Genomic DNA, 144,179 nt, shown 5'->3' on the forward strand with positions numbered 1-144,179 from the left:
CTGAAGGGCCCGATTCAGTGCAGTGCCAACGCCTTAGTGTTCACCTCTTCCAACTAATCAACGCAACCAAGTGACCAAGTAAGAGAATGAGAGTGAAAATATGAGATGCATAAGATCATGAGAGGAATAGATAGGGTGAATGCAGTATTTTACCAGCGGTAGGGGAATCAAGACCAGAGGACACATTTTTAAGGTGAGGGGAGGGAAAGCTTTAATGGGAACCCAAGGGTTTTTTTTATTGCACAAAGGGTGGTGGGTGTACGGAACGAGCTGCCAGAGGAGGTAGGCGAGGCAGGTATTATCACAACATTGGAGAAGCATTTAGACAGGTACATGGATAGGATAGGTTGAGAGGGATGTGGGCCAAATGTAGGCAAGTGGGACTAGCGCAGATACAGCTCGTCGGTCGGCATGGTTAAGTTGGGCCGAAGGGCCTGTTTCCACGCAGTGTGGCTCGATGCCTCTGTGAGGCAAGATAATGAGGGAGAATGAGACAGGTGCTCCAAATGGTGAAATCGTTGAAAGAGCCTTTAAATTGGGACAGAATTAGACATAATCAGACACAACGCGCTGGAGTAACTCAGTGGGGTCAGGCAGCATCTCTGGAGAACATGAATAGGGGACAGTTCAGGTTGGGCCCTTGTTCATACTGACATCTCTATCCTGGACCGCCTCCATTGCCAGAGTGAGGTCACACGCAAACAGGAGGAAAAGCACCTCATATTCCACTTGGGTGGATTAAACGTCTCACTAAACCCCTCCAAACCTCCCCCATCATCTCTCCCCCACTCTCCCCCCCCCCCCCTATTTCTCCCCCGGCTACTTTCTTTCCTCTGGCTTCACAATACACAACTCTTCATACCTGACTCATACCTTCCTTTCTTATCTCTGGCCTTTCTTCCAAGTATCTGCCCATCAATCCCCCCCCCCACTTGCCTTTGTCGACCAACTATCTGCCATGCATTGTAATGCCTCTCCCCTTTTCCAGCTTTCTTCTCGGCCCCTCCTGAAACCCTTACAGTGAGAGGTCCCAACCCCAAAGATCACCTGTTGATGTTCTCCAGCAATGCTGCGTAACCTGCTGAGTTACTCCAGTACTTTGTGTGCTTTTGTGTATTAACCAGCATCTACAGTTCTGTGCCTCTATATTAGTCATAATCGTTGAGTTTACAATTACAAGTTCCATTCGGAAGAAAGCCGACTTTCATAAGTTGGGGGTGGCACGGTGGTGCAGCGGTAGAGTTGCTGCCTTAACAACGTCAGAGACCCGGGTTCGCTCCCGACTACAGGTGCTGTCTGGACGCAGTTTGTACATTCTTCCTGTGACCAAGTGGGTTTTCTCCGGGTGGCTCCGGTTTCCTCCCACACTCCAAAGACGTGCAGGTTTGTAGATTAATTAGTTTCGGTGAAAATGGTAAAATTGTCTCTAACATGCAGAATAGTGCTGGTGTGCGGGGGGGGGTAGTAGCTGGTTGGCACGGACTCGGTGGGCCGAAGGGTCTGTTTCCGCGCTGCAAGTCTAAAGCCTAAAGCCACATGCAATTCTGCACAAGGGATTGTCCAGGCCACCGAGTACTTGTAGTGGTCACACTGGTTGGGATTTCTCACTTGCAAAGACTCAAAGAAAATAGAAGAGAAACATAAATGACACCATTCTCAATAATATATGTATTTTAAATCAAACACAATTAAATAGGTATGATTTTAGATTAAGTACAGGAATACTTATGCATCTGAAAACATAGAAATGGTACATAGTACCAAAAACCTAGACACAGCCTTAATTTGCTTGTTTCTGTGATGATCCTCAACCCCAACACAATTAGGTAGCATCTGAGGAACTAATGGCCACTTATCAAATATTATACAGAAACACAAGATTTCCAAACTTTTACAAAAATCATATTATATATAGATTTTTTTTCCACCCTGTGTCACATCTTTTGAACAAAAATATTGAACTTATCTAAGGGCCTGACAATAAAACAGACAGCAACAAACCAATGGAGGAGTGGTGTTTAGAGCACATCACCGCTCTGATATAATAGTCACTTCAAAAGTACTAAAACCAAACAGCCAGAACCCAGATTTGAAGAGCACTTTTAAAATCCTTTCAGTGCAGAAACTTCATGAGAAAACCCTTCATAGATCCCCGACTGGTCATTGAAACGTGTGCTGGAGGTCCTGGAATGCACAGTCTTCTACTGACAAGCAATGGAGTAACGTCAGTCACAACTGTGTAGATGACGGCTTTGTGTCAGGGCTGTGTGTGAGCAGGAAGGAGTCCGTGGCTGGGTGTGGAGTGGAGCCACTTGAACAGGAGAATTGCAGCAAACAGGTCTTCCGCTCACTTGTCATAGCTACGGTTAAAAGAAAAAACAAAACGCATCAATCAGCTTCGAAGCCTCCAAAGAAATAAAATGAAGCTTTCCTTTGGAGAAAGTGGAAAACCGATCGATTTTATTATATCTATGTGAGGTATACAAAGAGTCCGAGACCTTCAACTATTTGGACAATAAACTGCAGATGCTGAAAACTTGCATAGCATGGGCGGCACAGTGACGCAGCGGTAGTCGCTGCTTTACAGCGCCAGAGACCCCGGGTTCGATCCTGACAACGGGTGCTGTCTGCACAGAGTTTGCACGTTCTCCCTGTGACCGCGTGGGGATTCTCCGGCTGCGCTGGTTTCCTCCCACACTCCAAAGACAAACTTGTTTGTAGATTAATAGGCTTCTGTAAATTGTCCCTCGAGTGTAGGATAGTGCTAATGTCCGGGGGGTGATCACTGGCCGGCGTGGACTCGGTGGGCTGAAGGGCCTGTTTCCATGCTGTTTCTCTAAAGTCTAAAGCAAACACAAAGTGTTGGAGTAACTCAGCAGGGAAAGGAGCATCTCTGGCTCTCCAGTGATGCTGCATGACCCGCTGAGTTACTCCAGCGCTGTATTCTACACTTCAACTGCTTAAAATGCTTCTTATGCAGTCCTAACAGATTTGTGCCTGGTCTATACGGATGGCGATCCCATCTGGAAGACCCGGCCCACCTGCCCAGAGTGGAAGGAGTGGGCCGGAGGGCCGGTGAGCAGACCGGCTGTGGGAGGGAGTGCACGGCCTCGATGGTAGAGTGGGTCACTGGAGGCCCCGCAGCAGCCTGCAGCTCGGCAGGATCGGGCGACACTCCAAGAGGCAGAGCGTGTGGACCGGACACGGCCTACAGCGGAGGAGGCCACCATGGCTACGTTTACACAGGCCAACCCTACAACGCCGCCAGGACAACGGGTCTTCATTGTCAGGCCAATAACCCTGCACTTACAACAACTGGGACACGAAAATGGAGCCAAACTGGCGACTCTGTATACAGTCTCACTGTACTAATGCTATACACTTGTACTGTATCTGTGATGCCTATCTGAGATGTATTTAAGTGTTTATGTAAAGTGATACTTGTACTGAACTGTACACAAAAATGAACTTCACTGTACCTCGGTACACATGACAAATAAAGTACTATACGATAACAAAGCATCAAACCATACAAATCTGACCCTCCTAACAGTGAAGCCAACTCTCTTTGTAGTTCAAATCAAAATGTAATATAGAATATTTAATTTAATTTCCCAATGCTTCAATGCTGCTTTTATTGTCATACGTGTGAAGTGACAATGCACAGTGATTTTCTTTTCTTACACAGTCCAGTAGAGTATTGCCATACCTAAGCGCATCCCCGATTAGCAAATTGTGCAGAAATAGTCCACTGAGCACGCATGCAAGAGGCACCATGTTTTGGTGCCGTTTTCAAAGTCTAGTGCGCGCTCTAGTTGTTATGAGCAGTGACCGTTCCAGGCGAGCCCCAGGCTTCTGCGGGGCCTCCAGCCGTCGCCTTCCCTGGACGATTGGATCGAGCAGCGAGCCGATGTCCCTCTCCTCACCCGCCCACCTTTGTCCCGTTGTTGAACCATTGCCGCTGTATCAGTTATTTGATATTGTCATGGATATATTATTAGCTGAGTGGGAAGAATCAGTGAAAGCCATTGAGCTTGGGAAGTTCTGAAGTTTTACATCGGCTGTGTGTCACTTCCTTCCTTCAGTTCCTTCCTTTTTGTGCATCTGGTGTCTATCACTTTGACTCAAGACTGGCAAACACCTGGAGAAAACCAATTCGATCACAGGGAGATTGCATAATCTCCGAACATGACAGCACCCATGTTCAGTATCGAACCCGGGTCCTTGGCGCTGTGAGACAACAACTCTACCGCTGTGCCGCCCTTCTCTCCGTGACCGAGTGGATTCGCCCAGTTGCTCTGATTTATTCTTGTTAGAGACACAGTGAGGAAACAGGCCATTCAGCCCACTGAATCAGCGCTGACCAGCGATCCCCGCACACGTGAACTATCCTACACTCACCGGTGGACAATTTACAATTTTACCGAAGTCAATTAACCTACAAATCTCTGTGTCTTCGGAGTGTGGGAGGAAACTGGAGCACCCGGAGAAAACCCACGCAGGTCACAGGGAGAGCGTACAAACTCTGTACAGACAGGATGGAACCCGGGCCTCTGGCTCTGTACGGTGACAACTCTACCGCTGCGCCACCTTGCCGCCCTACATCCTCCCACGTCAAATTGTCGATGTAACACGCACTCGATCTACTTCACCATGGCTGTTGTTGTTCATTCTAATTCAAGTACATCTTGCAACACACAACTCAGTCAGTCCGTGTACTGGGAAAATTATGCCTGGGGACATGTTATTATTATGGTTAAAAAGAAAAATAGCCGAGTTATTTGAGTTGCGACATGATCCATGCACATGGGAGAACCCTCGTGACTGCCTGAGATTCACGTGAAACGCTCAGAAATGTGTTGCAGCCATCAATCTCATGGTGTTCTTGTTTGAAAAACTGTTACCAAAGGTGCGTAGCTTTAAATAGAGAGGCGTGATAGTGAAACAGCAGCTGCACAGAGAATCTTAATTTGCTGTTAGTCTTAACTTGCATCAGTGGCGTTAAACGATAGACCAGATGCCGCTTAGTCTGAGCTTCCCGCCTTGCACGATGCTTGTATGCTAACCGCACCGTTTATAGGAGTACATTGTAAAGACAGAAAATGTATTCATTTGTATATCCTCAAAGCAAAACACAGCTTGCAGGGCGGCGCGGTGGCGTAGCAGTAGAGCTGCTGCCTCACAGCACCAGAGACCTGGGTTCAATCCTGACTCTGGATGCTGTCTGTACAGAGTTTGCATGTTTCCCCTGTGACTGCGTGGGTTTTCACCGGGTGCTCCAAAGACGTGCAGGTTGCAGGTTAATTGGCTTTGGTAAAATTGTAAACTGTCCCTAGTGTGTAGGATAATGCTAGTGTACGGGGTGTTCGCTGGTCGGCGCGGACACGGTGGGCTGAAGGGTCTGTTTCCACGCTGTATCTCTAAAGTCCTAAACAATTCAATCAACTGTCTTTATATTACAAATTCTATGCATTTACAGAAGCTGTTAAATGTTCCTCCATTTTCATTGTACATTGCATATTGAAACAGTCAGGCAGTATCTGTGGAAAGGTCTAGGTCTTTTTGTCAGAGCTACTGGATGCATTTGGTATCCATGCACTACATCTCTTCAGAGTCAAAGCCATACAGCATGTAAACAGGCCCTTCGGCCCAACTTGCCCATGCCGACCAAAATGATTTCACTGTCCAACTAATCTTGGGGGAATTTGTATGTTCGAGGTGCATCACTTGGGATGTTGCAGTTTTTGGTTATTCCAGGACAGCGAATCAAATGGGGCGATACAGTGGCGCAGCTGGTAGAACTGTTGCCACACGGCACCAGAGACCCAGGTTCAATTCTGACCTCGAGTGCTGTTGGTGTGGAGTTTGCACGTTCTCTTTGTGACCACGTGGGTTTCCACCGGGTGATCTGGTTTCCTCCCACATCCCAAAGACATGCGGGTTTGTAGGTTAATTGGCCTCTGTAAAATTGCCCCTTAGTGTGTAGGGAGTGGATAGGAAAAGTGGGATGCCATCAAACAAGTGTGAATGGATGATCGATGGTCAGTGTAGTGGGCTGAAGGGCCTGTTTCGAAGCATCTCTAAATGCTATGCCATGCAAAAAAAAACAAGAGGGGAGGGGAAATGAATGGAACACTTTAAAAACGAGGTGGGTAGATTACAAAATTAAAGAAACTTTACTAGTAGCAAAGGCTCCTTCCATTGCAACAGCACCTCAATTCACTTTTAACACAGTTGTAATTGCCTGGAGATAAACGGATGAATTGAGTTTAGGCTCGTTTAGTTTAGTTTAGTTTAGAGATACAGCGCGGAAATCGGCCCTTCGGCCCACCGAGACCGCACTGACCAACGATCCCGCACATTAACATTGTCCTGCACACACTAGCGACAATTTTACATTTACACCAAGCCAACTAACCTACAAACCTGTACATCTTTGGAGTGTGGGAGGAAACCGAAGATCTCTGAGAAAACCCACATGGTCACAGGGAGCACGTACAAACTCCGCACAGACAGCACCCGTAGTCGGGATCGAACCCGGGTCTCTGGTTCTCTGGTGTTGGAAGGCAGCAACTCTACCTCTTTGAGTGGGGAAAAAATATTTTATTGAGATATTAGATACAAGTGGAACTATTGAAAACTTAAAATAAATGTCGATACATCAGCATTAATATCACTGACCTTTAAAATTAATAATTCACCAATCAATATATTCAAATATAGAACATCAGTAGGCATTTCCATAACGGTTCATATAAAACAAAACCTCTCCCAACAAAATCTATATTACTAAAAGTCTGTTCTTGACCGGTTTTGACTTTCTGTGCTGCGATTTCCGAGAGTACGCCGCCACCTACGGCCGTCATGTGTGCCGAGGATTTTTCCCGTTGATGAAAATTGAGAGATATTAATGTTTTTACAAAATTCCCCATTCTCTCTGCTGCCCCTGCTGGAGGGAGGGGGAGGGACTATAAAACCAGGAAGTGGCGTGCATCAATCAGTTTCTGCAAGTGGTGTGCCTCAATCAGTCTCTGCAAGTGGTGTGCCTCAATCAGAGCTCTGAATGACACAAATGTCTACAGCACTGTGAGTACCCTTAATTTGGTTTGAAAATGAAAATATGGTTAGAGGTAAAAAAGCACTGCCTGCAAATGGTTGTTTGGGTTTGGGTTGAAGTAAAAAGGCACTCTCTCTCCCCCCCCCCCCCCCCTCCCTCTCCTCTCCCCCCTCCCTCTCCTCCTCCCCCCCCCCCCTCCCTCTCCTCCTCTCCCCCCTCCCTCTCCTCCTCTCCCCCCCTCCCTCTCCTCCTCTCCCCCTCCCTCTCCTCCTCTCCCCCCTCCTTCTCCCCTCTTTTTCTCCCCCTCCTCCCCTCCCCCACCGTCCCTCCCCTAAACCCCCCTCCCCTCCACACCTCTACCCCTTCCATACACTCTCCCTCCCACTCCCTGCTCCCCACCTCTCCCCTCCCCTCACCTCACCCCCTCTCAGCACACCCTCTCTCCCCCCCCTCCCCCTCTCTCATCCCCCCCTCCCCCTCTCTCTCTCCCCTCCATCCCCTCCCCACCCTCCCTCCCCTAAACCCCCTCCCCTCCACACCCCCTACCCTCTTCCCTCCACCCTCCCTGCTCCCCACCTCACCCCCCTCAGCATCACCTCTTTCTCCCCCTCACTCTCACCCTCTCTCTCCTCCCCCACCTTTCCCCCCTCACCCACCCTCCCTCTTCTCCTCCTCCTCCCCACCCCCTCTCCCTCTTGCCCCTCTCTCTGTGTCTCTGTCTCTCTCTCTGTCTCTGCCCCTTCTCTCTCTGCCCTCACTCTCTACCCCCCGCCCCCCCCCCCCTCTCTAGATGTGACTGCAAGTTGGGGGTTATGCGTCAGTAGATAGGGTGGTTATGGGGTAAAAGGAGCAAATTAATAAAATTAATATAATGGGGGGTAATTAGCGTGTGTGCGGGGGGGGGGGGGGGGGGGGGGATAGTTACTGTGTGTGAAGCTGCATGCCGCCTCCCCCCCCACAACCGCACGTTGGGGGAGCAGACCCAACGGGTCTGCACTTGGTCTAGTACATTATATAGTCGGATGAAGGGTCCTGACCCAAAACGTCACCTGTCCATTCCCTCCACAGATGCTGCCTGACTCACTGAGTTCTGCAACACTTTGTCTTTTGCTACATTATGACGCACAAGGGAGATACTTTCTTCCCAGCTGTTATCAGGCAACTGCACTATCCTACCAACAACTAGAGAGCGGTCCTGAGCTACTATGTACCACACTGAAAACCGGCGGACTACCTTGAATCGAACGTCAAAGAACGTTATCTTGCATTAAACGTTATTCCCTTTATCATGTATCTGTGCACTGTGGACAGCTCTATGGTAATCATGTATAGTTATTCTATTGACTGTTTACCACTTAACAGGGATGGCACGCTGGTGCAGCGGTAGAGTTGCTACCTTTTAGCGCCAGAGACCCGGGATCCATCCTGACTACTATGGGTGACATCTGCATGGAGTTTGTATATTCTTCTCGTGACCGCATGGGCTTTCTCCGGGTGCTCCGATTTCTTCCCTCACCCCAAAGACACACAAGTTTGTAGTTTCATTGGCTTCAGTAAGGATTGTAAATTGTCCCTAGTGTGTAGGGTTAGAGCGCTAGTGTACGGGGTGATTGCTGGTCGGCGCGGCCTCAGTGGGCCAAAGGGCCTGTTTCTGAGGTGCATCTCCAAACTAACTCCCCCCGTTGGATTGCAACCTTGTCGTAGTCAGGGAGCTTGTGTGTCTCAGTGACCCCTAGAGCTACGTTAGGGTCTCCCATGCTGGACAGGTCGAAGGGTAGAGGCGAGACGAAGAGCGATCCACTGGTCCTCCAGGTTGGAGGTTGAGATCAGGGCTAACAACCCTGTCTCGTAAAACAAATATGTTACGGAAACAGCAACTGAAGGAATCAACACCACTGACTGGAGGACCTTCGTTGCTGCCCTACATGCCAGGAGGCAGAATAGGCAGTAAGTAAGTAATCTCTAAACTAAACAAGCATTTCAGTGTACCTCTGTACACATGATAATAAACTATACTAAACTAAACCTCAGGTACAAATGAGAAGATTTGGATGATAGGGTGACAAATTGAAGTCAGCGCTTTAAATCCTGTGGCACAGATTGGAAGCAATAAATAAAAATCTATACTGATAATACAGAGTGGTATCTGAAAACTAAAATAATTCCGTTTGATTTCCTTGGTCAGTGTGATTGGAGAAGGCGGTAAAAACAAGAATGGATGATCAATGGTCAAGTATGGACTTGGTAGGCCGAAGGGCCTGTTTCCATGCATCTCTAAATGCCATGCCATGCCAAAAGGCAATAGAGGTGAGGAAGACCCTCTTTTCATGCTGTATCATCCCAACTAAAACTAAACTAAAAACATGGAAAGAATGCCAGATAGACCTAGAAAAATAAAATAGGTGATAAGAAAATTGTTGCAGCTTTCTTATCTTTTTATTCCAAATTTTTTTTTACTGTTTTGCAGTCTCAAATATTGAGACTTAAGTAAAATTGCATGGAATTGTAATCAAACATTTATCAGCTCAGTGTTGACACAAGTCAAAAAAAGAGCTGCTATGGTCAATCACACCATCTACACAGTGCTCGGTCTGTAGACTCTTGGTTGTGAGAGCATCTCAGCTGCCCATCTGCTATTCTCTGCCTCTCGCACCCTCAATGTATGGTGAAGACCTCTGCCACCACCCTACGCCAAGATTTCTCAATTCCCTGCGAAGCCTTCTACCAATTATAAATCTCTGACCCGAGGCCTGAAGAAGGGTCTCGACCAGAAACGTCACCCGTTCCTTTTCTCCAGAGATGCTGCCTGTCCCGCTGAGTTACTCCAGCACTTTGTGTCTATCTTTGGTGTTAACCAGCATCTGCAGTTCCTTCCTACACATAAATCTATGACCACGAGTTATGGAAATATATTAATTTTACGTACATAACGGCAACTGAAGCCAACTGCATGATCGCCAGTCTAGGTTTACTACCATCACGTTCAGCGAAGTACACTGAAAAGCTGTTTAGCATGCTATCCAATCCTATCAGATAATCACATCAAACTCCAGTACAATAGGTAGAGCTAAAGGGGAAGATACAAAGTGCAGAATATAGTTCTCAGCATTGTAGCGCACCAGTTCTATAGACTCAGTCCAATGTCTGCAATGGGGGAGAGGTGGATTGGACAGTATCCTAGCTAATGGAAGGACCGTTCAGAAGCCAGACAACAGAGGGGAAGAAGCCGTTCCTGAGTCTGGTGGTACACGCTTTCAAGCTTCTGAACCTTCTGCCTGACGGGACCAGGGAAAAGAAGGAATGACCGGGGAGAAGGAGGAAATGACTGGGACAAGTCTTTGATTATGTTGGCTGTTTTTCCAAGACAGTGCGAAGTGCAGACGGAATCAATCAATGGTGTTTCAATGTTTAAGAAGGAACTACAGATGCTGGAAAAATCGAAAGTAGACAAAAAATGCTGGAGAAACTCAGCGGGTGAGGCAGCATCTATGGAGAAAAGGAGTAGGCGACGTTTCGGGTCGAGACCCTTCTTCAGACTGATGTCGGGGGAGGGGCGGGAAAAAGAAAGGAAGAGGCGGAGACTGTAGGCTATGTGGGAGAGCTGGGAAGGAGGAGGGGAAGGAGGGAGAAACGAAGGACTACCTGAAATTAGAGAAGTCAGGGGAAGGTGGCAACGAGGCATAGAGTAATATTTAATCAGGAGTACAGGAGAACTAGTCAGAAAACTACAATGGGGAGGGACAGAGAGGGAAAGCAAGGGTTACATGAAGTTAGATAAATCAATATCCACACACCTGGGGTGTAAACTACCCTAGCAAAATATGAGGTGTTGTTCCTCCAATTTGCGCTGGGCCTCACTCTAACAGTGGAGGAGGCCCAGGACAGAAAGGCCAGATTCAGAATGGGAGGGGAAGTTGATGATGTTTCAATGGTTAATAGCAAACAAGGGAATTGGGTATGGTGACAAAGAACATTTAGACTCATTTTCTCTCTCCTGTAAAACTAGTATTTATTGCCAACAATGGCTGTGTGCTCAACTGAATGGGCATTACACAAAAATTCCACATTTTGATTCCAGAAGTTGGCATTTTGAAAATACTGAAGTGAGTTATTGGATTCAACAGTCCAACGTGGTCATTGCAAGCAGGGGGAGCAAGAAAGTGGCCGAGGAAGATAAAATGGAGATGTGATCTTTGGACAGAATCTATTAAATTGTTGGTAATGTGCTGGTAATTCCATTACCAGCACATTATTCTCATTCCATTGTGGGACAGGCAGCATCTCTGGATAGAAGGAATGGGTGACATTTCGGGGAGTGTGAAGAAGGGTCTCGACCCGAAACGTCACCCATCCCTTCTATCCAGAGATGCTGCCTGTCACCGCTGAGTTACAGTACAATACGATACAATAGAACTTCATTTATCCCAGGAGGGAAATTGGTCGGCCAACAATCATAAAACACAACAAATACATGAAACATGAAATTAAAGTGACGAGTGGAAAGTCCAGGATTGGGGATGTGCAAAGATTGGGGGCAGAGAGGGAAGGGGGGTCAGCCTACCTCATGACAGAAGGGGGAGGAATTGTACAGTTTGATAGCCACAGAGAAAAAAGATCTCCTGTGGCATCACTCCAGCATTTTGTGTCTGTCTTCGGTGTAAACCAGCATCTGCAGCTCCATCCTACACATTCTCATCACATTAACTGCCGAAAATTCATAAACCATTCAATATTTTCATTTGTTGTCATGTTCAATTATCATACTCTCGACTGGTGAAAAACACTTACCCGAGACACAAATGTTTTCTTTATATTCTTGTCCACTGCGAACGACACAACAAATTATTTCAGGAGTTCTTAAAAGTAAAACCGTTAAAGATGTAGTGTGTTAGCACGGCCCGTGCATTACCTTTGTGGACTTGACAAGAAGGGGCTCGCTTTGTGCTTGTTGTATGACTTCATTGACAATCATCTTGGCAATCTTCCATGCCATCTCTTCTTGGGCCTAGAGGAGAAACAACTTTACACAGTCAACAATGACGGGGTTCGAGAAGGCGGAGAACATTGAGCAGAGCACCTTTTAATGCGAACCTCTCCAGTGATAAATTCCTCAAACCCCCCCACCCACCCAAGCCTGAAGCATTGCACATTGAAGTGAATTAGATGTTGGGGCACATTACAATGGGTTGTACGTGGAACAGTACAGCACAAGAACAGACCCTTCGGCCCACAATGTCATGATGCCAAGACCAATTTATATCTGTCTGCATGTAATCCTTTCATTCCACTTCCTGCATATCCAAAAGCCTCTTAAACACCGTTAAACCACTAGAATCAGTGTGGGCATAAGAGTGACCCATCGATGGAACTGGTTAATGGACATTTAGTGGGGATGGGGGATTTATATTGTATATGAATGTCTACGTACAATATAAGATGGGATCTTTAACGGATGGGGATCTGGCAAGGCAGTAAGGAAATCAAATTGGTTCTTGGAACATATATGCAGAATGGCAGTGGGACACAGTCCAGGAGGTGACAGCAAGTCTGTAAAAGTCATCGATGTAGCTGTGCTCCTGTGCAATCCCGACATCCCAGGAGCCGCACGGTTGCGTAGCCGTAGAGCTACTGCCTTACAGCGCCAGAGACCCGGGTTCGATCCCATCTACGGGTGCTTGTCTGTATGGAGTTTGTACATGAACCATTCTACATTTCCATATCAAGAGCAGGGGCAAGAATAAAATGTTTTGAAAATGTTTTATCATGCTGTCTTAAAGTATAGGCCGGAATTCTAAATGTTTGATCAATCTTTAGCCACGATGAAAAAGGTTGGGACCCACTAGTTTAGAGGAATGTGGGCCAAACACGGCAAATGAGACTAACTTAGATGGGGCATCTTGGTTGACATGGACGAGTTGGGGCCTAATGCCGTGCTATATGACTACAAACTCTACCTACATTATATTTTGCACACCATTGGGGGCCCTGGATTATTTTCAGAAAAGATTGCAAACTTACGGATAAAAAACAATCAGGAACAGTGAATTACTTTGAGCTGGACAAAAATGCTGGAGAAACTCAGCGGGTGAGGCAGCATCTATGGAGCGAAGGAAATAGGCAACGTTTCGGGTCGAAACGACCCGAAACGTTGCCTATTTCCTTCGCTCCATAGATGCTGCCCCACCCACTGAGTTTCTCCAGCAATTTTGGCAACCTTCTATTTTCCAGCATCTGCAGTTCCTTCTAAAACAATTACTTTGAGCTATTGGGCATCAGTTGTGCGCCGTGCGTGGCGAGCCCAAACTCAGTAGAAACGTAACATTGTAGAATCATAGAGTTATACAGTGTGGAAACAGGGCCATCGACCCAACTTGCCCACACCGGCCAACATGTCCCAGCTACACTATTCCCACCTGCTCGCTTTTTGGTCTCGATCCCTCCAAACCTGTCCTATCCATGTACCTCTCTGACTGTTTCTGAAATGTTGGGTGTTTCCTGCCTCAACTACCTCCTCTGACAGCTTCAACACACAAGGGACATGAGAAGGGTCTAACATTATATAGAATGGTTTAATAAAAATGTGGGAAAAAACATGGCCCTGATATTAGATATTAGACAATAGACAATAGGTGCAGGAGTAGGCCATTTTGGCTCTTCGAGCCAGCACCGCCATTCAATGTGATCATGGCTGATCATCCCCAATCAGTACCCCGTTCCTTGGTATTACCGTTCCTAGGTATTAGATATGAACAATGGAAATTCAATGCTCATGGCTGTAAATAGAAATAAAATGATTACCCCAGACTTTGCTCTTGAGGTGTATGCCATTAAAGTTGAATGAGATTCTTGATTAGTGCAGGTGTCAGAGGTTATGGGTTGAAGGCAGGAGAATCGGGGTTGAGAGGGAAAAATAGATCAGCCATGATTGAATGGCGCAGACTTGATGGGCCGAATAAACTAATTCTGCTCTTAGAACTTATGAGATCTCAATTTTCTTCTGAAGATTTGAGATTCTTTAAATTCATACTGCAAACGAGAACAAAAACGACGCAAGCAACCCCTCCTCGGTCTTTTGCCTACATGCAACTCCCATGTCTTTCATTGATGATTGATCAGTTGGCCAGGCAGATTAAAGTTGTCTATTTGATTGTTTAGAAGGACTGGTTTGTCTGTCAATATAACTACCATTTCACGTTACATTTTTTTTTCTTTTTTTTTAATATATATTTTATTGGAAGCAATGGTACAAAATAACGTGACAATTTTACAGCTCTTGGCACAGCTTCAATTTTAACATTTTTCAAACCGAACATTAAATTAAAAAGAGAAGAAAGAGAGAAAGGAAAGAAAGAAGAAAAGAGAGGAGATATGTCCGTCGACCCACCCATGTGCCCACTCACCCAGCCCTACGATCAGTTTCGAATTTGAGTTCAACCTGTATTGCTCACAAAATTCAATAAAAGACCATATTTTTAAAATTAGTTCTGGTTTATCATTCAAGACAAACCTAATTTGTTACATTTTCTGATCACATGTACAGGTTTGTAGGTTAATTGGCTTGGTATAATTATAAATGATCCCTAGTGTGTAGGATAGTGTGATCGCTGGTCAGCAGGAACTCAGTGGGCTGAAGAGCCTGTTTTCACGCAGGCAGTGATTAACTGAGTCCGTGATAAATTCTAATCCTGTGACTTCACACCCATCACCTGAAACAGTCCAACAGACCTGACGACTGCTTGGCAAAATTACACGTTACTAACGTTCCTTAGTAGTAAATGGACACATTTAAACATTGCTTTTTTTCTTTGATTAGGTATAACATTTACCTCATCAGTGCTCCCTTGTACCCATTTCTTCATAGCTTGTGAGAACATGGAACCTGTTTAAAATAATTTAAGAAATGAGGTTAATACTATTGTTTTCCTTCAAATGACATTAGAGAGACGCAGTGTGGAAACAGGCCCTTCGGAACCCAAGCTCACACCAACCTTTGATCACCCCGTACACTAGCACCATCCTACACACTAGGAACAATTTACAGAAACCAATTAACCTACAAACCTGCACACCTTTGGAATGTGGAGGGGAACCAGAGCACCCAGAGGAAACCCACGCGGTCACGGGGATGATGTACAAACTCCATATCACCAGCACCCGTAGTCAAGGTTGAAGCTGGGTCTCTGGTGAGGTAAGGTAGCAAATCTACCACCGTGCCGCCTGGGATTTTTTTTGTCTCCTGTTGGGTGGGATGAGTTGCCAGAGCAGATAGTTGATGCAGGCAGTGAAGCATCATTTAAAAGACATTTGGATAGGAAAGGTTTAGAGGGCCAAACGCGGGGCAGATGGGACTGGTGTAGATGGGGCATGTTGGTCGGCATGAGCAGGTTGTGCTGAAGATCCCGTTTCCATGCTGCATTACTCTATTTTGATCATTTCTTTCTTTAAAGGCTTTTTGGACAACACAGAGATTATTTATCAGGCTTTTGGTTTTTGTTAACATGAAGAGTGTACACTGCTGGACCGTAAACATGAAGACAGATTTCTCTATGGAATGCTCGTAATAACAATCTGTACTCATATAGTGCCTTTTATGAAGTAAAAACATCTCCAAGCACTTCCCTGGAGCATTAGGAGCACAATCAGCCCAAGACAGACATTCATGATAAATCAGGGAGCTCATTCCCACATGAAAACAACCAGGGCGAACATTACCTTTGGATTTTTTGACATCTGGCTCCGGTTCAGACTCTCTTATAAACTGGCCAAGTTCATTTATCTTTCCAAATGTCATACGCCTACAAAAATAAATCAGAAAATAATTCTTACACAACTGACAGGAACCTGTTATAACAATTTACTGCCTGCTCTTCACATTCTTGCATGCTTGGAAGTAACGATGACAAAACTCTGGGTGGCACCCAGATTATTGCTGACAACGAGAACCTGAAATATAGGCTAAAGTGGAAAACAAACTTGCAACCCAATGGTACAAACATTGAATTCTCCAATTTAGTTTAGTGTAGAGATACAGTGCAGAAACAGCCTGAAGAAGGGTCTCGACCCGAAACATCGTCCATTCCTTCTTTCCAGAGATGCTGCCTCACCCACTAATTTACTCCAGCATTTTGTGTATACCTTGCGGAAACAGGCCCTATGTATAGACACCTACGATGTTTTTATTTTATGTATATTTTTTATTCCGAATACATTTTATTTTTGAAAAAAGTATATAAGATCTAGGAGGGCCCGACAGTGTGAATGATCGGCTGTTTTCACTTGAGGGAAAGTAAAAAAAACAAGTGATTAAAGCTACAAAATGAGAAGCTGGTTATTTAAAACTGAGGTACATAGAGATTTCTTGGAGTGCGGTGAATTTTAGGCTTTTTAGAGATACGGTGTGGAAACAGGCACTTCGGCCCACCGAGTCTGTGCCGACCACCGATCACTCCGTCCACTAACACTATCCTACACACTAGGGATAATTTACAATTTTTACCGAAGCCAATTAACCTACAAACCTGTGGGTCTTTGGAGTATTGAAGGAAACGGAGCACCCGGACGAAATCCATGTGGTCATGGGGAGAACGTACAAACTCTGTACAGTCAGCACCCTTTGCCAGGATCGAACCCGGTTCTCTGGCGCTGCAAGGCAGCAACTCTACTATCCCACAAACAGCTCTCCTTCCCCCTCAAAGCCCCCCCCACGTTTCTCCCCCCCCCCCCATGTTTCTCCTCCCCCCCACTCCTCTCCCCTGAACCCTGGCTGATCTTTCACTGGCTTCTAGCCCAGCCTCTCCACCAGCTACACAGTTCACAACTTCTCTATCCCCGAGCCTTACAACTCGCAACTCTTGGGCTCACACCTGTCCTTTCATCTTTGTCCAACAACCTGCCTATCTTCCCCCTCACCTGTGTTCACCTATCACTTGTGATGCTAGGAATTGCAGATGGTGGTTTTAACAGAAGATAGGCACAAAACACTGGAGTGACTCAGTGGATCAGGTAGCATCTCTAGAGAAAATGAATAGGTGACATTTCAGGTCAAGGCCCTTCTTCAGACTTAAGAGTCGGGAAAAGGAGACGAGAGAAATAAACGGTGATGTAGAGAGATGTAGAACAAAAGAATACAAGATATGCAAAAAGTGTCGATGATCAGGATAGGGATTGTTGGTCCATTGTTGGCTGTGGAATAGGTGATAACGAGTTAGTGAAACTCAATAGGATGACAGTGAAACTAGTATGACGACTAGGGTGGGGAGGGACAGAGAGAGAGGGGATGCAAGGGTTACTTGAAATTAGTGACATCAATACTCATACCACTGGGTTGCAAGCTGCCCAAGTGAAATATGAGGTGCTGTTCCCATCACTAGCCAAGCTTTGTCCTACCCCCGACATCTTTCTTCCTCCCACAACAATCAGTCTGAAGAAAAGTCTGACCCAAAACGTCACCTATCCACGTTCTCCAGAGATGATGCTTGACCTGTGAGGTACTAAAGCACTTTGTGCCTTTCTTAGGCTAAAGTGTAGGTGGATATAATTCACAGTTACATAACAAAGTGCAGCTTCGTTGATTATTTTCTCCTCTTTTGCACTCTAAATATTCATTGATTACCTACCCTACCTGGATCGGGAACTGCTCCAGTACATTACGAGTGCTAACTGGACTTTAGACTTTTTGTAAACGGCACCAAAAGATGGCAACTCGTGCATGTGTGAGCTATGCAAAAAGAATACCACTATGCAGTGCACACATGACAATAAAGCACCACTGAACCATTGAATTGGGTCCCATTTAATTTTCCTAACTGTTGCACAAAAGACCATCTTTTTTTGTGGAAAGGTCTCGACCCGAAACGTCGCCCATTCCTTCTGTCCATAGATGCTGCCCGTCCCGCTGAGTTGCTCCAGCATTTTGTGTAGGTCATCTTTTTATGTGCATTCAGTCCTTCAGTCTTAGTCATGATATGTCAGGTGAAAAATAGATGATCTTTTTTGTATAATAATTAGGAACGTCAAATGGAACCCATTTCATTTGCCAGCAGCCTCCACCTACAGCCCGGTATCTTTTTGTTTTTTTTGTTTATTTAGTTATGTAAAAGTGGGTTTTTTTGGTGTTTTTTTGGTGTTTTTATGTGGGGGAAGAGGGTACGGTGCGGGGGATACCGTCCTTCAGCCGCTTCCTGGTGAAGACGCGAATATTATTCGAGTCGCGTCCTCGCCCCCCCCCCCCCCCCAGCGGCCTACCTACTGGATTGGCACGACCATTCCTGCCGGGATCGACCAGAGCATCAGCAGCGGCGGGACAGCGCTGATACATCGCGGGGCTGGCGATGCCTTACCGGGGGTCGCCTTCTGGAGCCCGGAGTGCTGGACCTGCTGCACCGACATCATGGAGCTGCGGTTTGTGGAGCTCCCAACGCGGGCGGTGCTGATGGACAGCGCGGGGTCCTGCGACTCTGCCCGGCTCGGCCTGCGGACTCGGGAGCTGCGGACTCCGGCTGCGGGAGGCGGCTGCTCGGGAGGTCCGGGCCGCTGAGGAGGATGTTCACCGTCGGGGTTCGGCGTCGGCGGTCCACCAGCCCGGCGTGAGGGCCTGAACATCGGGCCACCCGGGGCGGCGACTGCGGGTGCTAGGAAGGCCTCGACCACGAGTGAACATCTGGGAAGAACGGAGGGGAGGCTGGCTGGACTATGGTGCCTTCCTCACCTGGTGCCACTGTGTTATGTTGTGTCGTGGACTTTCAGTGCTTGTGCTTTTTTTTAAAATTCTATTTTATTTTTAATATGTTTTATTATTTATTATTATTTATTTATTTTTATTTTTATTTTTATGATACTGCCTGTAAGGGAAATTCATTTCGTTGTCACTAACTGAGACAATGACAATAAATTTGAATACAATACAGAATACAATACAAAATTTCAATAAATATTTAGAGCTCAAGAAAGGAATAAAATCAATGAAACAGCATGTTGTTACGCAAGCTGCACTTTAGCTTATACTGAAAGCCGTCTGTCATTTGTGCCTTAAGAACTCTGGTGCCTCTGAGTAAATTGCAGGAGCTTTATTGTAAGCCATTTTCAATAAAACATTAATATTCATCCTCCTCTTATCCCCACAAGATTCGCATGTCTGTTTGGAGGTGTGAATAACAACCCAATTTAGGAGATAAAATGAGAGAACTTCGCTTGACACAGGTTTGACATTTGTCCAGTAAACTATTTTTGCCCTGTTCAATGTCACAGTACCTAAGTACTTCCGTCATGTCATTGCTGACAGTCAAGGTACCTTGGAGGACAGGGAGGTGGTCAACATTGTTGGAAGAAATGTTTCAAATACCTCTCAACTGTGATTGGCCTTGATGATTGTGCCCTCAACTTTATCCCCCCTCCCCTCCCTTTTCCCATCCACACCCCCCCCTTACTCTATCACCCACCTCCCATGTGTCCCACCTATTCCTCTCCTCCCCTCTTCCTACATTACCTCATCTGGCTTCACAATTCGCAACTCACTTTCTGTTCTAATCTCTGGTCTGGCCTTTGTTCCCACTATCTGCTTATCAAGACACCGATGATGATCTGCAATCCTGCATGCAAACACCAAGAGAAGTGGCCTTTTTCAACCGACTAAAACTTTTGACTACATCTTTCACGGTCTGTGCAAGAATCTCCTTGGCTGCCCGTAAAAATATGTCTTCATCTACCTATTGTACTCGAGGTGGACTTGATTGTACTGGCCTATAATGTTATCTGATCCAACTGGATAGCATGCAAAACAAAGGATTTCACCCTACATGTGACAATGATAAACCTGGACCTAGAATGTGCTTCAAGGCACTACAGAGATACCACCAACACCTCCTTCGCGAAATCCTCCAAATCCACAGAAGGAAAAGTAATTCAATTTAGCATCACCAACATGGCCAGCATTAAGACATCAATTCTACTTAGTTTGCTTTGTTCTGGGACCTTGTTCGTTGCATGACACTATTTCAAGCTCCTTCATCAGAGGACATCATCAGGTGGTCAAAGGATAAGAAGTTGTGTGGGGAGGAACTACAAATGCTGGTTTAAATCAAAGACTCAAACCATCTCAGCTGGTCAGTCTGCATCTCTGGATAAAAGGAATAGGTGACGTTTCGGGTCGAGACCCTTCTTCAGACTGTGGGTCAGGGGAAAGGAAAACGAGAGATACAGACAGTGATATAGAGAGATATGGAACAAATGAATGGAAGACATGCCAAAAGTAACAAAGATCAAGGAAAGGTGGAGCACACAATGGTCCATTGTTGGCCGGGTGGAAAACTGGGCAAAGTGGACCTGCCTCCAAGAGGCACGTATGTCCCATCTATGGAAAAGCCCACATTTCCTCCATCAATTACCTCCTTACGCAGCAGATCCAGAGTGAAAGCCATGCTCGATCCCGGCAGACTGCCCAAGCTGACCAGACTATTTTTCTGTCACATCTCACCTTGACTTTGACAAGCATTCAGCGACAAGACAGCAAAACAGAATCTGCTCGGCCTCGACATCTGCAGCAGTGACTCACCCTGCAAAAGTCCGGTGGTATAAAGATTCCGGCTCTAAGCTGGCAGCATCCACCACTATTGCTTCATCAAAGTTCTTTAAGATTTTTACTGCTGCCTTTCTGACACCATGCTATTTAAAAAAAATAAAACACAAAATTAGTTTCACCATTGAAGCAAAAATTATACTGCTTGGCATTCCCCCACCGGCTGGTGCAGTTACAGGGGAACTTAAATATTGACAAAAAAAAAAGGGTAAAAATCGTACAGAACAAAATTTGCACATATGATACAACTTGATTTATCCCAGGAGGGAAATTGATCTGCCAACAGTCATAAAAACACAAAACACATGAAACATGAAATTAAAGTGATGAGTGGAAAGGATTGGGGATTATAAATGCAGTTTGTCCAATATCCAGATAAATCATAAAACAGCAAAAAGCATTGTTTTGTAACTGCTCCTGTTCATATCACGGAGAATGGCAGGGGCCTATTGTGTTAAATGACTTATTTCTATTAGCCATCCAGTCACTAATTTCACCAGGTCAGGCAGCATCTCTGGAGAACAAGGACAGGTGATGTTTTGGGTCGGGACCCTTCTCAATCTGAAGAAGCAATGAATCAGTCTCGACCCAAAACGTCACCTATCCATGTTCTCCAGAGATGCTGCCTGACCCGCTGAGTTAGTCCTTATCATGCAATCCATACATTGTAATGGCTCAGTTGTAATCATGTATTGTCGTTCTGTTGACTGGATAGTAAAGGGCCTGTCCCACTTGGCCGTCATTTGCGTGTCACGCAGATGGCACGCAAAGATTTTGTACATCACAAAATCCTGCGACGCCGCGTTTCACTGCTCATGTCATCGCGCACCATGCGCGCATCACGTGCGTGTCACGTCGCGCGTGTCACGTCGCATAAATGATGTCGCGTAATTTACGCGCAAATGACGGCCAAGTGGGACAGACCCTTAAGCAGCAAAAGCTTTTCACTGTACCTCGGTGCACGTACAATAAACTAAACTCAACTGAACTGATCCAGTATGTTTTTTTTTGTAAACTGGCAGCTGCTGTACCTTGTTTCTACGTTCTACCTGATCAGTCAGGCATTAGGCTTCAATCTTAACCTGAAATGATTTCCAAATTCAAATTCAATTACCTCTTCCAGTGGGACTTGTTCATTAATGCCTATTTTGTTAAAGTCTTGAGAAGGTTTGTGCTGATGATTAACCCAAGGTCAACCACGCACAGATTCCTCCTTCACACAACACCAATAAAGACTGATTGATTGAGTTGATTGCAAGGTACAGCATAGAATCCGGCCCATTGAATCCACACAAACTATCAATCGCCCATTCACACTAGTTCTATGTTATTCCACTTTCGCATCCACTCCCTACACATTCAATGCTACATAAGTGGGCACAGAGGCGCAGCGGTAGAGTTGCTGCCCTACAACTTCAGAGACCCAGGTTCAACCCTGACTATGGGTGCTGTCTGTACGGAGTTTGTACATTCTTCATGTGACCGCGTGGGTTTTCTCCATTTCCAGTTTGTGGGTTAATTAGCTTCTGCAAATTGTGCCTCGTGTGTGGGATAGATCTAGCGTACGGGGTGATCGCTTGTCGGCGCGGACTCGATGGGCCAAAATGCCTGTTCCCACACTGTATCTCCAACAACTAAAACTAAAACATTTAGTTGTAATTGTATCAAGGCTAATTAATCTACAAACCCACGTTTTCGGAACGTAGAAGGAAACCAGAGCACCCGGAGGAAACCCTTGGGAGAACGTGCAAACTCCACATTGATAGCGCCCAAGGTCAGAATTGAACCCAGATCTCAGGCACTGAGAGGCAGCAGCTCCACCAGTTGCTCCACTGTGCCGCCCTTATCACGAGTCACATTTGCTGCTCGTGGGAAGTTGTGCATTGATGTACAATAATTAGTATATTTTAAATAGTATATTTCATTTGATGCAGTGCACTTTAAGATATTATAAAGCTAAGGTATGAAGTTTTCAGTACCTTAGGATTATCCAGTTGGTTATTTCATATGGTGTCTGGAACAAGTCTCTTTGGATTGTTCATAGTCATACAGCGTGGAAACAGGCCCTTTGGCCCAACTTGCCCACGCCCACCAACAAGCCCCATCCATACTAGTCCCACCGGCCCAAATCTATGTACCTCCTTCGGCAGCTCATTCCATACACCCATCGCCCTTTGCGTAAAAAAAGTTCACCCTCGGGTTTCTATTAAATCTCCCCCCCCCCCCCTCACCTGTAATAAATGCTAATCACCCTAATTCATCCGTATAAATGTGCAAACCCATGGTGTCTACATCAGAAACAATTGAGCTACGAATGCCGATACGAGTCAATGCGTTCTTTCCTTACCTGTGGCACACTGCCATCAGTGGCGCCCATGCTCGGCTCTTGTTCGTGAGGGCTATTTGGTCCTTGACCAGGAAGTGAAGTATAGGCTTTTGTAAATTCATTGTTTCGCACTGAATGGATGAGATCGTTCAAGTATTTGTAGTACAAATTACAAGACAAGAAACCAGGTAAGTAAACCTGAAAGGTGTAAAGTGGCAGGTTAGTTAACAGTACAAAGAGCAAGATCTTAACATATATCAACATTTATGGCTTTCAAACACAGGAATAGACCTTTCTCATTTTAAAAATCAGCTGATTGGGAAACTATATTTCTACATTATCCCAACTGGAATCATTGACCGTTATAATTCTTACTTCCTGGTTCCAAGTGCTCAAATGCAACCAAACTCTTCTGCTCAGATATTAATTAGTCAAAGATTGACACAAGATGCTACAGTAGCTCTGCGGGAAAGACAGCACCTCTGGAGAGAAGGAATGGTTGACGTTTCGGGACCCAAAACGTCACCCTTTCCGTCTCTCCAGAGAGGCTGCCCGTCCTGCTGAGTTACTCCAGTATTTTGTGTCTATCTTCGGTTTAAACCAGCATCTGCGGCCTATTTCCTTCGCTCCATAGATGCTGCCTCACCCGCTGAGTTCTCCAACACTTTTGTCTACCTTCGATTTTCCAGCATCTGCAGTTCCTTCTTGAACATCTGCAGTTCCTTCCTACTAATTAGTCAATTACTCTGTTAATTACTCTGCAAGATTAGGTTTTGTGTTTAGTTTAGAGATACAGAGTGAAAACAGGTCCTTCTACCCACCGAGTCCGCACTGACCAGTGGTCCCCGTACATCAACACTATCCTACACACACTGGGGACAATTTACAATTTTACCAAGCCAATTAGCCTACAAACCTATACGTCTTTGGAGTGTGGGAGGAAACCGGAAAACCCACGCAGGTCACGGGGAGAATGTACAAATTCCATACAGGCAGCACCCGTAGTCAAGATTGAACCGGGGTCTCCGGCATGGTACGGTAGCAACTCTACCACTGTGCCACCGTGTCACGCTTTGACTAGGTGTCCATACTATATCTTAGCTGCATTAATTGGCCATAGTAAATTGCCACTAAGTGCCGATAAATAGTGGAATCTGAGAGGAGTTGAGGGAAACATCTAAGAAGGGTCTCGACCCGACACGTCATCCATTCCTTCTCTCCAGAGATGCTGCTTGTCCCGCTGAGTTACTCCAGCATTTTGTGCCTACCTTGGAGTTGAGGAGAATATGGGGAGTATAGATGGGGAAAGGTGTGGGGCTCGTCTAATTAGACGCTTGATGGTTACCACAGACTGAATGGGCCGAAGGACTTGTTTCCGCATTGTATGACCATGACGTTCAGTAAGTCAAGTTGATTTTACATACAGTTCTACGAAAGCCATAAACATGAATTAATCATTTAAAAAATAAATCCGCAACTAAAAATACAAGAAAGCAGAAAAGTTTGTTCACAGTATATATAAAACCGCTATTTATGTCATTTGTTTTCTGTTCAAATATCTTTAGTTTAGTTTATTGTCAAGTGTACCGAGGTATAGAAAAAAGCTTTGTTGTCATTTGCTATCCAGTCAGAGGACTGTACATGATTATAATCGAGCCGTCCACAGTGTACAGATACAGTATAAAGAGAATAACGTTTAGTGCCAGATAAGGTCGAACATGGGTCTCCAATGAGGTAGATGGTAGCTCAGGTCTGCTCTCTGGTTGGTGGTGACAGGATGATAACAGCTGGGAAGAAACTGTCTCTGAATCTGGAGGTGTGTGTTTTCACACTTCTGTGCCTCTTGCCTGATTGAAGAGGGGAAATTTATTTTAAAAACGCAGATGATTAACACAGGTTGGTCTCGTAAAACTTCCAAGGTGATCTAACTTCCATTTGAAATAACATATTTGAAACACGCTCAATGGATATTCAATAAGACTCAATGGAAGTCAAAACAAGCCAACTCACTTTTTCCATTGTTGTCCAGGCTTGCCTTAATGGAGTGGTAAAGCAGTCAGGAAGGGGTCCTCCCTCTCTGCAGATATTTGACTCTATTGCCATTCGGACAAAATCATCAAATCCTAAAGGGTGCGTCGCTTGCAAAGAAAAGTACCTGAAGACAAGTGTGTAACACCAAGTCAGTTGCATAATAACACCACCCAGTTCAAAATTCAGTCACACCATTGCTACTAAATGACTGTAGGATGGTGATGAATGTTTAGGTAAAGCCTCATTGACACCAATGTGCCAATTGAAGGCACAACTAGAAACATCATCATTTTACAGCCACAAACAATGAGGTTGAGGAAGGAGCCGGTGGTCGAGGACAGACTACGTGGGTGATGGACGTACCGCCGAGAACAATAGACAATAGGTGCAGGAGTAGGCCATTCGGCCCTTCGAGCCAGCCATTCAATGTGATTATGGCTGAACATCCCCAATCAATACCCCGTTCCTGCCTTCTCCCCATATCCCCTGACTCCGCTATCTTTAAGAGCCCTATCTAGCTCTCTCTTGAAAGTATCCAGGGAACCGGCCTCCACCGCCCTCTGAGGCAGAGAATTCCACAGACTCACCACTCTCTGTGAGAAAAAGTGTTTCCTCGTCTCCGTTCTAAATTGCTTACCCGTTATTCTTAAACTGAGGCCCCTAGTTCTGGACTCCTCCAACATCAGGAACATGTTCCTGCCTCTAGCGTGTTCAAACCCTTAACAATCTTGTTTCAATAAGATCCCCTCTCATCCTTCAAAACTCCAGAGTGTACAAGTCCAGCTGCTCCATTCTCTCAGCATATGACAGTCCCGGCATCCCGGGAATTAACCTTGTGAACCTACGCTGCACTCCCTCAATAGCAAGAATGTCCTTCCTCAAATTAGGGGACCAAAACTGCACACAATACTCCAACAAAGGAGGACCTGGCCTGGGGGAACTGCCATGAGGGGAGGGGGGAAAAGAATAAAGGAGAACCCGGCATGGGGTAACTGCCGAGAACTAGTGGGGACCACAAACGGAATGTATTAAAAATAGTTTGTGTAAAATTGAATACTTTGTAATATTGTCAGTGCCCTTTATGTAGTGACTCTTTGCATACCTTGGGTACGCAAAACAAAGACTATCACCGTGACTTTCATTCATTCAAATGACATTGTCTTCATCATCTTTGTCATGAATTGCCATGGGATTTGGTGGCAAAAAGCGATACATTAGAAACACTGTGCTGGAGTAACTTAGCAGGTCAGGCAGCATCTCTGGATAGGCAACGTTTCAGGCCTTTTACAGACTGAAGAAGGGTCCCGACTTGGAACGTCGCCTATCCATGTTCTCCCGAGATGCTGCCTGACCCGCTGTTCTCCAGCACTTTGAGTCTTTTTTTGTAGCAGCATCTGCAGTTCTTGGTCATAAGGAATAGGAGTAGAATTAGGCCATTCAGCCCATCAAGTCTACTCCGCTATTCAATCATGGCTGATCTATCTCTCCCATCTAACCCTATTCTCCTGCCTTCTCCCTATAACCTCTGACGCCCGTACTAATCAAGCATCCAACTTGACCTTGTGTTTACATCTAAACAACAAACAGCCATTGAGGTCATATGAAGAGTTTCTCTGATGATACTAATTCAAAATGTTTTATTTTACAAAGCTAGAGGTGACATATTTCATGCATAATCGCAAGGCTTCTTAACATTATCTTTGAAATCACTGCTTTAGCCTAGAGATTTTGAAACGTAACCCAGAGTTGACATGCACATCCACAAGTCTTCCCCATCAAATGCAATGCCCAATCTATCATGGCCGGCAAAATGAGCAAGACTCACTTGTCATACAAAATCATGGCGTCAGTCTGTGCTTCTAGACCATCATACTGCCCGCTTTTAGCAGCAAGGTGAGCTTGGAAATTGTCCGCAGCTAACCAAAACTGCAGGATGTTTATAGCTTCTTCTTTCTCCATGTACTGGAAGGAAAAGAAAGCAGACCAACTAAATTAATAACTCTTCGTGGTTCTTTATTCTTTATGTCACTTGCGCACAGCACAGCGAGATTCTTTAGCACAACCCTCAAACGCACTGTCGCCATATTTTGGTGCCGTTTACAAAGACAATGTTCAAAGTTCCGACGCAAACCCAATGTTTTGGGGAGCATCAAGTGGCCATTATTAAACAGGGGAAAGCAGCAACCATTTTGCGCAAAGAAAAGCCGACAGCAGTGAAGGTGCAACTTATTTATCATAGCAATAGAGCCAAACGGCCCAACTTGCCAATGCCGACCAAGATGCTCCATCTACACTAGTCCCACCTGCCCGCATTTGTCTCATTTCCTTCTGAACCTTTCCTATTCAGGTGTCTATTATCCAAATACCTTTTCAAGGCTGCTATAGGACCTGCCTCAACTCCCTCTTTTGACAGCTCGTTCCATATACCCACCACTCACTGTGCGGAAAATGTTGCTCCTCAGATTCCTATCAAATCTTTCCCCTTTCATGTAAACCTATCTTCCCTTGTCCTTGAGTGTAAAATGCTGGAAGATCTCTTTAGACTCCAAAGAGCAGTATGTTATTTGGCAGGTTGACAAGGAACTGCAGATGGTGAAATCCTGAACAAAAAGCATAAAGCCCTGTAGTAACTCAGCGTGTCAAGCAGCATCTCTGGAGGACAACTTAGTTTACAGTACCTTCTGTAAGGTGACCACTTTAACACTGCACCATTTCCTCAATGCTACATCAAAGTCGCTTCCATAATAAGATGCACAATACCTGTCGTGTGGTTTTGCCTACTATTTTAAGACCTGGATGTGAAAACGCTGCCAATTGAACACCAACCAGCTAATGCAGTCATTTTCTAAGGGAGGACTTTAATGCTCAGTTTTACCACATCTAAAGTAAAAGATCATGGTGGGCATAGATAGCACAGCAGTCGACATTTACTTTAACTGTGCTATTGAAAGTGTAAATATTGTTTTCAGGAGTTTAGTTGAGATTAGTTTAGTTTACAGATACAGTGGAATAAACAGGCCCTTCGGCCCACTAAGTCCATGCCGACCAGCGATCCCCGCACACTAACACTATCCTACACACACCAGGGACAATTTACAATTATACCAAGCCAATTAGCCTACAAACCTGTACGTCTTTGGAGTGTGGGAGGAAACCGGATATCCCGCAGAAAACCCACGCAGGTCACGGGGAGAAGGTACAAACTCCGTACAGATAAGCACTTGCAGTCAGGATTGATATCTGGTCTCTGGCGCTGCAAGGCAGCAACTCTACCGCTGCTTCACCGACCTGCCTTGTCAGTGAAATCCATATAATGATTTTATTTTTATAACCTTAATTTCCCTTTAAGATACCATAGCTGCACATTTACAAAGCCTTCCTATTTTAGAACGAGCATTTAATCTGTCTATTCATTCTTTCACTTTGCTCATTAGATTTGGTTTTGTTTTATTATCGAATTAAATCGTCGCTTACAAGTATAAATTTTGGCCATTACCCCTTCATTTCTACTATCCATAATGCATTGAATAGTCTCAACTCATAACTTTATCTCTCTCGATTTACACTCCCCAGGCCTTTGTGCCAATAAACCTCTTCTCCCTCTGAAATAGGAAATCATAGGATCACACGGAAAATAGATTGGGTAAATGCAGTCTTTTACTCAGGGGAATTCAAGAACCAGAAGGTATAGGTTTAGGATGAGGGAGGCAAGATTTAATAGGAACCTGAGGGGCAAGCTTTTCACTTAGAGCATGGTGGGTGTATGGAACGAGCTGCCAGAGGAGGTAGTTGAGGCAGGTGCCATAACAGCTTTTAAAAGCCATTTGGACAGGTACATGGATAGGAAAGCTTTAGGGGGATATGGGCAAAACGCAGGCAAATGGGTCTAGCTTAAATGGGGCATATTGGTTGGCATGGTCAAGATGGGCCGAAGGGCCTCTGTCCCCATAATCTCAACAAATGACTCTCTGAATTCTGTCCCTTAAACTCCAATATCTCCAAACCTCTGGTACTTGCAGCTATGGTTTCGGCCATTTTAGCCCTTATTTTTGTCATCTCCTCCCTAATCTATCTGCCGTTCCACCTTTCCACCTCCCTCATCTCCTTTCAACTCTCTTTCCTGCCCATTTTCATCAAACGTTCCACCATCCTGCTTCGGATTCCAAAAGCAATAGGAGTAATCCTAATGGGAGAAATCAGAAGAAGGGTCTCGGCCCGAAACGTCTCCCATTCCTTTTCTCCAGAGACACTGTCTGACCCGCTGGTTGTGTCTATCTTCAGAGAAATCCAGGCTGTGGTTGTTTTAAACAGCACATTCTTTGAACGAATTCCATCTTTCACAAACTACACCAAAACAGTCGGCAGGTTTGCAAATATTCAGTATGCACCCCTACACGTCCTTGATGAATGACAGCTTCATTTAATGCTAACATTTTTTGTGTGCTGTTCCTTGCACAAGCAATCAATGCCATACGTAAAATATGAGCCATATAATCTCCCACTCTATTTTGCATCTTACCTCTGAGAAATAGAACAGTGCTGACTCGTTAAAAAGAATATCAGCCAGGTAAACAGTGCCACTCGTCAACACTTCAATTTGATATTTACAAAAATGGTGACTCCGTAAAAACTCTGTAAAGTGCCTGCAGGAGAATGAAAAATAATAAGGTCAACATATATTTTCACACAGTATGTGGAGAATGATATCTGAAACTTTAACCTGAAAATAATTACCTCAAAATTGATTAGTTTCAATACTTACTGAGGAAGCATCTGGTTTACAAAGAGTGTAAATTAAAACGCAATGGAAAACAACATATGGTGAGTTTAAAGCTGTATGGGGCAACTTTTCTTTTGTACACAGAGGGTGGCAAGTGGCTGGAACGCGCTGCCAGGGGGAGTGGTGGAAGCAAAAATACGATAATGGCATTTCAGAGGCTTTTGGATAGACACATGGATATGCAGGGAATGGAGGGATAGGGATTATGTGCCGGTTGATAAGAGATGGACTTGGCATCATGATCGCCACAGACATTGTGGGCCGAAGGGCCTGTTCTTGTGTTGTACTGTTCTACGTTTTACGTTCTAACACTGCCTGAAAAATAGAATTATTTAATTTTCATAGCGTACGTCTTTAAGCTTTTCATCTTAAACTTGGCTGATCTTCACCTTTTTAAAAATCTAATGTTTTGCTCATCCAGTTTCCTTAGCGACGAAACGCATCTGCTCTTCTGCAACTGCTCTATAACGGATTGTTGTTTACAGGACTCTCAGTGTGACCTTCTAATAGATCTGTTTGCAGGGGTAGATGTTATCATTCGTACTTGGCTGAAGCGGCTAAAATATTTGGCAGAATACTTACCATGTCGAGGGTTATATCAATACTGGGTCTCATTTTACTTAACAAACTGCAGTTAACAAATGCATTATCATCTTCTGCAAGCAGGGAATAGAACAGAATAGCACCGCACTAGCCTCTATGGCCACTATGCCGATCATGATTGCAATCCAAACTAATCCCATCAGGTTGCACATGGGTCCATTTCCTGCCTCTGCCTCTCAAATGTGGCTGTTGTATCTGTCCTCCCCCTCCCCCCAACAGTGTTTTCCAAGCACCTAGCATCCTCCGTGCAAAGAAACTTTCACCCTCTCGTCTTAAAGTTCTGCCCTTTATTATTTGACGGTTCCAACCCCCCTGGGTGAAGAACTCTGATCATCCACCCAATCTCTGCCTTTCATAATTGTATATACTTTCATCAGGTCCTATGTTGCTCCAGAGAGAACAATCCAAATCTAGTTCATCGCTACTTCTAACTAATACCTTCTAATCCAGGCATCATTCTGGTAAACCATCTCTGCACCCTCTCCAAAGCCTCCACATCCTTCCTGTAATGGGGCGACCAGAACTGCACACAATACTTTAAATGAGGTCAAACTAAAGTTGTGCAAAGCTGCAACATAACTTCCTGACTCATACTCAATGCCCCGACTGATGAGGGCAAGCATACCATATATCTTCTGTCATATATATACAGTGGCTTGCAAAAGTATTCATACCCCTTGAACTTTTCCACATTTTGTCACGTTACAACCACAAATGTAAATGTATTTTATTGGGATTTTATGTGATAGACCAACACAAAGTGGCGCATAATTGTGAAGTGGAAGGAAAATGATACGTGGTTTTCAAATTTTTTTACAAATAAAAAACTGAAAAGTGTGGCGTGCAAAAGTATTCAGCCCCCTTTACTCTGATACCCCTAAATAAAATCCAGTGCAACCAATTGCCTTCAGAAGTCACCTAATTAGTAAATAGAGTCCACTTGTGTGTAATCTAATCTCAGTATAAATACAGCTGTTCTGTGAAGGCCTCAGAGGTTTGTTAGAGAACATTAGTGAACAAACAGCATCACGAAGCCCAAGGAACACACCAGACAGGTCAGGGATAAAGTTGTGGAGAAGTTTAAAGCAGGGTTAGGTTATAAAAAAATATCCCAAGCTTTGAACATCTCACGGAGCACTGTTCAATCCATCATCCGAAAATGGAAAGAGTATGGCACAACTGCAAACCTTCCAAGACATGGCCGTCCACCTAAACTGACAGGCCGGGCAAGGAGAGCATTGATCAGAGAAGCAGCCAAGAGGCCCATGGTAACTCTGGAGGAGCTGCAGAGATCCACAGCTCAGGTGGGAGAATCTGTCCACAGGACAACTATTAGTCGTGCACTCCACAAATCGGGCCTTTATGGAAGAGTGGCAAGAAGAAAGCCATTGTTGAAAAAAAGCCATAAGAAGTCCCTTTTGCAGTTTGCCACAAGCCATGTGGGGGACACAGCAAACATGTGGAGGAAGGTGCTCTGGTCAGATGAGACCAAAATTGAAGTTTTTGGCCTAAATGCAAAACGCTATTTGTGGCGGAAAACTAACACTGCACATCATCCTAAACACACCATCCCCACTGTAAACATGGTGGTGGCAGCATCATGCTGTGGGGATGCTTTTCTTCAGCAGGGACAGGGAAGCTGGTCAGAGTTGATGGGAAGATGGATGGAGCCAAATACAGGGCAATCTTGGAAGAAAACCTGTTAGAGTCTGCAAAAGACTTGAGACTGGGGCGGAGGTTCACCTTCCAGCAGGACAACGACCCTAAACATACAGCCAGAGCTACAATGGAATGGTTTAGATCAAAGCATATTCATGTGTTAGAATGGCCCAGTCAAAGTCCAGACCTAAATCCAATTGAGAATCTCTGGCAAGACTTGAAAATTGCTGTTCACAGACGCTCTCCATCCAATCTGACTGAGCTTGAGCTATTTTGCAAAGAAGAATGGGCAGAAATTTCAATCTCTAGATGTGCAAAGCTGGTAGAGACATACCCCAAAAGACTTGCAGCTGTAATTGCAGCGAAAGGTGGTTCTACAAAGTATTGACTCAGGGGGGCTGAATACTTTTGCACGCCACACTTTTCAGTTTTTTATTTGATAAAAAATTTGAAAACCATGTATCATTTTCCTTCCACTTCACAATTATGCACCACTTTGTGTTGGTCTATCACATAAAATCCCAATAAAATACATTTACATTTGTGGTTGTAACGTGACAAAATGTGGAAAAGTTCAAGGGGTATGAATACTTTTGCAAGCCACTGTACCATATGATAAGTTCATTCGATTAACTTATGTTGCCGCTTTCAGGGAGCTATGGTCTTGCACTCCAAGATCCCTCTGTATATCAATTGTTTGTAGGGTCCATCCATATACTGTGTGATTTCCTCTTACTTTCGACATCTCAACATGCAACACTTGTCTAGGTTGCACTACCTCTGCCATTTTTCTGCCCACATTTCTAACTGGCCAAAATCCAGGGGAATCCTTTAAAAATCTTTCTTGCCAATTTTTATGGTGTCTCCAAACTTATGAACCGACCCACTTACGTTTTTGTTTTGGAAGGAACCCTGAAAACTGAAACAAAAACGCCGCCATCTTAGTTTTCTATTGCTCCCAATTTTAAATGCATCGCTCTACATCTTTAAAAGTGACCTGTGCGTGATAAACCCGAAGAAAATTTCAAAAATGTCAGCGAAGCTGTGACAATGTTAAGCAAACCAATTGGTCGGGAATGTGCAACTGAAGTGATATTTAGGTTCATAAAAATAATTTACAATCCCCGTGTTCCATAATACATGCTGAAAATCTAAACTCAAAACATAACAAGTGCGGCACAGTGTCGCAGAGTTGCTGCCTTACAGCGCCAGACTCCCAGGCTTGATCCTGATGGTGCAGTCCATATGGAGTTTGTACATTCTCCCTGTAACTGCGTGGATTTTCTCCGGGATCTCCGGTTTTCCCTCACATCCCAAAGACAAACAGATTTCTAGGTTAATTGGCTTGGTATAAATTGTCCCGAGTGTGTGTAGGAAAGTGTTAATTTTTGGGAATCGCTCGTCACCATGGTGGGCTGAAGGACATGTTTCCACACTGTATTTCTATATCTCCGAACTAAGCTAATAAAATAGTGGAAACACATTTGTGGACAGAGAAAAATATATATATTTTAGATCTGTGGCATTACAGTTGTTAGATGTATCACTACAGCTGTATTATAACCTTAAATGCAAAAATCACTTATGTAAACAAAGCTGCATTTCATCCTGGAATTTGTAGGCAGTTTAGATCAGATGTTGCAGACTATCTGGGTTTAGATCAATCACACCCAGCATAAAGTCAAGGCAACTACAAGAAAAATGGCATTGGACCATGAATATATTAAAAAAGGATATGAGAATAAATACATAGCTCAATTTAATTTAGTTTAGAGATACAGCATGAAAACAGGCGCTTTGGCCAACTGAGTCTGCATCAGCCAGCGATCCCCGCATATTAACACTATCCTACATACAATAGGGACAATTTACCAAAGCTAATTAACCTACAAATATGGACATTTTTAGAGTGTGGGAGGAAACCGGAGCACCCGGAGAAAACCCATGCAGGTCACGGGGAGAACGTACAAACTCTGTACAGACAGCGCCCGTGGTGAGGATCGAACCCGGGATTCTGCCACTGTGAGGCAGCAACTTTACCGCAGCGCCACCGTGCCACCCCATAATCACAAAGTTATAATGTGTCTATATTAACAAGTTTGCTTTAATTTAGATATATAGCATGGAAACAGGCACTTCTACCCACAAGTCCACACTGACCCAGTCCACACTGGTTCTATGTTATTCCACTTCATCCATTCTCTACGCACTAGAGACAACGTACAGAGCCCAATTAGAGAGATGGAGTGCGTTCCGAAGTAGTGGGGCAGGTGCAATAACAACATTTTAAAAATATTTACATGGATAGGAAAGGTTTAGAGGGGCATGTGCCCAAATGAGTAAATAGGACTAGCATAAATATGGCATCTTGGCTGGCATGGGCGAGTGGGCTGAAGGGCCAGTTTCCGTGTTGTATGACTCAACAACTAGGGAGTCCTGAGCTACCATCGACCTCATTGGAAACCCACATACTGTCTTTGATCGGACTTTTATCTTGCACTAAACGTTATTCCCTTTATCATGTATCTGTATACTGTGGATGGCTCGATACTTGTGACAATAAACTAAACTATTGGGCGGCACGGTGGTGCAACGGTATTGCTGCCTTCCAGCGCCAGAGACCCGGGTTCGATCCTAACCACGGGTGCTTGTTTGTACGTACTCCCCATGACCTTTGTGGGTTTTCCCCGGGTGCTCTGGTTGCCTCCCACGCTCCAAAGCCATACAGGTATGTAGGTTAATTGGCTTGGTATAATTGTAAACTGTTCCTAGTTTGTGTAAGATAGTGTTTGTGTACAGGGTGGTCGCTGGTCGGTGCGGACTCGGCGGTTTGAAGGGCCTGTTTCCGCTCTGTATCTCTAAACTAAAGCAAAACCAAACCGCACAGAATCATAGAGTGATACAGTGTGGAAACAGGGCCTTTGGCCCAACGCCCACATGTCCCAACTATACTAGTCCCACCTGCCCACGTTTGGCTCATATCCCTCCAAACCTGTCCTATCCATGTACCTGTCTAATTGCTTCTTAAATGTTGGGATAGTCCCTGCTTCAACTAACTCCTGTGGCAGCTTGTTCCACACACCCTTTGTGTGAGAAAGTTACCCCTCAGATTACTATTAAATCTTTTCCCCTTAAACCTATGTCCTCTCTTCACCTTCAACCAAGGGTCCCCAACCTGGGGTAAATGTACCCCCAGGGGAGGTAAATTTCACCTACCCAGGGGTTAAATTTGTTGATTCTGGATTTGTACATATTTTTTCTCATGTGTTTGGTTCTGGTACACCGGTATCTGTACATCATTAGTTGTTCATAAATAAGTGAAATAACATTGTTATGTGCTATTAAAGTTGCCAGGGGTAGACGGGACAAAAAAGGTTGGGAACCCCTGCCTTAAACCTACGTCCACATAACTGGAATCAACTTCCACGCTCCTATAAAGGTGCAGAAGTAGACATTGTGATTTCTTCACTTGGGAGCCAATGATGCCGGAATCTCTCAAGAGTACAGCAGGGAAAAGAAAATGATTTCAGACGTCAGCAGTGGGCAGGGGCAGCTCATGGGTGATTGCAAATCCTGGCCTGCAAATTCATAAAATGTGACGCAGCAGGAGATGAAATGCATAAAATCACAGCTTAGATTGAGTTTAGCTTTTAACCACAAGATGGCAACAAATCATCGCCACCATTCCCTCAGCCTCGTGATCTGTGCCCATGGAGGAGAAACTAAAATTACGTTACAATCTTATTTATTGTTAATCCATCAGTAACACTAATGCGGGTGGCATCCTGGCACCAATAGCATTGAAAAATATCTTGTCGCGTCTGGGGCTTTGAGTTCTGTACCCGAGTGAAGGCGACAAAAGAGAAATAAAATTCTTTGCTTATCCAATGGTGGAATGGAGATATTTTTGCGGGCAATGACTTCCACTTGATGCTCTTGTACTCTGGGACATATACGCAAGGTGTACAGAGGCTAATTTATTGTATTGTTAAGCACAACAGGATTCATTGGTGCAAAAGAATAGTTTAATTTGCTTTACAGTTTATCTGCAGTAAACACTCCCTATGGTTGGAATCAGAGCTCCATCTAATCATTGTACTGTTTAGAGAGTCGTGGGCGGGACCCGTCTGAAGGCTCACAAGTTATAGGAGTAGAATTAGGCCATTCGGCCCATCGAGTCTACTCCGCCATTCCATCATGGCTGATCTCTCCCTCCTAATCCCATTTTCCTGCCTTCTCCCCATAACCTTTGACACCCATTCTAATCAAGAATGTGTCTATCTCTGCCTTAAGAATATCCACTGACTTGGCCTCCACAGCCCTCTGTGACAATGAGCTCCACAGATTAACCACCCTCTGACTAAATAAGCTCCTCCTCACCTCCTTTCTAAAAGAGCACCCTTTTATTCTGAGGCTATGACTGGTCCTGGACTCTCCCACCAGTGGAAACATCCTTTCCACATCCACTCTATCTATGCCTTTCATTATTCTGTAAGTTTCAATGAGGTCCCCCCTCAACCTTCTAAACTCCAGCGAGGAGACACCCAGAGCAGTCAAACGCTCATCATATGCTAACCCACTCATTCCTGGAATCATTCTTGTAAACCTCCTCTGGACCTTCTCCAGAGCCAGCACATCCTTTCTCAGATATGGGGCCCATATTTGCTCGCAGTACTGCTGTAAAGGCTCGACAGGACCTGCACAAAGCCTCGTCGGTCAGCATAACTGGGGGCCTGCCCGAAGGTTTGCCGGTCAGCGGGACCGGTAGCCCACCCAAAAGCTCGCCTTAACACCTGTTTTGCATTCAATGAGCCAAAGCTGTTTTGTAATGTTGAATTGTTTGAGTTAGGTATAGATTAACCCCAAAAACGACACATAGTGCTGGAGTATCTCAGCGGGTCCGACAGCATGGGAAAAAGGTGCAAGAGTAGGCCTTTCATCCCTTCGAGCCAGCACCACCATTCAATATAATCATGGCTGATCATCGAAAATCAGCAACCCGTTCCTGCTTTCTCACCATATCCCTTGATTCCGTTAGCCCTAAGAGCTAAATTTAACTCTCTCTTACATTGAATAGCATCTCTGGAGGACATGGATAGGTGATATTTCAGGTCGGGACCCTTCTTCAGACTAATTGAGGTGGGTAGGTAGAGGGGAGGGGAAGGGAGGTGGGCACAGGACAAACAATTAACCAAACCTGTTAACCATTCACTAAACAAAGTGTGATACTGTTCCTGGGAAAGGTTCAAGTGCTGGGAAACTCTGGACTCCAACGACAGACTCCTCAAGGAATCCAGCTGCAAAATATGGCCCAAGACACTGAGCAACAGGTGTCAGCAAGTATAGGACTTCTGTGTTCAAGCCTGCACGGGTGAAAATCCAAACTTGTTGGCGTTTGCACGGGAAAACACAGGCAGTCGTACTGGAACTGGCAACAATACCCCACCACATCAAGCCAGTCTGAAAAAGGGTCCCGACCCAAAACATCACCTGGCCCTTTTCTCCAGAGATGCTGCCTGATCCACTGAGTTACTCCAGCACGTTGCGTCCATCTCTGATATTTATTGTCTATTGCAAGATTTGACTATTCTAAAATTCTCTCATTATAACGCGCAAAGGGTGAATGGTAATGCTGTTGCTTAAACACAGAGTCAGCAAGCAGAGAGATTTCAAGACAAATCAATTTAATAAAACAGGTAGTTTTGGAATAGAAGCAAGAAAACGGTGGAGTAAATGCTTGAGTCTGAAGAAGGGCCTCGACCCGAAACGTCACACATTCCTTCTTTCCAGAGATGCTGCTTGTCCCGCTGAGTTATTCCAGCATTTTGTGTCTATCTTCGATTTTAACCAGCATCTGCAGTTCCTTCCTACACAAAATCATAACCATTTGTTGATGTCCTTAAATGAAACATCCTGTTGTTTTTAAGGTGGAGATTGAAAGATTCCTGACTAGTACGGGTGTCAAGGGGATGGGGAGCAGGCAGGAGAATGGGATTTAGAGGGACAGATAGATCAGCCATGGTTGAATGGCGGAGTAGACTTGAAGGACCAAATGGCCTAAATCTGCTCCTAGAATTTATGAACTTATGCTGCTACTCCATGGTCCAGTATATGATATTACAGAATCATAAGCTCTTCAGCTACTGGCCATCATAGAAAAAGAAAATAGGTGCAGGAGGAGGCCATTCAGCCCAGCACCGCTATTCATTGTGATAATGGCTGATCATCCACAATCAGTAACCCGTGCCTGCCTTCTCCCCATATTGCTTGACTCAGCTAGCCCTAGAGCTCTATCTAACTCTCTTATAAATTCATCCAGTGAATTGGCCTCCACTGCCTTCTGTGGCAGAGAATTCCACAACTTCCTCCTCCTCCCTCGACTCTATCCAAGGATCCCGACAGTCCTTTCAGGTGAGGCAGAGGTTCACTTGCACCTCCTCCAACCTCATCTACTGTATCCGCTGTTCCAGGTGTGGCCACCTCTTCCCTGTCTGATGCTTTCAGGGATGCTTGAACAGGTAGTCTAAGTTCCACAATCCTTCCTTGGGCCATATCATTCCTTGTGCCTTATTAGTTCCACCAAATTACCTACCTCACACTTAACAGGATAAAATTCCACCTGCCTGTGCTGTACCCGTTGTACCAACTCATCAATATTGTCCGTAGCCAAAGAATACCCACCTTAGTATAAAAACCTCCAATCTTTAGGTTACCTGCGAACTTTCTTATTTTCCTAGATTTAAATCCAGATCATTAATGAGCAGTAAAATAAAAACAAAAGTCCAAGCACTGATCCCTTGGTACACTATTGGTCATAGGCTTTTTTTAGCAAATAATTTGGATCTAATTTGCAAATTATCACTTGGAACCTTGTCAAAGGTCCATGCAGACGACATGAACGTCATCGACATTCCCCGTCACCTCGCAAAATACAATTGGTGAGAGAGGATCTTAAAACCACACTAACTATCTCTGATCAGTCCCTTCAGCCATCTCTCCCCACCCACCCTCTCTCCCATTCCAAAATCCAGATTAAACCGATTGCTCGCAATTTTTCTAATAATTCAATATTCACCACATAATGAAGTCGACCATTAACTGGTTTATCCCTGTTGCCCTTCTTGTAACAAAAGAACAAGGGGTCACAGTTTAAGGATAAGGGGGAAATCTTTTAGGACTGAGATGAGGAAACCATTTTTCACACAGAGAGTGGTGAATCTCTGGAATTCTCTGCCACAGAAGGTAGTTGAGGCCAGTTCATTGGCTATGTTTAAGAGGGAGTTAGATGTGGCCCTTGTGGAGAGAAGGCAGGTACAGGATACTGAGTTGGATGATCAGCCATGATCATATTGAATGGCGGTGCAGGCTCGAAGGGCCGAATGGCCTACTCCTGCACCTATTTTCTATGTTTCTAAAAACTACTACATTTGTTCTTAAGTGATAGGAACAGAATTAGGCCATTCGGCCCATCAGGTCTTCTCCACCATTCAACATGACTGATTTATCTCTCCCTCCTAACCCCATTCTCCTGCCTTCTCCCCATAATCCCCGACACCCGTACTAATCGAGAATCTATCTATCTCTGCCTGAAAAATATCCATTGACGGCCTCCACAGCCTTCTGTGGTAATTAATTTCACAGATTCACCACCCTAGAAACGACTTCTCGTCTCCTTCCCTAAAGAAACTCCTCCTCGTCTCCTTCTCAAAGGACTGACCTTTAATTCTGAGGCTATGCCCTCTGGTCACAGACTCTCCCACTAGTGGAAACATCCTCTCCACATCCACTCTGTCCAGGCCTGTCCAACAGTCGTCTGGCACATCTTCAGTGTCAAGAGAAGGTTTGAAAATTCCTAGCAATCTCCTCCCTTAACCGCCTGGCACGCATCTCTTCAAGCTCAGGGGTTTTATCCACCTTTATGTTTGCTGAGACATCCGCAACCTTCACCTTTACAATGTTCAATTATTCTGCATGGTTCTTTACCCTCCTGCATTTCCCAACTAACATGTCCTTCTCCATGGAGAATACAGGTGATAAGTTTTCATACACAATCTCACTTACTGATTACCATTTTATTCCCCAATGGGCCCTTTTGTTTCTTATTTATCTCCTCCTTGACAATGAAGTTATTATTGGAACAAGAAGCGTACCTGTTGTCTGGCTGAGGGTAAAGAGTAAACAGACTTCACCAAAACCTGAATCAGCAGGAATTCCTCTTCCACCCATCTCCTGAGTCGCCAACCTTAAAGAATGGCTTCCTGTTCTACATGAGAGTTTGTTACGCATTTCATCAATAAACTATGGAACATATGTATGATTTAGTGCAGCACAGTGGCACAGCAGTAGAGTTGCTGCCTCACAGCGCCAGAGACCTGGGTTCAATCCTGACTGCTGTCTCTATGGAGCTTGTACGTTCTACCCGTGACCTGCGTGGGTTTTCACTAGGTGCTCCGGTTTCCTCCCACACTCCAAAGATGCGTGGGTTTGTAGGTTAATTGGCTTCGGTAAATTGTAAATTGTCCCTTGTGTGTAGGATAGTGCTAGTGTACGGGGTAATCACAGGACCTAGTGGGCCGAAGGGCCTGTTTCCGTGCTGTGTCTCTAAAGTTCGATCTCATGTTCATGTCTTTCCTTAAGTAAAATAGCCACTGGCTACAATTTCTGAGTATCTGCTGGAAGTGAATAAAGTTTGCTGCTGCTGCGCTTTTCTTACTATAAATGGTGCCTGGATATTGCAAGTCAGTCAGCTGATATTGGGTAAGTGACAAACATTTACATGTTGGGAGAACAATAGTAAGAAATGTCATGCATCCAATTATACTTATAACCAGGTGTGCTCGACATGTCCTGACATCAGCGTTCCGACCACCCCAACCAGAGGGCTTGAACATCAGGCCGTCCGTCGCGGCGACTACGGAGGGTCAGGGCCCCGACCACAGGTGAACAGAGGAGGAGGAGGACTGTCTGAACTGTACTGCCTTCCACCAGTGAAGAATGCTGTGGTGGATGTCTGTGTTGAATTATGTTGTATATTGTGTCGTTTTTTAATTGTAACGCTGCATGGTAAATTACATTTCACTGCACCTTATGGTGCATGTGACAAATACATTTGAACTTGAACTTGGACCAAAGCTGCTTGCTGCACTTTGTGCCAGAAACTGGAACACGAGGATACAATTTTCTTCTAAATAAAACAATCGTACAGTGCTACTCCATCTGTCGAGGCCGTGAACTTACAACAGGCACCATTAAACACAAAGACACAAGGAACTGCAGATGTTGGAACCACGAGCAAAAATCAGTTGCTTGTGTTTACTTTTTACTGCTCCACTGTGAAATCTCTGCATGGAACGCCTACTTTGAAGAAATTCTTTCTCCTCACTGCTACAATCAGTTTAAAGAAGGGTCCCGATCTGAAACGTCATTTATCCATGTTCTCTCGATTCGCTGACAGACCCGCTGATTTACTCCAGCACTTTGTTTTTTGACCATGTCACGTTTGTTTTCCAATATACTGGTCAGCATTAAATAGTATAATGCTTCACATTATTTCTCTCCACATCTTGCCACTGAGAACTACAGTGTGTTTGTTTTTTTTCCAGCAGATACTTATTGGTGTATAATGAGACCTGGTTACTTCATGTAGAAATTAAACAAATATCTATCCACGCCAAATAACTCTACAGGGCGGCGCAGCGATAGAGTTGTTGCCTTACAAGAGCCAGAGACCTGCGTTCGATCCTAACAACAGGTGCTGTCTGTACGTTCTCCCCGTGACCTCGTGGGTTTTCTACAGGTGCTCCGGTTTCCTCCCACACTCCAAAAACGTGCAGGTTTGTAGGCTAATTGGCTTGGTAAAATCATAAATTGTCCCCAGTGAGTGTAGGATAGTGTTAGTGTACGGGGATCGCCGGTCAGCATGGACTCGGTGGGCTGAAGGGCCTGTTTCTGCACTGTATCTCTAAACTAAACACTTTGCCGCAGATCAAATTGAATACTAGTTCCATTTCAACATCAAGACAAACTACAATGGGATTCTTCCAGTAGTTAGTATTCTTTAATCAGCTGAACCATTTTTGTATTAATAATATTAATTTAATTTACTCACTCTTTGTCCATCATAATATACATCACAGCTTGTGCGGAAACAAAACAGTTCGGATCTACTTGTCCATCTTCTCCACATATCTTAGCTGTTGAAACAAAAGCATAATTTTATTGAGGACAGTTGCAACTTCACAATGGTAATGTGGAACTGGAATGACATATTTTTAACTGCAGGCTGTTTCTAATGTTGCTGAAACCAGTATCGCAAAGGCAATCTTTGAAGACAATAACTCTGAAAAGGGTGAAAGTGAAAGCAAAATGTTTACCAGCTTCCGGCTCTAACCACTTGCTGAGTAAGATCTTTGCAAACTCATCAAGAGCAATTTTTAGATGAATGATCATTAAAAGTGCATTCTGGCTGAGGAGTCTTTAAAAATATGATCCATTCTTTCTGGCATGCACCAGATGCAAGTCAAGTAACAAGCCTAGGAGTCCAAAATTCAAACGGATTAACAAAATGAACCTTTGTTACTATTGCAACAACCTTTCTGGTGACAGGAAGTTAAAAGATAACAATTCAAAATAAGTCAAGTTCTGTTTTTGTGGTGAGAGTTTGGAAAGGAAGTTCCACAGAGTGAAGACAAGAAAATCAATCCAAGTAATTCTAATAGAATATTTAAGACCATAAGACATGACACAATTAGGGTATTCAGCCCATCGAGTCTACTCCGCCATTCAATCATGGCTGATCTATTTTCCCTCTCAACCCCATTCTCCTGCCTTCTCCCCATATCCTTTAACCCCCTTCCTAATCAAGAACCTATCAATCTCCGTCTTAAATATACCCAACGACCTGGCCTCTGCAATTGTCTGTGGCAATGAATTCATCACCCTGTAGCTAAAGAAATTCCTACTCATCTCCATTTTTAAGGTATTTTCTATTCTGAGGCTGTTCCCTCTGGTCTGAGACTCTCCCATTATCGGAAACATCTCTACTCTATATGGGCCTTTCATTATCTAAAACCATGTTTAAAATGGACATTTCACAGGCAACACAGTAACAATATTTGAAGAATTTCATTGTTCCGTTGCCGATATACAGGATAATTAAACGCTTGATTCTCGGATAAAGGGAGGTGAATAGAAATGTCACATTGAAAGTGACCAAGTCAGGCTTTTATCTGTATTTTAGATTTCCAACTGTATCCAGTTTTGGAATCCTTAGGTTTTACAAATAGATTTTTTTTTTTTAAATCGGTACCTCTATATGGTAAACAGATGCTGTTTGCTTATTTCATTTGGCAATTATAGTCGATAGTTGTCTTCTGGTATAAATTATCACCCCCAAAAATCAAAGCCAGAAAAAAACTAGGGGCTCAGCAAGGAAAAGATGGGAACATAATTCAGATCCCTATGAATACTTGAAAGTGTTCATATTTGAATTACAAACATGATGGTCTCTTTAAGATGTGTTTTAAAGTTGATAGAAGGTGAGTTGAAAATTTTCATTTTCAAGAAACCTGACCCCATTTTGGTGCGATGTAATCTTGGACAGTATTAATCTGTCTCAAATTAGATTTACTACTGAGCTTCAGTATATAAATGTATATTTCAACAACATGACAGCTTTACATGACACAGGGCCCTTTGGCCCACAATATCTGTGCGGACCATGATACCAAATTAAACTAACCCCATCTACGTGCACATCATCCAGATCCCTCTATTCCCTGTCTGTTCATGTGCCTAAATTTCCCTTAAATGCTACCCACTAGTAGTGTGTTTAAGCAACCTACCAATCTTGTGTAAAATAAAATCTTGTCTCACACATCTCCTTTAAAATGTCCTCCCCCTCTCATCCTGTAGCCATATTCGCTAGTATTTCTATTATGGGGGAAAACAACTGACCAACTATCTCTGCCTCTGATATTTTGTTAAGACTTCTATCAGATCTTCCCTCCGCCTCCAACCCTCCAGAGAAAACAATCTAAATTGTTCCAATATCTCCTTAGACCCGATTCAGGCAACATCCTGGTGAACCTCTTCTGAATCCTCTCCAAAGCCTCCACATTCTTCCTATAATGCAGCAATCAGAACCACACACAATGCTCCAAATATAACCTTAGCAAAGTTTCACATAGCAGGAACATGACTCCCTGACTTTTATACTCAACTCCTTGACTGATGAAGGCAAGCATGCTGTACGTCATCTTTACCACCCTTGTGTTGCAACTTTCAGGGATCTAAGGACTTGTCTCACTGTACATCAATGCTCCCAAGGGTCCATGCATTTATTGTGCACTTTCCTCTCATGGTAAAGTTGCTGCCTTACAGTGCCAGAGACCCAGGTTGGATCCTGAATACAGGTGCCGTATGTCTCCCTGTGACCGTGTGGGTTTCCTCGGGAGCTCTGGTTTCCTCTCACTCTGAAGACGTACAGGTTTGTAGGTTAATTGGTTTCGGTAGAAATTGTAAATTATTCCTAGTGTTTAGGATAGTGTTAGCATACAGAGTGATGGCTGGTCGGCCCAGACTCGGTGGGCAGAAGGGCATATTTCCATGCTGTATCCCTAAAGTCTAGAGTAAAGCCAAACATTAAAGCGGCCTTTTCACGGGGCGACTTGACGCAAGAGTTAACCGGAGTTTAACATCGTGGGAACCTCGTGCGATAACAGTGCGGCATTCGTGGACCACCGTGGACCACCGTAGCGCTAACGGCAGGTCATCGTGTAACTTGGTCACTCGGGAGAAAATTCAAGAAAGTTTGAATTTCTCCAAGAGTGACTTGTACACTTGTGGTTGAGTATTGCAACATTATATGAACGTAGTGGCCAGTGCGATATCCGTAATAACTCTTGCGGGTACCGTGGGAACTCCTGCGAACGGTGAACCCGGAAGCTGGACAGAGGGAACAGAAGGTGAGTAAAAATTATCTTATGTGGGATTGAATTTTAAAAATAAATAAAAATAAAGATTTGCATCCGCATATGGACAATCAACTTATTCATGAGATGTTAATGAGATTCAAGAAAATAACTATAATCTTTAAAAGGGACTTTAAAAGGGACTTTACTGAAAGGTTACGCATTTTTATGGTCCGTGAGAAATTTTTCACATGTACTTCTTTGAGAGATACAGGTTAGGGTCCTCGGGTCCAGGGGTCCGGAACGCTACCAATCAATGTTGTACAGAGACCCGTGTAAGGAGTGAACTGCACATGCTGGTTTAAACCGAAGACAGACACAAAAAGCTGGAGTAACTCAGCGAGTCAAGCAGCATCTCTGGAGAAAAAAAGCTGATGTTTCGGGACGAGACACATCTTCAGACTCAATTCCGATTAGGCTGTCTGAAGAAGGGTTCCGGTGTTGGGGGAGTCCAGAACCAGGGTCCCAGTTTTACAGTCTACCGTGGGAACTCTTTAACTCAGTAAAGTAAAGTAGCCTTTATTGTCATATCAGCGCACAGGCAGCAGTTGACTGTTGCTCTATTCAGTTTCCCAGGGGGTCGGGACGGGACTGGAGTTGGGAGAGAAAGGTGGGGGAGTCGAGGGAGAGGAGGGGGAGACAGATGGGGGTGTCTTCATTTACTGACGGCGGGTGTCTGTCACTGAAACAGGCAGGTGAGATTTCACATCCACCTTGTGTGTGCCTCTCTCTCTCTCTCCCTCCCTCTTACACAGGCTGAGAGACTCTGCCTCTGTGAGTGTACGTCTCTTTCTCCCCCTCTCCCACACACAGTAAGACCGAGGTACTGTGCTCAGTCCATCCGTGTCTCCCACATACACAGTAAAATATGTCTCCAAATGAGCCAATTCAACCAAAGGAGGATATATATAGTGTGTGAAAAAAAAAGTTACATCATTTGTGTCACGTGTAGTTCACGATGTTCATTCAAGATTTAACGGGAAAGCTCGGGAAACGGACAAGTCACTCGCACAAATAGCAGAAATGCCGAGTACCGTGGGAACTCTTTATCTACTGCCGTTATATCGTGCGAGACTCGTGCTGGACCACGACCTCTTCACTCTGGTGACATCTTGCGTCAACTCGCCCCGTGAAAAGGCTGCTTAACACCTCACACTTGTACGGTTTAAAGTCCATCTGCCATTTCTATCCTCGATATCTCAACTGATTCACGTCCTAACTTTGAATAAAGGGAAGATAAATCTAAATTTCTCCTACAGTTTCAACTGAAACTATTATACTTCTACTTCAGTAGTGGTCAGATTTGTAGTCAGGCACTGAGACAATGTTTTTTTACATCTATCATCTTACTGTTCACGTTTGTTATTTACCTTAGACTTTAGACTTTTGGAATTACAGCGTGGAAACAAGTCCATTGACCCAGTGAGTCCGCACCGAACAACGATCACCCAGTACACTAGCACTATCCTACACACTAAGGACAGTTTACAATTCACAGAAGTTAATTAACCTACAAACCTGTACGTCTCTGGAGTGTGGGAAAAAAAATAGTGTACCCGGAGAAAACCCACGGGGTCACAGGGAGAAGTTACACACTCTCTATAGAGAGCACTCGCAGTCAAAATCAAATCCACGTGTCTGGCACTGCAAGGCAGTAACTCTACCACTGTGTCGTTGTGCCGGCCCTTGATGCATGGGGATAATTCACAGCCTCCCAAGTTTCAACTCAATGGCTACAGCAACATTAGGAATACAGTAAACATTCTTACAGAATACAAGCAAACAAACAGCAAGTGTTTTAATAGGGTTCCATTCCATTAATTATTGCGCTGATACATCACTGAATCCATTTCCTCTTCTAGCTACCCAGTGGAGTTTAGCAGTTCATGATATTACCACAGCAACCACAATACCAAACGGTGCTTGGAATGACAGACACACATCCACACCCACGAGTTTCTATTAGCAGTTATTCATTTGTCAGATGGCCACAGAGAGTAGTCAACTGGATAGAGGCAGCACGGTGGCGCAGCGTTAGAGTTGCTGCCTTACCGCGCCAGAGACTCAGGTTCAATCCTGACTACGGGTGCTGTCTGTGTGGAGTTTGTACGCTCTATCGCGTGGGCTTTGTCTGGGTGCTCCACTTTCCTCCCACACTCCAAAGACACACAAGTATTCAGGTTAATTGGCGTCGGTAAAGATTGTAATTGTCCCTAGTGTGTAGGATAGTGCTAGTTTTACGAGATCGCAGGCCGGCGTGGACTCTAAACTAAATTGAGAGGCAGATGTTTCCTACAGCATGGTCAAAACAAGGAGGAAGGAAGAGAGTGACAGAACAGTCTGACAAAACATAGCTGCTACATCCATGGGAACAGAGTGACTCCACATTTAACATGTACTTGATCCCAGGAGAGGGTGAACAATCTTAAATGTACATTTATGAAAAGATAGACACAAAATGTCGGAGTAACACAACGGGTCAGGCAACATCTCCAGAAAACATGGACGGGTGACGTTTCGGGTCGGGACCCTTTATCAGATGGATTGTCAGGGGATCTGGAAGCAAGTAAAGACCAGGACAAACCAGGGCTGGCCACAGATGACCTAAGGCAGGGAGGATCCCCAACAGGCCTATTGTTGGCTGCGGATGGTGTGATTTCAAGAGGGATACATCATTGCAAACTGTGGTACTGGTTTAGTGGAAGAAGGTGGGGGAAAGGAAGTGTATGTTGATCTAAAATTAGAGAATTCAACGTTCATACTGCTGGGATGTAGAAGTGTTTTTTACATTTATGAAAAGTTATATGATGAGAAAAAGATGTCGAACACAAGTACAAATTGTAGAAAATTAGGAAGGCAGAGGGGCCACAAAATATCACCTTGATAAGACAAACCAGGGCTGGATGTGCACAGTAAAATGGAGAGACATAGGGCGTAGGTACACAGTGCCGTGAAAATGGCCATGCAGCGAAACAGGGTGGGGAAGAAGGTGTTTGGTGTGCTTGCTTTGGCAGGCAGGGTATTGAGTTCAGGAGCAAAAGAGTGTGAAGAAGGGTTCCGACCCATGCTTTTTTACTGTAACGCTGAGTTACTCGAGCACTTTGTGTCTATATTGAGTACTAGTAGTAGTAGTAGGCCCCCCTCGGTCATGACTGACCATGGGTGATGCGTCCTGGTCGGATGCAAGCCTGGGCAATGTCATATGGAGGACAGGCTGTTGCCCATGCAGCACGTCCCCCCCTCTCCACGTCGCTGATCGATCCAAAGGAACAGCAGGGCCGTTACAGTTTGGCACCAGCGCCGTCGCAGGAGCTGCCAGAGCGAGGTTGTAGACAACGACGAACTGCCTTAGGGGCTCCGACTCTGGATTTTCTTGAGGTTTACTCCTGGAGCCTTTTCCATGACTGGATATGGCCACAAGGCAGTGGAGGTTTTAAATCAGAGTTTTCCCTCTTCTAGATGGACTGCCTTCCCAGGCTGACGAGCCCCATCTGCCCGAGACTCGTGGGGGCGGGAGCGTCTACCTGTAACCCGTGCAGGTCTATAGCATCTGCCCACTGAGTACAGCAGTTGGGAAATCACATTACAGTCGAACAAAATGTTGGTAAGGACAATTATGGAGGAGCACTGTGTACAGTTCTGGTCACCCTGTCAAATGAAGGATAGCATAAAACTGGAAAGGGTGCAAAAAAGATTTACAAGGATGTTACCGCGTCTGGAGGGTTTGAGTTATAAGGAGAAGATGGATAAGCTAGGTCTTTATTTCCCTGAAGTGGAAAAGGCCAAGGCAGGACTTTATAGAGGATGATAAAACCATGAGGGGCATAGATAAGGTGAGTAGCCATAGTCTTTTCTCCAGGGTTGGAAAGTCTAAAACGTTGCCTCGGCAAGGCCAGCAGCATAATCAAGGACGAGTCTCACCCCGGTCACTCCCTCTTCTCCCCTCAGGCAAGAGGCATAGAAGTGTGAAAACGCACACCTCCAGATTCAGGGACAGTTTCTTCCCAGCTGTTATCAGGCGACTGATGTGGTTTACATGGACGTAGTAAGGTATTTGCCGGTCCCACATGCAAGGCTGTTCAAAACATTAAAGCCCATGGGATCCAAGACCAGTTGGCAACTAGATCCAAGGTTGATATGGGAATAGAAGACTGGGGTGATGGTGAAGGGCTGCTTTTGTGAGTGGAAGCCTGTGAGCAGGTGTGCTGAAGGGATCAGTGCAGGTACTCTTACCATCTGGCGTATACATTAATGTGCAGGAAGGAACTGCAGATGCTGGCTTACAACGAAGATGGACATAAAATGCAGCAGTAACTCAGTGGGTCAGGCAGCACCTCTGGAGAAAAGGAACGGGTGACGTTTCGGGTCGGAACCCTGGGTATCATGATACACCAGTCATTGAAAGTGGGCATGCAGGTGCAGCAGGCAGTGAAGAAAGCGAATGGTATGTTAGCTTTCATAGCAAAAGGATTTGAGTATAGGAGCAGGGAGGTTCTACTGCAGTTGTACAGGGTCTTGGTGAGACCACACCTGGAGTATTGCGTACAGTTTTGGTCTCCAAATCTGAGGAAGGACATTATTGCCATAGAGGGAGTGCAGAGAAGGTTCACCAGACTGATTCCTGGGATGTCAGGACTGTCTTATGAAGAAAGACTGGATAGACTTGGTTTATACTCTCTAGAATTTAGGAGATTGAGAGGGGATCTTATAGAAACTTACAAAATTCTTAAGGGGTTGGACAGGCTAGATGCAGAAAGATTGCTCCCGATGTTGGGGAAGTCCAGGACAAGGGGTCACAGCTTAAGGATAAGGGGGAAATCCTTTAAAACCGAGATGAGGCGAACTTTTTTCACACAGAGAGTGGTGAATCTCTGGAACTCTCTGCCACAGAGGGTAGTCGAGGCCAGTTCATTGGCTATATTTAAGAGGGAGTTAGATGTGGCCCTTGTGGCTAAGGGGATCAGAGGGTATGGAGAGAAGGCAGGTGCGGGATACTGAGTTGGATGATCAGCCATGATCATATTGAATGGCGGTGCAGGCTCGAAGGGCCGAATGGCCTACTCCTGCACCTAATTTCTATGTTTCCATGTTTCTAGGTCCCTTGCAGTCAGAAACAGGTGAGTTGATCATGGGGAACAAGGATATGGCGGACCAATTGAATAACTACTTTGGTTCCGTCTTCACTAAGGAAGACATAAATAATCTGCCGGAAATAGCAGGGGACCGCGGGTCAAAGGAGTTGGAGGAATTGAGTGAAATCCAGGTTAGTCGGGAAGTGGTGTTGGGTAAATTGAATGGATTAAAGGCCGATAAATCCCCAGGGCCAGATAGGCTGCATCCCAGAGTACTTAAGGAAGTAGCCCCAGAAATAGTGGATGCATTAGTGATAATTTTTCAAAACTCTTTAGATTCGGGAGTAGTTCCTGAGGATTGGAGGGTAGCTAATGTAACACCAATTTTTAAAAAAGGAGGGAGAGAGAAAACGGGGAATTACAGACCAGTTAGTCTAACGTCAGTAGTGGGGAAACTGCTAGAATCAGTTATTAAAGATGGGATAGCAGCACATTTGGAAAGTGGTGAAATCATTGGACAAAGTCAGCATGGATTTATGAAGGGTAAATCATGTCTGACGAATCTTATAGAATTTTTCGAGGATGTAACTAGTAGAGTGGATAAGGGAGAACCAGTGGATGTGTTATATCTGGACTTTCAGAAGGCTTTCGACAAGGTCCCACATAAGAGATTAGTATACAAACTTAAAGCACACGGTATTGGAGGTTCAGTATTGATGTGGATAGAGAACTGGCTGGCAAACAGGAAGAGTAGGAGTAAACGGGTCCTTTTCACAATGGCGGGCAGTGACTAGTGGGGTACCGCAAGGCTCAGTGCTGGGACCCCAGCTATTTACAATATATATTAATGATCTGGATGAGGGAATTGAAGGCAATATCTCCAAGTTTGCGGATGACACTAAGCTGGGGGGCAGTGTTAGCTGTGAGGAGGATGCTAGGAGACTGCAAGGTGACTTGGATAGGCTGGGTGAGTGGGCAAATGTTTGGCAGATGCCGTATAATGTGGATAAATGTGAGGTTATCCATTTTGGTGGCAAAAACAGGAAAGCAGACTATTATCTAAATGGTGGCCGATTAGGAAAAGGGGAGATGCAGCGAGACCTGGGTGTCACGGTACACCAGTCATTGAAAGTAGGCATGCAGGTGCAGCAGGCAGTGAAGAAAGCGAATGGTATGTTAGCTTTCATAGCAAAAGGATTTGAGTATAGGAGCAGGGAGGTTCTACTGCAGTTGTACAGGGTCCTGGTGAGACCACACCTGGAGTATTGCGTACAGTTTTGGTCTCCAAATCTGAGGAAGGACATTATTGCCATAGAGGGAGTGCAGAGAAGGTTCACCAGACTGATTCCTGGGATGTCAGGACTGTCTTATGAAGAAAGACTGGATAGACTTGGTTTATACTCTCTAGAATTTAGGAGATTGAGAGGGGATCTTATAGAAACTTACAAAATTCTTAAGGGGTTGGACAGGCTAGATGCAGGAAGATTGTTCCCGATGTTGGGGAAGTCCAGGACAAGGGGTCACAGCTTAAGAATAAGGGGGAAATCCTTTAAAACCGAGATGAGAAAAACTTTTTTCACACAGAGAGTGGTGAATCTCTGGAACTCTCTGCCACAGAGGGTGGTTGCGGCCAGTTCATTGGCTATATTTAAGAGGGAGTTAGATGTGGCCCTTGTTGGCCCTTGTGGCTAAGGGGATCAGAGGGTATGGAGAGAAGGCAGGTACGGGATACTGAGTTGGATGATCAGCCATGATCATATTGAATGGCGGTGCAGGCTCGAAGGGCCGAATGGCCTACTCCTGCACCTAATTTCTATGTTTCTATGTTTCTATGTTTCCACCCACATTAGAGAGACGTGAAGGTTTGTAGGTTAATTGGCTTTGGTAAGAATTGTAGATTGTCCCTGGCGTGTAGGATAGAGTTAGTGGGGATCGTTGGATGGCACGGACTCGGTGGGCCAAAAGGCTTGTTTCCACGCTGTATCTACAACCTAAACTAAACTAAAGACACTGACTTAACAATTCGCATGAAGTAGCAGTAACAAAAAAAAAAAAAAAAAAGATATCTGAAGAACAAGAAGAAACCAAAGAGGAAAGATATATCTAGTATTGATATTCAATAGACAATATACAATAGGCACAGGAGTAGGCCATTTGGCCCTTCGAGCCAGCACCGCCATTCAATGTGATCATGGCTGATCATCCTGAATCAGTACCCCGTTCCTGCCTTCTCCCCATATCCCCTGACTGCTCTATTTTTTAAGAGCCCTATCTAGCTCTCACTTGAAAGCATCCAGAGAACCTGCCTCCACCTGAGGCAGAGAATTCCACAAATTCACCACTCTCTGTGAGAAAAAGTGTTTCCTCATCTCCATTCTAAATGGTTTACTCCTTATTCTTAAACTGTGGCCCCTGGTTCTGGATAATTTGATTAACTTGCAACATGAAATCCATTTAATTTAAGAAAGACACAAAATGCTGGAGTAACTCAGCGGGACAGGCAGCATCTCTGGAGAGAAGGATAGACATTTAATTTAGTTGGCCGTTAGACAGGCAAACCCTTCTCCTATTTTGAGGAATAAATAAGTTGGCTACTTACCTACTATGTCATTCCTCATTGCTTCTATTATAGGAATTGGCCTGGAAGCATCCGGTGAAATGTATTTCGTAAATATTTTCACTGCATCACGTTCTATACCTGAAAGCAGAAAAATAATTAGTTAAACTGATAAAAGGAAAACCCTCAGGTTTTTACATTACAGTGATTGCTTTTTCACACATTAAAAGAACATGGAAGAAGATTTATTGATCAACAAGTTTTAAAATCAAGGTTAGAAGCGTATTATGAAAACACACACACCAGAATGGTATTAAGCACAACTTATAAGATAGGAACTGCAATTTTCTCCACTAAGAGTGTCTGCAACAATTGTGATAATAGATATAAAAATCAACATAGAAACATAGAAAATAGGTGCAGGAATAAGTCATTCAGCCCTTCGAGCCTGCACCGCCATTCAATATGATCATGGCTGATCATCCAACTCAGTATCCCATCCCTGCCTTCTCTCCATACCCCCTGATCCCTTTAGCCACAAGGGCCACATCTAACTCCCTCTTAAATATAGCCAATGAACTGGCCTCAACTACCTTCTGTGGCAGAGAATTCCACAGATTCACCACTCTAAATGATGGGTTTCCTTTCGGTGAACTTTTTGTCAGGTACCACTCACTGTCTAAACAATTGCCCTTGTCCATGGTTTCTCCATTTCATAGGATGCGTTACTAATTAAGCGATCATTTAAATGCAAACCATATTATTTATTTACGTCCTCTTAAATACAATCTCCTCAGCACTGCAAAGTCATCATAAGAATGGCAGTTTATCATATCAGGTGGAACAGAAGGTGCTGCCTAAATGAACCAAAGCGTACTATACCAGGGCAAATTACCTGAAGCAAGCTGAGTAAAGTGCTGGCATTTTATTGCTGGGACTGTTGCAAATGCATTTGTTTCGTGAACCTCTGATCATTTGAGTTTGTCGGTGTCATGAATAACAAGATTTGCTATATGCAGATCAACCACCGATTTCCCGGCACCCTTTGTTCCAGAGCCTTTCTGGATTATCTGTTTTATAACAGAGATGTAATGTTGAGGCTCTATGAGGTGCTGGTCAGGCCGCATTTGGAGTACTGTGAGCAAATTTGGGCCCCATATCTGAGGAAGGATGTCCTGGCTCGGGAGAGGGTCCAGAGGAGGTTTACAAGAATGATTCCAGGAATGCGTGGGTTAGCATATGATGAGTGTTTGACAGCACTGGGCCTCTACCCGCTGGAGTTTAGAAGGTTGAGGGGGGACCTCATTGAAACTTCCAGAATAATGAAAGGCATCGATAGAGTGGATGTGGAAAGGATGTTTCCACTGGTGGGTGAGTCTAGGACCAGAGGTCATAGCCTCAGAATTAAAGGGCGCTCTTTTAGAAAGGTGGTGAGGAGGAACTTCTTTAGTCAGAGGGTGGTTAATCTGTGGAACTCATTGCCACGGAGTGTTGTGGAGGCCATGTCAGTAGATACCTTTAAGGCAGAGATAGACAGATTCTTGATTAGAACGGGTGTCAAGGGTTATGGGGAGAAGGCAGGAGAATATGATTAGGCGATCATACATGATTGAATGGCAGAATAGGCTCGATTAGTTGAATGGTCTAATTCTACTATAATTTGTGAACTTGTGTGCCTTCAGACGGGTACATAATCAGATAAATTGGTTTATTCCATGTGCTCCGAATTCCTCCCACTTCCCAGAGATGTACGGATTTTAGATTAATTGGCCTCTAAATTATCCATTAGTATGTGGAGAGTGAATGCGAAAGTGGGATAACATAGAACAGGTGGTCGATGGCTGGCGTGGACTCTGTGGGCCGAAGAGCCTGTTTCTATGCTGTATCTCCAAACTAAACTTCACACATAAAATGATACCACAGGTAGGAAAAAGATTTAACATTTCAGGTTTTAAACATTATCCATGCTCTCTGCTTCAATTCAAGAAAATTGTCTTTTACTGATCCTATTTTATTTGGCGATTTTCTTCTGACATTTGTTCTTTATTTACAGCCATAGAGTCATACAATGTGGAATCAGGCCCTTCGACTCAACATGCCCATATCGACCAACAGGCCCCATCGACACTAGTCCCACTTGTCTGCATTAGGCCCATATCTCTCAAAACCTATCCCATCCATGTACCTGTCTAAATGTTTCTTAAAGGTTGTGATATACCTGCCTCAACTACCTCATTCAGCAGCTTGTTCCATACACCCACCACCCCTTTGTGTAAAAAAGTTACCCCTCAGGTTCTTATTAAATCTTTCCCCCCCTCACCTTAAACCCATGTCTTCTGGTTCCCGATTCCCCTACTCTGGGCATATAGTAATTTAAAGTTTTGAGTGCCCACATGGTAAAATTGACCACAATTAATATAGGTTTTCTTAAAATGTAGAAACTGCCAATTATTCAAATGCTAGCATTGAAAAGCTCTTGTTTTGGTAGCGATGAGGATGTGTGGTTCAGAATGTGTATGAGGTGCTCACGAGATAGTAAAAGAAAAGGAACTGAAAAATAATACGGATAAAATAACCACACACATAATAGGGTTTAAATAACCACACACACACACACACATAAAAACAGGGTAACATTACTATAAAACTCCAGTAACAAATGTTGGGAAGTCCTGATTTAGCATCTGGCTGTGTCCCGTGTTCACTTTAAACTTACCCGGGACCCTCTTAAAACGACACCAGGGCCGATGGAAAGTTGTGGAAATGTGTAACATCTAGATAAAACTATTAAAAGTGCAATAATAAAGAACTTCAGATGCTGGTTTATATCAAAGATAGGCACAAAGTGCTGGAGTAACTCCGTGGTTAGGTGACATTTTGGGTCGGGACCCATCTCGAGACTCTAGTTTTGACTCAAACTCTAAATCAAAAAGGGTCCCGACCTGAAACGTCACCTATCCGTGTTCTCCAGAGATGCTGCAAGACCGACTGAGTCTAGTTTAGTTTAATTTGGAGATAGCGCGGAAACAGGCCTTTCGGCCCACCGGGTCCGCTCTGACCAACGATCACCCCGTACACTAACATTATCCTACACACACTAGGGATAATTTACAATTTTTACCCAAGCTAATTAACCTACAAACCTACATGTCTTTGGAGTGTGGGAGGAAACTGGAGCACCCAGGGAAAACCCAGGGAGAACGTAGAAATTCTGTATAGCAGTCATAATCGAACCCAGGTCTCTGCTGTAAGGTAGCAACTCTACCCCTTTGCCACTGTGCTGTCCAGGTTACCCCAGCAGTTTGTATCTATCCCGGAATTAAAGGTGCATTGGAGGATCTATGGGAGTAATATTCAATATTCTGCACCGACTGCCAGTCTGTCACCACCAGGGTTCCCAGGGAGTGAGATTATTGAAGATTATTAAACTTGACCACCGACCAAAGTACTTCCAAAATTCTGCAACTTATAAAAGAGAATCAAGTCTATAACGCAGTGCACACAATTTCCTGCAGACAAGAGATTATCAGCCACACAGACAAGAGATGACAGATTGAGCAAACTATTGGAGGAACTCAGGGGATGTGGCAGCATCTGTGGAGAGAAATGGACAGGCGGTGTGTAAGGCAGGGACCCTTATTTAGACTTCCAAACCCACTCCCCTGGTGCTCACACCTTTCTCCCACTACCCCAGTCACCCTAGATAGACACAAAACGCTGGAGTAACTCAGCGGGACAGGCAGCATCTCTGGATAGAAGGAATGGGTGGTGTTTTGGAGCACCCGGAGAAAACCCACGCAGGTCAAGGGGAGAACTACGTTCACCCGGTGGGTCGAAGGGCCTGTTTCCATGCTGTATCTCTAAGCTATACTAATGGACTTGCAAATTATACATATCATTTCCATTTCAACTAAACTCAGGCTAGGGATGGAAGCTGGGTTGTAGAGTTATGTTGGGGTCAACAGCTCACAGAATTCATGAATATTTACAAAGAGAGACTTTTATGTTTGTCTTTGCACTTGTTTAACTAGCCAGCAATGATTCAGGAACCTTATGTACTAACAACAATGTCAATTCTACCATTAAAGAAGACATGGTTCTGAAGAGGAAATACACTCTAGTGATCTCAAAAGACCATAAGATCATAAGTGATAGTAGAATTAGGCCATTAGGCCCATCAAGTCTACTCCCCCATTCAATCATGGCTGATTTATCTCTCCCTCTTAACCCCATTTCCCTGACACCTGCACTAATCTAGAATTTATGAAGGAAAGTAATATAAGAGCACTTACTCTTCATTAGTCTGTTTGAATGTCCTTTAAGGTCTGTTGAGTGTGGATATTCCATGGATGTAGATTTGATCGATACTCGACTTGCATCCTCTGCCTGAATAGTTATTGCTCGCGATGTCCCAATGTGCAAGAGATTCAGGTCATTGCCACTCTGGTTTAAGGAGTGGTTCGCAGGTGCTTTAGTTCTATCTATGCAGTCCAAGCTTGTGGGATTGGCGACGCTAAGTTGTCCACTGCTGGGGAGCAGATCACCCTTTGTCTCTGGGTCAAGTGAAGTGCTGGAGTCGAGCAATACTGCCCCATCAACATTACGACGTCTGTTTGAAGGAGAGGCAGGCTCTGCTAAAGAACTATGTTTTACTACGTTGAGGCTGTGGGCTCTGATGCGTGACCAGCTTGTAGCGCGGAAACTCTCTGCTTCCAACCAGAATTTAACTATATGTCCAACTCCTTGCATCTCCATATACTGGATGATATATGGACGGGCAATGTTGTCCTGCAAGACCTGGTCAAGGGTCTTTGAAAGTCTGGAGTTAGCCTCTTCGGTTTTGTAGTTTAGGGAAGAGTGACCTATGTAAAATAAACAGATTAAAATGAGAGCCTTTTTATTCAGGACAATAACAATGACACCAACAGATTTGTTTGTCAAAACCAGAGAACTGTGCATAAAATAAAGATGAATCCCAAACATAATACAGCTCCACCAGCGATATTCCTTGGTTCCACAGCCCTGCCTTATTATCCATTTTGCCAGACCTAGAGGTCACGTAATAATTGTACAACAATACACCTCTGGCCCACTAATTATACCCTTCCCCTGTTTCCAAAGCATCATAGACTGCTGGAAATTTTTTTTAAAACATACTAAATGTAAAGTAATTTTACAGTGAAACTTGCATTTCTAGCATGAACAGCCTGGGAGCTGGTTAACGAGTTGCCCTTAGAAGTGCCAATGAGGGTTGGATCGGGGCCGCCCAAGGGCGAAGATGCCACTTTCCCGGCAGAACTACCGAGCCAACCCCTGCTGACCCGAGATTTGCCAAATCTGCTGAAAATGCGCTAGAGTCCAGTAGGAGGTCAACGGTGTTGAAACGGTCCGCCTTGGCCGCCGGGGAGACGAGATACCGGCCCTTGCAGTCGGCCGCAGAAATCGGCTGTGGGAACGGATCTGCCGGCTCCGGCCGGGCTGGACTTCGAGAGTACCAACTGCATGGGGCAAACACGACCCGCCGATCGGCCGCAGAAATCCCGATGAGGACGAGATCACCCACCTCCTCCAGCCCAGGCGCCACATTTTTGGGGAGAATTCCGGGGGGGATTTCAAGTGCGCTCTCGTAATTTTGTCCGGGTTAAAGGAGGTGCCGGACCACCAGTTGCCAGGAAATCTGGGGTGGACCTGTATTGCAGATCAAATTGAATGCTGTTAAACCCATTTTTGTCGAAAACTTTCAGATAACTGTAAAGTGATATTAATTTTTGTTGTTGAAATAAGGAACTGCAGAAGCTGATTTACACAAAAGGACAGAGTGCTGAAGTAACTCAGCAGGTCAAGCAGCATCTCTGGAGAATATGGATAGGTTACGATTCGGGTCGGGACCCTTCTGAAGTCGAAGTGTCTGAAGAATGGTGCCGACCCAAAACATCACCTATCCATGTTCTCCAAGTGTGCTTCTTGACCTACTGAGGTATTCCAGTACTTTGCGTTTCTTTTTGTCATTGTAAAATGTGTTGGAGTTGCCCAGCCTTTTGTTGGTGGATGCGATACAAATATTACTATCGTCCAGAATGGAATAAAGCTATTTATTTTTACGCAATAAATCTGATTTTGTTTGCCAAAAATGCAAGACAAAATTATTCTATTATGTACTAGGGTCGTCGTTCCATATGAAATAATAGAATACATTCAACATCTGCCATCTGCCACTCTGCGGGTAACCAAACTCAGCCAAGCTCTGAGAGTGATGCCAAAATGGCGGCACATTTTCCAATGCGTTACATGTGGTGAATTCATGTATCGCCCCTGATGCGTTTCCGCTTGGAGGTCCAGGCAACAACAATCACCGAGTAATTCTTCAATGTCTGACCTTGTAAAGAATTTGCTGCAAGCTTCACTGCTGCCAGATGTCTACAGGCATCTCATGTTGTAAAAGCTACACAGACATTAGTTGTGCAAACATCTGGTGGCATTGAAGCATTTAGTGAATGTTTAAAAAATCAGAGAAGGCAGCACAGCTCAGTAGAAAAGATGCAAGTTAACCCTGGATGTGTTGTAACTTCTACAGACACCCCCTTCCCCATCTTCTTTCTCCCCCCCTTTCTTACTCCCCCCCTCAAGCCCCTCCCCTTAAACCCTGGCTGACCTTGTCCACTCCCCCTTCAGCGACATTCCTTCCTCCAGCTTCACAATTCACAACTTTTCTATCCTCAAGCTTCACAATTCAGAACTCTTTATACTCCTGGGCTGCTTCACACCTGCCTTTTCATCTCTGGTCTTTGTCCAACAAATCTACCGAAAAAAAACCCTCACCTATTATCAGCCATGCTTTGTCCTGCCTCTCCTCTCTTCTAGCTTTCTTTTCCCCACTCAGGGTCTGATTGAAGAGTCTGAAGAAGGGTTCCGACCAGAAACGTCGGAAGAAGGGTTTCGGCCGAAACCTTGCCTATTTCCCTCGCTCCATAGATGCTGCCGCACCCGCTGAGTTTCTCCAGCATTTTTGTCTACCTTCGATTTTCCAGCATCTGCAGTTCCTTCTTGAACAGAAACGTCACCCATCCTTTTCCTCCAGAGATGCTGCCTGTTATTCCAGCACTAGTGTCTATCTTCAGTATAAACCAGCATCTGCAGTTCCTTCCTACACATCAATGGTAGTGCAGGGGTGTTTTTCAGATTTGAGGCCAGTGACATGCTACAGAGATTGGTGCTGGGTCCAATGTTGTTTATCATATGTGTAAATGATTTGGATGAGAATGTAGATCACAATACAATTCACAATACAATACAATTCAGATGGCATGATAAGTAAGTTTTTCCAGCATCTGCAGTTCCTTCTTAAACAAGTTAGCAGATGACACAGTCTTAGAATAAAGGGGAGGCTATTTAAGACTTAGGTGAGAAAAAGCTTTTTAATCCAGAGTTGTGAATTTGTGGAATTCCCTGCCACACAGGGCAGTGGGGACCAAATCACTGGGTGGATTTAAGAGAGAGTTAGATAGAGCTCTAGGGGCTAGTGGAATCAAGGGATATGGGGAGAAGGCAGGCACGGGACATTGATTGGGGACGATCTGCCATGATCACAATGAATGGCGATGCTGGCTCGAAGGGCCAAATGGCCTCCTCTTGCACCTATTTTCTATGTTTCTCTGTTTCTATGACACCAAAATTGGTCGTGTAGTAAACTGTGAAGAAGGTTAGCTGAGATTACAACAGTATATAGATCAATCCAGGATCAACAACAGGATATTGATTACCCAGGGTAGGGGAATCAAGAAACAGAGGACATGGGTTTGTGAGAGGGACAAAATTTAATAGGAACCTGAGGGGCATTTTTTTTACACACATAGGGAGGTAGGTACATGGAACGAGCTGACAGAGGAGGTAGTGGAGGCAGGTACTGTAACATTTAAGACATTTGGACAGGAACATGGATAGGAAAGGTTCAGAGGGATATGGGCCAAATGCAGGCAGGTGGGACCAGCATAGATTGGACATCTTGGTCGCCGTGGGCAAGTTGGGCTGAAGGGCCTGTTTGCGTGCTGCATGACTCTATGACTCTATAACTGGGAAAGTGGGCACAAGAACAGCAGGGTGAAGTTGGCATATGGCATGCTTGCCTTCAACAGCTGAGGCATTAAATACAAAATTGGGACATGTCACAACTGTAACATATGCAAATGACTGCACGGGGAGTCCTGGCCACCACAAGATGTGATTAAGCGGGAACAAAAAAAATAAAAGGTTCACAAGGAAGCTGCCTGGGTTGGAGACCCTCTGTTATAAGGAGATATTGGATAGGGTGGGACTGTTTTCCCTGGAACAGTAGGTAATATTTTACACACTCATTACAGTTACATTGGGACGACTAATATTGCAAGTACCCAGTGCAACACTGCCCAGTCCTTCACGGGTTTTGACCTCCCCACCATCGAACGAATTTACCGGAGTCGCTGCCTCAAAAAGGCAGCCAGCATCATGAGAGACCCACACCACCCTGGCCACGCACTCATTTTATCCCTGCCATCAGAAAGAAGGTACAACAGCTTGAAAACTGTAATGCCCAGGTTCAGGAACAGCTTCTTCCCGACAGCCATTAAGCTATTAAACACTACAACCTCCAAATAAGGTAGACAAAAAATGCTGGAGAAACTCAGCGGGTGCAGCAGCATCTATGGAGCGAAGGAAATAGGCAACGTTTCGGCCCGAAACGTTGCCTATTTCCTTCGCTCCATAGATGCTGCTACATCTGCTGAGTTTCTCCAGCATTTTTGTCTACCTTTGATTTTCCAGCATCTGCAGTTCCTTCTTAAACAACCTCCAAATAAGCTCTGAACTGCATAGACTAATATTGTTATTATTGTTTGGTTTTTATGTGTGTGTGTGTGTGTGTGTGTGTGTGTGTGTGTGTGTGTGTGTGTGTGTGTGTGTGTGTGTGTGTGTGTGTGTGTGTGTGTGTGTGTGTGTGTGTGTGAATATGTACATGTATACACACACACTGAACTTTTCTTATCATTTATTGTACTGTTTACAATGTACTATGTTTACATATTGTGTTGTGCTGCTGCAAGTAAGAATGTCATTGTTCTGTCTGGGACACATGGCAATAAAACACTCTTGACGTAAATGCAACTCTATGAACACTAAAAGGACAATTAGAGCAATATCCAAAGAGGTTTGAAAAACTTTCTAAAGGATCAAACGTAAATGAATATAAAAGTAATTCCTTAACTTCTAGAGATAATCTTCCTAATATTTTGAACAATACATGGCACATTGTTAAATTAATTTATTGACGGTCTTAAAAATGTTGCATCATTGTAGCTTTAGTAATTTTAACCCCAGTTTATAGTTAGAAAATTAGCAATGCATTTGTGGCCCTGACCACAGACTAGTCACACTAACAGAGATTATGCATCTACTTTCTTCCTTGGTCTCAAACCCAAACCCCATGGACAGTAATGGCACCAGCACTTCAAAAATATCACATTATCGTTCTAACATCAACTGAGAATATGCAGAGATAATCGTTATTGAACTATGCATCGTGGGCTCAACGCAAGTCAATCTTACCCAAGTCTCCAAAGTGGGCAGCTTCCATATGAATTGGTTGTTGTTTGAGAACTGCAGTTCTGCCACGTGCAAATGTGTCCATGTTGGCAGAGATGACGTTGATGGCCACGTTGCTTGGTCCCGCAGCTTCCAAAAGTGCATGTTTCTTGCTCGGGGATGGGGTTGTAACAGGAATGGGAGCTGGGACTGCAATAGAAACAAAGCGGTCCACGAATGAAACACAGTCAGTGACTTTGTGGAAGCCTAACCCAAATTAGTTTAGTTTAGTTTATTGTCGCGTGAACCGAGGTACAGTGAAAAGCTTTTGTTGCGTGCTAACCAGTCAGCGGAAAGACAATACATGATCACAATCGAGCCGTCTACAGTGTACAGATACATGATAAAGGGAATCAAGTGCAAGATAAAGTCCAGTCAAGTCCGATTAAAGGCAACCCAAGGGTTTCCAGTGAGGTAAATAGTAACTCAGGACTAGTGGTTGATAGGATGATTCAGTTGCCTGATAACAAAAATTGTCCCAGAATCCGGAGATATGCGCTTTCACACCTCCGCTCCACTTACCTGACAGGAGAGGGGAGAAGAGGAAGTGACTGGGGCGAGACTGGTCCTTGATTATACTGGTGGTCTTGCCAAGGCAGCATGAGGTGTAATGGATTCAATGGAAGGGAGGTTGGTTTGTGCGATGGTCTGGGCTGTGTGTACAATTCTCTGCAATTATACTGATATAATTGACATCCATTTTAAAAGATAAGAATGGGACTTTATTGCCACTCATTAGTTTGAATTCCAGGTTTTTGTTTAGTTTAGAGATACACCTTCGGTCCACCAAGTCCGCACTGACCAGCGTCCCTGGCACATTAACACTCTCCTACCCTCACTAGGGACAATTTATATTTATACCATGCCAATTAATCTACAGACCCGTACGTCTTTGGAGTGTGGGAGGAAACGAAGATCTTGGAGAAAACCTACGTGGTCACAGGGAGAACGTACAAATCCCATACAGACAGCACTAGCAATCAGGATCGAACCCACTTCTCTTGTGCTGTAGGCACGATCAGGCAGCTACTCGACCATTTTGCCACCGTTTTTTAGTTCTGCAAACAATTGAGCAGAGACAGGACACAGGTTATTTGTCCAAATCCTTCAAGGATACTGTGTTGAGTGAGTTTGGAGTTTGTCTAAGCCTTCATAAGGAGGTCACCTGCACCCTACCTGCAGCCACGTCCCTCCGACACCACAAGCCTTTCATCTTGAAAGATTTAATGTGCATTGTATTCCAGCAGGAAGAAGTTGGGGAAAATATCGAGGGTTATTGCAGCAGGACATAGTGAACAAAGTCTTGTACCTCAACGTTAATGTTACTCAATATATAGTAAGGAGCAGCATGGTGGCGCAGTGGTGGAGTTGCTGCCTTACAGCACCAGAGGCCCGGGTTCGATCCTGACTACAGGTGCTTGTCTATATGGGGTTTGTACGTTCTCGCCTTGACCTACGTTGGTTTTCTCCGAGATCTTTGATTTCCTCCCACACTCCAAAGACATATAGGTTTGTAGGTTAATTAGCTTGGTATAAATGCAAAAAAAAACAAAAAACCCTTGTGTGTGTAGGGTTGTGTTAATGTGCAGGGATCGCTGGTGGATGCGGACTCGGTTGGTCGATGGCCGCTTTATCTCTAAAACTAAAATACATATATGTACTAGACTAAGTGGGACCCGTTGGGTCCCATGTTCACACGGGAGGGCTGATCCCCCAACGCAATATTCCACCTCTCCACCAATTCCAATATTGGTGGCCAGTGGGGGGGCTTTCTGGAGCGCTGGTATGGGTTCTTGGGGTGGCAGCTCAATCCCTCAAGCCTGATGTGCTGGCAGCTCACTCACGGCTGGTGGGCTGGCAGTTGACTCATGGCTATTCCTTGAAATTCCCTTTCAAGCAGGGTGCAAGGCCACCAAATTCAAATCCATTTTCCTACCATTTCAAGCATGGTGCAAGGCCACCAAATTCAAGTGCAGTTTCTTACCACTTCGAGCAGGGTGCAAGGCCACCAAATTCAAGTGCAGTTTCATACCACTTCAAGCTGGATCCAAGGCCACCAAATTCATGTGCCGTTTCATACCACTTTCAGCAGGGTGCAAGGCCACCAAATTCAAATGCAGCTTCATACCATTTCATGCAGGGTGCAACGCCACCACATTCAAATGCAGTTTCATACCATTTCATGCAGGGTGCAAGGCCACCACATTCAAATGCAGTTTCATACCATTTCATGCAGGGTGCATGGCCACCACATTCAAATGCAGTTTCATACCATTTCAACCAGGGTGAAACCACCATAAAACCACACAAAACACCAACATCACAGTTCAGTAGACATTCAGTGTGTTCAGTTGATTCACAGCTCAGACAGAGTCGTGACTTCTCCCTCCCCCATCATGCAGAGACTGAGCCACACCCACACTTCCGGGCTTTATAACTCCTCCCCCTCCCACCGGAAAAGGTGTGGCCTTCATGGCGTAATTGGCAGGAGAGAGATTTCCAACATTTTTTAAACACTAATAACACTTTTATTTCCTCTTCACCTGCTGAGCGGAGGGGGACTGAGTAAGATGGCCAAAAATCACAGCCATAAGTGGTAGCGTTTTATCTAAAATCAATATACAGTGCAAACAGGAAGTTACCCAAAGCACCCAAACCACCATTTGCAGTAGTGCCTTTTAACTTCAAGCCAAAGCACCCAAACCACCATTTGCAGTAGTGCCTTTTAACCTCAAGCCAGAGCACCCAAAATACCATTTGCAGTAGTGCCTTTTAACTTCAAGTCAAAGCACCCAAACCACCATTTGCAGTAGTGCCTTTTTACTTCAACCCAAACCCCCTAAACAACCATTTGCAGGCAGTGCCTTTTTACTTCAAACCAACCATATTTTCATTTTCAAACCACATTAAGGGGACTCACAGTTGAGTAGACATGTGTTCAGTGTTATTCAGAGCTCAGAGAGACGGGACCTCCATCTTGCAGAGACTGAGTGAGGCACACCACTTCCTGGTTTTATAGTCCCTCCCACTCCCTCCAGCAGGGGCAGCAGAGAGAATTGTGAATTTTTAAAAAACATTAATATCTCTCTGATTTTTCATCGATGGGGAAAATCCTCTGGTCCAGGAAGGCGGACGTGGGCTCTGAGCGAGGTGGCCAAAAATGACGGCCGTAGGTGGCGGCGTTCTCTCGGAAATCGCACCACAGTGGGCCAAAAGCGGTCAAGATCAGACTTTTAGTAATAAGATATATATTTTTATTTTTATTTTTTACACACATCTTTTTCTCATCTAATTTGATTGCCGAGTCACATAAATATATTTCATTGTGTGTCCGAAACTTACATTTGCCGATGGTATCTGTAGTGCAGTGAGGAATGAACCAAATTTAACACACAATTTAAAAAATACTCTTTGGCAAGTTCTGCAATAATTTTAACATAAAAAAATTATGGGGAGCATTATTAAATATAAAACTGTGCACTGCATAGAGCATTTAAAAACTACCCTAAATATATGCCCTTCTTACACTGCACGGAAACATGCCCTTAGCCCAATTTGGGAGAAAACGGGGGCACCCAGTGAAAATCCACTGCATCACAGGGAGAACGTACAAACTTGGCAGACAGCACCCGTAGTCAGGTTTGAATCCAGGTCTCTGGCGCTGTGAGGCAGCCGCTCTACCGCAGCGCCACTGTGTCGCCCAAGTGTAATTTATCTGCTGTACTTGCATACTAGTCTTCTACAAAGCATGAAACACCTGGATCGTTCTACATCACAATTCTGCGATCTTTTTTCTTTAAAGTTTAGTTTATTGTTTATTGTCACGTGTACAGAGGCCCCATAGCAGAAGCGTCCACATCGCGGGGCTGGAAACCGGAAGTATCCCGAGCTAATTCTGCTACCACCCTCATCTTTTGCAACAAGGGAAGGCTCCCACTGATTGTCGCCGGAAGCTTGCGTCCTTTTCAGGACGGACGAAGACAGCCATGTCAACATTTGAAACATCGAAGATGGACACGAAAGAAGAAGAAGATGTGAACAGAGGTACAGTGAAAAGCTTTTTTGTTGAGCGATAACCAGTCAGCAGAAAGACAATACATGATTACAATCGATCCATTTACAGTGTATAGATACATGATAAGGGAATAACGTTTAGTGCAAGATAAAGCTAGCAAAGTCCGATCAAGGGTAGTCCGAAGGTCACCAAAGAGGTAAATAGTAGTTCAGCGCTGCTCTCTGGTTGTGGTAGGCTGATTCAGTTGCTTGATAACAGCTGGGAAGAAACTGTCCCTGAATCTGGAGGTGTGTGTTTTCACACTTCTATACCTTTTGTCTGATGGGAGTGGGGGGGGGGGGGGAGAGGGAATGGCCTGGGCGCGACTCGTCTTTGATTATGCTGCTGGCCTTGCCGAGGCAGCTTGAGGTAATCTCTCAACATTTAGGTAATATTCTGCTTTATTTTAATGTTCAAATAAATAACTTCATATTTTTCCCCTAATAATACTTTAGCCAAATCTTTGCTCAATCACTTAACCTATCCATATCTATCCGTGGCCACTCTTCTTCACAACTTATTTACCTACCTAGCTTTGTATTGTCTGCAAATTTAGAGACTACATCCTTGTTACTTGAGCCAAGGCATTTAAATTGTAAAAAGCAGAAGCCTATCTCATTGTTTATTATCTTTTGCCAACTTTATTTCCTGTCAGCCTGCCAATCTCATTCCATGCCAGCATATTATGTCCGACACCATCAATCTTAATTTGCCATGATAACCTTTAATGTGGCATGTTCTCAAATGCCTTCTGGAAATTTAGGTTTAAGTTTATTATTGTCACATGTTCAGAGGTACAGTGAAAAGCTTTGCATGGCAAACTATCCAATCAGATCAGATTGTATTTACACATAAATACAATCAAGTCAAATTCAGGTACAATAGGTAATGCAAAGGATGTGATACGGAGTGCAGAATATAGTTCTCAGCATTGTAGTGCATCAGTTCTATAGACAAAGCCCAAAGTCCCCAATGGGTAGAAGTGAATTGGACTATACCCTAGCTTATGGAAGGACCACTCAGAAGCATGATAATGGCTGTTCCCAAGTCTGGTGGTGTGCGCTTCCAAGCTTCTGTTTCTTTTGCCCGATGAAAGTAGGGAGAAGAAGGAATGGCCAGAATGGGACAAGTCTTTGATTACGTCGGCTGATTTTCTGAGGCAGCGTGAAGTGTAGATGGGTTCAGTGGTGGGCAGTCTGGTCTGTGCAGTCAATGATGGGGACTCTGGGCTGTGAGGTGGACTGGGCTACATCTACAACTCTCTGCAATTTCTTGGGGTCTTGGGCAGAGCTGTTCTGAAACAAAGCTGCAGTGTAACCCGATGGTATGCTTTCTATATAAATAGATAGCAAAAAAAGCTTCCAAATATCTACACAACATAATTCGGTGTCACAATGATGCAGTGGTAGAGTTGCTGCCTTACAGCGCCAGACACCTGGGTTCGATCCTGACTACGGGTGCTGTCTGTACAGAGTTTGTACGTTCTCCCTGTGACTGCGTGGGTTTCCTCCGGGTGCTCCGGTTTCCTCCCACACGCCAAAGACGTGCAAGTTTGTAGGTTAATTGGCTTTGGTAAAAATTGTAAATTGACCCCTAGTGTGTAGGATAGTTCTAATGCATGGGGATCGCTGGTTGGCACGGACTCGGTGTTTCCACGCTGCATCTCTAAAATCTAAAGTCAATAACCACTTATCCACGCCGTCAATGCATTTGAACCTGTTACATTCAACCAAGAGCCCTCTTCGAGTGCTTAATTGCAGTTTAGCTCCAAAGAGTTGCAAAGCACTGATTTTGAAAAATGCCTGCAATTTAAGCAGGTGGTGTAATTGTTCAATTAGAGTGAGCAGATGATATTTCATCGTGTTCACAGCACCAACAATTTCTGATTGTAACTTAAAACAGGAAATATTGACAACACGTAAGTGCAATTGACAAGTATAAATTTACTGCTCAGCAGCTAAGTTAGTCGCACCAACAGCCTTTGTAGAAATTCAATGGTACTTTTTCGTGCAAAGTAATGTGACCTTCTGAAATTTAGGATTCGAACAGCCTTGGGAAAAGCATCATTTCACTAACTTGGGCTTAACACACTTGAAAACAAACAATCATAAAGCCACTCTTCATTTCACAAGTTATCAGAATAACTGCTGTAACAAGATCCCATAATGGCATAATTTGAATGAATTAAAAGGTCGCACACAGCGAGAAGTGGCATTCTGAATTGGCAGGCATTCCAAAGCTGAGTTTTACATCCTTCCATGTTTGATAAATGCATTTAATCACCATATTTGTTTAGAGATAGAGATACACTGCAGAAACAGGCCCTTCGGCCCACCGATTCCATGCCGACTGGCGATCCCTGTACACTAACGCCATCGTACACATAAAAGGGGCAATTTACAATTTTACCAAGCCAATTAGCCTACATAGCTGTACGTAATTGGAGTTTGGCAGGAAACCAGAGATCCCGGAGAAAACCCACGCAAGAAACAGGGAGAACGTACAAACTCCGTACAGACAGCACCCGTAGTCAGGATTGAACCCCGGACTCTGGCACTGTAAGGCAGTAACTCTACCACTGCGCCACCGTGTTTTGTGTTGAAACCATTATTTAACAGCGTACAGGTTTACATTTGTTTGGACTTGTACGGGTGCTGTTCCTACTCTTTTGGGCTCTCTGGAACAAGTTAGCAGTTACGCCTGGGATCAACGTCAAATCAAAAACTTAGACAATTCAGTCCAAAGCCTTTTATTTTCATGCAAACCAATTCCTCACCATATAGTATCACCCCGTTGAAACCAATGATGGCTCCAATCAAATATTTTTCAAAGAAATATATTCACATTTAAGTAAACACTTTTTGAATTTCAGGATTTCCCATTGTAATTTAGAGCCACATTTACATTGCAGAAGTACTGGCTGAGGAACAACTATCAAATGGGATGGCTCTGTGGTTCAGCCGTAGGGTTGCTGCCTTACAGTACCAGAGACCCAGGTTTGATCCTGACTACGGGTGCTGTCCATACGTTCTCCCTGTGACCGCGTGGGTTTTCTCCGGGTGCTCTGATTTCCTCCCACATTCCAAAGATGTGCAGGTTTGTAGGATAAATGGCTCCTGGAAATAGTCACTTGCATATAGGATAGAACTAGTGTACGAGTGATCGCTGGCCGGCGCTGACTCAGTGGGCCGAAGGGCCTGTTTCCACACTGTATCTCTAAATTAAACTAAAGTAAAAGGCTGGTGAGCATCCATGCTCTTCAAATTATTCCATGGGATCTTTGGAAAAAAATTCAGCTGCAGCAGATGAACTTTCTAGGAATCTCTTCGGATGTCCTTGCCATTATTTATCGCTTAACTTACATGATTATATTATTTAACATGCTATCGAGAGAAAATTGGGAAATGTAAACTCGTGTGCTCTAACCATAGATCAAGCTTTGTGCATTAGTAGCAATACACTACTGTAAGCTTATTGACAATAACGGCACTTGGGATAGTGGCGCAGAAGCCAATATCCTTTTCCTCAAGGTACATTTTGGCCTGGGTATAACATTCCAAGAATGGACCTTACAAGTTAGGCTAACATTTTGGCTGCAGCATGGAGATAGTACTCCGAGATCTGTTCAATAGAGATTATAAAGTGAAAGTTCGTCCATCTAAAGAATTCCATTGTAATACTTCAAGACCAAATAAGATCACCAATCCCACTCCTCACTCCAACTCGCGCTTTCTAAGATCTTTCTAAGAACTTTCTGAGAGTGGTGAGTCTGTGGAATTCTCTGCCTAAGAGAACAGTGGAGGCCGGTTCTCTGGATACTTTCAAGTGAGAGCTAGATAGGGCTCTTAAAGATAGCGGAGTCAGGCGATACGGGGAGAAAGTAGGAACGGGGTACTGATTGAGGATGATCAGCCATGATCACATAGAATGGCGGTGCTGGCTCGAAGGGCCGAATGGCCTACTCTCTGCACCTATTGTCTATTATCTAAGGGAGCGGCCTGTTAGGCGCGGCCTTGGTGAGGTAAAGTGCGAGTCTTTGGCTCAAGAGTCATCGGGGAGGAGGCTACACTTGAATCTGTTGTGTGTGTCATTTAAATATTTAACCTTGTGATGGCAGGAATGTCATTGCACTGCATTTGTTGCAGGATGTGGGAAGTCAGGGGCACTGCTGGTGTCTCTGACCACTACACCTGTGGGAACAAATGACTTGGGTAAGAAGAGGAAGGAGGTACTGCAACGTGAGTATAGAGAACTAGGTAGGAGGCTGAAAAGCAGGACGTCTAGGGTGGTCATCTCTGGGTTGCTTCCAGTACCTCGTGCTAGTGAGGGTAGGAACAGGGAGTTTGGGGATCTGAATGTGTGGCTGAGGAGTTGGTGCAGGGGGCAGGCATTTAGATTTCTAGATCACTGGGATCTCTTCTGGGGCAGGGGTGACCTGTACAAAAGGGATGGATTGCACCTTAATTGGAAGGAGACCGACATTCTGCAGGCAGGTTTGCTAGTGCTACACGGGTGGGTTTAAACTTAACAGTAGAGGGGTGGAGTCAACAACGTGGACGCGTATGCGTGCAGTTAACGGGAAAGAGAGTGTAGGAAAGGTCACGTTTAAACTAACAGGGCAGGGGGATGGGAACCAATGCAAGGAGGCAGAGGGCCATAAAACGTGGACAGAAGCAAAAGGCAGAAGTGAGATAAGAAAAACGAACCTGAAAGCTTTGTGCCTTAATGCGAGGAGCATTCGTAATAAGGTGGATGAATTGAATGTGCAGTTAGTAGTTAAGGTATATGATATAGATGGAATTACGGAGACATGGCTCCAGGGTGAACAAGGCTGGGAGCTAAACATGCAGGGGTGTTCGATATTCAGGAAGGATAGACAGAAAGGAAGAGGAGGTGGGGTGGCATTGCTGGTTAAAGAGGAGATTAATGCAATAGTAAGGAGAGACATTAGCCTGGAAGCTGTAGAATCTGTACGGGTAGAACTAACTGCGAAATAGCCAAGGGCAGAAAACGCTTGTTGAATTGGTGTACAGACCACGAAACAGCAGCAGGGAGGTTGGAGATAGCATCAAGCAGGGATGCGTGTGGCAAAGAGACAGCGGTTATCATGGGTGACTTTAATCTACATATAGTTTGGGCCAACCAACTTGGTAACATTGCTGAGGAGGAGGATTTCCTCGAATGTATACAGGATGGGTTTTTAAACCAATATGTAGAGGAACCGACTAGAAAGCAGGCCATCCTAGACTGGGTATTGTGTAATGAGGAAGGATTAGTTAGCGATCTTGTTGTGCAAGGCCCCTTAGGCAACAGTGACCATAATATGGTGGAAGGTAGACAAAAGTGCTGGAGAAACTCAGCGGGTGCAGCAGCATCTATGGAGCGAAGAAAATAGGCAACGTTTCAGGCCGAAACCTTCGTCAGTCTGAATAATGTTGGAGTAATTCAGTTGGTCAGGCATCATTTCTGGAGAACGGATAGCTGAAACATGGATACAGTTAAAATCTGATAATCTGCAATATGACCATTCTGAAATCCTGATGGAACATGGTTACCTCAGAGTCTTAGCCTTCAGCCCAACTTGCCCACACTGACCCACATGTCCCATCTACACGAATCGCACCTGGCCCGCATCCCTCTAAATCTGTCCCATTCATGCACCTGCCTAACTGTTTCTTAAACCTTGCGATAATACCTGCCTCAACTGTCTCCTCCAGCAGCTCGTTCCATACACCCACCACCCTTTGTGTGAAAAGGTTACCCCTCAGATGCTAATAATTCTTTGCCCGCTCACCTTCTGGTTCTATCCATGTTGGAGATGTGGCCTGACTCCGGCAATTTATGTCCTTTTTTTCCCCCTTTAAACTTACCAGGTTCAGTGGAAAAATTATTTTAATGTCACGTCCATCTAAAAGAAGAGAATTAAAAGACCAAACAATTTGCTAGTCCAACACCACCAGTCCCGAGGGTGCCAGATTCAGTCTTACTCAATGTGTAGGAAAGAACTGCAGATACTGGTTTAAATTGAAGGTGGACACAAAATGCTGGACGAACTCAGCGCGACAGGCAGCATCTCTGGAGAGAAGGAATGGGTGACGTTTCCAGTCAAGACCCTTCTTCAGATCCATTCCTTCTCTCCAGAGTTGTTGCCTGTCCCGCTGAGTTACTCCAGCATTTCGTGTCAGTCTTACTCAATGTGGATCTGCTGAAAGTAACATCACATTTTTGTTCCTGAGAAACTTTGTCTTATAGAACATCTTGTGATAAAATGTCCATGGGGGAATCGAGGTTGGTTTAGATGAGGGGTATAGCATGGAAATTGGGGAGCGGGGGGGAGAAGGGGTCAGTCTACCCCACAACAGAAAGGGGGGAGGGGAGTTGTACAGTTAACTAAGTTTAACGTTAACTATGTTTAACGGTGATTAGCTCGAAATGATATTGATATCAGTGACAGAATAATAATAATAGCTAACACTTCACTTGTGTTGCAGCTTCACAACAGCGCGTCTCGAAGGATAAAACCTTAACCAATTGACCTCTCCAGTTTAATCTGGCACGTTTCACAGTATTGCATGTCTGCCAACACACTTTAATATAAATCATAATGGAAGGAAATGACTGCAATAGAATTGCATAAATATATCACTTCATCTCTGCACCTTATTGAAATTACAGACACTGTTGCAAGAATTATGTTATTCAGCTATATAACTCTGGGGCAAGAACAATTTAGCAGGCGGCTCCGCGGAAGCCAACAACACAAGGGAATCTAGTTCAAAGAGTCTGGTATTCCATTTTAAGTTCCTTAATGTGAGGAAATGTTGATGCTCCATTTCCAAGTTCTATTAAAAAAAAAATCTGAGGTTAAAAATAATCTATGTTCCCATACCTGACTCATCTGTGCCAATATCATCATAGATTAGATTAGATTAGATATAATTTATTGCCACACAGCCAGGCTGGTGGAAATTTGGGTTGTCTGCAGCGATACAATAATAAAGAACACACAACCACAATAAAATAGTAACACAAACATCCACCACAGCATTCATCACTGTGGTGGAAGGCACAACATTTGGCCAGTCCTCCTCCATTTCCCCCCCCGTGGTCAGGACCAGAGTCCAGAGTCAGTCCAGGATCGGCTCTTCCTCACCAGAGACCGCGGCTTTAAGTTGTTGTAGGTTGCAGGCCAGCGGTCGAGATTTAAAGTCCCGCCGCAGCCAGAAGCACCGTAGACTGCAGGGCCGGCGTTCGAAGCTCCCCTCCAGGGGTGATGGTAAGTCCATGCCGGACCCGCGGTAGAAGTCGGCCGCGGGCCGGCAGTGATGGCTTCTTCTTCCCCCGGGTCCCCAACGTGAGATCCCGGGCTGTAGACGCCGCACCAGCTGGAGCTCTGCAGACCGCGACTTCAGGCTGCGACTTCAGGCTGCCAGCGAAACGGAGTGCTCCCCTCCAGCGAGGGCTCACCCGCTCCACGCCGAGAGTCCACGCTGCGCCCGCCGCTGAAGCCCCGGGGGCGTCTCCGGGAAAGGCCGCGTCGATCCTTGATGTTAGGCCACGGGGGAGGCGACCTGGAAAAACTCGCCTCTCCGTGGAGGAGGCGACCGATGCGGTTTCCCCCTCACCCCCCCACACCACCCCCCACACAAAACACACAAAGAAACATTAAATACAGACTTTAAAACATACTAAAAAATAAAAAAAAAGTTGAAAAACTGACGAGCCGCATGACATGGCTGCTGCCAGAGCAGCGCCCCCTCCAAAAAGGAAAAGTTAACTCAAATTAAAAGTGGAGCCGAGCACCATAATCTAAATACTACTTTCCATAATACCCAGTTTCATTATAGATTTTAGAGATACAGCACGGAAACAGGTCCTTCGGCCCACTGATGCATCACAGCAAGGTTTGGGAACAGCTCCATCCCAGACTGCAAGAAATTGCAGAGATTCACACAGGCCAATCTCCCTTCCATTGACTCCCTTTATACCCCACACTGCCTCAGCAAGGCCAGCAGCATAATCAAAGATGGGACACACCCTGGCTACTCCCTCTTCTCCCCTCTCCCATCGGGCAAAAGATATAGCAGTGTGAAAATGCACACCTCCAGATTCAGGGACAGCTTCTTCCCAGCTGTTATCAAGCAACTGAACCATCCTACTCCAACTAGAGAGCAGTCCAGAACTACTATCTACGTTGGACTATCTTTGATCCGACTTTACTGGCTTTATCTTATACTGAACGTCATTCATGATATTCCCTTAATCATGTATCTGTACACTGTGAAGGGCTCGATTGTAATCATGTAATGTAATTGTCTTTCCGCTGACTGGTTAGCACGCAACAAAAGCTATACACTGTACCTCGGTACATGTGACATAAACTAAACTAACTATGTTCTTTGAATTCTCCGAATTTTGTTAGCCCTTGCTGTCTCCTCCCCTTCCTATCTCTCCCTCAGCCCTTGGGCTCCTCCTCCTCCTTTTTCCTTTCTTCTCCCTGCCCTGCCCCCCCCCCCCCCCCCCCCCCCCCCCCCCCCCCCCCCACCCCCCCCCATCAGTCTGAAGAAGGGTTTCGGCCCGAAACGTTGCCTATTTCCTTCATTCCATAGATGCTGCTGCACCCGCTGAGTTTCTCCAGCACTTTTGTGTACCTTCGATTTTCCAGCATCTGCAGTTCCTTCTTAAACACAAATAACTATGTTATCCCACTTTCTCATTCACTCCCTACATACTGGAGACAACATACAGAGGCCAATTAACCTACAAACCCGCACGGCTTTGGGCCGTAGGAGGAAAGCGGAGCAAAACCCACGCAGCCATGGGGAGAACATGCAAACTCCGCACAGACTGCACCTGAGATCAGGATCAAACCCATGTCTCTGGCGCTGTGAGGCAGCAGCTCTACCAGCTGCGCCACCGCACCGCCCCCTTTGCTGAAAACTTTGAATGTATTAAAAGGCACTGAATAATTTAGCAAACACTAGAATCACTGTGCTAAAAAAAAGTATAATCTTTCTATTTTAATACTAGTCACATCGTTGTAATTATTTGTCATGATTTTTAAATAATACATTTGAATGTATGCAATAGGTAATATTTTGAAAATGTTAAAATAAATAATAACAGCTGACAACTAAACTAAAAAAACAGAAAATGCTGAAAATACTGAGCAAGCCATGCAGATTTTGTGGATAGTTTCCTATTCAACTCAAGGATACTTGGTCAGATTAATAAAACCATCTGTGCAACACTATGATTAAGGATCATCATTGAATAAGCAGTGTAGGAAGGAACTGCAGATGCTGGTTTACACCAAAGATAGACACAAAAAGCTGGAGTAGCTCAGCGGGTCAGGCAGCATCTCTGAAGAAAAGGAATAGGTGATGTATTGGGTCAAGACTCTTCTTGACCCGAAACACCTATTCCTTTTCTCCAGTGATGTTGCCTGACCTGCTGAGTTACTCCAGCATTTTGTGTCTATCTTCATTAAATAAGCAGCCCGTTACATTGAGAACAGCAAACATTGTAATAAGGTAGACAAAAGTGCTGGAGAAAATCAGCGGGTGCAGCAGCATCTATGGAGCGAAGGAAATAGGCAATGTTTCGGGCCGAAACCCTTCTTCAGATTGATGTAGGGTGGAGGGAGAAGAAAGAAGAAAGGAGAAAGGAAGAGGAGGAGCCCGAGGGCTGAGGGAAAGCTGAGGAGACAGCAAGGGCTACTGGAAATTGGAGAATTCAATGTTTATGCCGCTAGGGTGCAGACTGCCCAAGCAGAATATGAGGTGCTGCTCCTCCAATTTCCGGTAGTGCTCACTCTGGCCATGGAGGAGGCCCAGGACAGAGTGGTCGGATTCAGATTGGAAGGGGGAGTTGAAGTGCTGAGCCACCGGGAGCTCAGGTTGGTTAATGCGAACCGAGCGGAGGTGTTCGGCGAAACGATTGCCAAGCCTACGCTTAGTCTCACCGATGTAGATCAGCTGACATCTAGAGCAGCGGATGCAATAGATGAGGTTGGAGGAGATGCAGGTGAACCTCTGTCGCACCTGCAACGACTGCTTGGGTCCTTGAATGGAGTCGAGGGGGGAGGTAAAGCGACAAGTGTAGCATCTCTTGTGGTTGCAAGGGAAAGTGCCCGGGGAGGGGGTGGTGCGGGAGGGAAGGGAAGAATTGACCAGGGAGTTAGGGAGGGAGCGGTCTTTGCGGAAGGCAGACATGGGGGGAGATGGGAAGATGTGGCGAGTGGTGGGGTCACGTTGGAGGTGGCGAAAATGACGGAGGACTATTTGTACGTGACGGCTGGTGGGGTGAAAGGTGAGGACTAGGGGGACTCTGCCCTTGTTACGAGTGGGGGGATGGGGAGAGAGAGCAGTGTTACGGGGTATGGAAGAGACCCTGGTGAGAGCCTCATCTATAGTAGGGGAGGGGAACCCCCGTTCCCTGCAGAATGAGGACATTTCCGATGCCCTGGTGTGGAACACCTCATCCTGGGAGATGATGCGGCGTAGACGGAGGAATTGGGAGTACGGGATGGAGTCCTTACAGGAAGCAGGGTGGGAAGAAGTGTAATCTAGATAGCCATGGGAGTCAGTGGGTTTATAGTGGATGTCGGTCAGAAGTCTATCACCTGCGATGGAGATAGTGAGGTCAAGAAATGGTAGGGAAGTGTCGGAAATGGTCCAGGTGTATTTGAGTGCCGGATGGAAATTAGTGGTGAAGTGGATGAAGTCAGTCAGTTGTGTGTGGGTGCAGGAGGTAGCACCAAAGCAATCGTTGATGTAGCGGAGGTAGAGGTCGGGGATGGGGCCCTGGTACGCCTCGAACAAGGATTGTTCGACGTACCCGACAAAGAGGCAGGCATAGCTGGGGCCCATGCGCATGCCCATAGCTACGCCTTGTATTTGGAGGAAATGGGAGGAGTCAAAGTGAAGTTATTGAGGGAAAGGACCAGCTACACTACTCTAGGCAGAGGAGAGTATCAGTGAATGGGTGTAGGTTGATTCTCCGGTCGAGGAAGAACCGGAGGGCTTTGAGACCCTCCTGGTGGGGGATGGAGGTGTAGAGTGACTGGACGTCCATAGTGAAGATGAGAGGATGGGGGCCTAGAGAATGGAATGCTCGGAGACGACGGAGAGTGTCTGAGGTGTCTTGAACATAGGTAGGGAGGGATTCAACCAAGGGGGGATAGGAAGGAGTCAAGGTATGTGGAAATAAGTTCGGTAGGGCATGAACAGGCAGAGACAATGGGTCCACCAGGACAGTCAGGTTTGTGGATTTTGGGGAGAAGGTAAAATCGGGCCGTGCGGGGCTGGGGAACGATGAGGTTGGAGGCACGGGGGGGCAGGGAGCCTGAGTGGATGAAGTGATGGTGCTAGAGATAGTGGCCTGGTGCTCGTCTGTGGGGTCATGGTCCAGGGGTAATTAAGAGGAGGTGTCCGAGAGTTGGCGCGTGGCCTCAGCTTTGTAGAGATCGACGCGCCACACTACCACGGCACCTTCCTTGTCGGCGGGTTTGATAATTCAGTCTGGGTTGTTGTGGAGTGAGTCGATGGCTGTACATTCGGGGGGGGGGGAGATTGGAGTGAGACAGGGGAGTGGAGAAGTTGAGGCGGTTGATGTCCCGCCGGCAGTTTTGAATAACATTTTTGTCTACCTTCGATTTTCCAGCATCTGCTGTTCCTTCTTTAAAACATTGTAATAATCTGTTCGTATTGAGGTTTGCCAATCTATATTTGGATTGCAAGCTATATTCGATTCGATTTATGTGTTAGTTCCTCTGACATGATTGAAAAATGTGAAAATAGCTTCCAGTAACAGTTGACGGAGCAGGTAATTGAGCAGATCAATCAAGGCAAACTCATTAAAGGTATTTGAAAAATGAAAGATGCTGAAAATGATTTCCTCGAGGCACAGGCTGACAATGGAACCTGGTTCAGATCAATGTACTGGTAGGACTGGGACTCAATAAGCAAACAATGCTGTTGTTCCAAACTATGAAAAGTGAGCAGTAAGGTTCAAAAGTAAAAGCTCCAAAGTTCATGTCGTAGGTGCAGAATTCGGCCATTCGGTCCATCAAGTCTACCCCACCATTTAATCATGGCTGATCTATCTTTCCCTCTCAACCCCATTCTCCTGCCTTCTCCCCATAACCTCTGACATCCTTACTAATTAATAATCTGTCAATCTGTGCCTTATAAATACCCAATGACTTAGCCTCCACAGCCGTCTGTCCATGCTCCAACTAAAGAAATTCCTCCTCATCTCCTTTCTAAAGGTACGTCCTTTTATTCTGAGGCCACGAGTGGAAACATCCTCTTCCCATCCACTATCCAGGCCGTTCACTATTCGGTAAGTTTCATGAGGTTCCCCCCCTCATCCTTCTAAACTCCAGCGAGTACAGGACCTGTGTTGTCAAGCGCTCATGATATGTTAACCCACAAATTCCTGGGATCATTCTTGTAAACCTCCTCTGTGGACTTTCTCCAATGCCAACACATCCTTCCGAAAACTGCTCACAATACTCCAAATGCCTTATAAAGTCGCAGCATTACATCCCTGTCCCGTAAAATCCAGTCCCTGCATTTCAGCAAAGAGTGATGAAACGTTGCAAGAACATAACACATGGAATGAACACAAGAAGGGTATCGAGGCCCTGCTCCCCCATTCAATAAGACTGGAGATGTTCTTATAACTCAGAGACGTGTGAACATAAGATTGGCTACTTGCCCCTCAAGTTTGCTCTGCCCTTATAATAAGAGACAGGCGGCACATTGGCGCAGCTGTAAAGTTGCTACCTTACAGCGCCAGAGATCCTGGATCGATCCTGACTATGAGTGCTCCCTCTGACCATGTGGGTTTTCTCTGGGTGCTGATGTTTCCTCCCACATTCCAAACACGTACAGGTTTGTAGGTTAATTGGCTTTGGTAAATTGACCCTAGTGTGTGGGATTGTGCTAGTGTACGGGGTGATCGCAGTGGACTCGGTGGGCCGAAGGGCCTGTTTCCATGCTGTATCTCTAAACTAAATTAAGAGATTGATTAATGTGCTTGTAACCTCCACTCTGCACTCCCACCTAATCTAACTACCGCAGCCTTAAAAGTATCCTGAGACTCTGCTCTCAATGGCTTTTAAGGAAGAGAATTCAAAAACTTATAACATTCAGAAAAACTCTCTCCTTTGTCTTAAATGGGTTATTATTTAGCTTCTTTTTAAAGATTCTCCTACGAGGAAACATCCTCCCACATCAACTCTACCAAAAGTCTTCAGAATCTTGTTTCAATCAAGTCACGTCTTTACTAAAGTCCAGAAAATGTAGGCCTAGCTTGTCAAATCATTTCCCATAAATCATTTTGGCACAAACATTGTGGGCCAAAGGGCCCGTTTCTATGCTGTACTCTCCTATAGAAACAAAGCACTGCAGATGTTGGTGTGTCCCAAAGATAACTTAAAAATAACTCCACCTTTCTTTTTGATTCTAATCAAATGGATTAGCTCACATTTTCCCACATTATATTGTATGTTCTTGCTTTTGTCTATATCTTCCAAGGACTTCCAGTGAGTTTCTCAGGGTTCATTGTGTCGTCTATGAAGGGGAAAAAAAGGGCAGCAATGGAGGCAGAGAAACAAATTCAGCTCAATACCAAATAGCGTACAGGACCAGATCGACAACAGGAATCGGAGCTGTCAAGCAGGCAGGCAAATACAAAGAACAGAAATGTTTAGACGTTTACAGGAATCAAAGAATGACCTCAATGTTTCAGTATTGCAATATGTCAAATGCATTGTTCAACAGATGGTTGGAAGAGAAGGAACGGCCTAATTACGAAGAGATGGGAAAGGTTAAGCCATGCATTTTTGTTTCATGTGAATCCACACTGAAGGGCTATATGAAGAAAAGGAAAGGTATGGGAAAGATATACAGAGCGATGTTAGGAATGTTTGCCTTGTAATATAGATATCTCGTAATTGCAATAGGTAAAAATAGAAACAAAAGAAATGATGAAAATGGAGTGGCATCGGTGGGCGGCGCGACTCTCGTCAGCAGCGGCCTCTGCAGTCCGTCTGCGTTTTTATTATTTTATGTCTGTTTTTATGTAGTTTTTGTTATTTTTTGTTGTGGTATGTGTGTGGGGGGGTGGGGGTGGGGTGGGAGGGAGGGGGTAACTTTTAAATCTCTCCCTGCACGGGAGACCCGACCTTTTCTTTGTCGGGTCTCCGTTGTCGTTGGGGCTGCAACGAGGAGCGGCCTCCAACAGGAAGACCGGGGGCTCTGGTGCCGACTACTCACCTCACCGTCGCGGAGCTGGCCGAGTCCAGAGCGGGTGGAGCGGTGGTGGAGCGCTGCTGCGGCCCGACCTCCGGAGCTTCGGAGACTGCAACTGCGGGTCTGGCGGACGGCGGCACCGGGAGCCCGCGGGTCCCTGGGGGGAGACCGCTTTTCAGGGCTCCCGCAACGGCGACTTCTCCCGCCCGAGTTGCGGGGTTGAAGAGCTCCTGGAGCGGGGCCTTACATCATCGCCCCGTGCGGCTTGGAATGGCCGCGGGACTCTGCGAGCGCACGCCGGGGGCTCTAACATCTAGAACCCGGTGTGCGACCTTGCATCACCCGGCGTGGCTTTAATGGCCGCGGGACAATTCGCCATCGCCCGCCGGGGGCTTTGACTTTGACTCTGACATCGGGTGGGGGGGGGGGGGGAGTGCAGTGGAGAGATAAGTTTTTTTGGCCTTCCATCACAGCAATGTGATGGATGTTTATGTAAATTATGTTGTGTCTTGGGTCTATTTGTTTGTAATGTATGGCTGCAGAAACGTCATTTCGTTTGGACCTCAAGGGGTCCAAATGACAAATAAATTGTATCGTATCGTATCGTATCGTACCGTAAACTATAGAAACCCAAATCACAGAGGGCTTTGAGAAATGTTAAAAGGGGATATAATGATCAATAGCATAAAAGGGTGGCAAGGTGGTGCAGCGGTAGAGCTACTGCCTTACTGCGCCAGAGACCAAGGTTCAATCCTGATGACAGGTGCTTGTCTGTACGGAGTTTGTTCGTTCTCCCCGTGACCTGCGTGAGTTTACTTCAAGATCTTCGGTTTCCTACCACACTCCAAAGACATACACGTTTGTAGGTTAATTGGCTTGCTGCAAATGTAAAATTGTTGCTAGTCTGTGTAGGGTAGTGTTAATGTGCGGGGATCGTAGGTCGGTGCGGACTCAGTGGGCCGAAGTGCCTGTTTCTCTAAAACTAAAAAACTAAAGAGATAGCTCATGCTCAGGGAGGATGAACAAACCATGGTCAAATGGAACATTTGTGATTATGGATAGCAGATTCAAAGAATGGGGAGAAGATGAGTGTGTGCTCGAGATACAAGAGAAAAGTGAAGACAGGTGCCAAAATACATCAGGAATGGGTCAGCAAATGGCATCCAAAACCCTTTTAGACCGAGACAGAAGCTTTCAGTAATCTCAAAAAATTGAATTGATGTACAAGATAACGTGCTATGTAAATACAAGTTTCTTCCGTTGTCATTGGTTTCACCTCAGAACATGGTTCAAACATTCCGGCAAGTCCTGTATCATTGCTCCCAAACTGTAATTCAAGTATTATCAGAAAAAAAATCAAACCTAATTAGGTTTTAAAAATGTCCTTCAGGAAGCGCATGAATCAATCCTTTTTATCCTTGGAAACAAAAATTAATAAGGGCAGCACAGTGCCACAAGGGCACAGTGGCGCAGCAGTAGAGTTCCTGCTTTACAGCGCCAGAGACCCAGGTTTGATCGTGACTATGGGTGCTGTCTGTACAGAGTTTGTATGTTCCCTCTGTGACTGGGTGGGTTTTCTCCAGGTGCTCCGGTTTTGCCACACGTTCCAAAGATGTGTAGGTTGGCTTGTGTAAATTGTGTAGGATAGAACTAGTGGATGGGTGATTGTTGGTCGTCGCAGACTCAGTGGGCCAAAGAGTCTGTTTCCATGTTGTAACTCTGCACTAAACTAAAATATCTCATCTCACGATTGCCATGGTGAATTATTTCCAAGTTACCAATCCTTTTTTTCTCCCTCAATACACAGCCTTTGATTTTGAAAAGTTGATTTAAAAAAATGGACAAATTAATATAAATATCTTTCAATTGTCTGCACAAAAGAAGATAAAGAAAATATACTACATAGGAAAGTCATACTTGCAAAATTAGGGTGTGAAGCTGTGGAATTCATTGCCACGAACGGCAGTGGAGGCCAAGTCAGTTTAGTGTACTGTCACGTGTACTGAGGAACAGTGAAAAGCTTTTGTTGCATGCTATCCAGTCAGCAGAAAGACAATATATGTTTAAGCAGAAAGACAATACATGATTATTGGATTTTTTTAAGATGCAGATTGACAGATTCTTGACTAGTAAGGGTGTCGGGGTATGGGGAGAAGACAGAATGGGGTTGAGAAGGAAAGATAGATCTGGCATGATGGAATGATGGAGTAGATTTGATGGACCAAATGGCCTAATTCTGTTCCTATAACTTATGAAAACACAGAAAATAGGAACAAATTCTATGGCACTAAAAATGCAGAATACCCATCACATTCCTATGTGAATCTATCCATACAAATAAAATATAACAGATAAAGAACCTCCATCAGCAACAATTGTGGCTTTGTTCACATAAGGGCGGGTTGATTAAGATTACTGTTGCATCAGGAATGGACTATGATTTTCAAAGGCTGACTTGCTGTCAATGTAACAATAACGTTTATTGCAGAATGTTGCCTTCGTGCACAGGACTAGCTGCAGTTCCCAGATATGCTCGCCTGCCCCTGGACTGCTTGTAACGCCCAGGTCGCTTGCGTGCTCCGGGACTGGCTGCAGTTACCAGATCGTGATAACCAATTGAAGAAAAAAAAAGCCTGAGGGCCGGATGATTTCGGATTCCAGGCCGTAGGTTGCCAACCCCTGCTTTAGACCTTAACAGATATATGGGGTTATACAGGTCCACCACCGATTTTCCGGCACTCTTGATTCCAGAGTCTTGCTAGATAATCTGTTTTGCCGGACCAACAGAGGTCACGTCCTCTGAGAGGAGTCAAACAGTACCGGAATGGTCCGGCTAGACCGCCGGGGGACCAAGATACCTGCCCGTAAAGTCGGCTATAGACCTCATCTCTCACCCCACCAGCCTCTACATCCAATGCATCATCCTCCGACACTTCTGTCACTTCTAACGTGATCCCATCACAGTCACATCTTTCTAGTTCCACCTGTTCTCGCCCTCCGCAAACACCCCACCCTCCGCAACTCCTCGGCTCACTCATCCCATCCCACCCAAGCCACTCCCTCCTCAGGTATTTGCCCTTGCAACACGCAGGAGATGCAACGCCTGCCTCCTCCCGCAAATAAGCCACGTTATTTATGCATGCATCAAGAAATGCATGTTGAAAGAAAAGATAATTGAGGGGAAAGATTTAATGGGAACCTGAGGGGAAACTTTTTTTTTACACAAAGGTATGGAATGATCTGCCAGAGGAGGTAGTTGGTACAGGTACAATTGCAACTTTTAAGAAACGTTTAGACAGGTACATGGATAGGTCAGGTTTAGAGGGATATCAGCAGGTGGGACTAGTATAAAAGGGGCATACTGGTCAGTGTGGATAAGTTGGGCTGAAGAGTTTGTTTTTACGCTGTATGACTCTACGATTTTTTTTTTTTTTTTGCACTTTTTATTTAATTTTCCTCACACACAAAGACCGGAAGAATTATATTCCGCATTTTATGGATCATAACTGAAAATTCAGTAAGACCAAAGTTTCATAACCCAAACGGCCATACCGTAAGTGTCAACTGCACACATTTCAAAAATTTAGGTGCAGTGATTGTTTAGTTTTAGTTTAGAGATACAGCATGAAAGCAGGCCCTTCGGCCCACCGAGATGATATCACTAATGTTGGATAAACTCAATTAAGGCACGATCGCTAATCATTCACAAAAAACTGTTAGAAGCAAACACTTTAAGGAAATTATGAACAATTAAACCTATTACAAATATGGCAGTAAGGTGGTGCAGCTGGTAGAGCTGCTGCCTCACGACGCCAGAGACCCAGGTTCGATCCTGACCTCAGGTGCTGTCTGTGTGGAGTTTGCACATTCTCCCTGTGACCACGTTGGTTTCCGCCGGGTGCCCCAGTTTCCTCCCACATCCCAAAGATGTGCCGGACTGTAGATGAATAGGCCCTCTGGAAATCGCCCTTTTACGTAGGGGGGTGGATGCAAAATTTGGATTACATAGAACTAGTGTGAATGGTTGATTGATGGTCAGTGTGGACTTGGAGGGTCAAAGGGCCTGTTTCCATGCTGTACATTTCAATCAATCAATAAGACAGTCATTCAGACCAAGAGACACACGTTGAAACACAGCAGCTTTAAGGGCCTGTCCACTTTCACAACCTCTGCCGAGTTTGCCCTTGACACATACTCGCAGCATGGTCGGCACGAGGTCGTAGGAGGTCGTCAGTAGGTAGGTCGGTAGGTAGGTCGTAGCAGGTCGTGATGTTAGTCGTAGGTACTCGTGGCATCAAGTAGGTCGGAGCATTTTTTCAACATGATAGAAAATGTCTACGAGTAAAAAAGGTCGTGAATGAGGTCGTGAAAGTGGGACAGGCCTTTGAGAGTTCTTGGATTCTAAAGTGTCACTATGTAGAGACAGGTATGGCATCTACCCTAAATTTCCTTCCCATTCAAACAACATCAATTTACATTTTTTTTAAATTACCTTTATTAGTTTGTGTCTCTGGTATTTTCTCTCTTTCACCTTTGGCTTTACCTGTCCAAAATTTAAAAAAAATTCTGAATTATACATTTCAGACAATATTCGTATTGGTTTATTACAGTCACAAGTACCACAAAAGCTTTTGTTTTCATCGTTAGCATTTACCTTGCCATTTACCATTTAAGTGCATGCATTCTTCCAATTCCCTTAAAATTCATATTCAGGAGGGTTGACCACATTCTATCTGACAATTGGCATGACAGATCATAACATTTACCGTACATGAAAGAAAATAAGTTTGAAGTCTCCATTTCATACTCTGTTCTTTACAATGGGTGTAATGACATTTATAATTCATTGTAGCTGGCTAATAACTGACAAATTTACACTACCCAGTCAACTCATAGAACAAGTCAGCTCACATCAACTGACCTTTTAAAAAAAGCGAAGAACACAACTAATTTGAACACAGTGGCGCAGCGGTAGAGAATTCTGATTCGTGTGAACATAGGCTACTTGCCCCTCAAGCTTACTCTGCCCTTTTGACAAGGGACAGGCGGAATGGTCGCGCAGCGGTATAGTTGCTGCCTTACAGCGAAAGAAACCCGGGTTCAATCCTGACTATGTGTGCTGTCAGTACAGACTTTGTACATTCTCCCTGTGACCACGTGGTTTTTCTCAGAGTGCTTCGGTTTCCTCCCTCATACAGGTTTTTTAATTGGCTTCTGTAAAATTGTAAATTGTCCCTAGAGTGTAGGGTAATTCTAGTGTGCAGGGATCACTGGTGGGCGCGTACTCGGTTGGCCGAAGTGCCTGTTTCCACGCTGTATCTCTAAACTAAACTTAATTCCAAAGACATGCAGGTTTGTAGGTTAATTGGCTTCTGTAAAATTGTGAATTGTCCCGTGTGTAAGATAGTGCTAGTGTATGGGGTGATCGGCGGTCGGCGCGGACTCAGAGGGCCAAAGGGCTTGTTTCCACGCTGTATCTCTACAGTTTACAGTAAAGTCTAAATAAGAAAATGGCAGACAAGCAAGATTGATGATGTTTAGGTGCAAGTTCTTCATCAAGCAGAATGCCTCCCACATGGGGAGATGTCTCATATACCAACCTCACCGGTCCAGATTTACAGTAACAGCTAGAGGCTGTCGACACACATCATTATTAAACTGTCAATCAGACAGCACAGACTGTAACTGCTGAGAAAACCAAGAACTTTGCAGATAATCTCTGCATGTATAAATTGGCTTAATGACCGTCTAATCCATTTCCACGGCAACTGTCAAAATTCACAAGTGCATCAAGGGGATGCCTGTAACTGAACCATAGTCTTGTAGATCACTATGGATAATTTGATGGATAGTTAAGTTTGGCTTAGAGATACAGCATGGAAAAAGGCCCCTCAGCCCACACCAAACAGCGGTCACCTATATATCAGTTCAATCCCACACCCTCGAGATAATTTACAGAAGCCAATTAACCTACAAACTGCATGTCTTTTGAATGTGGGAGGAAACCATAGCACATGGAGAAGACCCACACGGTCACGGGGAGAATGTGCAACCTTGGTACAAACAGCACCCAAGGTCAGGATCGAACCCGAGTCTCTGGCACATTAAGGCAGCAACGCTACCCCAATAGCTTTTGAAAGCCCAATATTATTTTTTATAAAGAATTGCTCACATCACTCCATTGTGGAACTTTTTTTTTGCACTACATCAGATATTTTTTTCTACTGCCAAATGCAAGACAGCTCCTCATATTATCATTAGAACCATAACTCCACCACTGAACATTAGTCCATTGTTTCCCCAGAGAGGGACAGGCCTTAGGAGATCTTCCCTCCACACCTTCCATTATTCCCATTGTCCCTCCACTCCTCCCACCTCCACCCACTCCACCTTCTCCACCACTAGCTTCTACCTCCAACCACAAGCAGGAATCTCCAGGCAGTTCACCAAACCTCTGTAGGAATAAGGGACTGCAGATGCTGGTTTACAAAGAAAGGCACAAAGTGCTGGAGTAACTCAGCAGGTCAGGCAGCATCACAGGAGAACATGGAGAGGTGGCGTTTTGGGTAGGGACCCATGTTCTCCAGGGATGCTGCCTGACCTGCTGAGTTACTCCAGCACTTTGTGTCTTTCTTTCCACCAAATCTATGGCTTCCTAGTTTGACTCCTTTATCTTGCTTTCTCTTCCATCTGGCCCCTTTGACAACCCTCTGCCACCTGAATAGTTCCCCAAATCCCTGGTATCAATGGGCTTAAATTTACCAATGTTCCAAGAAGAGGCAAAGGGGGAATTATAGATGAAATACCATCAGGTTCTCTGTCAACTAAGGTGGAGGGGAAGCCGCATTTGAGAAATGTAGACATATCCAACACCAGAGTGAAACATTTTGTACCCAAGTCAAGTCAAGAGAGTTTATTGTCATGTGTCCCAGATTGGACAATAAAATTCTTGCTTGCTGCAGCACAACACCTTATGTGGTAACACCTCCTTACCACACAAGGTGTGCCCTCTGCCTCTTCCTTGAACAGAGCCCCAACAGTCCCCTTCACAAACAGACTCATCAAACAGACTGAGCTTGTTCACACTCCAAACAACTTCTTCAAAAGAAGACACAACGTGCTGAAGGAACTTATCGGGTCAGGCAGCAACTCTGGAGAACATGGATAGGTGACGTTGCAGGTCGGGATCCCTCTTCAGACAGTAGAATGAAGGTCCCAACCCGAAACGTCTCCTATCCACATTCTCCCGAGATGCTGCCTGACTTGCTGAGTTACTTCAGCACTTTGTGTCTTTTTTTTTTGTAAACCAGCATCTGCAGTTCCCTGGATCCAATTTCTCCTACAACTTCACTCACTCCAGATCAAAGGTCGTGCACAGGAACATACACAATCCCAAGCTAAATCCATTTTTTTTACAGGAAACATGGAGCAGTCTTTGATCATCCCTATTCAGGTCCCTTCTCCAACTCTTTTACCAGCACGTTGATGGCTATATCAGTGCTGCTTCTTTTACTCATGCACAGCTCAAACATGTGATGCTTTATCTTGCACCCTGCTCTCATTTTCAAAATCCATCTTGAATCTTTCCTTTCCTTTCAGGATATCCTACAGGGCGGCACAGTGGCGCACCGGTAGAGTTGCTGCCTTACAATGCCAGAGACCCGGTATAGATCCTGACAACGGGTGCTGTCTGTACGTTCTCCCTGTGACCACGTGGGTATTCTCCGGGTGCTCTGGTTTCCTCCCACACTTTAAAGGTGTGCAGGTTTGTAGGTTAATTGGCTTTGGTAAAATTGTAAATTGTCACTATTGTGTAGGATCGTGTTAGTGTATGAGGCGATTGGTGGTCAGCGTGGACCCGGTGGGCCGATGGGCCTATTTCCGCGCTGTATCTCTAAAAAATCCTCCACTTCTCAGGGGATGGGTTAGCAGAATTATTCATTGCAAGGCCACATGTCCCTTAATTATTTCAACTATATGTCCTCCCACAATATCTCCTGTAAGGACCATTCTCTCAGTTCCTTTAGACTTCAGAGATACAGTGCAGAAAAGCCCTTTGTCCCATCAAATCCGTGCCAACCAGCGATCCCCACTGGTACTTGCATTATCCGACACACAAGGGACAAGTGCAATTTTTACGGAAGTCAATTCCGCAGCCGACCATAGATTCTCCATTCCACTCCCGCAGTGACTGGAGGAACCCAGCAAGGCAGGCAGCATCTGAGGAGGGAATGGGCAGACAAAGTTTCGGGTCGGGAACTTTTCATCAGACTGAGAGTCTGGACCTTTCCGATTGGGACCCTTCTTTAGACCCAAGAATCTGAAGAAAGGGCTTGACCAGAAACATCGTCTGTCCATTCCCTCCACAGACGCTGCCACTCACTGAGTTCCTCCAACACTTTGTTTTCTGCTCATGCTTCCAGCACCTGCAGTTTCTCATTTTTCCTACCTGCCTGTGGTCTCCACAATTGTTATAAGGCCAAAAGGGCCTGTCCCATTTTCACAACCTAATTCACGACCTTTTTTATTCGTGGACATTTTTCATCAGGCTAGAAAAACGCCCCGACCTACATGATGCCACGAGTACCTACGACTAGCATCACGGCCTGCTACGACCTACCTACGACCTCGTGACGACCATGCTGCGAGTATGAGTCAAGGGCAAACTCAGCAGAGGTCGTGAATTAGGTCATGAAAGTGGGACAGGCCCTTAACTGTTATCAAGCAACTGAACCATCCTACCAACATCTAGAGAGCAGTCCTGAACTACTATCTACCTCATTGTAGACCCTCATACTATATTTAATTGAACTTTACTGGAATTAATTTTGCACTGCGTTATTGCCATTTATCATGTATCTGTACACAGTGGCTGGATAAGTTCTAATCAAGTATAGTCTTATCACTGACTGGAGAGCACACATCAAAAGCTACTCACTGCACCTCGGTACACGTGACAATAAACTACCTAACTAGGTAGTTTAACTAAGTACTACCCAAGTAACTACCTAATCCCATAGATACCCCAATGTATTTTTATTTAGATGTTACACATTTCCATTCATGTGGCAATAAACTAAACAAACTGCACAAAGCCTTGACGAGCAGCACCTTATCTGCTCTTCTGGGCACATTGCAGCCTTCTAGATTCAAGATTGATTTGTGCAACATCAGGTAACTGGCTAGTTCCGCTATAGATCTTCAATCTATAATATTGACTTGGTTTTCTCACTCCACCAGTACAGCCTAATTTTAGTTTAGTTTAGAGAGACAGCGTGGAAACAGGCCCTTCGGCCTACCGAGTCCGTGCCCTCCAGTAATCCCCGCAAATTAACACAACCCTGCACACACTTGGGGCAATTTTACATTTATACCAAGCCAATTAACCTACAATCCTGTTCGTCTTTGGAGTATGCATGAAACTGAAGATCTCAGAGAAAACCTACACAGGTCACTGGGAGAACGTACAAACTCCGTACAGACAGCGCCCGTAATCAGGATCGAACCCGGGTCTCTGGCGCTGTGAAGCAGTAGCTCTACCGCTGCGCCACCATGCCGCCCAAAAAAGTGTAAATGCAGTCCCCCCACTACCACAAATTTTGCAGTCGAGTATCCCACATTTGGGGACATCGCAGGCTTCAGCCCTAAGTGCAATGGGATAGCCTCATCCTGGGAACCCTGCCAGGTTAAGTATGTGCTTGGCATTTCCTCCAGTGATGCATTTCTTAACATTTCCATTCCTTTGTTTGTGGTCCCCGTCTCTAAAAACTCTTCTTAGCCTAATCGCCAGATGACTTCTTCTGCAGTATCTCCTCATAACAATCTTGGTCTCTGTGAATTTTTCTAGTCATCCTTCTCGCACTTAGAACTAAACTTGTTTCTTCCATTTCTCATTTTAAGTTTAGTTTAGTTTGCTAAATGTAAACTGGGGAGTGGAGAAAACAAGTTAACTGGCAAATGGAAAAAAAAGTTTAGTTGAGATTACTATACATAATCTGGGAAATGGAGAAAGCAAGTTTAGTTTGTTAAACTTAAACTGGGAAATGTAGAAAACAAGTTTAGTTCTAAGTGGCAGCGAGGGCGAGGGAAAGATGGCGAGGAAATTTACACGAGACCGAGATTTTTATGAGGAGTAGCTGCAGATGAAGTCATCTGATGGATAGGTTAATGAACGTTTTTAGAGACGAGGACTACAAACAAAGGAATGTAAAAGCTATGAAATGCATAGCTGTAGGAAGTGCCAAGCACATCAGATCTCAGAGATATTTCCTAATCAGCCTTCTCTCAACCTCAGTGCAACTTGGAACTAAATTTGTTTTCTCCATTCCCCAGGTCTGACAAAGGCTCGAGGTTCACCCGGAATGTTCTTCGGTCTGTGGGACCCGCCCAAGGCTCGCCGGCTAGTGGGACTGGGGACACGGCCAAAGGTTCGTTGATCGGCAGGACCAGTAACCCGCCCAAGGGCTCGTCGGGGCCCGCCCGAAGGCTCAGTGGGATCGGGTATCTGCCCGAAGGCTCATCGGGGCCCGCCCAAAGACTCGTTGGTTGGTGGGGCCATGAACCTGCCCGAAGGAGGGAGCTGGAGACAATGGGCGCCAAGGGAGGGCTGGTGGGAGGATGAACCGGGGTAATGCTCCCAGGAGAGGGACGTCGGTTCGCGGGAACGGCTCCAGTACATTGAACGCGCGGGCCGACTGGACTTTGAATAATGGCTGCGCCTGCATGTGGAATATATGCTAAAGGAATTTCACTCTGCAATTGCACGTGACAGGTAAAGCATCGTTGAGGCTATACTCTTGTTAATACTCTCGCTTTTTGCAGATGCTCTCTGATCTACTGTGTTTCCAGCATTTTCTGGGTTTTTTCATCTGATTTCCAACATTTGCAATTCTTTAATTTTGGAAGGCATTATTGTGGCACTTTAGGTACTGCTCAGCGCAGGCATCTACTTCAAATTTAACTCGGAGAGGATGGGAGAAAAAATGTTTTAAAAATATTTAATTCGGGCAGCATCGTGGTGCAGCGGTAGAATAGCTGCCTTACAGAGCTTCCACGAGATCTTCGGTAACCTCCAACATACCAAAGACGTACAGATTTGTAGGTTAATTGGCTTGCTATGTGTAAATTCTCCCTGTGTCTGTAGGATTGTGTTGGGATCTTTGGTCAGCGCGGACTCCGCGCTGTATCTCTAAACGAAACAAAATAAGCTAAAATTGATATCTCCACACAGAATAATTCTGTTTGGCACTGTAGGTAATTATACACCTCTACCTCTGCAATTTTCACAAACATATATCCATAACAATACATTACACCCTGTGCTAAATGTCAAAATTATAAAAATACAAACTGATTGGTAATACTGCAGAGAATGAATCATAAGCTGTCAAACCTGTTTCACTGACAGGGCAGATTTAGTCACCTAATGGATAGCACAAATGTCAACAAAGCAATTTGCACCCATTCTTACCACTTAATACAAAAAAATAATGCGAATCCAGAGACAAAAATATAAAATGTGCATTGTCTTATTACAGTGATACAAGGACTACTCCAATAAAAAAAAAGCTAACATTATGCTGGTGCTTCCAGTAATTTTTTGTAAAAAAACTATAATCAGATTAAAAAAATATATACAGACATGAACAGTGCAAAAAGTCTTCTGACATTCTCTTCAGTTCATAAGTGATAGGAGCAGATTTAGGCCATTCGGCCCATCGTCTACTCCGTCATTCAATCATGGCTGATCTATCCTTCTCGCTAAATCCCATTCTTCTGCCTTCGCCCCATAACCTGGCACACATACAAATCAATAATCTATCTGTCTCTGCCTTAAAAATATCAATTGGCTTTGCTTCCACAGCCCTCTGTGTCAATGAATTCCACAGATTCACCACCATCTGACTGAAGAAATTCCTCCTTCACTATTCATCAAGTTTTAATTTATACATTCATTATGCACCACAAGAAATTTTCTTTCTGACCTAATTGTTTTAAACTGCAAGGCCAATTATTTTTCCTCATACTCATTCCCAATAATCGGTAGAGAGTATGTTTTGGTACCTCAGGAATAGGAGGGAAATAAGTGAAGATTATTCAAAAAGCATTAGGGAAGCTTTCTCATCCAATTCTTCCAGTGCACTAACAACAGGTATTCTAACCAACTCAAAATATAGTGTTTCAGGTTATGAAAGCAGTTGATCGGGAGATCGAGATAATGATGTTTTGAATTGCTTCTCATAATACTGTAATTTGCCAATATGAGTCACTGGTAAACCTAATTGTAACCCACCCGAAGGCTTGTCGGTCGGTATAATGGAGACGTCGGACGTGTGGGGCGTGGGCCGGGAGCAGGGTGAACCTGGGAAATGCCTCCAGTGCCTTTAAGGTCGGCTGCGGGAGGCGACCCCGGTACACAAAGATGGCCGGGCGAGGAGAGGGACGAAGGTTCGCGGGAACTGCTCCAGTGAGCCGTCCGGACTTTGCATAATGGCGCCAAAAATCGCGGCGCCAGCATGTGTGACATATGCAAAAAGAATTTCACTGTGCAGTTACATGTGTGATAAATAAAGGATTATTGAACCCTTAAATTCAAGAGGAAATACATCGCGATTGGCTAGAACCGGATACATTACAAAATGAAACAGCTAAGGTAACTAGCACAAAAGATTTGAAGGAAAACTAGCCAAGTATGTCGAAGAAAGGCTAAAAGGGTAAAACAAGGAGTGGGAAGAATATGGGTTGGATCATTAAGCCCTGCACAGATTAAGAGAGGTAATGGACTGTTCCTGTGCTCCAAATCTATGTAATTCGATTTAAGGAGATTTCAGTGAAGTTCAAAACATTGCTACGCCGTTAATTATATCCTTTTCGTCATTCAGTCCAAATCGCAGTTATATTTCCAATGAGTGGCTTATCTATTTTGATCCCCTAAACACGGGAGTAACAGAAGAAATGCCGTCTGAGCCAAAGGGTTTGAACAAAGGAAAGTACGAGTCTTCTTAACACTTATAGTCCTTTGATAATGACCGGTCTGATTGGGATAGTGGTACCACAGGTAAACTTGGACACGCTGTTGCTAGCTTCATGGCCTCCCCAAATGCATGACATCTTCCCAGTCCATGGTGTGAACGCCACAAATCAAGAAGATGCATGTACCACCCATTTCAGGCATCCTTTAAGGATTCAACCCAACGAGTTCATCATTTAATAAAAACGTTGAAAGGTCATGTTGCAGTTATACAAAACGTTGGCGAGGCCGCATTTAGAGTATCGTGTCAGTTCTGGGCACCATGTCATAGGAAAGACGTTGGCAAGCTGGAAAGGGTGCAGAGAAGATTTACGAAGATGTTGCCAGGACTCGAGGGTGTGAGCTATAGGGAGGTTGAGTGGGCTGGGACTATTCCTTGGAGAACAGGAAGATGAGAGATGATCTTATAGAGATGTATAAAATAATGAGAGGAATAGATTGGGTAAACGCTCATAGTTTATTGCCCAGAGCGGAGGAATCGAGAACCAGAGAGCATAGGTTTAAGGTGATGGAGGAAAGATTTTATAGGAATCTGAGGGGTAACATTCATGCAAAGGGTGGTGGGCATATGGAACGAGCTGCCGGAGAAGGTCGTTCAGGCAGGGACTATTGTAAAATTTAAGAAGCAATTTGACAGGTACATGGATAGGACAGGTATAGAGGGATATGGGCCAAACGCAGGCAAGTAGGAATAGTGTCGATGGGATATGTTGGTCGGTGTGGCCAAATTAGGCCGAAGGGCCTGTTTACCCACTGTATGACTATCATCAAACACATATATTGAGATTGTTATACAATCTAAGGTGGTCAGACCATGAGCTGGGGTTGCAATTGGCAGAAAACATTCGGCACTTGTTATCAATAGGACTTCGCTGGGCTGAAATCCCCAACAAATTTATTCAAGGACCTGTGGCCAGAGCGTCAGAATAAACGAGATGGTACCTTTAGAAAGGGGATGAGGAGGAATTTGTTTAGCCAGAGGGTGGCGAATCTGTGAAATTTATTGTCACAGAGGCCACAAATCAATGGATATTTTGAAGGCAAAGTTTGACAAATTATTAATGTGTAGGAAGGAACTAAAGATGCTAGATTAAACCGAAGATTGTTTTGCTGAAAACCTCCGCTCAGTGCGCCTAAACCAACCTGATCTCCAGGTTGCTAAACAATAACACCCCCTCCCATTCTCACACTAACCTTTCTGTCCTGGGCCTCCTCCATTGTCAGTGATGCCCAACGCAAATTGGAGGAACAGCACCTCATATTTCACTTGGACAGCTTACACCCCAGCAGTATGAATATTGATTCTCTAACTTCAAGTAGCCCTTGCTTTCCCTCTCTCTCCATCCCTCCCCCTTCTCCAACCAGTCTGACTATCCCTGATTACATTTTATCTCTGTTTGCTTTGTTGTTACCTTCTCCTAGCTAACAATGATCCATTCCACATTTTCATTGTACACCACCCCCTTTGATGTCTCGTTCTCACACCTTGCACTTCCTTATCTCTGTATCTCCCCCTCCTCCCGACACTGAATCTGAAGAAGGGTCTCGACCCGAAATATCACCCATTCCTTCTCTCCAGAGATGTTGCCGGTCTCGCTGAGTTACTCCAGCATTTTGTGTCTATCTTGGTTAGTAAAGGTATCCGGGGTTATGGGGAGCAGGCCAGAAGAATGGGGTTGAGGGAGAAAGTTAGATCAGCCATGGTTGAATGGCAGAAGAGACGACGTGCCGAATGGCCTAATTCTGCTCCTATAACCTATGAAAAAAGCATGCTCATTCTACAGCAAGAACATCAACTTGTCACAATAAGCAAATAAATTCATTCCCCTGAAGAAAAATTACCACAGAGTTCAATTGTAGTTGACAGTACTCCTGGAGCAAGGAAAATGTGTTCCAAAAACTGCAAGAAGTTTTTCACAGCAGATTTGAATAAATGTCGTAGCATGAATTTATTGGTATCTTTCTTTTATTTTTCTTATTTGACAAAGTATCAGAACTGACAATAAATTAGTATCAAATCCCAAAACTCATCAACCCAAACCAAAATCCTTCAACCATCGGTCGATAACATTACATTTAATTTGAGAAAGGTAGAAAAGTGCTAATTACTTTTCTTCTGTTCGCTAATTAATTTGCAGTCCAAGGCATAATAATCATTCAAGCAACTGTCAGTGGCCTACCGCCTCTTATATCTGTTGCACTGTAGAAAGCATTTTATCGGGATGCATCACAGCATGGTTTGGGAACAGCTCCATCCGATAGAAAATGCAGAGAATTGTGGACACACACAAACCAACATCCCTCCCATTGACTATTTATACCTCATGCTGCCTCGGCATGGCCACCGGCATAATCAAGGCCACTCCCTCCTCTCCCATCTTCCGTCAGGCTAGAGGTATAGAAGTGTGAAAACGCACACCTCCAGATTCAGGGACAGTTTCTTCCCAGCTGTTATCAGGCAACTGAACCATCCTACCACAACTCGAAAGCAGTCCAGAACTACTACCTACCTCACTAGAGAACTTCAGACTATTTTTGATTGGACTTTACTGGCTTTATCTCGCACCAAACGTTATTCACGTTATTCCCTTTATCATGTATCTGCACACTGTGGATGGCTCGATTGTAATCATGTATTGTTATTCCGCTGGGTAGACAAAATTGCTGGAGAAACTCAGCGGGTGCGGCAGCATCTATGGAGCGAAGGAAATAGGCAACGTTTCGGGCCGAAACGTTGCCTATTTCCTTCGCTCCATAGATGCTGCCGCACCCGCTGAGTTTCTCCAGCAATTTTGCCTACCTTCGATTTTCCAGCATCTGCAGTTCCTTCTTATACATTGTTATTCCGCTGACTGGTTAGCATGCAACAAAAGCTTTTCACTGTACCTCAGTACACGCGACAATAAACTAAACACATCCTCAAACTTGCTGCACAAAATTCCCCATTAAAATATTAACAACGCAATTAGATTTTGCTCCACGTATTATCTGTGAATGCAATGTGCAAGCTGCAAGAAAAGCAATTGTATAAATTCACAGCAGACCCAGGGTATTCTTGGAAGGCGATATGCACGTGCCTAACAAATGATATATCCAGAAAGGAAATTAATTACCGCTGCATTTTTACACTTTTATATCTTGCACTATCATAATTAATTCAGTGGCCCAGACAATGTTCTACATTAAGATTTTACCTCTAGCATGATATACCCATCTCTCTGATTTTATTTTAATTTCCAAATATAACCTTTATTCAGGACAAAAAATATATACTAAACAAGAACACTGTAAAAACTCCAGACAATCGCAGGGTCTTTGCATTCATTAGTGTCAGCAACCATCTGTAAACCAATCGCCCTTATCACTCTTGTGTCCCCCTGGGGTGATATCCCTTCCCTTGTTTGAGGAGTGTCTCCATCGGATTCTGACCCTCAATGTTCAGCAGCGGAAGGTCCCGAGACTGTGGTCCTCCAGGCATGGTGGCGCAGCGGCAGAGTTGCAGCCTTTGACCTTGGGTGCTGTCTGTGTGGAGTTTGTACGTTCTCCCCATGACCGCATGGGCTTCCTCTGGTTGCCTCCCACATTCCAAAGACATGCAGGTTTGTAGGTTAATTGGCTTCCGAAAATTCTCGTGTGTAGGATACGCAAGTGGGATGATGAAGAGCTACTGCGAATGGGCGATCATTGGTCGGCATTGTCCCAATGGGCCGAAGGGCCTGTTTCCTCGCTGTATCTCTAAACTAAAAAATCCAGAGCCTTGGTGTTGTCTGCACCAAGCTGCAGCGAGTCTTTAATGCCACAAAGTAGACCATCCTGCAGATTGAAAATGCAACAAACTGAACCAGGCCAAACAACTCTAGAACGACAGCTACAGATCAAAGTTACATCCAGTACTAACTTTTTTTTAAAACCTGCAGCAGTCGTGCAATTTCAAGTTTCTTTTTTTTTTTGGCAACAATTATTTTTTTACTTCACATCAGAATGGTTTTCAACCTGTAACTATTAATGTTCATTCTACAGCAAGGACATCCACTTGGCATGATGAGCAAATTAATTCATGCTTTTAAAGAAAAATTATCATATAACAAAGCTCTAGTTGACAGATTCCTGAAGCAAGTAAAATGTTCCAAAAACTGCAAGAAAGTTTTTATGGCCTGCAATTATTTTAACTAAGTTAGTTTAGTTTAATTTATTGTCATGTGTACAGAGGTACAATAAACAGCTTTTGTTGCACGCTAACCAGTCAGCGGAAAGACAATACATGATTACGATCGAGCCGTCCAGTGTACAGATACATGATCAAGGGAATAACGTTTTATTGCAAGGTAAGTCCAGTAAAGTCTAATTAAAGATAGTCTGAGGGCCTCCAATGAGGCAGATGGTAGTTCAGGACTGCTCTCTAGTTGTTGATAAAGTGGTTCAGTTGCCTGAGTTACAGCTGGAAGAAACTGAATCTGGAGGTGTGTATTTTCACACTTCTGTACCTCTTGCCAGATGAGAGGTGAGAAGAGGGTGAGACTTTCTCTTGATTATGCTGGTTGCCTTCACGAGGCAGAGAATTAAGCCACAAAAAGGAATGATAAGATTCACACAACAATCCAGGCCCCACTATGCCTATCCGGATCATTAAGTACCCACATATCCCAGTTTCCAGGACTCAGGTTCATAGCCTTCAATCCAGTGCTCATCTAAACACTTGATAAAAAGTTGTGCGAGTATGTGCCACAACCACATCAGGCAGTGCAATACAGATTTCAACTACCCTCCGAGTGAAGAAAAAATGTCAAGTACCCTCTAAATTTCCCACATTGCATTAAGCCTGTTAATGGACATCTCTCCTAAAGTGTCTCATTATATACCTTAACTATTAACTCATAATCCAGATAACATATTCAGGTCCCCCCCCCTTCAACCTTCTCTGCTCCAAAGAAAACAAATTCAGTCTTTCTAGTCATAAGCTCATAAACTCTAAGATCAGAATTAGACCATTCGGCCCATCAAGTCTACTCCGCCATTCAATCATGGCTGATCTATCGTTCCCTCTCAACTCCATTCTCCTGCCTTCTCCCCGTAACCCCCGATACCCTTACTAATCAAGAATCTGTCAATCTCTGCTTTAAAATATCAATTGACTTGGCCTCCACAGCCATCTGTGACAATGAATTCTACAGATTCATCACCCTCTGACTAATGAAGTTCCTTCTCATTTCCTTTCTAAAGGTATGTCCTTTTATTCTGAGGCTAAGGCTTCTGCTCCAAGACGCTCCCACTAGTAGAAACATCATCTCCACATTCACTCTATCCAGGCCTTTCCCTTTCCAGTAAGTTTCAATGAGGTTCCCTCTCATCCTACTAAACTCCAGCGAGTACAGGCCCATGCCTTCAAACGCTCGTCATTTGTCAACCCAATCATTCCTGGGATTCCAGTTGCTCTATATTATTAAGATGCTCGATCACAGGAGGCATTCTGATGCATCTCCTCTGTACCTACTGCAGTATAACCATATTTTGATCCTTGACTGACCACCAAAACACACTGTATTCCAGCTGTGGCCTAACTAATGTTGTCCATAATCTCTGCTATTATATTTCATGTCTGACTAATGAAGACATTTCTTCTGTACCTCAACCACCGACCTAATGTACTTGGATTTTTGGACACATGCACTAAGACCCCTACACACCTTGACCTTCTTAATCTTCCCAAAACACATTGATCACACTCCCACACTCCAAAGACGGACAGGTTTGTAGGTTAATTGGTTTGGTGTAAATGCAAAATTGTCCCTAGTGTGTGTAGGGTGGTGTTAATGTGCGGGGATCGCTGGTCGGTGCAGACTCAGTGGGCCGAAGTGCCTGTGTCCAAGCTGTACAGGTGCACAACCTTTTATCCGAAAGCCTTGGGACCAGACACTTTTCGTAATTCAGAATTTGTCGGTCTTCGGAATGGAATTTTTTTAGCGTAGATTTTAATGGCTGGCTCAGTGGTAGAGTGCTCGGCTCATATCCGCAAGGTCGCGAGTTTGCGCCTTGATCCCGGCAGTAAACTCGGTCGCGAGTTTGAGTCTTCAACGTCTTTTCTTGCAGAATAAATGTTTGTATGAAATGCAGTGTAGGAGAGGTGTACTGACTGTGTGGGCAGAACTTTGGAAGTGATTGCCCACCAGTCTAAAAAGCCGCTGTGTCTCCCTGTCCCTGGGATAGCAGGGGGCGATCAAACAGCACAATACCCCCCTCCCCCTCCAACTACAGAGGAATCCGCTCCCCAATGGGCCGCTACGGCGACAAGTGGCAGTATGCCCACAGCCCGAGCTGCGCCCCCTCATCCGCCACCCCAAGAACAAGACGTACCTTGCACACCATCAGCTTCTGCCCCTACGTGTTCCTCTGGAGTTGGAGCGGGGCTGGGCTGGAGTTGCTGCTGGCTGTGGGTCTCTGGGATCTCCGTGCTTGCAGTGGGCCTGGGGGTCGGTGTCCCGATGAGGGGGCGCAGCTCGGGGAACGGCTTCTGGTGGTCCTGACATCTCCGGCCAGTTTGCAGTTTTCCTCTGGAGTTGGAACGGGGCTGGGCTGCTGCTGGCTGTGGGTCTCTGGGATCTCTGTGCTTGCGGTGGGCCTGGGGGTCGGTGTCCCGTTGGTCCTGACGTCTCCGGTGACAGTGCAAAGCCCCCGCGCCGGTGCAATGGGCGGGGAGCTGGAGAGGGGAGGGAAGGGGTCACACACATGGCCGGGAAGCAGAGGGGTGTAGGTGGGGTGAAACTGAAGGGAGCGACAATCTGCTGCTGCCTGCCCCGCTGAGTTAAAAAGTTCCCACGCAAGACTCACGATACACTGTGTATCGTGAGTCTACCGTGGGAACTTTTTAACTCAGCGGGCAGGCAGCAGCAGATTGTCAATTATTAACCCTCCCGCGCAATATACCCTCACCTTCTCTTTTATGAATGGGGATTTAGTTCCCCTTTCTTCGAGGACCGACCGGAGGTTCCGCTGTCACCTCTGCGGGCCGCCCTCGGTGAACGTTTTCAAGGACCTTTCTTCAAGGACCGAAAAAATGGCCGCTATTCGGAGGTTTTCGTTATTTGGATCTTCGGATAAAAGGTTGTGCACCTGTATCTCTAAAGTAAACCAAATATTTTTATTTTTCAGTATTAAATTCCATCTGCCATTGCTGTGCATGTTTTACCATCTCATCCGTATGTTTCTGCAGCCAAAGATAACCATCCTCACCATTAACAAATCCATTAATCTTCAAGTCAACTGCAAACTTACTAATTGGACCTCCTACATCCACACTCACATCATTGATGCAGAGAACAAACAACAATAAACCAAACCCAATGCGACATTGGAGGCCATTTTAATCCACCAAATCTATGCAAGGAATACAGAGCAATACTATTCTCACTCCCACTCCATGTTCTGTTATCTATCATCTCTGCATTCCGATCACCTACTGTGTCTTCATTGATGATACAATTGCTGTTGGTAGTAGCATAATGAATTCTGAAGTGTACAGACACATCCTATCTGCTGGAGTTCAAACAAATGCCTCAAAATTCATTGGCCGGTGGTTCATTCTACAGCAAGACAATGATCCCAAACATACTGCGAAAGCAACAAAGGAGTTTTTCAAAGCTAAAAAAATGGTCAATTCTTGAGTGGCCAAGTCAATCATTCGATCTGAACCCAATTGAGTATGCCTTTTATATGCTGAAGAGAAAACTGAAGGGGACTAGCCCCCAAAACAAGCATAAGCTAAAGACGGCTGCAATACAGGCCTGGCAGAGCATCACCAGAGAAGACACCCAGCAACTGGTGATGTCCATGAATCGCAGACTTCAAGCAGTCATTGTATGCAGAGGATATGCAACAAAATACTAAACATGACTACTTTCATTTACATGACATTGCTGTGTCCCAAACATTATGGTGCCCTGAAATGGGGGGACTATGTATAAACACAGCTGTAATTTCTACATGGTGAAACCAAAATGTATTAAAATAGCCTTTATTAAAATCTGACAATGTGCACTTTAACCACATGTGATTTTTTCTACTACAAATCTCAAATTGTGGAGTACAGAGGCAAATCAATCAATGATAGGTTTTTGTCCCAAACATGAGGTGCAATGTATACTGGCTAAATAATCCACACAGCCACACGTCTTTGAGATGTGGAAGGAAACCACAACAGTCAGGTCAAAACAAAAGTAGTTACAGAGAGAACATGAAAACTCCACACAGATAACACAGATTGAACCCGAGTCACTGGAGCCAAGAGGAATCAGATTGAATAGAATCCTCCACTGTAGGAACAGGACAGTGAGTGTTTACTTTATGCATACCCCTCAAGAACTTGTACACCTCAATAATGAAGGGTCTCGACCCGAAAAGTCAACTATTCCTTTTCTCCAGAGATGCCGCCTGACCAGTCGAGTTACTCCAGCATTTTGTGTCTATCTTCGGTGTAAACCAGCACCTGCAGGTTCTTCTTACACAATGTAATTCCTTCTAAACTCCAGTGAGTACAGGCTGGAGTCTATCTAACCTCAGTCTATCTAACCTCTCCCTATACTCCAGGAGCCTAGGTAACATCCAGGTGAATCTCTTCTGACCCTTTTCCAAATTAAGGCTGCACCACCTGTCATTACTATAAATACAACCTTCAACCATCACTCCTTGCTTCCTGTCACCAAGCCAATTTTGGATCCATTTTGCTAGATTAAAAGATAACTCGTGAGCTCTTCCCTTGTGGACCAGTTTGACAAAGGAGTTGCCGAAGTTCACACAGACTAGTTTCACTGCCTGAAGAAGGGTCCCAACCCGAAACATTGTCTGTCCATTCCCTCCAGTGATGCCACCTGACCAGTTAGGTTTCTATAGCAAGAGATTGCGGCAGCTGCAGAATCGTAACTCCAGGTTTAATTCTTGCCTAGCCACATGAACATTCTCATGCCCAATAATTATCCTAACAAAGATGCTTGGTTCACCAGCCTTTAATTACCTGGCTTGAGCATTCTGCCCTTCTTGATTGTTAAGATTGTTAAGGGCTTGGACACGCTAGAGGCAGGAAACATGTTCCCGATGTTGGGAGAGTCCAGAACCAGGGGCCACAGTTTAAGAATAAGGAGTAAGCCATTTAGAATGGAGACGAGGAAACACTTTTTCTCACAGAGAGTGGTGAGTCTGTGGAATTCTCTGCCTCAGAGGGCGGTGGAGGTGGGTTCTCTGGATGCTTTCAAGAGAGAGCTAGATAGGGCTCTTAAAAACAGCGGAGTCAGGGGATATGGGGAGAAGGCAGGAACGGGAAACTGATTGGGGATGATCAGCCATGATCACATTGAATAGCGGTGCTGGCTCGAAGGGCCGAATGGCCTACTCCTGCACCTATTGTCTATTGAACAGTACGGCACTACTGCAAAGGCATACAGGTTTGTAGGTTAAATGGCTTGGTGTAAATGTAAATTGTCCCTAGTGTGTGTAGGATAATGTTAGCATGCGGGAATCGCTGGTCAGTGCAGACTCAGTGGGCCGAAGGGCCTGCTTCCGCTCTATATCTCTGAATTAAATTAAACTAAATTTACTGTCCTCTCATCTACTGCCAACCTCTGTGGTCAGAGAATATTTGAAAATTGAGTGCAAGTAAATGGTTGAAATGTTAACACTGTTGTTCTGCTTTTCTTTGCTGTAAATGTGTGTGCTTGCCCAACTGCCTGTGAAGAAATAAGATCAAGACATTCACGAGCAGGACTTTATTTTCCTCTAAACACCAAAACATAAACTGTGTTGATTCAACACAGATGGGTGGCACAGTGGCGCAACTGATAAAGCTGCTGCCTCACAGCGCCGGAGACCGGGGTTCGATCCTGACTTTGGGCGCTGTCTGTGTGGTGTTTGCACGTTCTCCCTGTGACCGCATAGGTTTCCTCTGGGTGCTCGGGAGTGGGGAGTGGATGAGAAAGTGGGATAAAATAGAACTAGTGTGAACGGGTGATCGATGTGGACTCAGTGGATCCATTTTGTATCTCTAAACTAAACACGGTTACCAGATTCAACACACAGACTGTGTTAATTGCTGAATATTGCTCTTTTAAAACTCAACTGATTTTCATTTCTGGCCAGTCCAGAGGATGTAAGCTTCACTAGATGGCGGAGTATTATTGCACATCCCCAATTATCATGTGAGCCTCCGTCTCAAATTACTGTAGCCGGTGTAACAAAGCAATACTCAGCACTATTTTGAAAGGAAATGCTAGTATTTAGGCTCAGTAATGATTAAGAATTGGCAATATATTTCCACATAAGGCTGTTACCTGACACTGAGGGGTTGTGAAACATTGACGTTCCACTGCATCAGCTGCCTATATCCATCTATGTCCAGGGAAATCTAAATCAGGGGATCAATACAAGAACATGTACATTAGTAGTTAAGTGGGACAAGTTTAGATGCTTGTTTGGTCGGCATTGGAAAGTTGGACCAAAGCGCCTGTTTCCACGCTGTATGACTCGATAACACAGGGCGGCAAAGTGGTGCAGCGGTAGAGTTGCTGCCTCACAGTGCCAGAGACCTGGGTTTGATCCTGACTACGGGTGCTGTCTGTATGAATTTTGTACATTCTCCCTGTCACCACGTGGGTTGCCTCCGGATGCTCCGGTTTCCATCCCAAAGATATCCCTGTTTGTAGGTCAATTGGCTTCTGTAAATTGTCCCTAGTGTGTAGGATAGAACTAGTCTAGGGTGATCGTTTGTTGGCTCGGACTCGATGGGCTGAAGGGCATGTTTCCACGCTATATCTCTAAACTAAACCTTTATCAAGTTGCTACAATGAAAATGGTAGACTCCAATCCAGGCATAATGATGAATGGAGGGAATATTTAAGATGATAGTTAAGGAGTCAAATATGTATTACACTTTGCTCTGGATAAATTCGACCATCTTATGCTTATTGATGCTGATGCTTATTGATGTCCATCGAGACAATTGGAGATTATTTAATCTTCTTCTGCCCTGCCCCTTGGTAAATTAAAATTAAAATAAACAGCATGAAAACAGGCCCTTCGGCCCACCAGGTCCATGCCGGCCATCGATCGGGCGTTCACACTAGTTCTATATTATACCACTTTTGCATCCATTCCCTGCACATTCGGGACAATTTTACAGAGGCCAATTAACCTTCAATCCCGCATGTGGGAGGAAATCAGAGCACCCGGAGGAAACCCACGCGGTGGCAGAGAGAACGTGCGATCTCCACACAGGCAGCACCAGAGGTCAGGATCAAATGCGTGTCTCTGGCGCTGTAAGGCAGCAGCTCTGCGAGCTGCACCACTGTACCAATTGTGGAAAGATTTTGGGAAGTCTGAAGACAAATCACTTACTGCAGAATGCCTGTGGAGAATTCAATTGCATTTTTGGTTAATGGTAGCCCAAGATACTGATACAGGCAGATTCTCTCTTGTTGGAGATGAGGTGGTCAGTGTATGGCATTTGTGTGGCATAAATATTATTTTCCAGGCCATGTCTGAGCAAAGTTGAGGCATTCTTTAGTTTAATTTAGAAGAGTCTGCGCCAGCCAGCGATTCCCACACATTAACACTATCCTACACACACTAAGGACAATTTACAATTATACCAAGCCAATTAACCTACGCAATTAACGGAGAAAACCCACGCAAGTCACGGGGAGAACATACAATCTCCGTACAGACAGTACCTATTGTCAGGATCGAACCTGGGTCTCTGGCACTGCAAGGCAGCAACTCTACCGCTGCGCCACCGTTCCACCTCTTGCATGGCCTTTGAGAATCATGAGGTCAGATGATCTTTGGTATCATCGGTTAATATTTTCGATCACAAATTAAAGGAAACGTTATTCAAGACACAAGCTGAATAACATTGCACCTCGAAGACTACCCTGAAGAACTCGATCAATAAATTTCAGGAAAATCATTTGGTTTGTATGGAAGCTGCACAGACTGAAAAAAAAATCTCTTCCCAATTAAACAAAAACTTAGAAGTAAGATTATGACAAATTGGCTCTGTAACTTCTACAATTGTGCATAGAACAATTATTATTTTTTATATATGAAAATAACAGAGAAAGGTAGAAACCAATAGCGTTCATAAGTGATAGGAGCAGAATTAGGCCATTCGGCCCATAAAGTCTACGCCATTCAATCATGTCAGATCTATCTCTCCCTCCTAACCCCATTCTCCTGCCTTCTCCCAATAACCACTGACACCCGTACTAATCAATAATCTGTCTATCTCTGCCTTAAAAGTATTCATTGACTTGGCCTCCACAGCCTTCTGTGGCAATGAATTCCACAGATTCACCACCCTCTGATTAAAGAAATTCCTCCTCATCAAGTGGATCAAGCACAGACTCCTGCAGCACTCCACTGATCACAGGCCCTCAATCTTTAGAGGGGGCAGAAAAACTTTACTAGAATGCTGCCTGGATTGGAGGGTATTAGCTACAAGGAGGGGTGGAAGATTGCAACCTTCACGTGGTCCGCCCTGTTTCGATGAATGCAATCAACCTGGCGTGCACAATCAAATAAGATCAAATAGAACAAGTTGTCCTACAACTTTAGGCTGTGCATGCCATATGCAAGAAGAAGAAGAAGAAGCTACAAGGAGAGGTTGGGAAACCTGTATTGTTTTATCTGGAACAGAGGTCGAGGGGAGACCTGACAGAAGTATATTAAATTACGAGAGGTAAAGATAGGATAGACAGTCAAAACATTCTTCCCGGGCTGGAAATGTCAAAGACGATTGGGCATCGGTTTAAGGTGAGAGGAGCAAAGTTGTAAGGAGATGTGTGGGACAAGTTTTATTTTTTAAGTACAGATTGTGCTGGTTGCCTGGAACACGCTGCCAGGGTGTTGATGGAGCAGAAGCAATAGTGGCATTTTAGAGGCTTTTGGATAGGCACACAGATATGCATGGAATGAAGGGATATGGATCACACGCAGATTGAGGACATTGGCATCAGGTTCAGCACAAACAATGAACTAATTCTGCCCCTAGAACTTATAAACCTATGAGCATGAAGGTGGTATTGGAAGTTCCACAATACTTAGATGAATTTCAATCAAAGGCAGAAGTCTACCTCAGTAATAACTGCACAGCCGTCAAATTGTATGGAAATACATGCATGACATGCCATGCAAATACATACTTATTACTTCAGGATAAAAACAACTCTAGACCCTGGGGTCTTCAGTAATAACACAAGGTGAGCAAAAGGCCATTTAGTAGAAAAGGCTCATTGTAAGCACTTCTATAATAATTAATGACACAAGATATAGAGGCATGGGACAAACTGGTAAAAGGCAAGATCCCACATGGAAACAATTCTTTATATAAACAGTGATCATACATTCAAACAGGTTTATAGGTAGGATGTTGGAGAGAGACTGACAACTGAAAATGATGAGCAAGGTAAAAATAGACACAAAATGCTGGATCCAGCATTTTCTGTTTCTATTTTACTGGAACAGTACTAGGATTGATAGTCTAGAAGTAAGACACAAATTGCTGGAGTAAATCAGGCAGCATCTCTGGAGAAAAGGAATAGGTGACGTTTTGTGTCAAGACCCTTCTTCAGATTGAGAGTCAGGAGAGACCTAACTCTGAGTTACTGCACCATTTTGTGTCTATCTTCGGTGTAAACAAGCATCTGCAGTTCTTCCGACACGCGAGTGAAGAAATGTGACAGGGAGAAATCCCCAAAATGGATTCAGAACTGGCATACTCATAGAGATAGAGGGCTGAGGTGGAAGGGCTTTTATTCTGGCTGGAGGACTGTGACAAGTGGAGTTCCACAGGCATCTGTGCTGGGACCTCTGTTGTTTGCGATATATACAAACGACTTGGGCGTAAATGTAGATGGGTTGGTTAATAAGTTTGAGAACAGCACCAAAATTGATGGAGTTGCAGACTGTGAGGAAGGCTGTCAACGTATACAGCCGGATTATAGATCGGCAACAGAAACGGGCGGAGAAATGGCAGATGGGAGTTTAATCCAAGCAAGTGTGAGGTGTTGCACTTTGGGAGGATGAATGCAGAGGGAACGTATGTAGTTAATGGCAATTTTCTTACATCTGCACTGGATGAAAAGCAAAGCACTTCAATAATAGAGGTTTATAACACATTCAATAGCACCCAAAACAGATTTCCCCCCAAATGACAAGGTTACTATTTGCCATTTACACCTCATAGAAAACATTTGCTAATAAGATATGTCAGCATTCAAGTATATTCATGTTCAGGTACTTGGGAACCGAGGTCAGGTGTTTTACCCCACCACAGTAATAACATCAGTACTGCAGATTACAATCTTCTGACCTAGTTGTTTATAGCCATCTAAGCAAATTCATGCAAATTAATACTGCCAATCCCCTTCATTGTTTAAAATTGAACAATTCTATCTATTATGTTCCATATTTTCGGCTTGAATTATCTACCCATCATAGAATTTACAATGACAAGTTTCGCAACAAGGTCATCTTGGACTATATTTATGAAGCATCTGCCTTGAGCAGTTCTACGTCATTTCATCACCGCTCAGATGCAGAGCATTTGTGTGCTATCGTAGGGAATCGATTTCATAACAGCACAGGAAAGTCAAGGACACTAAAATGACCACTATAGCACAGAAGCTAATCCTTCTGCTTTAATCCTGTTTTAATATATCGTACCAATTACATATCACATTTCAAATTTTAAAAATATATAAAATTCAATTTACTTGATATGTAGCGATAGTTTTGACTTCGATTTGCGATTCTCATTTTAAGCCGAGCTTCGTATAATATAGCCATACAGTGTGGAAAAGGGCCCTTCAGCCAAACTTGCCCACACTAACTAACTACACAAGTCTACGCTAGTCCAACCTGCCTGTGTTGGCCCATATCCCTCTAAACCAATCCTATCCATGTGCCAGTCAAAATGTCTCTTAAACGTTATAATATACCCTCATGTTATGATAGTACCTGCAAATATCTGGTACTTTAAAGTCTTCTATTCACTGGTTTCTCTCCTCCTGTTCTGCTTGAGATTCTGGAGGTCGGATCATTACTTTATCAGTAGGATTTGACCGTGTAACATCTCGCTAGATTTTACATCATTGCTAAACATGATGACACACACCAAGTGTGCTCCCTCCTCCTGAATGTTTATGATAATACTGTAGGGAAGCAGATCATCCACTTGTTTGACTACATTAAAACGCACTGTGTAAACATAGGTAATTGTCATAGTCATAGCGTGGAAACAGACCCTCCAGCATAGTTTGCCCACACCGACCAACATGTCACATCTACATGCGTTTAGCCCATATCCTTCCAAACCTGTCTTATCCATGTACCTGTCCAAATGTTTCTTAAACATTGCGATACTACCTGCCTCAACTACCTCCTCCATACACCCACCATCCTCCATACGGCAGCTCGTTCCATACACCCACCATCCTCTGTGAAAAAGTTACCCTACAGATTCCTATTAAATCTTTCCCCCCTCACCTTAAACCAATGTCCTCTAGCTCTTGATTCCCCAACTCTGGACAAGGGACTCTTGTATTCTATTCCTCTCATGATGTTGTACACCTCTATTAGATCATCCCTCATCCTCCTGCACTCCAAGGAGTCCGAGCCTGCTCAACCTCTCCCTATAGCTTAGGCCCAGGAGTCCTGGCAACATCCTCATAAATCCTCTCTGCGCCCTTTCCAGCTTGGAATATAGATAATTGTTTTCCATTGAAGGCTCCCAGAAATATTAGACATGGAACCAGGAACTATCTAAGATCTTCCATGGATATAAAACTCAATGCAAACTTCTTTATTTAATGGCCACACATTGGGTAGAACGCTGAAGAGATACTTAACCCATAAAATATATTTACTGCCCCTGCAAAGATTTTTGATACTGCCACTTCCATTAAAGCAATGGCATAAAACGATATATATTCCATTCTCTAGAATGGAGCCCAAACCATAACTTTCAGATAGGTGTATGGTACATAAATCAACTGAGCCACACGTAACCAGAAAGATCAAAAGCAATCAGAAATTCTTCTAGATGCCACCAAGTTGCTTTTCAATGCAGAAATTCAATAAATATACTGCATCTAAATAATGTTCACAGAGATTGAGATACTGGAGTTCTTAGAGGCGGGGCATGTTTCCCTGCAAATAGGATTAGAGTTTAGAGATACAGCATGGAAACAGGGCCTTTGGCCCACCGAGTCCACACCGATCAGCGATCAACCCATACACTCGTTTTTATACTAGGGACAATTTACAGAAGTCAAATAACCTACAAACCTGCACGTCTTTGGAATATGGGAGGAAACTGGAGCATCCGGGGGACACCCAGGCAGTCACAGGGAGAACATACAAACTCCGAATAGACAGCACAGTAGGCAGGATCTAATCCGGGTCTCCAGGTGCTGTGACGCAGCAACTCTACTGCTGAGCCACTATACTTTGATTGAGGTGGTTGTTGACTTCGCGCAATGCAAATAAGCTGCTACACTTCCTATACAACTATGGCCATGCTTCCAAAGTATTTTATTCACCACAATATGCTAGGTAAATGGGAATCTTTCTTTTGGAGAAGAGAGAATCATCTTAAGAGCAAAGTCAGCAGCAATAACTTAAAAATAAGTGGAGTCTCATCTTACAAAGATCGTAAGCACATTGATGAATACCGACGGCTGTTGACGCCTTCTGTTCACTTGTCCTCCCTCACAAATTAAAATATATTTCACATTATTTTACAGAAAAGTGCTAGATTATGCGATTATGTTTGCATATTGACTATATAATAATAATAATAATAATAATAATAATAACTTTATTTATAAAGCACTTTAAACAACCGCAGTTGCCACAAAGTGCTGTACATGAGAACTCATGGACAAAAAGTTATTACAAACCATTAAAAACCGTAAAACGAAGGACTAAAAAACAGTAAAAATTAAAAGACATTAAAAGCACTAAGAACAGGAGCAATGTCTCAGCCAGTGTCGAAAGCCAGAGAATAAAAATGAGTTTTTAGGGAGGATTTGAAGATGGACAGTGAGGGGGCCTGTCTGATGTGCAACGGCAAGGTGTTCGAGTGCCGGAGCAGCAACAGAAAAGGCTCTATCCCCTCTGAGCTTCCGCTTAGACCTTGGTACCTCAAGGAGCAGCTGATCAGCTGACCTGAGGCACCGGGCAGGAGCATATAGGTGGAGCAGCTCAGAGAGGTAAGGCAGGGTGAGCCCATTCAACGATTTGAAAACAAATAAAAGAATTTTAAAATGAACTCGAAAGTGCACTGGGAGCCAGTGAAGGGAGGCCAAAATTGGCGTAATGTGCTCCCTCTTTCGAGTTCCGGTTAAAAGGCGAGCGGCAGCATTTTGAACCAGCTGGAGACGAGCCAATGAAGCTCGTGCGACTCCAGAGTAGAGTGCGTTACAGTAATCCAGCCTAGATGTAATAAAGGCATGGATTACTGTTTCAAAATGCTGCCGCTCGAGGATGGGCTTCACCTTTGCCAGCTTCCTTAGGTGAAAGAAGCTGGACTTAACTACCGCGCCTATTTGTTTATCTAGTTTAAAATCACCGTCCATCCTAAAACCCAGGTTCAAAACTGTTGGCTTTACGGACAATGCCAGTAGACCCAAGTCAACAAAGGGAGGTTCACGGCAGCCATTGGGGCCAAACAAAATCACCTCTGTCTTTTCTTCATTAAGTCCCAGAAAGTTTAAGGCCATCCAGGACTTAATGTCCTCAAGACAAGACAGAAGTGATTTTAGAGAATAGTCGTCTTCTTTCCTGAGTGGCATATATAATTGGCTATCATCTGCGTAAAAGTGAAAGGAGATGCCATGCCTTCTTAAAATTGAGCCCAGAGGAAGTAGGTATAGAGAGAAGAGCAGTGGCCCTAAAATTGAGCCCTGTGGAACCCCATATGCCAAGGGAGTGGAGGAGGATTCAAAGCCAGCAAGGCTTACACGCATGGTTCTGTCTGCCAGATAGGACCTGAACCATCCCAGGGCACTGCCACAAATGCCCACTTGGCGCTGTAATCGGGAAATTAAAATTCCATGGTCCACTGTATCGAAGGTGGCAGATAGGTCCAGCAAGACAAGAACCACATAATTACCGGAGTCGTTTGCCAGGAGGATGTCGTTAAAAACCCTTAGCAGAGCCGACTCTGTGCTATGCATAGCTTTGAATCCAGACTGGAAAACCTCCCGAATATTGTGCTCATCCAGGAAGAGTTTCAGCTGAGCATAAACTACTTTCTCCATGATTTTAGAGATAAATGACAACTTGGAGATCGGCCTAAAATTAGCCAGAACAGTTTGATCCAGGCCGGGTTTCTTTAGTAGTGGTTGCACTACTGCATGTTTAAAATTTACAGGGACAACCCCAGAACACAAGCTACTGTTTATGATGGCGAGAACCGACTGCCCTATACTCGGGAAAACCTCTTTAAAAAGAAGAGGAGGGACAGCATCACAAGGGGAACCCGACGGCTTAATATGGCTGACCACATCCTCTAGACCCGACAATGTCAGAGGCACAAACTTATCGAATGCCACCAGGCATGGGGCCGAAACAGAGGGGTCAGAGGCAGGAGCTGAGATGAGAGCCCTTATAGAAACAACCTTATTGATAAAGAAGTGCAGGAAGTCATTGCACAATTCGGACGATGCTTCCAGGCAGACAGGCTGTGGGGCATTTAAAACAGAATCAATGGTTTTGAATAACACACGTGGGTCGTGACGCTTAGACACTATTATATTAGACAGGTAATATCTTTTGGCCTCTTTAACAGTATTTTGGTAATTTCGCCAGCTGTCCTTTAGAATTTGCGATGAAACCTGCAGCCTGTCCTTCTTCCACTTTCGTTCAGCTCTGCGACACTCCCGTTGAGCTGTACGAGTTGCGCCACTGAACCAGGGCTCGGGTTTAGCTCGGGGCTGCAAAGTTTTTAATGGAGCAACAGAGTCCAGTATAGTTCTGCAGGAGGAGTGGAACCAAGAACTAATCTCCTCCATACCAAGGGAAGTGGACGCAGAGGGGGCACAGAGCTGATCGAAAGCAGCAGAGAATTGGCCAGCAGCAGAAGGGTTAGAGGACCGACAGCGCCGAGCAGACGCTACAGGTCTAACTGCAGCACTGGAAAAACCAACATCAAATAGTACAGGCATGTGATCAGAAAACACACTATCACAGACCTCCAAGTTTAAAACAGGCAAGCCATAAGAGAGAACAAGGTCCAATGTATGTCCATGTTCGTGTGTGGGACCAGACACACACTGCACAAAATTAAAAGAGTCAATAAGAGTTAAAAAGTCCTTCACCAACGGCTTATCAGGACAGCACACGAAATCAATCCTTACGGGCAAAGGGATAACCCAATCTAAAAACAATGTTTTTAAATTATTTGTGTCACAAATATATTGCTTGTGATGAGTAAGAATTTTAAGTCATATCACTTTTACATCTAGGTAGACTATAGTCTATGCTGTCCTATTTTATCTTATTTTAGTTTAAAGATACAGAGCGGAAACAGGTCCTTTAGACCCACCAAGTCTGCACCGACCAATGATCCCTGTGCACTCGCTCTATACTACACAATAGGGACAATTTACGAACTTTACCGAAGCCAATTAACCTACAAAACTGTACGTCTTTGGGCAGTGGGAGGAAACCGGTGCACCCGGAGAGCGTACAAACTCTATACAGACAGCAACCATAATCAGGATCAAACCCGGCTCTCTGGCGCTGTAAAGAGTCAGCTCTCTGCTGAAGTTCTGTGCCACCGCTAAAAGTTAACAGTTGTCCATTAACATTTTGTTTTCTCAAGAGGATTTATCAGGCAGGTTTTCATTCTTTCAAGTCCATTCTAGGTGGTTAATTCATTCCTGCATGACTATGATTCCACGAATTAGCTCCTATTAAGTACCACTGCATAAAAGGGAGCTTTGTGCCCTCAGTCAAAAACAAACAGCACATGCATGAGGTAATCAAAAGTGCTGGAGAAACTTAGCGGGTGCGGCAGCATCTATGGAGTGAAGGAAATAGCATGAGGTGATGTCAGATAGTCAATAGTCAGATGCCATACGTTCCACAGATGTTCTGTGGGACTCTTTCACACAAAACCCTTTAAAATATTGGGCGTACAGTATGGGGTCCTAATTAAAGTCAATGGGCAGAACACAATTCTGCACGTGAAGCTGTGTTTTTTTTGTAAAAAAAGGAAAATTCTGAATACCTGCAGGAATGTTAACATAAACAGAATCTGTAAAAGGTGTTTTACAACCAGATAAAATGTGAAGGAAGGAGCCGCAGAAGCTGGTTTAAGCCGAAGATAGACACAAAAAATTGGAATACACTGAAGAAGGATCTCAACCTGAAACGTCACCTATTGCTTTTCTCCAGAGATGCTGTCTGACCCACTGAGTTACTCCAGCTTATTGTGTCTATCTTTGGTTACAACCAGATAAATTCTTCAAAAGTGAAGAGAGAGATCTAGGGATTAATTTCAATGGGCAACACTTTCAGAGAGCAGATAAATATGAGGAGCAGAAGAAAAGACATTGACCAAGTATTTCATCCTATCCTGAGGGCATGTTTCACATTAATACTAATCACCCATACTTTTGACAACTATCATGAGTGATGATTAAAAGCTTGGTTAAAGAACAATATTTTAATGTGTCTCAGTCTATCTTTAATCGAACTTTTATAGACTCTTGCAATAAAAATTATTCCCTTTATCCTGTATTTGTATACATGGGCAACTTAATTGTCATCATGTATAGTCTTTCCGCTGACTAGATAGCACGCAACAAAAAACCTTTTCACTGTACCTCGGCACATGTAACAATTAACAATAAACTTCAGACTGAAGAATGCTCTCGACCCAAAATGTCACATTTTCCTTCGCTCCGTAGATGCTGCCTCACCCGCTGAGTTTCTCCAGCATTTTTATCTACTTTCAATTTTTCCAGCATTTGCACTTCCTTCTTAAACATATAGCTGTAGGTTTCAGCAATACACAAAGTCAAATAGAGTGAGGCTGACCATGTTACACAGCTTGAAGTCAGCATTCTCTTGAGAGTCCAGATAAATGGTCGGTTAGAGTGTTATCTAGCGGTTAAACATGGCACGAAGCTTGCAGCACAGATAACAAATTTACAGTGACTTAAAATTCCCAGAATTAATTATTGCTAATACGGCCAGTGTTGTAATGTAGGGAGATTTGGTCATCTTAGAGTCATAGTCAATAGTCATACAGTGTGGAAACAGGCCCTTTGGCCCAACTTGTCCACACTAACCAACATGTCCCATTATCACGAGTCCCACCTGCCGGCATTTGGCCCACATCCTTCTAAACCTTTCCTTTCCATGTACCTATAAAAATATTTCTTAAACGTTGCGATACTACCTGCCTCAACTACCTCCTCTGGCAGTTCGGTCCATGCACGCCAGATGCTTACCTGAAAACATGCCCAATTTTACAGTTACATTTCTGAATCACCTGATCGGGCTTCTACCTTGAAATAGTAGTAATGAAAATTCACTCTTCAAAGTCACTAATGACATCCTGTAACGAACGTCATCTCCTCCTTCCTGTTCTCACTGGTGGTAAGGCCACATTTGGAGTAATTATTCTGTTTTGGGCACCCTGCTATAGGAAGGATGTTCAGCTGAAAAGAGTGAAGAGACGATTTACAAGGATGTTGCCTGGATTTGAGAGACTGAGCTATAGGGAGAGGTTGGGCAGGCTAGTATTTTATACCTTGGAATGCAGGAGGATGAGGGCTAATCTTATAGAGGTGTATACAATCACGAGGGGAATAGATAGGGTAAATGCAGTCTTTTATCTAGAATAGGGGAATCAAATACCAGGGAACATAGGTTTAAGGTGACAGGGGAAAGAGCCTGAGCGGCAACTTTTTCACACAGACACTAGATGGTATATGGAATGAGCTGCCAGAGGAGGTAGTTGAGACAGGTATTATAACACCATTTAAAAGGCTTTTGTCCAGGTACATGGATAGAAAATGTTTAGAGGGGTATAGGCCAAACTAGGGCAGGTGGAACTAGTGTAGATGGGGCATCTTGATCGGCATGGGCAAGTTGGGCAGAAGGATCTGTTTCCGTGCTGTATGACTCTATAACTTGCCTGAAGCCATTGACATGATGAAGATAGATACAAAGTGCTGGAGTAACCTACTGGGTCAGACAGCATCTCTGAAGAAAAAGGAAGGGTGACGTTTCAGGTCGGAACCTGTCGTCAGAGCACAACAACATCCACAGATAAGCAATACGGTGGGATTGCTTCTGCTTACACCCATTCTTATCTACCCGGTTATAGCGAGAAACCCAGCTTATCTAGTTTATCTCCCCATGGCTGTACCTTTATCCGTCTGCCTCATCTGCAGGCTGCCCCCTTTGCAGCTTTATCCAAATGCACCAGTCTCCACATGTATGCTGACAATACCCATCAATACCTCAGCCTCTCCTCCTCTGATCTTACTTCCTCCCCAATTATGTGTCAATACTTTGTGGACATTAGCACCAAAGATACTATAGCAAGCAAGATAGATCACTCGACGAAAAATACATAGTACGGTCACGGGCAGATTCATGGGTAATTTTCAGCCCCATTTCTGTAACCGGCTTCTGTCTCCGCACCAAAGATCCCATAGGATACTAGTGCGGAGACGGAAACCGGTTACGGAAACATCCTCGTAAAAATAAAAGTTATCTGGGAAAAATCTTCTCCTCATTTTCAGAATTATGATTTATTAACACAAACTGTTCAAAGCTGATTACACTGCGAGTCGGGTCAGATCTGGTTACTGAAATGAATGAAAAAAAGGCACACGTTCGGCTCCGTTGCGTACTACACGTCAGCCCATTGCATTTAGAAGGAGTGGTCTATCTTGCTTGCTATAGGATCTTTGATTAGCACTAGATGAAAACATAGAACATAGAACAGTAGAACACGGGGACGGCCCCTTCGGCCCACAATATTTGCGCTGAACATGACGCCAAGTTAAACTGATCTAATTTCCCTATACACGATCCATATCCACTTCCATGCGCCTACCTAAAAGCCTCTGAAATGCCACTGTCGTATCTGCCTCCACCACCACTCCTGGCAATGTGTCCAGGCCCCCACCACTCTCTGCATAAAAAACATTTCCATTAAACTTTCCCCCTCTCACCATAACTTTGTCCTCTAGTATTGGGCATTTCTACCCTGGGAAAAAGCTGCCAACTGTCTACCCTAGCTATGCCGCTCAAGATTTTATATACCACTATCAAGTCACCCCTCAATCTCTGACGCTCCAGAGAAAATATAATTCATTTAAATCTGATATAAGTTTAATATTCTTAACCAAGCATTGTAAAACCTGAAGATAGACAAAATGCTGGAGTAACTCAGCGGGGTAGGCAGCATATCTGAAGCCTGAAGAAGGGTCTCGACCTGAAACATCACCTATTCCTTCTCTCCAGGGATGCTGCCCGTCTCGCTGAGTTACTCCAGCATTTTGTGTCTATCTTGGGCGTAAACCAGCATCTGCAATTTCTTCCTACACATTGTAAAACCTGAAGCTGGACTCCAACATAACTCCTGTTTCTAACCACCCCTTCCATCCCTTTCTCTGGCAATGCTTGAGGCCAAAAAAATCTGTTCACAAGCGTCGTGCCATGAATGATCCAAAGGTGAGCTGCAGACCACGTTTCCATGACCTCACAATATTTCAATGTGTACTTCCATAATATCACCAGGGCAGCACAGTGACTCGGCTAATGGAGCAGCTGCCTCACATCTCCAGTGACCCAGGTCCATCCTGACCTCTGGGGTTGTGTGCATGGAGTTTGAAGATTCTCCCTGAGCCAACATATAGGTTTCCCCCAGGTGCTCCAGTTTCCTCTCACATCTTAAATATGTGCGGGTCAGTAGGTTGATTAGCCACTGTTAATTTCCCCTCGTGTGGAACTGAGTGAATGTTTAAGAAACATTTAGACAGATGCATGGATAGAATAGGATTAGAGGGAAATGGGTCAAAAGTAAGCAGGTGGGACTAGTGTAGATGGGGCTTGTTGGTGGGGTGGAAGATTACAACCTTCACGTGATCCACCCTGCTTCGACGAATGCAATCAACCCGGCATGCACAATCAAATAAGATCAAAGAACAAGTTTAGGCTGTGCACGCCATACGCAAGAAGAAGAAGGCTTGTTGGTTGGTGTGGGCAAATAAGAGCCTGTTTCCACACTGTCTGACTCTATGGCTCCATGACAATGACAATGAGTGGTTGAATCTGGAATAGTTGATGGGAATGTTGGATTAGTGTAAACTAGTGCATGATGGTTCAGCATAGAGCCAGTGCGCCAAAGGGCCTGTTTCTGAGCTGTATGACTCTGACACCTCATCGATTGCTTAAACCCTCATCAGCATCTTTGTCATCGGTCAATTTTACACTAGTCTCTTCCAAGATGTCAATAGTGTTTTATTGTTAGATGTCACAAACAGAACAATGAAATTCTTGCTCACAGCAGCACAACAGAATATGTAAACATAGTACTCTGTAAACACTATAATATTGCGCAGGTGAGGTAGGTAAATTGCACGAACAAGCAACCCACGCTTCATTTAACGTTTGTGCAATCCAGTCATAAGGTTGGCCAAGTATTTTGAGACGTCCATAATCTGGCATCTTTACCCAGTACATTCCCCTCAACCCACATCTTAAAGCCACAACGCCTTCATGTCACACACAATAATAAATGCTGTGAATTAAGCTGCAGCTGAGAACTTCAGACTTTTTGTGCTTTTAAGTTAATTGATTTTTTTCTGTTTACTATGTATGTTATCCATGAGTCTGAGTTTACAGGCCTATTTTGATGCTGCAAGTAAGAATGTAATTGGTTCATTTTCAGTACATAGGACAAATAAACACTCTTGAACTAAAGATAGACACAAAATATTGGAGTAACTCAACGGGACAGACAGCATCTCTGGATAGAAGGAATGGATGACATTTCAGGTCGAGACCCTTCTTCAAGACCATTCCTTCTATTCTGAGATGCTGCCTGTCCCGCTGAGTAGCTCCAGCATTTTGTGTCTATCTTCGGTTTAAACCAGCATCTGCAGTTGAACTCTACTCTTGAACTAAATTTGGCCAATTAATCTGCACTACAACCGGATACCAATGTGACATCTGAGAGGGTTGAATCTGCAGGGCATCGGAGGTATGGATCACGTGCAGGCAGGTGAGATTAGGTTATCTAACATGCAAGGCACAGACATTGTGGGCCGAAGGGTATATTCTTGTGCTGCACTGCTCCTGTGCTGTACTGCTCTGATGTTCTAATACTAAGGCAGGGAGGGGGTCGCAGAGACCCCTTGAAGTTCCTGCTGTTGAAACGCTCGGGTTAGATGTCAATGCATCAATATTTGGAGGAATGCACGTTGCATCGGCAAGAATGCAACGGGGTGTCAGCAATATTGGAGAATAGGTCAGAGCTGAGATGGGGAGAGAGGGTGTCGCCTGCCTGCAGTAGAGGCAGGAGCAGTGGCCGGTTGCTGGAGGCCTAGCTCCCGCCAGCTGCAGGGCCTGCTCCTCCTCCAGCACCAGCGCCGCCTCCCTCTCCCCTCTCCCCTTACCTTTTCGCCTAAAAAAGGACATGTTCGGGACCACGCAGGACACCGGCTCGCCGCTCTCTCAGTGCATGGCCGCCGGTGGCTCGGAGGTCTCTTCATTCATTACTCGAGAGGAGGAAGAGGGAACTGTCAAACCAACACTTCCTCCTCCTCATAATCCCGGTCCGCGGCCATCCTCCGAGCCGGGCCGAAGGTGAGCGATCAAGGCCGAGCAGAGCCGCGAGAGGCCGAGCCCAGCCGAATGGTGGCCGATTAACGACGAGCGCCGCCGAAGGTGGCCGAGCTCAGCACAGCGCCGCCGAGGATGACCGAGTCAGGCCCAGCCGAGTCGGCGGCGGCCGAGCCCAGCCCAACGTAGCCCAACGTAGCCGAGCTCAGCGCAGCGCCGCCGAGGATGACCGAGTCAGGCCCAGCCGAGTCGGCGGAGGCCCAACGTAGCCGAGCTCAGCGCAGCGCCGCCGAAGATGACCGAGTCAGGCTTAGCCGAGTCGGCGGCGGCCGAGCCCAGCCCAACGTAGCCGAGCTCAGCGCAGCGCCGCCGAGGATGACCGAGTCAGGCCCAGCCGAGTCGGCGGAGGCCCAACGTAGCCCAACGTAGCCGAGCTCAGCGCAGCGCCGCCGAAGATGACCGAGTCAGGCCCAGCCGAGTCGGCGGAGGCCGAGCCCAGCCGAAGTTTAACGGTTGGCGATGAATGGAGCCGAGCGCGCGCCATCACGAGACCACTCGGCCCCTCGGCGGAGGGACAAGGGACCCCGGACCCTGGTTAGTTGCATCCCCACATTTCCAATATACTTCCAAGCAAATATTACATTTTCAAGCACATCAGAGATTATAATCTATAGTGCTCATAAATAATGTATGTGAGAAGATGCTGTTGGGAGACACTAACCATTACAGATGTAAAGACTTGGAAAGTTACTCCTGCACTTTGAGTTAAGATGCAACACCTGTCCTATACTGTACCTCGTCCAACTCATGTTCATAAGTGATAGGAGCAGAATCAGGCCATTCGGCCCATCAAGTCTACTCCTGTGTCGGAAGGAACTGCAGATGCTGGTTTAAACTGAAGATAGACACAAAACGTTGGAGTAACTCAGCGGGACAGGCAGCATCACTGGGGGGAAGGAATGGGTGACGTTTCGGGTCAAGACCTGATGAAGGGTTGAGACGCGAAATGTCACCCATTCCTTCTCTCCAGTGATGCTGCTTGTCACGCTGAATTACTCCAGTTTTTTGTGGCTATCAAGTCTACTCCGCCATTCAATCATGGCTGATCTATCTCTCTCTCCTAACCCCATTCTCCTGCCTTCTCCCCGTAACCCGTACTAATGAAACGATCCAGGGATCCCGACAATCCTTTCAGGTGAGGCAGCGGTTCATTTGTATCTCCCCCAACCTCATCTACTGTATCCGCTGATCTTGGTGTGGACACCTTTATATCGGTGAGGCCAAGTGGTAGACAGGGCGATTGTTTTGCTGAACACCTGCATTCAGTCCACATTGGACGACATGATCTCCACGTTGCCAAACATTTTAACTCCCCTTCCGACTCCCATACTGACCTCTCTGCCCTGGGTCTCCTCCACTTTCTTGAGTGAGACCACATGCAAATTGGAGGAACAGTATCTCATATCTCGCTTGAGCAGCTTACAACCCAGCGGTATGAATTTTGATTTCTCTAATTTCAAGTATCCCCTGAATGTCCTCTCTTCCCACACCCTAGTTCCACTGTTCACATCCTTGTATACCCTGGTTATCACCTCTTCCCCAGGCAACGATGAGCCATTATGGGCTCCACCCTTCCTTGGTCATCTGTTGCTGGCCCATTTGTTCTGGTCTTTTTCTACCTCCTGTCCTCCTTCCCCACCACCCCACCATCCCCCAGTCCGAAGAGGTGTTCCAAACCGAAACGTCACATATTCCTTTTTTCCAGAGATGCTGCCTGACCTGCTGAGTTACTCCAGCACTTTGTGTCTATCTTTGGAATTTTAGATACTGTATTATACACTGGGGTGTCATTCCCTAAAATGGTTCTTACACAGTATAGTTCACAACACTTACCAATGTTTTGCAATAAGGCCTATTACATTGCACACCTATCTTTTGATGGTAATGCAGAAAATATTAGCGGGTGAGGCAATTATTTGTGGAAAGAGACTTGAAAATTTATTTCTCCTGCCACATATGCTGCCTGACTCTCTGAGGCTCCCTAACTCTCCAGCATCTTTTGCTCTTTCTTTCAGATTACCAGCACTGATTGTTTTTTATTTGTTTTCAAGGTTTCAAGGTCAGTTTATTGTTACATGAGTGGCGCCACCTGGTCGGCACTAGGATTGGCAGGGTCACGTGACTGTATTTGGCGGGAAGAAGTCGTCACGTGGTTGAGGTGTGTGCCCTGGTATATAGTCAGAACTCTGGGAGAACCCTCCCCAGTCGCGTGTGTGCTGTTCTCTGTATTACTTAATAAAGATTAATTTTGATTCACAACGCGTGGCTCGTTATACATGTACCAATTAAGGTACATTGAAATTTGAGTTTAACATTTAATATCCGATTCATAAATGAAAATGTACATTTAAATAGTATTATTATTACGTAGGTACATTGTATAAGTAATATTTGCTTTCAGAGATAATTAGAGTTATGCGCCACAGAAACAGGCCGTTTAGCTTGTCTATGCCAACCAAGGTGCGAATTCTGCATTTGGCCCATATCAATCTATCCCTTTGCTATCCATTTATCTATTGAAATCTATCTATCTATATAACTAAAAGTCTCATCTTGACCACTTCCTGTCTGTGCTGTACATTGATTTTAGAAAAAACAGTATATCGTTATGATTTTTGGCCATCTTACTCACAGTCCTCCTCCGCTGAAGCAGCCATGAGGATTTTTCCGATCGATGAAAAATAAAAAAGTTATGAGTGTTTAAAAAATCTTGAGATCAACTGATTGGTCCTCTCGCCTGTCAATCACCATGATGACGTAAAGCCCCTTCCAGGGGGAGGACAGGACTATAAAACCCCGGATGCCTGGACATGAGTCAGTCACTGAAAGATCGCGAGGGAGAGGCCACAACGCTGATTCTGCTGTGAGTCTACTGAACTGTGAGTCCACCCTTTATGAGCTTTATGTGATTAACCCTTAATGTGCTTACAATAAGTGATTTGTTAGGCAGCAATGTGCTTCCAATGAATGATGATTTGTTAACCCTTAATGTGCTTGCAATAAATGATTTGTTAGCCCTTAATGAAATGAAGTGAGTTGTTTGGCCTACCCTGTGCTTGAAATTGAAATTGAAATTAAATGAGTTGTTTGGCCTGCCCTGTGCTTTTGCTTTGCCTTTGCTTTGCTTGACCTCACCTGAAATGAAAGCAAATGGATTGTATTGTTGACTGGCCCCTTCTGCCCTGTGCTTTTGCTTTTGCTTTTGCTTTGCTTTGCTTGAGCTCACCTGAAATGAAAACAAATGGATTGTATTGTTGGCTGGCCCTGCCTGCCCTGTGATTTTGCTTTGGCTTTGCCTTTGCTTTGCTTGACCTCACCTGAAATGAAAGCAAATGGATTGTATTGTTGGCTGGCCCTGCCTGCTCTGTGCTTGACTTGACATGAAATGGATTGACTTGACATGAAATGGATTGTTGGCCCTGCACTGTGCTTGACTTGACCCACAACACCCATGCTAGCGCTCCAGACACCTTCCCCCCCACTGGCCACCAATATTGGAATCGGTGGAGAAGTGGAATATTGCGTTGGGGGACCAGTCCTCCCGTGTGAACCTGGGACCCAATGAGTCCCACTTAGTCTAGTATTTTTAAAATGTGATTGCACCTACCTCTACCATCTCTTCTAACACCTAATACCCTCTGCAGTCTGTGTGGGAAAATAACTTGCCCCTCAGATTGCCTTTAAATATTTCCCCTCTCACAAACCAATATATCCAGTTTTAGACTACCTACCTCTCGCGGAACGACTGTGACTATCTATCCTATCTATGCCCCTCATAATTTTATAAGCTTCTATAAAGGCAGTCCTCATTGAGAACATTCTCAACATATCCAATCTCCCCATGTAACTAAAGCCCTCCATTTCAGGCAACATTCTGGTGAATCTCTTCTGCATCCTGAATACTGTTATGTGAGCAGAAATGCACACAATATTCCAAGTGTGGCCTAACCAATGACTTAGTTCTTCGTTTAGTTTATTGTCACGTGTAGCGAGGTACAGTGAAAAGCTTTTGTTGCGTGCAATCCAGTCAACGGAAAGACAATACATGATTACAATCGAACCATTTACAGTGTATAGATACATGATAAGGGAATGACGTTTAGTTCAAGGTAAAGCCAGCAAAGACCGATCAAGGATAGTCCGAGGGTCACCAAAGAGGTAGATAGTAGTTCAGCAATGCTCTCTGATTATGGTAGGATGATTCAGTTGCCTGATAACAGCTGGGAAGAACTTTTACAGCTGCAACATAATTTACCAACTCTTACTCAATACCCTTGCCTATGAAGGCAATCAAGTTAAACACCTTATTCACTACCCTATGATACCTGTGGCACCATTTGTGGGGAACTATGAACTCGCAACCCAAAGTCACTTAGCACATCATTTCTTCTAAAGTCTAGCAAGTATTAGATGGCTCAAAACGCATTATCTTGTCCTTGTCTGGATTACATTCTTTCTGTCATCTTTCTGCCTGACGTTCTTAATGATCTATGTCTCTTTGTATCCCTAGGCAACTAATTCTCGCTATATACAGCGCCACCAACCTTCATGTCATCAGCAAGCTTAATCAGATTGACACCATGGATTTTTGTTTTAACTTTGAAAACAAAGACTTATATTAAAAATGTGAGGATTTGCTGTAAGCAGCAATTTTATTTGTTTCACATGATAATTAATATTTTGGCTCCCTTCGAATGATTAAGAAAGTTCACTCAATCCCTGATTGGAAAAGTTATAACCAGAAAATGATTACATTTTTTAATGATTTTTGGCAAATTACGAAGGCTCTTGTGTAGTGATTATCAAAATATGTTTGACAAAACTGCAAATTTTTTACTGACAAATTGGTTAATTACGATAGCGAAACATATATTGTTGGTTGTATAAAGTGATTTTTAAGTTAATTTACTCTTGGGATTTATGCATTCTGTTTTTAATAATTCATAGATACAACACAATAAATGTTATATCTTGTTCTCAGGACTCGCTTAAAATTACACTTCCAAGGTGGCACGGCGATGCAGCGGTAGAGTTGCTGCCTCACAGCGCCAGAGACCCGGGTTTGATCCTCACTGCTGTCTGTGTGGAGTTTATACGTTCTCCTTGTGACCGTGTGGGTTTTCTCCGGGAAGCTCCGGTTTCCTCCCACACTCTATTGGCGTCCAAGTTTGTAGGCTAATTGGCTTGGTATAAATGTAAATTGTCCCTAATACGTGCAGGATAGTGTTCGTGTGTGGGAATCGCTGGTCAGTGGGCCGAAGGGCCTATTTCCTTGCTGTATCTGTAAACAAACTAAATTTAAACCTGTGTCTTACATCAACATTTAGTTTAATACTAGACTAAGTGGTTCCCATTGGGTCCCAGCATCACACGGGAGGGCTGGTCCTCCAATGCAATATTCCACCTCTCCGCCAATTCCAATATTGGTGGCCAGTGGGGGAGGGAGGGGGGGTTCTGGAGCGCTAGTATGGGTGTTGTGGGATGAAGGGACTGGTTTCCAGAGGGCTAGTATGGACATTGTGGGCCGAATGGATTCTTGGGCTGGCGGTTCAGTCACTCAAGCCTGTTGTGCAGGCAGCTCACTCACTCACGGCTGGAGGGCTGGTAGTTGACTCATGGCTATTCCTTGAAATTCCATTTCAAGCAGGGTGCAAGGCCACCAAATTCAAGTGCAGTTTCTTACCACTACAAGCAGGGTGCAAGGCCACCAAATTCTAGTGCTGTTTCATACGATTTCAAGCTGGGTGCAAGGCCACTAGAGGCAACGAGTCGTGACGTCTCCCTCCTCCATCTTTCAGAGACTGAGCCATGCCCACACTTCTGGGTTTTATAGTCCGTCCCCCTTCCCACCAGAAGGGGCGTGGCCTACACGGCGTGATTGATAGGCGAGAGAATCTCAACATTTTTTAAACGCTAACAACTTTTATTTTTCATCGATGGGAAAAATCCTCAGCACCTGATGAGTGGAAGGGGACTCTCAGTAAGATGACTAAAAATCACAGCCGTACGTGGTAGCGTTTTTTCTAAAATCAATATAAAGCGCAAACAGGAAGTGGTCAAGATTAGACTTTTAATTATATAGAAGGCAAGGCAACTTTAATTAGGCAACACAGCTTTAGCATTTCCAAACCAAAGGCAACACAGCTTTAGCATTTCCAAACCAAAGGCAACACAGCTTTAGCATTTCCAAACTATATTTTCAAACCACATTAAGGGCACTGACAGGTCAGTAAAAGCACTCACAGTTTAGTAGACATGTGTTCAGTGTTATTCACAGCTCAGAGTGAGAGACATGACCCTCTCGCTTCCCCATCTTGCAGAGACTGACTGAGGCAATCAACACTTCCGGGTTTTATATTCCCTCCGGAAGGGGCGTGGCCTTCAGGAGAGAGAACCTCAACATTTTTTAAACACTAATAATTCTTTTATTTTTCATCGATGGGAAAAATCCTCTTGTCATTTGCAGCTGAAGGGGACTCTGAGTAAGATGGCCAAAGATCACAGCCGTAAGTGGCAGCGTTTTTTCTAAAATCAATATACAGAACAACAGAACAATGACTTTTTAATAATATAGACTACAGATCATACGCCATCGAGAAATGCTTTGTTTGATTTTCTATATGAAATATCTGGCACTAGTGAGCGATTTGGTATAATTAGTACAAACCGTGTACTTGTGCTTGCATTTAAATTTTTATTTATTCTGATAATACGTTCGTTTATTGTCACGTGTACCGAGGTAGAGTGAAAAACCTTTTTGTTGTATGCTATACATGACATACAAAGACTATACATGATTACAATCGAGCTGCCCACCGTGTACTGATACAGGATAATCGGAATAACATTTAGTGCAAGATAAAGTCCGGTTAAAGATAGTCAGAGGTTCTACAATGTAGGTCAGGACTGCCTCAAGTTGGTGATTAGTCTGCTCTCTAGTTTAATAATACTCTAATGGTTGGAAAATCTTAAATATTTGGCTTAGTAATTCGGAGAATTTAGATTAATGATTTAATGATTTATGGTCAAGTCCAAATTCAATTAAGTAAATACTTGGAACTTAAAATTAGCATCAATAACAGAAACCAAGAAAAAAAAAGTATGGGTCTACAAGCCCATTTGCTTCATAAATGTCCTTTTACAGAACTGCAGAGATAAAGTAACATGGTTGATTGTTCTCCATTTCGCTCATCTCAAGGGCATGAAGGGGTGCCTACAATGTCTGTATATGAATGAGTATATGAATGAAGAGCAATAAAATTGTTCCTATGCATTTAATGCGGCTAATCATACGTTATTGTGGATTTCATGCCGGTAGCCATTCCCATCCCCACATAATATCATGCAATTATCACCATTACTAATGTGGTATAGATAAAACAATTCCTACACACACACACACACACACACACACACACACACACACACATATATCTCATACATACACACGCATACACACACACACACACACACACACACACACACACACACACACACACACACACAAAGAGTGCAAAAAGACAAAAGCGAATGCCCCAAAGCCTATGTAGTTGAGAGCTTATTTGTAGGTTGCAGTGTTTAACAATACCACGCATGAATTCCAAAGTGTTCTGTATTGGAGTCAAATGGGATGTAATTGTTCTGCTGGAGAAATGTGAAAACTTTACATTTTTACGTTTCCTTTCAACATATTTCTAAAACATTCCAACATTGTCACATAGCGTCAGGCAAAGTCAAATTCATGCTGATGGAAGTTGTTTTGTGGCATATTAAAACATAAGCAATGAACAAAAGGGAGCGTTAAATAACTTCAGGACGTGCCAAGAGTCGTTCTATAGTGAAGTCACTCTTGTAAAGTAAAAGGTGGAGTAGCTAATTTGCGGACAAGATTCCGCAGATAATTTATTTCAGAGATGCTGCTTTAGAGATGAACGTTGGCCAGCAAACCAGAAAAATGTAGATATTTTAAAATCATATTGATGCTTGCCCAGACTTGAGATAACTGATAAAATGTAAAAAAAAGATAAAATGTGCCATGTTGTCATCACCTGGAATACACTGTCTGTAAAGGCAATGGGGAAAGATTCAATAATAACAATAGGGCACCACAGTAGAGCAACTGCCTCACAGCACTGGAGCCTAGGTTCGATCCTGACCTTGGGTGCTGTCTGTGTGGAGATTATACGTTCTCCCTTCAATTTCCTCCGGGCGCTGCGGTTTCTTCCCACATCGCAAAGATGTGTGGGTTTGTAGGTTAATTGGCCTCTGTAAATTGCCGCTACCTCATGCTGCCTCGGCAAGGCCAGCAGCATAATCAAGGACGAGTCGCTATCTGGCCATTCCCTCTTCTCCCCTCTCCTATCGGGCAAAAGCTATAGAAGTGTGAAATCGCACAGCTCCATAATTAGGGACAGTTTCTTCCCAACTGTTATCAGGCAACTAAATCATCCTACCACAATTGGAGAGCTGTCCTGAATTACTATCCAACTCATTGGTGACCCTTGGACTATCTTTAATCGGACTTTACAGGCTTTACCGTGCACTAAACGTTATTCCCTTATCATGTATCTATACACTGTAAATGACTTGATTCTAATCATGTACTGTCTTTACGGTGACTGGTTAGCACACAACAAAAGCTTTTCACTGTACTTCAGTACACGTGACAATAAACTAAACTGAACTAGTACGTAGGAAGTGAATGAGTGAGTGGGATAGCTTGGAACTAGTGTGAAAGGTCGATGGGCCGAAAAGCCTGCTTCCATGCTATGTCTCTAAACTGAGCTAAACTTGTAAAGGGAAAACATTTGTAGATAATCAACAAACAATGGCAACTAGTTGGACAACTCTTGCATGATCATAATGCTTCTGTCTCTACTGAATCATTTTGTGATTCAATGACTCATTAGCAGGATCTGTACATTCAAACTATGAAGAGAAATTCAGGGCTGCCAACTCTCACGCATTGAGTGTGAGACTCACGCATTTCACAAAATTCTCACGCTCTCACGATGATCACAAATTTCTCACGCTCAAACATCTGCAGGTGCTGGAAGTTCAAAATAAAGCAAAAAATGTTTTAGAGGTGAGTAAAAACCACCAGGGGAATATAAGGTGAATGCATAGTCTTTTTCCCGGGATATGTGATTCAAGAACTAGACGGCATTGGTTTAAAGCAGGGGTGTCAAACTACCGGCCCGCGGGATGATTTTGGGGGAACAAAAGTAATTTAGTTTCTCCCGTGCAGATGGTGTGATAGGTGAGACACGGCGGTGGTCCCAGCACCAACCCCCCTCCCCCTTCCCCCCCGAGGCACGGCACACACCTCCCACCTCCCACCCTCCCCTCCGGCGGCTCTGTGTCCGGCGGCCGCTCTGTCCACACCCCATAGAGTTTTAACCCCGGCCCGGAGCCAGTAGCAGACCGGGTGTGTGGGGACGTCGGTGCTGCCTCCGGAGCCGCGGGGATGAATCTCGGGCTAAGGCTCCGCTCCGATGCCCGATCCCTAGGTCACTGACCCTCACCTTCCCCGGACACCCGGGTCACTGACCCTCACCTCCCCCGGGCCCCAGCTGGACAAGGCACACCTGGGCCGGCCCGCATTCCCGGGAGGGGAACATCGCCAAGTCTTCGCTCACTCCGGATGTTGTCGCCGCTTCACTGACACAAACTCTCACACACACACACACTGACACACACATGGTTTAAAGGGATATAGGCCAAATGCGGATAAATGAGACTAGTTTAGATGGGGCATCTTGATCTGCATGAACAAGGTGGGATGAAGGGCCTGTTTCCATGCTGTAAGACTATGACACATTGTAGAAAGGGTGCAATTGCTCTGGAGAGGATCCAGGGCCGAGTTATGAAGATGTTGGCACGGCTGGATTTTTTTTTTTCATTTTGAAGAAAGATTTGATAACTGGGATTGTATTCTCTGCAGCAATGGAGGTGAATAAAAACTTAGTTGAGGTGAATAATATTACGAGAATAGGACCTGATTTGCTTAACAAATAGTGTAGGAAGAAATTGCAGATGCTGGTTTAAACTGAAGATAGAAACTAAAAACAAGAAAAACTCAGCAGGACAGGCAACATCTCTGGAGAGAAAGAATGGGTGATGTTTAGGGTCGAGACCTTCAGACTGAAGAGGTTGAAAACCAGCCATAAAACACAATGACTGGAGATGCGTGTTATCCAACATAGGGCAAAATCAGAATCATGTGTTCATCTTTAGTGACGTGACACCATAATAAATATATTACAGAAAAAATAATTTAATGGGGTCGCACGGTGGTGCAGCGGTAGAGTTGCTGCCTTACTACCACATGGGTTTTCTCTGGATATTCCGGTTTCTCCCACATCCAAAAGAAGTGCAGGTTTGTAGGTTAATTGGCTTCTGTAAATTGTCCCTGGCGTGATGGATGGATGGATCTAGTGTATGATAGATTGCTGGTCGGTGTGGACTTGGTGGGCTGAAGGGCCTGTTTCCCTATATATTTTTTACATATATATCCTAATTTCATTGAACCATATATGATTGAATATGTGGCATTATTTTTGTCTTGTTTCTACAGTCAAAGGGTAAGGTTGATTGATTTATTTGTGCAGAACAGTGATGGAAGTCCGACTTGCCTTGTTTCTTTGTGTTTTTCTCTATATGTATGCATAACAGCATGAATATAATCTGATTTCCATACATGAATATAGTCATACATGTTCTGCACCTGTTGATAAGAGCCTGGCTCTATTGTGGAATGTAATTAGGAATGTAAATTAGCCTAAACTTATTCATACTTAATCCAATTTAAAGCATACATGTTGCATTCAAGTGTAAGTTAAAAGACTCACTACAGTATGCACCAGATTGCACAATTTCAAGCTGAAAAATTCGAAAGCTCCCGACCGGGACACGCCCCTCCCCGCCGCGGTCGCTACGGTCCCTCGCAATTTCTCATTCTCAACTCTCACCCAACGCTGGCAGCCCTGGAAATTTGTCTATTCAAATTAGTATTTGAAAATAGAGCTAGTGTACATGCATTGCCGCAGAGTATTTGGATGCAAAATCTAACGTGTGATGTTAAAAAGTTTGGGACTTTGCTTTGAACTTCAAACAAAAAGTTTGCGATATGGAGTGGAAACGGGCGCTTCGGCCCACCGAGTCCACGCCAACCAGTGACCACACTGTACACTAGCACTATCCTGCACGCTAAGGACAATTTACAATTTACAAAAGCCAATGAACCTACAAACCTGTGCGTCTTGGGAGTGTGGGAGGAAACTGGAGCACCCGGAGAAACCCACGGGTCACAGGGAGAGCGTACAAACTCCGTACAGACAGCACCCGTAGTCAGGATCGAACCCAGGCCCCTGGCACTATAAGGCAACAACTCTACCGCCAAACCACTGTGCCACTCTTCTACATTATTATAGAATCTATTATTGTCCATTTATTTGTCTGTTTGTTTTTTTTAACATGTACTGAACTTTTTTTTGTTTATTATGGGTTTTACAGAATACTATGTTTACATATCTGTTGTGCTACTGCAAATAAGAATTTCATAGAAACATAGAAAATAGGTGCAGGAGCAGGCCATTCAGCACTTCGAGCCTGCACCGCCATTCAATATGATCATGGCTGATCATCCAACTCAGTATCCTGTACCTGCCTTCTCTCCATACCCCCTGATACCTTTAGCCACAAGGGCCACATCTAACTCCCTCTTAAATATAGCCAATGAACTGGCCTCAACTACCTTCTGTGGCAGAGAATTCCAGAGATTCACCACTCTCTGTGTGAAAAATGTTTTTCTCATCTCGGTCCTAAAAGATTTCCCCCTTATCCTTAAACTGTGACCCCTTGTCCTGGACTTCCCCAACATCGGGAACGATCTTGTGTGGCCCATCTATTCCTGTTTAGTTTACCATCTGGAGCTGTCAGCTCCAAGTCCTTCTGTGTTTTCACTGAACAGAATATGTTTATACTTCTCCCTTCATTCTTCAAGTTACCAGTACAAGCCACAATGGGCCCACATAATAGTGAATCACTTCCTCCGCTTCTTATTTCAAAACAATTCACAATTTAGGCGGCCCTCCACTAAAGTCTTCTTTGCCTCTCATGTCTGATGGGAAAATAAACACCAACTATTTAGACCCTTGCTTCTAAATTAGAATCACTTGCTCACAAAATCATTCAAAGCCCCCTTACTTTATCAAAGAGTTTATTTTTGTTTAAGAAAAGATTTTAAAAGTGACTTTAAAACATTTAAAGTATTATGTTAAGAACAGCTAATGTTGGAATAGGGATCTGCTGAACCTAATTTGCAGGATGCGGGAATATCATAATTCCTTCTCATTGCTTTGATATCCACCCAGTTTTAAACTAAACAACATAGGAAATGAAAGATAAATCCAATGAAAATTATATCTTATGGATTTTATTCATTAAAATGTGTGCAACCTCAGCATTTAACTATGCAAGTGCATTTTGCTTTCTGTTCTCTTTAGAAACAGTATTTTAACTCTATCCTCAAATCAGTCTTCAGTGTTTTATTGCAATATATTTCTGGATTGTCTCCCTCACTCTACCCCTATACATACATTCCAAAACTTAACTCCTGACTGGGATCTTCTCACTACCCTGTTCTCACCTCATCCCACATCTAGTCTAGTCTAGTTTAGTTTAGTTTATTGTCACGTGCACTGAGCTATAGTGAAAAGCTCTGTCTAAAGTCTGCAGAAGGGTCTCGACCCAAAACGTCACCCATTCCTTCTCTCCAGAGATGCTGTCTGTCCCGCTGAGTTACTCCAGCAGTTTGTGTCCATCTTCAGTGAAAAGCTTTTGTTGCGTGCTAACCAGTCAGCGGAAAGACTATGCACGATTACAATCGAGCTGTCCACAGTGTACAGATACAGGATAAAGGGAAATATGTTTAGTGCAAGATAAAGTCCAGTAAAGACAGATTTAACATAGTCCGATAGTCATCAATGAAGTAGATTGTAGCACAGGATTGCTCTCTAGATGTTGATAGGATGGTTCAGTTGCCTGATAATAGCTGGAAAGAAACTGTTCCTGAATTTGGAGGTGTGCATTTTCACATTTCTGTGCCTCTTTTGTGATGGGAGAGGGGAGAAGAGGGAGTGACCAGGGTTGGATTATGCTGGTGGCCTTGCCGAGGCAGCGTGAGGTGTAGCTGCAATCTCGTTCAGTCTGACAGTCTCTGAGAGATTTGTATCACTTCAATAACTAGTTTGTGCATCCCAGATTTTAATCATTTCACTTTACACAGTGAAGCCTTCAGCCACTTTAGACCTAAATATAGGAATTTGGCCCCAAACCCAGGCAGATGTGGCGCAGCAGTAGAATTACTGCCTTACACCATCTAAATTGCCCCTAATGTATAGTGAGTGGATGAGTAAGTGGGATAAAATAAAACTAGCATGAACAGGTGATCGATTGGCGATGTGGACGGTGGTCTGAAGGGCCTGTATCCCAGCTGTATCTGTGAACTAAGTTAAAAACCTACCTCTTTGACCAAGACTATAATCGACAAAACAGATATCTCTGATGATAGTTCCGGATACTTTATTCGGTAGCGCAGCTTAAAGCAGCTTGGGATCATTTTTGTTACTTGAATGTTGTACAAATGGAGGACTCGAGGAAGGTGTGTTGCCTCCGTGGTGCCAGGGTCTAAGATGACTGACTTAAGAACATCCTCGAGAGGGAAGGTGAGCAGCCGGATGTAGTTGTGGATGTAGGCATAAATGACGTGGGTAAGAAGAGGAAGGACGTTCTGCAACGTGAGTATAGAGAACTAGGTAGGAGGCTGAAAAGCAGGACGTCTAGGGTGGTCATCTCTGGGTTGCTTCCAGTACCTCGTGCTAGTGAGGGTAGGAACAGGGAGTTTGGGGATCTGAATGTGTGGCTGAGGAGTTGGTGCAGGGGGGCAGGCATTTAGATTTCTAGATCACTGGGATCTCTTCTGGGGCAGGGGTGGCCTGTACAAAAGGGATGGATTGCACCTTAATTGGAAGGAGACCGACATTCTGCAGGCAGGTTTGCTAGTGCTACACGGGTGGGTTTAAACTAAACAGTAGAGGGGTGGAGTCAACAACGTGGACGCGTATGCGTGCAGTTAACGGGAAAGAGAGTGTAGGAAAGGTCACGTTTAAACTAACAGGGCAGGGGGATGGGAACCAATGCAAGGAGGCAGAGGGCCATAAAATGTGGACAGAAGCAAAAGGCAGAAGGGAGAAAAGAAAAACTAACCTGAAAGCTTTGTGCCTTAATGCAAGGAGCATTCGTAATAAGGTGGATGAATTGAATGTGCAGTTAGTAGTTAAGGTATATGATATAGATGGAATTACGGGGACATGGCTCCAGGGTGACCAAGGCTGGGAGCTAAAAATGCAGGGGTATTCGATATTCAGGAAGGATAGACAGAAAGGAAGAGGAGGTGGGGTGGCATTGCTGGTTAAAGAGGAGATTAATACAATAGCAAGGAGAGACATTAGCCTGGAAGCTGTAGAATCTGTACGGGTAGAACTAACTGCGAAATAGCCAAGGGCAGAAAACGCTTGTTGAATTGGTGTACAGACCACCAAACAGCAGCAGGGAGGTTGGAGATAGCATCAAGCAGGAAATTAGGGATGCATGCATTAGGATGGAAAGTGACACGGTTAATTCAGAGACTAGGGTCCTGAACTTAAAGAAAGGAGACTTTGAAGGTATGAGATGGGAATTGGCTAGGATAGACTGGCAAATTATACTTAAAGGGTTGACGGTGGAGATGCAATTGCAAAGATTTAAAGACCACATGAATGAACTCCAAAAATTGTTCATCCCTGTCTGGCGAGAAAAATATAATGGGGAAGGCGGCTCAACGGTGGCTAACGAGGGAAATTAAGGATAGTGTTAAATGCAAGGAAAAGGCATATAAATTGGCCAGAGGAAGCAGCAAACCGGACTGGGAGAAATTTAGAACTTGTAGCGGCACCTAGTGGTGGTTTGGGGAGGTCAGAACCCTCGTCATTGGTTGGCTCGGTCACGTGACCGCGGGGGTTCGTTTCACGGGCTTTTTAGCTTAGTTCGTCAGCGCTCCTCCCAGCAACTGTTTTCTGTTAGCTAGTCAGGCACGCGTATTGCTCGAGGTTTTGTTTCATTTTTATTTGTTAATAAAAATTATTTTCACTCAACCTGCCTGGTCTCGCTACAAACTCAACAGAGGAGGACAAAGGGGTTAATTAACAGAGGGGGGGGAAAGCATGAAAGAAAGCATGCGGGGAATATAAAAACTGACTGTAAAAGCTTCTTTAGACGTAAACAGGTAAAGATTAGTGAAGCCATATGTAGGTCCCTTAGAGTCAGAGACTGGGGAATGTATAATGGGAAACGAGGAAATGGCAGAACAGTTAAACAAGTACTTTTGTTCTGTCTTCACTAAGGAAGACACAAACAATCTCACAGAAATACTAGGAAACCGAGGATCTAGTGGGAGGAACTGAAGGGAATCCACATTAGTCAGGAAATGGCTTTAGGTAAACTGCTGGGACTGAAGGCAGATAAATCCCCAGGGCCTGATGATCTGCATCCCAGAATACTCAAGGAGGTGGATGCATTGGTGATCATTATCCAATGTTCTCTCATCTCTGGATTTTCTGTGGACTAGAGAGTAGCCAATATAACCCCACTTTTTAAGCAAGGAGGGAGAGGGAAAACGGAGAATTATTGACCAGTTAGACCTACATCGGTACTGGGTAAGATGCTTGATCTGATTGTTAAACATGTTATAGCAGCACATTTGGAAAACAGTGACAGGATTGGTCAAAACCAGCATGGATTTTTGAAGAGGAAATCATGCTTGACTAATCTGGAATTTTTTGAGGATGTAACAAGTAGAATGGATAAGGGAGAGCCAGTGGATGTGGTGTACCTGGACTTTCAAAAAAGCCTTTGACAAGATGCCAGAAGAGATTAGTGTGCAAAATTAGACCACATGGTATTGGGGGTAGGGTATTGACATGGATAGAGAACTGGTTGGCAGACAGGAATCAAATAGTAGGAATTAACAGGTCCTTTTCAGAATGGCAGGCAGTGACTAGTGGGGTGTCGCAAGGCTCAGTTAGACCTACATCGGTACCTACATCGGGACCCCAGTTATTTACAATATATATTAACAATTTAGACAAGGGAATTAAATGTGACATCTCCAAATTTGTGGATGACACAAAGCTGGGTGGCAGTGTGAGCTGCGATGAGGATGCTATGAGGCTGCAGGGTGACTTGGATAGGTTAGGTGAGTGGGAAGATGCAGTATTATGCGGATAAATGTGATGTTATCCACTTTGGTGGCAAGAACAGGAAGGCAGATTATTATCTGATTGGTGTCAGATTAGGAAAAGGGGAGGTGCAATGGGACCTGGGTGTGGTTGTACATCACACAGTCACTGAAAGTAAGCATGCAGGTACAGCAGGCAGTGAAGAAAGCGTAATTGCAAGTGGGTTTGAGTTTAGGAGCAAGGAGGTCCGACTGCAGTAGTACAGGGCCCTGGTGAGACCACACCTGGAGTATTGTGTGCAATTTTGGTCTCCTAATTTGAGCAAAGACATTATTGCTATTGTGGGAGTGCAGCGTAGGCTACCAGGTTAATTCCTGGGATGGCGGGACTGAGATATGAAAGGATGGGTCGACTGGGCTTGTATTCACTGGAATTTAGAAGGATGAGAGGATATCTTATAAAAACATATAAAATTCTTAAAGGATTGGACAGGCTAAATGCAGGAATTTTTTTCCCGATGTTGGGGGAGACCAGAACCAGGGGTCATAGTTTAAGAATAAGAGGTAGGCCATTTAGGACTGAGATGAGGAAAGACTTTTTCACCCATAGAGTTGTGAATCTGTGGAATTCTCTGCCACAGAAGGCAGTGGAGGCCAATTCACTGGATGTTTTCAAGAGAAAGTTAGATTTAGCTCTTAGGGCTAAAGGAATCGAGGAATATTGGGGGGAAAAGCAGGAACGGGGTACTGATTTTAGATGATCAGCCATGTTCATATTGAATGGCGTTGCTGGCCCGAAGGGCCGAATGGCCTATTCCTGCGCCTATTTTTTTATGTTTCTATGATTTTGCAACCAAGAGAAAACTATGTTGACTTACTTCAATAACTCAAATAAGACACAACTGATAATCATGTTTGCAAGTTCTTTCCTGACATAGAAGGTTATTGCTGTTAAATAATAATGATTTGAATGATTATTGAACAAAAATAATTCATTAAAATAAGATAAATATTAGTGATTTCCATAAATGACAGCTGCATCTTCCCCAGCCATCAATGGGCCATTGTGGGCTCTACCTTCCTGAGGTCACCTGTTGCCAGTCCTGCTTTGGTCTGACTTTTTCTCTCCTTCAGTTTATCTCCCCCCCTCCCTTTCACCTCTACTTTCAATCTGAAGAAGGGTTCCAACCCCAAAAGTCACCTATTCTTTTTTTTCCATGGGTGCTGCCTGACCTGCTGAGTTACTCTAGCATTTTCGGTATATCTTCGGTATATAAAAGTATCTGCAATTCCTAACAGCTCTTTCAATATTCTCCTACCATGTGGTCTGATGGAGATTGCTCTGCCGCTCAGTGCTGCCCTCTAATGGGGACTCAACAATTGCTTTATGCTGATATTCCATGTTTAATTTAGAACATGAAAGATAGAACAGCACAGCACAAGAACAGTCCCTTCGGTCCACGATGTCTGTGCCGAACATGATGCCAGGACCCTCACATATCTACCTGCACTTAGCTCATATCCCTCCATTCCCTGTATATCTATGTGCCTATTCAAAAGACTTTTAAATGTCACTACTGTATCTGCCCCAACCACCGCCCTTAGCAACGCATTCCAGTCGCTCATTCCGGTCACCCTTTGTTAAACTTGCCTTGCATATCCTCGTTAAACTTTGTTCCTCTCACCTTAAAGCTCTAATATTTGATATTTCTATCCAGGGGAAAAACGATTCTGATTGTCTAACTGTAACCTATCTATGTCTCCCATTATTTTATGTATATCTATCAGGTCTCCCCGCAATCTCTGCCATTCCAGTGAAAACAATCCAAGTCTGTCCAACCTCTCCCTAATCCAGGCATCATTGTGGTAAACTTCCTCTGCACACTTTCCAAAGCCTTCACATCCTTCCTGAATTTGTGTTTTATTCCTGGTTCAGTTGGGGAACATTTTCTTCAAAGATTATCATTGCTTGCCTAAATAAGGTACTTACAGTTTTTCAAACAAAACCTTGGGCACATACATCAACTTCCATTTTTATTAGATATTGCAATTAAATTGGATATCATCGAGTCATGGGTCATACATTGTGGAAACAGGCCCTTTGGCCCCCTTTGGCCCAACTAGCCCGCACCGAGCAACATGTCCCATTTATACTAGTCCCACTTGCTTGCGTTTGGCCCATATCCCTCTAAAACTGTCATATCCATGTACCTGTGTAATTGCATCATTGGTTGTGATAGTCCCTGCCTCAACTACCTCCTCTGGCAACAGGTTATTAGTAATGATTATTGATTGGAGAGAGAAAGAAGTTTCATGCTTCGGAAAGGATGGTACACTATCCACCCAAAAATTATCCTCTCCCTGCAAATACTGCCTTTTTTTTTGTTTAGTTTAGCTTAGAGATGCAGCGTGGAAACAGGCCCTTTGGCCCACTGAGTCCACGCCGACCAGCGATCACCCCTACACTAGTGCCATCTTACACGCTATGGACAATTTACAATGTTTACCGAGGCCAATTAACCTACAAACCTATTCGTCGTTGGAGTTTGGGAGGAAACCAAGGTGGTCACAGGGAGAACATACAAACTCCATACAGAGAGCACCCATAGTCGGGATCGAAAACGGGTCTCTGGCGCTGTAACTCTAGCTCTGCGCCATCGTGCCACCCTCGACGAGATATTGCAGAACTTGTGATGGAGATACATCCACAATGCGTCCCCCCACCCCCCAGAAATGTCAGCCTGAAAAAGCATCGCACCTTGAACATTTGGTTAAGTAGGCATATGGTGTGCTTGCCTTTATTATAAGGTCATAAGTGATAGGAACAGAATTAGGCCATTCGGCCCATCAAGTCTACTCCACCATTCAATCATGGCTGATCTATCTCTCCTTCCAAACCCCATTTCCTACCTTCTCCCCATAACCCCTGACACCCGCACTAATCAAGAATCTAATAAGGACGGGGCATTGAGTATAAGTTTCAGGAACTCATGATGCAGTTTTATAGGACTTTGGTTAGGCATTTCGGAGTCCTGCATATCCGATCAAGGATAGTCCGAGTGTCATCAATAAAGTACATAGTAGTTCAGCACTGCTCTCCGATTGTGGTAGGATCATAAGATCATAAGTGATAGGACTAGAATTATGCCATTTGGCCCACCAGGTCTATTCCAACATTTAGAGTCATAGAGTGATACAGTGTGGAAACACGCCCTTCGGCCCAACTCGCCCATACCGGCCAACAATGTCCCAGTTACACTAGTCCCACTTGCCTGCGCTTGGTCCATATCCCTCCAAACCTGTCCTATCCATGTGCCTGTCTAACTGTTTCTTAAACAATGGGATAGTCCAAGCCTCAACTACCTCCTCTGGCAGCTTGTTCCATACACCCACCACCTTTTGTGTGAAAAAGTTACTCCTCGGATTCCGATTAAATCTTTTCCCCTTCACCTTGAACCTATGTCTGCTGGTCCTCGATTCCCCTACTCTGGGTAAAATACTCTGTGCATCTACCTGATCTATTCCTCGCATGATCTTATACACCTTTATAAGATCACCCCTAATCCTCCTGCTCTCCATGGAATAGAGACCCAGCCTACTCAACCTCTCCCTATAGCTCATGGCCCCATTCTCCTGCCTTCTCCCCATAACCTCTGACACCCTTAGTAATCAAGAATCTATCGATCACTGCTTTAAATATAACCACTGACTTTACCTCCACAGCATTCTGCGGCAAAGAATTCCATAGATTCACCACCCTTTGACTTAAGAAATGTCTCATCTCCTTCCTAAAAGAATGTCCTTTAATTCTGAGAAAAAGACCTCTGGACCGAGACTCTCCCACTAGTGGAACCATCCTCTCCACATCCACTCTATCCAAGCTTTTCACTATTCTGTACGCTTCAAAGAGGTCCCCCCTCATTCTTCTAAACTCCAGCGAATTTCGGCCTAGTGCTGTCAAAAGCCCATCATCTGTTAAGGATGATTCAGTTGCCTGATAACAGCTGGGAAGAAACTGTCCCTGAATCTGGAGGTGGATATGGAGGCTTTGGAAGACTTGAGGCAGATGATCTGCCGAGCATCCTGTTCCTGTTTTATCCGATGTTGTGTTGTTTTTTTGCTGATTTCAATCTACATCACAAAGACAAAAATAAATTGTGCTATTGCAGTGTCTCACTGCTTCTCTGAATTAATCACCTGCATCACTTTATATGGTGAAAAAAAATGCATTGGATATAATTAGATAGTGGATATCATGCATCTACTTAAAATATTCCGATAAGGAATTCAATTCAATTCAATTCAATTCAATTCAATAAGGAAATGAACTGTACCAGAATCATCCTGTCTGCTGCTATTTTAGTGTTATTTTGTCAATTACAATCAATTACCATCAAATATTAAAATCACATCTCTGCCTTAAAATATCCATTGAGTTGGCCTCCACAGCCTTCTGTGGCAATTAAATCCACAGATTCACCACAACGAGGTGCAGCACTAACGTCCACTGCCTCTCCTGCACTTACTGCCTCCCCGGGACTACCAATGTCCCTTCATTATCACCTCTTCCCCAGCCAACAATGGGCCATTATTGGCTCCACCCTTCCTTGGTCATTTGATGCCAGTCCTGCTTTGTTCTGGCCTTTGCTCACCTCCAGTTCCCTTCCCTCTTCTTCCAGTCTGAGGAAGGTTCCCAACCCGCAACGTCACCCATCATTTTTCTCCAGAGATGCTGCTGGAACCACTGAGTTACTCCAGCACTTTGTGTCTATATGTGGCATTTCAATTTGTGGCTGCATGATAATTACAGGTGGATACAAATAGATGGAAATCAAAGATGTGCCTCATTATTCCAGTAGAATTTCTTTGAATTGTTATCAGCATGAAGTGCTATTTTACCACTGCTTACTGACTCCATATATTCATTTGTGTCTGACTTTGATGGTCCCTTGAGGTTAAGGATGACTTTGTTCCGCTTGAGATCTCTGAATTGTGATGTGGTTTCAATGCATCAGTGGTTTCTTTATTATAAAGTGTACCATGGTATAGTGCCATTTTTTGTTGTTGCATGAAGCTCAGCAAGACTATCACCATACATGAGCACAATCCCCCCCCCCCCCCCCCCCCCCCCCCCCCCCCTCGTTAGACCAGAATGTGCAAAACAGCTCACCATTTACAAAAGGGGCCATTTTGGTGCCGTCTCCCAGTCCCAGCAGTAGCCGGCCACAAAGGAGGATCGGGTGTGTGGGTATTTACTCAGCACCATTTCAATGTTAAAAAAAAACAGAAAACACAAACAGCCCAAGTCCAAAATCCAGTCCACATGGAAGTCCCGATTCAGGAAGCAGGCCCGCGAGCCGACGTTACCCCCCCTCTGCCTACCGCTCCTGTGTCCCAGGGAGGGCCTCATGCAGCCGACCTCGAAGGCTGCTAATGAAGATACCGGGGAACCACATGGCCCGTAGAGACTGACAACGCACCTGCCGTAGAACCGTGATGCGGACTGGATCCCGCCCGGTAGGCCTGACTTGCCCCCACAGGCCTCTCAGGAGGCCGCAGTGGCAGACGTATCCCGGGAGGCCATGGAGAAGCCGGGCTATGAAGCCTGTCTGCCTGGGCCAATGGAGCCTCGGCGGTGAACCTCGGCTGAGATGTTGGAGCCTCGGCAGCGGCGGCGCCTCATGGCGGTGGCAGTGGCGGTGAAGCCTCGCGGGTCAATGTGAGCACGGGGAAACCATCATGAGGAGGGGAGGGGGAAGAACAATAGAGGAGCGGGGGAAGGGGGAGAAGCAGGGGGGGGGGAGAACAAAGGAGGAGCCGGCGGGGGTACTTTGTAACTTTGTCAGTGCCGTATCTGGCGACTATTTGCAAGCAAAGAATTTCACCGTGACTTGTCACATTTGACAATAAAGTATTCCATCCGAAATTCCACTGAGCCAATATTACTCTACCCACCCAACACTTTGTTCAGTGGAGTTAGCAACAAGCCACAAGTCTTTAGCTTGTGAGCATGAAAAGACCTGCAAAGTTGCAGATTAACTTGTATTAATACTGATTTGCTCTTAAATGTTTGCTTTGTTAGCATTTTATCCATGGGTTATGTAAAACGTTAGCACTATAATTAATTAACTGTGGAAAAAGTGAGAGTGTGACAGAAAGGTTATGGTTAATGCTAAGGTAATCATTCTGCTACCAGTTGCTGCCTGAATTTTACAAGGATGATTGAGTGCAGCAACATTGAGTGATACTTCAGTTTAAGCCACATAATTCTTTAAATTATGAATAGAATAATGGAAACAATTACAAGGCAGTAATCTGTTCAAAGACGCTGACTTTCTATCATAACTCCAATGGTAAAACGATCATGAATTAAACCCAATTCAGATCTTACCATCACTCGAAACGCACAAGTCGGAAATGGCTGCAAAGGTGACATCTAATTTAGACCTATTGATTTTAATCCACAAAGGACCAACAAACGCAACTTAATTTGCACTGCGATTCTTGAACAATAACCAATAATCAGAAATAATAATGCTCAAAATGTACCTGTGTTCGATGCAGCAGAATGGAATGCCACTGGCCGAGGCACCTTGGTGTTTTAAATCGGACTTCATTTTGCAAAAAAATGAAGAATAACTCACCGGCTTCATTGTTGTCGTTTCACAATAAGTAACAGGGCTGACATGCAGGAGGCATGGAATTATTCTTGCTTCAGGTTAAGCCACTACCACATCGAAGACCAGTGGCGGCATGGTGGTAGATTTGCTGCCTGACAGTACCAGAGACCTGGGTTCGATCCTGACTATGGGTGCTGTCTGTACGGAGTTTGTTTGTTCTCCCCATGACGTGCGTGGGGTTTCTCCGGGTCCTCTGGTTTCCCTCCCCACTCCAAAGATGCACAGGTTTGCAGGTTAAATAGCTTTGGTAAAATTGTAAATCATCCCTAGTGTGTGTAGGATAGTGTTAATGGGTGGGGTGATTGCTGGTCAGCGCGTACATGGTGAGCCGAAGGGCTTGTTTCTCTAAACTAAACTAAACAATATTAGTTGTACACTGTGGATGGCTCATAAGTTCTAGGAGCAGAATTTGGCCATTCGGCCCATTGTCCACTCCACCATTCAATCGTGGCTGATCTATCTTTCCCTTTCAACCCCATTCTCCTGCCTTCGTCCCCATATACTAATCAAGAATCTGCCAATCTGCACAGTAAAAATGTCCATTGACTTGGCCTCCACAGCTGTTTGTGGCAATGAATTCCACAGATTCACCACACTCGATTGTCTGAAGAGTCAGTCTAGGTCAGACTTCTTAGCCGGACCAGACTTAGACTTATTAGTCTGAAGAAGAGTCCCGACACCATCATTTTTCTCCAGAGTTGCTGCCTGACCCGCTGAGTTATTCCAGCACTTTGTGTCTATCTTCGGTCTAAACCAGCATCTGCAGTTCCTTTCTACACAATTTTAGTTTAGCATAATTTATTTAACGTGTACCGAGGTACAGTGAAAAGCGTTTAGTTGCGTGCTATCCAGTCAGCGGAAAGACTGTACATGATTACAACCGAGCTGTCCAAGGTGTCCAGATACAAGATAAAGGGAGAAGCTTAAAAGTGGAGTGGCAGCATCTCTGACAAAGTGAGGCCCAGAGCAAATTGGAGGAACAGCACCTCATATTTTGCTTGGGCAGCTTCCACCCCAGCAGTATGAACATTGACTTCTTTAACTTCAAGTAACCCTTGCATTCCTTCTCTCCATCCCTCCCCCTTCCTAGTTCTCCGACCAGTCTGACTGTCCCCTTGATTACATTTTATCTCTGTATGGTCCGTTGTCACCTCCTCTAAAAACAATGATTTACTCTACATTTTCCTTGAACATCATCCCCTTTGATGTCTCGTTTTCACACCTTACACTTCCTTATCTCAGTGTCTCCCTCTCCCCTAACTCTCAGTCTTGTCCCGAAAGGTCACCCATTCCTTCAATGTAAACATTGTACTCTGTAAACAATATAATAAATGAAGAAAAGTTACGTATATATAGATGTGTAGGAAGGAACTGCAGATGCTGGTTTATACCGAAGATAGACACAAACTGCTGGAGGTCAGGCAGCATCTCTGGGGAAAAAAGGACTAGGCGACGTTTTGGGTCAGAACCTTTCTTCAAATTCAGCATTGACCCGCTGAGTTACCCCAGCATTTTGTGTCTATCTTGTATATATTTACATGTACAGTATATATATATCCAGACACGGAAATAGTGTCAAAACATGTGGGGGGACACACAATTTCTTGGCGGCTGCGCGCGCATGCGCATACACAAGCGCACGTGCACGCACGCGCGAGGCTCCGGCAGTGGGCTTGAATCGGCCCGTTCACGGGGTCTTTCACCGGCCGGCGGGGCCTTCAAC

The 144,179-nt window shown here is 44.5% G+C and overlaps 1 protein-coding gene and 1 pseudogene across 3 annotated transcripts; both read right to left on the minus strand.

Annotated features, from left to right (window-relative positions):
- Window positions 1-1,645: 1,645 nt before the first annotated feature.
- On the minus strand, window positions 1,646-119,796 carry akap10 (A-kinase anchoring protein 10). Of its 3 annotated transcripts, XM_033045641.1 has the most exons (16): window positions 119,275-119,493; window positions 85,049-85,099; window positions 62,206-62,391; window positions 56,922-57,491; window positions 52,672-52,770; window positions 42,138-42,222; window positions 29,507-29,630; window positions 26,813-26,949; window positions 24,967-25,111; window positions 22,978-23,154; window positions 20,607-20,716; window positions 15,770-15,852; window positions 14,884-14,936; window positions 11,967-12,062; window positions 11,846-11,880; window positions 1,646-2,360 (listed from the first exon to the last, which is right to left on the minus strand). In XM_033045641.1, exons 1-15 carry the CDS (start codon window positions 119,294-119,296, stop codon window positions 11,866-11,868), a joined length of 1,953 nt encoding a protein of 650 aa, XP_032901532.1. In that variant the 5' UTR covers window positions 119,297-119,493; the 3' UTR covers window positions 1,646-2,360; window positions 11,846-11,865. The 3 variants fall into 3 exon arrangements, with proteins under 3 accessions (XP_032901532.1, XP_032901534.1, XP_032901533.1); XM_033045643.1 differs by lacking the exon at window positions 85,049-85,099; XM_033045642.1 differs by lacking the exon at window positions 11,846-11,880 and having other exon boundaries at window positions 1,659-2,360; window positions 119,275-119,796.
- On the minus strand, window positions 90,117-90,250 carry LOC116989216 (annotated as a pseudogene).
- Window positions 119,797-144,179: the final 24,383 nt, after the last annotated feature.

The sequence above is a fragment of the Amblyraja radiata genome, chromosome 28 (assembly GCF_010909765.2).
Source record: "Amblyraja radiata isolate CabotCenter1 chromosome 28, sAmbRad1.1.pri, whole genome shotgun sequence".
Taxonomy (NCBI): Eukaryota; Metazoa; Chordata; class Chondrichthyes; order Rajiformes; family Rajidae; genus Amblyraja; species Amblyraja radiata.

Coding starts and splice junctions, on each gene's coding strand:
- akap10 (XM_033045641.1), bottom strand. CDS start 119,296: ATGTCCTTTTTTAGGCGAAAAG. Junction 52,771..56,921: donor TTCAAACAGACTAATGAAGA/GTAAGTGCTCTT, acceptor TTCTGCTTTCAG/GTATAGAACGTGATGCAGTG. Junction 42,223..52,671: donor AATGAGGAATGACATAGTAG/GTAAGTAGCCAA, acceptor TTGTTTCAACAG/CTAAGATATGTGGAGAAGAT.